The 144179-nt window shown below is 38.8% G+C and overlaps 5 protein-coding genes and 3 long non-coding RNA genes across 11 annotated transcripts in view; 4 read left to right on the forward strand and 4 right to left on the reverse strand.

The window, feature by feature from the left end:
- Nucleotides 1-4839: 4839 nt before the first annotated feature.
- LOC119082883 (glycine-rich cell wall structural protein 2-like) lies at nt 4840-10644 on the reverse strand. 4 transcript variants are annotated; one of them, XM_037192542.1, is made up of 4 exons: nt 10330-10644; nt 9978-10260; nt 9867-9890; nt 4840-5272 (listed from the first exon to the last, which is right to left on the reverse strand). In XM_037192542.1, exons 1-4 carry the CDS (start codon nt 10444-10446, stop codon nt 4899-4901), a joined length of 798 nt encoding a protein of 265 aa, XP_037048437.1. In that variant the 5' UTR covers nt 10447-10644; the 3' UTR covers nt 4840-4898. The 4 variants fall into 4 exon arrangements, with proteins under 4 accessions (XP_037048437.1, XP_037048435.1, XP_037048434.1 ...); XM_037192540.1 differs by having other exon boundaries at nt 9867-9941; XM_037192539.1 differs by having other exon boundaries at nt 9867-10260; nt 10330-10643.
- A 38256-nt stretch (nt 10645-48900) lies between these two features.
- On the reverse strand, nt 48901-77942 carry LOC119082890 (insulin-like receptor). Its single transcript, XM_037192550.1, has 10 exons — nt 77480-77942; nt 55667-55953; nt 55320-55611; nt 54796-55242; nt 54374-54727; nt 53908-54314; nt 50204-50321; nt 49968-50139; nt 49335-49618; nt 48901-49268 (listed from the first exon to the last, which is right to left on the reverse strand). Exons 1-10 carry the CDS (start codon nt 77655-77657, stop codon nt 48949-48951), a joined length of 2859 nt encoding a protein of 952 aa, XP_037048445.1. The 5' UTR covers nt 77658-77942; the 3' UTR covers nt 48901-48948.
- LOC119082903 lies at nt 68560-87556 on the forward strand. Its single transcript, XR_005088742.1, has 3 exons — nt 68560-68573; nt 73242-73268; nt 87413-87556. It is a non-coding gene; the product is annotated as an uncharacterized LOC119082903 (long non-coding RNA).
- A 17194-nt stretch (nt 87557-104750) lies between these two features.
- Nucleotides 104751-114864, reverse strand: LOC119082920. The gene is made up of 3 exons (XM_037192576.1): nt 109387-114864; nt 108772-109256; nt 104751-105501 (listed from the first exon to the last, which is right to left on the reverse strand). Exons 1-3 carry the CDS (start codon nt 114862-114864, stop codon nt 104751-104753), a joined length of 6714 nt encoding a protein of 2237 aa, XP_037048471.1.
- Nucleotides 114865-121483: 6619 nt separating this feature from the next.
- LOC119082921 lies at nt 121484-123609 on the forward strand. The gene is made up of 4 exons (XM_037192577.1): nt 121484-121565; nt 122024-122608; nt 122670-122807; nt 123455-123609. Exons 1-4 carry the CDS (start codon nt 121484-121486, stop codon nt 123607-123609), a joined length of 960 nt encoding a protein of 319 aa, XP_037048472.1.
- A 10205-nt stretch (nt 123610-133814) lies between these two features.
- The window catches only part of LOC119082901, an 18712-nt gene continuing 8347 nt past the window's right edge, over nt 133815-144179 (forward strand). Inside the window, exons 1-2 of the long non-coding RNA XR_005088740.1 lie at nt 133815-133826; nt 141742-141746. This is a non-coding gene — a long non-coding RNA (uncharacterized LOC119082901). The remainder of the gene's footprint in view (nt 133827-141741; nt 141747-144179) is intronic.
- Nucleotides 136784-138068, reverse strand: LOC119082893 (acyl-CoA Delta(11) desaturase-like). The gene has a single exon (XM_037192555.1). The coding sequence runs from the start codon at nt 138000-138002 to the stop codon at nt 136932-136934; it is 1071 nt and encodes a 356-aa protein (XP_037048450.1). The 5' UTR covers nt 138003-138068; the 3' UTR covers nt 136784-136931.
- LOC119082904 overlaps nt 143739-144179 on the forward strand; it is a 950-nt gene continuing 509 nt past the window's right edge. Inside the window, exon 1 of the long non-coding RNA XR_005088743.1 lies at nt 143739-144179. This exon is cut by the window's right edge and continues 114 nt beyond it. This is a non-coding gene — a long non-coding RNA (uncharacterized LOC119082904).

Below are 144179 nucleotides of genomic sequence, written 5' to 3' on the forward strand. Positions count from 1 at the left end.
CTCTCATCACAGACCAAAACTTCATATTTACGACTGATGTATCACATTTTAAACCCTTGTTCTTCCCCCAGTTTCATCAGTGCGAGCCTGTTTGGAGAACATTGAAGTCACACTGCACCATACTGTCAGTATCCAGCTGAGAACACAGCCCACAACTAAGATAAGATAAGACAATCATTTATTAAGCTACTTTGCTATTATAAATACAGTTTACATCAAATCACAGATAAAAAAGGGACTACAGCAAAAGTCACACTTCCTAGTCAATTTCTAATCAACTCTCGTCTCCACTTAAAAATCACAAATTTTTGCTGACGTCCTTCAAATAACTCCTCAATTTACTATTAAAAACTAGTCCACTCCTCTCGTGCTTCACTTCACTCGGCAATGAGTTGAATTTGATGAGGCCTTTATGAAATACTGAATTACGCGCTTTCGCGCTTCTCTTGAACGTGAACCAAAAGTTGTTTCTCGACCTCATTAGAAAGTTATGGACATCACAATTGAATGTCACCATCTCGCTCAGATAACTGGGTAGGACACCAAACTTCAGCCATAAACGGTTGAGGGGGCTGTTCACATATTACGTCACGCTCGGATGGAGGAGGAAGTTTACATTAAAATGTGAAGGCTCTAACAAATGTATGTTAAAATTAACCACTTTTGCGTGGGGAGGTTGAATCGAAAATTCCGTAAAATAGTGTGACGTAACATGTGAACAGCCCCTGAGTAGGTACTGCGATAAAATAATTAGAATGACGTGAAACTCAATTTGCTGACGAAAAAATCAGTTGAACGAACAACAAAAAGTCCTCTTGATAACAAAAATATATTTCGGAAATGATTCACAAATTAGAAGTGCCACATAAATCATTAGTTATAGCGCTAAGCAACGAGAGCATTGCTGTTCTCCGTTTAAGGGCATGAATTATCTTCAGTACATGTACCAGCCACAAGACCAGTTCCCGGACCCGCACAAGAGTTTTTACCCGTACAAGATCCTTCTCCAGCTCCTGTACCATCACCACTGCAAGATCCTACTGCCGTACAGCTACCATCACCAATACCAGAATTTGATCCCTTGCATGATCCGATTCCGGTACATGAGCCTTCACCTCGAGTTGAGAATGCATTCACAGTCTATATCCAAAATGAAAATTTAAAGTTGAAAGTTTTGCTATTTATCGACCTTTAAGCCATCACCGCAGCAAAATTATATACCTGTAGCGTTGCTACGACACCAATAACGATTAGAATGAATAAAGTCTTTGACATGTTGAAGTCTTGAAGTTGTTTAACTTTAGTTATGCAATGCCCTCCCTTTATATAGTAAAACATTTTCGGTATCAGAAAGAATTTCAGAGCCAAACAATAACAACGTGTTGATGGACCAGAATGTTTTTAATGAACTGAACTAAAAGTAACGAAAATTTGCATTAATATTTGCACTAAACAAAAATATTATTAATTGATATATGCAACACATGCGGCACCGATTGCTGGTGATTAAAATAATTCGTTATTTCGTTATGATTCATTTTTGAATACCAAGTGAAAAGGGTCATCACTAAGTTTCCTCTCAGTTAAAGAGTACAATAGAAGCATGGACTAACCAAGACTCTATGGCTCACAAAATTAACCAATAGACAGTGTCTATTAGACACCCTATGTCGCTTAAATGATGATACACGTGTTATGGAAAGTGCAGGTTTAGACACCTCGGAGTGCATCATTAAAATGTGGCTCCTCCACGAACTTGGAAGCGAACTTTTTGTGTACTAAAATATGAGTCAAAAACACCGAAAGGGTGGCAAGTCCTTGTGTATTGACTTACAAAATAACCGATGTCGTTGTAGGCGACGAATACTGCGCCTGTACGCAAAAAATTTAACAACAAAAATTTGATCCAAAAATATGTAGAAAGAAAATTTTCTCCATACATTTTGGCGTGCGTGGGGGGGGGGTTCTAAAATTTCGACTTTGGTGAGTGCGCATACAACAATCTTAACCGATTTTCACATGTGATATCTCGTTGAACTCGTATTGATGTCTCAAATATCCAAGTTTAGTGGTTATTGGGCCAAGAAGGGAAAGTCAAAAAGTTGATGGAAATATGTGCCTTAGTCCATAAAACATTTATTGGAAATTTTTTGATGTATAGGACCTGCCTCACGCCCGCCACTTGATGATTTTTATATAGAAAACTCCTACTGAACTCGGCATAGTTCAATGCCAGGCGACTTCGTGAGTGTCCTAATCTGTCTTTCAGAGTCTTGATTCGAGCTTCATAGTAACGAAAACATTCTCAAGTTTAGGCGCATTCTTTTCGAACTTAAATAAAACGAGCCGTCAGAACAGTCGGAGCGTTGGCTGCGACTGAGCCCTGTACAAACCCATACATCCATTGCGCACGTGACCTTAATTCGTCCGTCGCCCTACTCTTACCGTAAACCTAATGCGGCCGTAAACGTCGGTAAAGTAAAATTCTTATGAAATGTGTACGTCTTATAGCGCAATTACGAAGCCCCGTACGACGTTCCTTTCAAATGTAACACAAACTACACTTCCCACTGATCAGTGACTTTGTAATTATCATTTTCATCGATTTATATTGTTTTTACAAAAATCCAAAATGGCGGCCGACGGCCATTTTGTAAGGAGGTGGACAGTAGTACGGCTGCTTTACATTCGTTAGTTCCTTTCAAACAAAAAAAAATCATGAAATTCAGTCAAATTTTACTCGAGATATTAACAAAAAACACCACCTTCACTGTATGGCCGAGTAGCCTCATATAAGCTCACTCCAGGAGACCTAGCTCACGCTCCGGTGAACCGAATTTCATTTTTTTCCCGGATTGGTACGGCTAATAAAGCAAAATCTATCTAAATCCGTTCAAATTTGGCCAACGTTCAAGCAAAAACGGGTTGCCGCCCTGTACCTAGTTCACACCAAGGGGTCTAACTCACGAGTCGGTCATCCAATTTCCAAAAACTTTTTTTTCGTCAATCGGTATTCTAAATATCTTTCATTTGACGTATCATTTACAAGTGTAGCCTTTAACTGGCCAGAGATATCTTCGGAAAACGTTAAATAACTTATGGGGCCCCAGCTCGGGAGGGGTCAACTCAAAATCGCCCATCTTCGAACTTAGCCTCACTATTTTGACTATCTTTCAGGGAAAAAAAATTTGAAATCGGATTTGATTTACTCAAGATATCGACGTGACGGACAGACAGACAGACAAAATTTTTATTGCGGATTCGTCATCTATGAACATAGGCAAACACTTTGCCCTTACCGTCTGCTTCGAATTCCGTCAATTACACACGGCATCGTAATCCTATAAGCCCCTTTGTACTTCGTACGGGGCCAAAAACCACTTGTGGACTGTGAACTTTTGAATGCGAACTCTAATCTGTTGATTACTGGTTCTACCCTGATTTTCGTCACCAAAACGACGTATGACAATTTACTTCGTTCCGGGTACAAAACGGGTGGGTAGCCATTGGACGGGTGGGTAGCCAAAAGCTCGTCCTAGAGGTCAGCCCAGTGGCTGTTGGACTGGAGGTAGCCTAACCATCGTCCTAGAGGTCACCTAAGTAGCCTTTCGACGGGGAGTAGCCAAACACATGTCCTAGAGGTAAGCCCACGGGCCATTGGAGGGTGGGTAGCCAGACCCTAGTCCCAGAGGTCAACCGAGCAGCCGTTGGACGGAGGGTAGGCAAACCCTCGTCCTAGAGGTAGCCAGGTAGCCAGGTAAAACCAGATGAAGCCAGATGAAGCTAGGTGAAGTTAAGTGAACCCAGGTGAACCAAGGTGTGACGACCTCACGGTTTTATTATATAGAAAACACTTTTCGTACAACAAAGAATTGCAGAGCCAAACAACAACAACATGTTGTTGGACCAAAATTCAATTCGATGCATATTTATTTTGCAGACTCATTAGAAATTCGTGATATTCAGATGCAAGTTTTTGCAGTGGTTGTCTTTCGAAAAGTTCCATATAGGTCTGCCTGAACAACAGGTTTTGATGACATGAAGTACTTTGCTGGTACATTGGACTCGCAGCTTTGAGCAAAGTCATAATTTATGTAAATTTATTTTAAGTTCGCAGCTAGAAGCGGGTTTATCTTATTACTCCCTAACTAAAACGTAAGATTCAAACAAAAATGGAACCCAGGCTTTTTCTGTTGATTGAAATCCAGTGTAGCTCAAGCGTTGAGTCCTTTTCCAGGACGCTTGGAATTTATGAAAACATCCTCAGCTGAAGGTCAGAAAAACAAAAACAAACAGAGAAATCAATTGTCTTCCCTCCCACTGGTCACATTGAGTGAAATTGGAGACATAATCTCGGAGGAACGGGTGAGTTCCGGAGTTGCCACTGATGATTTTGGGATCAGCATGCCATACTGATCATCCAAAAATAAATCGCTTTTGTTTTAAATTGAACGATTTTTAGTTTCACTCGTTGTTTTACTTAGTTCACAATGCTTCGTATGTGCGCATTATGTCATGAATTTATTCGACATCAAACTTCGCCTTGTAGATGTCGCTGAAGTTAGTGCAAGATTCTCATATCAAAATTTATCAAAATCTTGATTTATCAACATTCAGATTCTTATAAGTCGCGATACATTCTCGTTTACAGGTATCTTCAATCTTGATATTTCCACCATATTTCGTCTTGATGCATTGTTTCATGTATTCGCACATTGCTCAATTACCGCAGCTTCAATGAAGTCGACAAATATTTTGGTCGCACAAAAGGGTTGATGTATCAAGATTTTGGTAACCTCAATTCGCTTACGAAAAAATAAATTGAACGAACAACAAAAATTCACTTGATAACAAAAATGTATTTCGGAAATGATAGACAATTAGAAGTTCCAAATAAATTATTGGTTACAGCGGCGAGGAACGCAAGGATTGCCTGAACCACTGCCTGGAGCACTGCCTAAAAGATTGCCTAAAAGATTGCCTAATAAACCATTGCCTGAACCACTGCCTGACCCAGTGGCTGAACCACTGCCTGACCCACTGCCTGAACCACTGCCTGACCCAGTGGCTGAACCACTGCCTGACCCAGTGGCTGAACCACTGCCTGACCCAGTGGCTGAACCACTGCCTGACCCAGTGGCTGAACCACTGCCTGACCCAGTGGCTGAACCACTGCCTGACCCAGTGGCTGAACCACTGCCTGACCCAGTCCCTGAACCACTGCCTGACCCAGTGCCTGAACCACTGTCTGAAGCATTGCCTGAACCACTCCCTGAAGCATTGCTGTCTTCTACTTGAGAACATGAATTTTCAGTAACACATGTACCAGCCGTAAGTCCAGCTCCCTCAAGTCCACAAGAGTTTTTGCCCGTACAAGATCCTGCTCCTGTACCTGTGTTAGCACCCTTGCAAGATCCTTCTCCAGTGCAACTACCAGCACCAATACCAGAATCTGCTCCCATGCATGATCCTTTTGCGGTACACGAGCCTGCACCTTTAGCTGCTTCTGCATTCACAGTCTATAGAAGCAAAATAAAAATTGAACTTTGGTCAAATTATCGACATTTTAACCTCAGCAAATTATTTACCTGTAGCGCTGCTACGACACCAATTACGATTAGAATGAGTAAAGTATTTGACATGTTGAAGTCTTGAAGTTTTTTGACTTTTATTATGCGATACCCTCCCTTTATATAGTAAAACATTTTTCGTACAACAAAGAATTGCAGAGCCAAACAACAACAACATGTTGTTGGACCAAAATGTTTTTAATTAAATGAACTAAAAGTACAATTTTTGCAAAAACGGATGTCAGATCATAAATACCACATAAGGATTAAGGATAGCAAACATAGTGCTCTATGTGATCATGTCGTTAATCAAGAACCTGGTACGCAACATATTGTTGATTGGGACAATGTGACGATTCTCCACACAGAAAATCACCAACAAAAAAGAGACATCATGGAAATGATTCACATTAAGACTACACCTAATGCAATGAATAAACAAACCGAATGCAAGTTTCTGTCGAACACGTACAATCATATTTTGAAAGAGAAAGAGATGCGTTTAGGTAGTAGTGTTACGTAATCATTGATGGATGTAGAGGACAAGACGTGTAAAAAAGTTGTGTTTTGTTTTTGATCGGTTGAAGTTTTATATTTTTTCGATATTTTCAATCGTCCGGCTAATTAATTTATTGACGTAGTGTAATCTAACACCAAAGACAAGTTAGTTCAATGGCGAGATTTTGATGTGAACGTTAAATTGAATCGTTTTTTGAATGAATTTGTATTTCTAGAGTATGGAAATGATGTACATGAAATTGAGAATTAGACGAACGGAGTTGATAATTATGTAATTGACAAGCAAATAGGGTAGGTGATGTTAGTCGAATAAGTTTAGATTAACGATTGTAACTGTGATTTTTATGTTGATTCCAGCTACCACCATTGATAATGTTCACGAAAGGTGAACGAAATATTTGGTGAATCATTAATAAAGTTGAGCAATTCCGATAAAATTGAATTCTATTTATATTTTATGCTCATTAAGATAAGCTTAATTCTTCGATATGTAGCTTTAAAATTACCGGAGATAGATCGTTTTGAAATAGGCACTTTTCATAGAAAATACACCAAATTGACTTTTCCCAAACAATCAAAATCTTTCAACTTACTCTCTATGTTTCTATCTATCTATCTATCTATCGACGGTCGATCTTGGAAACCAGTCAGCCAATCTCCATGAAATTTTGCAGGAACCTCAGGGTGGGCATAAAAATGAAACTGTGATACGCCATTACCCCAGGAAAAACCAGAATTTTGTGGTTTCTGAGTGTGGTTTCCGAGGGTCGGGAACGCGTTTTCGGATGTACCTTAGCTGTATTGAAACCTACAGAGGCGTGCGTCCCATCAAATGAAAGGTATTCGTAACACGATTCGAACAAAGAAATAATTTTAAAAATCGGGGCAGATTCGTTTGAGCTAGAGTGATTAGAGTGACCAAATTTTGAGCTACTCGAGCGTAGGATGAAAGGACTAATATTTTTTTGGGTTATGAGAGATAGAGAATTACTTTCTTCGGCAAAGTCTCAGAGTTTTACGAGTAGAACAGAGGGGCATATGTGAAAAATGTCGAAAGTTGGAAATGGGTGGGTCAATTAGGGTTTTAGAGATATTTCTTGAATGGTGGCAGATAGAGAATTACTTTCTTCGTCAAATTTTCGATTTTCGCGAAATTTTCTATTTTCGTCAAATTTTCTATTTTCGTCAAATTTTCGATTTTCGTCAAATTTTCGATTTTCGTCAAATTTTCGATTTTCATCAAATTTTCGATTTTCGACAAATTTTCGATTTTCGTCAAATTTTCAAATTTCGTCAAATTTTCGATTTTCGTCAAATTTTCGATTTTCGTCAAATTTTCCATTTTCATCAAATTTTCGATTTTCGACAAATTTTCGATTTTCGTCAAATTTTAGAATTTCGTCAAATTTTAGAATTTCGTCAATTTTTTTATTTTCGTCAAATTTTCAATTTTCGTAAAATTTTCGAATTTCGTCAAATTTTCGATTTTCGTCAAATTTGCGAATTTTGACAAATTTTCTATTTTCGTCAAATTTTCTATTTTCGTCAAATTTTCTATTTTCGTCAAATTTTCGATTTTCGTCAAATTTTCGATTTTTGTCATATTTTCAATTTTCGTCAAATTTTCGAATTTCGTCAAATTTTCGAATTTCTTCAAATTTTCAAATTTCTGTTGTAAACTGTTATAAAAAGCAGTGTTCTAAAACTTCTAAAACGACTGATACCCCAACAAAAATCTCTTCGAGAAAAGTGTGACGCAGTCTTTGAAGTACAATTTCTAAAATGAATGATATCGCTAGAGTTGACGCTTTCAGCTTCGTTACGCAAAAATTAAATTTTACACCCAATTTTAGTTCAAACAAGCTGCCTTAGTTTTTCTCATCATCTGCCAAATAATTTTTACCAAAAAAAAATTTGACTAGAAACAACCAAAATTTTACCAAAAAAATCTGCGTCGCAAAGTGGCAAATGTTCAGGAACAGACCAGCAAGAAAATTTATCTGCCACATGCGACGCAGATTTTTTTTGGTAAAATTTTGTTTGTTTCCAGTCAATTTTTTTTTGGTAAAAATTATTTGGCAGATGATGAGAAAACCTAAGCCAGCTTGTTTGAACTAAAATTGGGTGTAAAATTTAATTTTTGCGTAACGAAGCTGAAAGCGTCAACTCTAGCGATATCATTCATTTTAGAAATTGTGCTACAAAGACTGCGTCACACTTTTCTCGAAGAGATTTTTGTTGGGATTCATCTTTATGGTGGCAATTGTTTGTAGTATATGACTTGCGTCACGCCCGCTTCCTAACGTGCGGGCATGATAGAATGCAGTGAGTATTGGATCTTTACAGAAAATTAAAACTCAGTTTCTACTTTTCGTTCAAATTTATTTTTCTTTTCGTCAAGTCAGAAGATTTATGCCGGAGACTCACAGCGTACTATGAATAATAATTAAATAAATAAAACTTATCTTTCGAACGATGAAGCAATGTCAACATTTGCCTGTTAGTTGCAGTGCTTTGAAAATTCGTTCTCTCTTCTTCCTCACTTAGGTTATTTGCCGAAGTTGAAGTTTGTTACGTAAATTCCAAAGGATATTCTTGAACGTACTTCTGTTCTCGACTAACGCTTCCGTACGCTTTTTACGAAACCCTTCTCCCCCAGTGAAGTACGTACTATTTGAATGGCCCCTTAGGAGACCTGAAGTTTGCTTTGTGTGCAATAGAAAGCCCTCGTCACGGAAATCTGATCTTTTCTTGACTCAATGTACACTTTATTACTCAATTGCTCATAGTTTTACAAGACTGATCGATAGTAATGGTTTGCGATGGCGTAGGACGACCATTTCCTAGAAGTGATGTCGCTCTTACCGAAACCGAATAATTTCCATTAGACAAACGAAGCACCGGAATTTTACGGTTGAAATGTTTGTAGATGGTACTTGTTACGCACTGTTCGGTAGGCAAAACATTATCCAAGTCGACTCGTTTGTAGGAGATAGTGTACGCCACTATAAAGCCGTTGGGATTTTCCGGTTCCGGCCAATAGATCTTCAACGCTGACGAGCCGGTATTCGCATTTCGCTCTTTAATTACCTCGAAATACGGAATGTCGTCCGCATTTTCTGTCGGAATTGATAAGTTATGAAGCGTGACACAGATTGGAAAGTGTCGATTTTCAAGAAACAAACCTCTACCCCCCGTGCGAACAGTATCTGTAACAACTTTGCCGCAGTGTGATTTGAAGTTGAAGTATGGGTCACTAAAATCACGACACGCTTGCACCGACACCAAGTACATCGAATAATGTTTCAATTGGTTCAATGTGAATGTATGGACGTTGAATTCGGTCGTATTGCTGTAAAATTCCTCGTAATGACCATCCACGTCGCCTTGTAGATGTCGCTGAAGTTAGTGCAAGATTCTCATATCAAAATTTATCAAAATCTTGATTTATCAACATTCAGATTCTTATAAGTCGCGATACATTCTCGTTTACAGGTATCTTCAATCTTGATATTTCCACCATATTTCGTCTTGATGCATTGTTTCATGTATTCGCATATTGCTCAATTACCGCAGCTTCAATGAAGTCGACAAATATTTTGGTCGCACAAAAGGGTTGATGTATCAAGATTTTGGTAACCTCAATTCGCTTACGAAAAAATAAATTGAACGAACAACAAAAATTCACTTGATAACAAAAATGTATTTCGGAAATGATAGACAATTAGAAGTTCCAAATAAATTATTGGTTACAGCGGCGAGGAACGCAAGGATTGCCTGAACCACTGCCTGGAGCACTGCCTAAAAGATTGCCTAAAAGATTGCCTAATAAACCATTGCCTGAACCACTGCCTGACCCAGTCCCTGAACCACTGCCTGACCCAGTGCCTGAACCACTGTCTGAAGCATTGCCTGAACCACTCCCTGAAGCATTGCTGTCTTCTACTTGAGAACATGAATTTTCAGTAACACATGTACCAGCCGTAAGTCCAGCTCCCTCAAGTCCACAAGAGTTTTTGCCCGTACAAGATCCTGCTCCTGTACCTGTGTTAGCACCCTTGCAAGATCCTTCTCCAGTGCAACTACCAGCACCAATACCAGAATCTGCTCCCATGCATGATCCTTTTGCGGTACACGAGCCTGCACCTTTAGCTGCTTCTGCATTCACAGTCTATAGAAGCAAAATAAAAATTGAACTTTGGTCAAATTATCGACATTTTAACCTCAGCAAATTATTTACCTGTAGCGCTGCTACGACACCAATTACGATTAGAATGAGTAAAGTATTTGACATGTTGAAGTCTTGAAGTTTTTTGACTTTTATTATGCGATACCCTCCCTTTATATAGTAAAACATTTTTCGTACAACAAAGAATTGCAGAGCCAAACAACAACAACATGTTGTTGGACCAAAATGTTTTTAATTAAATGAACTAAAAGTAGAAAAAATTTGCATTAATATTTGCACTGATAAAACAAAAAAATAGTAATTAATATATGCAACATGCGATACCGATTGCTGGTGATTAATGTAATATAGTTTTGTTATGATTCACTTTTGATGTAAATGTAGAGGCCTTTCACTACTTTCGTTTCACTAGTTTTCCAATACTGTCACTTAAAGAGACCAATGGAACCATGGACTTACCAAGACACTATGCAGTGCCGGACTGGCTCAAAAAAGCCCTTCGGGCGTTGTATGGAGAAATTTTTCAAAAAGCCCTTCGTTGTCATTTATCCATTCAAAAATCAAAAGGCCTTTCGGGAATCGCCCGAACGCCCATAGGGCCAGTCCGGCACTGACACTATGGCTCACAAAATTAGCCAATTCACGCCGTAAGTGCGCCTCATAATTTGAATTTTGGATGAATCAGTGGATGAACAAATAAATTGTTAAAAAAATTTCAACGCAACGTGATATGAGAATATCGCGTCTTGTCCTTTGACAACGCTGCGTTTGGAACGGACCTGACACTTCTAATTTTCGGTGGACTTACGACGTCAATAGTTACCCTATGTTGCTCATAAAATGATGATACTTTAGTCAGGGATAGTGCACGTTTTAAGACTTCTGATCACGAAGGATGGAATTAATGTAGAGGCCATCGGTTTAATTCGGCTCTACAAAAAGTTCACTTTCGAGCTCTTGTAGGAGCCACTAGCAGGTATTACTGCAGTTTCATGATTAACTCCGATGCGTCCTAACTTGTTCGTTCCATGCGGATCGACTATCATAATTTTATGAGCCACGTAGGGTGTTCTTTAATTAGTTTTATGCAATTCAGTGAGCGAATTCCAACACAATTCGATATGTGTACAAAAATGCTATTTCATGTATAAAACTGCATAAGAGCACGGTTATGCTATGTGGCCAGGTTATTGACCGAGTGCGATCAAAAACCGATCTTGGAGTCATTATCGACGAGAAGCTGTCATTCAGCGATCACGTAGATTTCATTACGAGGAAGTCATACCAGCTTATTGGATTTATCTTCCGCTGTGGCAAATATTTTTCCGATCGGTCGAGCTTTGTGACACTCTATAATTCTCTTGTTCGTAGCAGACTTGAATATTGTTCGTCCGTTTGGAGTCCGTTCTATCACAACTCAATCGATCAGTTGGAGCGAGTGCAAAAGAAATTCTCGAGGATGTTTTTCTACAAGTTTAACATGGAACGACAATCGTACGACAAGAGACTACAACATCTTAGACTTCATTCGCTGGAATCCAGGCGACTGGAAAACGATGAAATGATCCTATTCAAATTGATTCATAGCCGAATCGATTCTAAACTTCGTCACCAGCTTTCGTTTGATCATCGTACTAGATCCACCCGACAAAGGAATGTGTTCTACCTACCCAACATTAAGACCAACATCCAGAGGAACTCACCGATTTTCCGAATTCAAGAGCATCATGACTTGCTCTTCTCCGATTTGAATATTATGGATGCTAGACTTTCGGTGTTTAAGAAGCTCGTTAGAGACACTTTCAGTTACTAATTTTTTTATTATTGTTTTTCTGGCAAAGAAACTTGGCATTGTACTTCTGATTTTCTTGTATTTTCCCGACTAACATATTATTGGGCCCCGGCCTGTTTGTTTGGTCGTAAAACGATTAAAAATAAAAAATAAAAATAAAATAAATTCAGAATTGGCCGAGGTGTAAGGCAGGGTGACGCGACGCCATTTCACCGAAATTATTCACGGCGATTCTGCAGAGTGTTTTTAGGAAGTTAAACTGGAGTAAAATGGGAATAAAGATAAATGGAGAGTGCCCGAGCAATCTCCGCTTCGCTGATGACATTGTACCAATAGCAGCGAATCTAGGTCAGGCTCAGCTTATGTTACAACAGTTAAGTGAAGTGGCAAGCAAAGTTGGCCTCAAGATGAACTTATCGAAAACAAAAGTCATGACCAACATCGGGCACGATAGAGAAATCAAAATTGGTGACACTGTCATTGAACGAGTCGACAGCTACGTATATCTAGGACATAAACTGAAGGTAGGTCTGGACAACCAAACTGCAGAAATAAGACGTAGGATTGGTCTTGCATGGGCAGCGTTCGGAAAACTCAGACTAATTTTCAAAAGCAAAATGAATAATTGTCTGAAACGAAAAGTTTTCGACACTTGTGTCCTTCCAGTGCTCATTTATAGAGCGGAAACGTTAGCTTTAACGAAAGCATCCAAAGATAAATTGAGAGTGACACAAAGAGCCATGGAACGGAGTATGCTTGGAATAACACTCAGAGACAGAATGACGAATCAATGGATTCGACAACAAACCAAGGTCGCTGATGTCATGGAAAGAATAGCATCTCTGAAATGGAGCTGGGCGGGACATATTGCAAGAAGGACAGACGAACGTTGGACCAAAAAGATCATGAACTGGCGACCATATAAAAGACGAGCTATAGGTAGACCACCAGAGAGATGGACAAACGGAATTAAGAATATTGCAGGTACAAACTGGCAGCAAATGGCAATGGATCGTACGAAATGGAAAGAAGTTGGAGAGGCCTACATCCAGCAGTGGATAGAAACAGGCTGAAAAAGAAGAAGAAGTCAAATTTTCGAAAAATTTTAGGAAGAAAATTATAATAAAAAGTTTGCGTCACAAGTGGCAGATGTTGAGGAAGGAAAATTTTTACAATTGTGAAATATATTCCTTTAAAGAATGGAATTCAAACGGAAGAAAGCCGAATCATCTGCCACTTTTTGACGCGAACTTTTTTGTTATAATTTTCTTCCTAAAATTTTTCTGGTAAGATTTTTGTTGATAAAACTTTCGTGTCATTTCCTCATCAGCTGCCATTTGTGACGCATACCTTTTTGCGTGTCGAATCTGTAAGCGTCACCTACACCGACATCAATTCTTTTGTAAGTGGATAACAGGACTTGCGTCACACCTCCACTGTAAGTGGTTTTGGGCGATCCAAAAATGAGTGCGAAAAAAATTTATCGCACGCAAAATGAGTGGCCTTTGGCTCTGGCCTCACTAGGTAACTGACATTATAAGGAGACTTGGTGCTGACACTCTTTCCTTGCTATGTTAAGGTAGTGAAAGGCCTACATTTACATTTAATTAATCACCAGCAATCGGTGCCGCATGTGTTTTGTTGCATATATCAATTTGTATTATTAATGCAAATTTGTTCTACTTTTAGTTCATTTAATTAAAAACATTCTGGTCCAACAACATGTTGTTGTTGTTTGGCTCTGCAATTCTTTGTTGTACGAAAAATGTTTTACTATATAAAGGGAGGGTATCGCATAATAAAAGTCAAAAAACTTCAAGACTTCAACATGTCAAATACTTTACTCATTCTAATCGTAATTGGTGTCGTAGCAGCACTACAGGTAAATTATTTTGCTGAGGTTAAAATGTCGATAATTTGACCAAAGTTCAATTTTTATTTTGCTTCTATAGACTGTGAATGCAGATGCAGCTAAAGGTGCAGGTTCATGTACCGGAGTAGGATCATGTACGGGAGCAGATTCTGGTATTGGTGCTGGTAGTTGCACTGGAGAAGGATCTTGCAAAGGTGTTAACACAGGTACAGGAGCAGGATCTTGCCTAGGTAAAAACTCTTGTGGACTTAAGGGAGCTGGACTTGCGGCTGGTGAATGTCTTACTGATAATTCATGTAATTAAATGAAGAACAGCAATGCTTTCGAACTTGTAATTTGTTTATCATTTCTGAAATACATTTTTGTTATCCAGTGAATTTTTGTTGTTTCGACTTATTTTTTCGTCAGTCAATTGGGTTTCACGTGGTAAGAACCAAATATACTATGTTACGTCATTCTATAAATATTTTATTTTACTCAACCCTACGGAGATGAATCAGACATTACTTCAATCGGCCAAAGTCTGCTTTGCTGTTTTTTCTAGTAAAATACCTTACGTTTCTGTGAACGAATATTTGGTTATCAACTGGGAGGAATCGTTGTCCGAGCCGGCAGAAGGTGAGCTTCCCTCTCGTACTTTTATCGCTGTACTCAAACAATTATTCATCTTTATGGTGGAAATTGTTTGTAGTATATGACTTGCGTCACGCCCGCTTACTAACATGCGGGCATGATAGAATGCAGTGTGTATTGGATCTTTTCAGAAAATTAAAACTCAGTTTCTACTTTTCGTTAAAATTTATTTTTCTTTTCGTCAAGTCAAAAGATTTATGCCGGAGACTCACAGCGTACTATGAATAATTATTAAATAAATAAAACTTATCTTTCGAACGATGAAGCAATGTCAACATTTGCCTGTTAGTTGCAGTGCTTTGAAAAATTCGTTCTCTCTTCTTCCTCACTTAGGTTATTTGCCGAAGTTGAAGTTTGTTACGTAAATTCCAAAGGATATTCTTGAACGTACTTCTGTTCTCGATTAACGCCTTGATTGTGTTCCACACTTAGAAAAAGGGACAATAATAAAGTGAAATTAAAAAAAAAAAACGCCTGAAGGTTGAACGTGGTACAGAAAGTACTCGAGCACGTACATTTCTCTATTGCTTATGTAATGGTAGCTAATCGCATCATTGGCACAGCACTCCATTCCCTATTTTTAGACCCGTACGAAGTACTGGGGTCTTATAGGTTTACGCATACGTTTGTAACACGTCGAATTGGACTCCCTGAGTAAGGGTAAACCTATTGTGGTTGTCTAGAGATGCCAGTTTGAAAAAGAGTGGAGGGAATGAAGTTTAACGAGGACGTAGCAGTAGATAAGATAGGATTAGATAGATCAATCTTAAGGTTGAATGAATCGTGGGCTGGAAGCCGAAAGAATTGGGGTTAAGGGACCAACGTTGAGGTGAAACAACACGATCAGAAAGCCAAAGGATAGAACGATCCCAGAATTCTTATTAGCTACTAGGTTAAGCTTTAGAAGGACGAATAACCTTTTGCTCAGATAGGTTCAAAAGAATGGGCAAAGCTTTATGGAAAAGAATGTTCAAAAAGAGTGACACTACCCCGTCGGGCACTGTGCACTTTGATAGGCACGGTGGTCCCGGAACGTGCAGAAATGTGCGGGTCAGAGCTCGAGGATTACCGGGGGCGAGCAAAGTAAAGCTTTCATACTCACCAACCCGCAGTAGCAAGCGTGGTGTTTTAATGCTAAAAACCTTCAAACGAAGCCATAACGAATTATACATTGCCACATATAATGCCAGAACATTGTCGTCAAGACAAAAAATGCAAGAAATGGAAGAAGAGCTAGAAAAGATAAAATGGGATGTGGTGGGAGTGAGCGAAGTGAGAAAACCTGGAGAGGAATGCCTGAAATTACAATCAGGGCATACATTCTTCAACCGAGGAAGTGACAGTCAGATGCTGATGCACGGTGTCGGATTGTTCATAAACAAGCGGTGGTCGGATCGCATAATTCACACGAAAAGCATATCCGATCGAGTGATATACGTAAGCCTGAAGATAAATAACAGATACAGTGTCAAATTAATTCAGGTTTACGCACCCACGTCCACCCATGATGACGAAGAAGTAGAAAGATTCTATGAAGATGTCGAGAAAGCTCTGGACGAAAACCCATCACATTACCAATATCTAATCGGTGATTTCAATGCGAAGCTGGGAAAACGAGAAGAAGACTCCGAAGTTTCTGTTGGTAGTTTTAGCAACGACCAAAGAAATGAGCGTGGAAATACTTTACTCAACTTCCTACAGCAACACAATTTGTACGCAATGAATTCATTTTTTGCCGGAAAGCCTCAAAGGAAATGGACTTGGGCTAGTGCAGATGGTGTAACGAAAAATGAGATCGATTACATCATAACTGGCTGTAAGTCAACCGTTAAGAACGTTACGGTCCTAAACAATTTTTCAACCAGTAGTGATCACCGAATGGTTCGTGCAAGAGTCACGTTAAATATCAGATTTCAAAGATCACAACTAGTTCAAAAAAGTGAAAGGATTGACGTACAAAGGCTTTACACACAAAATGAAGAATTTGCCACGAAAATGACTGCCGAATTAGATAACGTCAACAATCAATGTGAAACATTGGACGAATTGAATACCAAAATCGTCGATACAATAATGGGATTCATGAAATCCAAATGCAAATCCGTCCAAGAGAAAGAATCAAAACTCAGCAGAGAAACATTAGACCTGATCGCAAGCAGAGCAGAGTTGGTAAAAAACGGAGGACGAGATTCGGTGGAATACCGGAACCTGTCTAAAAGTATCAACAAAGCAAGGAGATCAGATGAAAGAAAATATAATGTCCAATTGGCTCAAAACATAATTGAAGCTAACTGCAATATGAAAGTCCTACGGAGAAAAATGACAAACGCCAAAATAGAAATCTTCAAATTACGAGACAAAACAGGAACGATCCAAACGGATCGAAATGCGATATTAAACATTGCAACAGAATTTTATGAGAATTTGTTTTCTTCAGCAAGACAGAGTCCAACGGAAGAAACCGAAGGTAGACCAATAATAAGAAACGTGGGATCGGAGGATATGCCCGACATAACTGTTGATGAAGTCAAGACCGTAGTAGCCGAGATGAAAAACAAAAAGTCTCCCGGAGAAGATGGTGTTCCAGTGGAAGCCATTAAACTGGGTGGAGACTCCTTATTAAAGGCAATCACGGCTTTGTTTAATCAATGTCTCCAATGGGAAGAAGTACCAGAAGCCTGGGAAAATGCGGTAATTACATTGCTGCATAAAAAAGGAGACATAACAAAGCTGGAAAATTACCGACCCATAAGCCTATTGTCAACACTCTACAAGTTGTTTATGAAAATCATTACGAAGAGGAACACTAACAAGTTCGACTTCTACCAACCTGTTGAACAAGCTGCTTTCAGATCTGGTTTCAGCACAAACGACCATTTGCAGGTGATGAGAACGCTTATTGAGAAGTGTCGTGAATACAACATCGACATAGTCTTGCTATTCATAGACTTCGAAAAAGCTTTCGATTCAGTGGAAACATGGTCGATATTGGACGCATTAGACGAATGTAGAGTAGACTCAAGGTACTCCAACACAATTCGATATGTGTACAAAAATGCTACTTCATGTATAAAACTTCATAAGAGCACGGAGAAATTCAGAATTGGCCGAGGTGTAAGGCAGGGTGACACCATTTCACCGAAATTATTCACGGCGATTCTGCAGAGTATTTTTAGGAAGTTAAACTGGAGTAAAATGGGAATAAAGATAAATGGAGAGTACCTGAGCAATCTACGCTTCGCTGATGACATTGTACCGATAGCAGCGAATCTAGGTCAGGCTCAGCTTATGCTACAACAGTTAAGTGAAGAGGCGAGCAAAGTTGGCCTCAAGATGAACTTATCGAAAACAAAAGTCATGACCAACATCGGGGACGATAGAGAAATCAAAATTGGTGACACTGTCATTGAACGAGTCGACAGCTATGTATATCTAGGACATAAACTGAAGTTAGGTCTGGACAACCAAACTGCAGAAATAAGACGTAGGATTAGTCTTGCATGGGCAGCGTTCGGAAAACTCAGACTAATTTTCAAAAGCAAAATGAATAATAGTCTGAAACGCAAAGTTTTCGACACTTGTGTCCTTCCAGTGCTCACTTATGGAGCGGAAACGTTAACTTTAACAAAAGCATCCGAAGATAAATTGAGAGTGACACAAAGAGCCATGGAACGGAGTATGCTTGGAATAACACTCAGAGACAGAATGACGAATCAATGGATTCGACAACAAACCAGGGTCGTTGATGTCATGGAAAGAATAGCATCTCTGAAATGGAGCTGGGCGGGACATATTGCAAGAAGGACAGACGAACGTTGGACCAAAAAGATCATGAACTGGCGACCATATAAAAGACGAGCTACAGGTAGACCACCAGAGAGATGGACAAACGGAATTAAGAATATTGCAGGTACAAACTGGCAGCAAATGGCAATGGATCGTACGAAATGGAAAGAAGTTGGAGAGGCCTACATCCAGCAGTGGATCGAAACAGGCTGAAAAAGAAGAAGAAGAGATGCCAAATCAGTGGAAAAAAAAATGTCCGTCTGTCCGTCTGTCTGCACGATAACTTGAGTAAAACGCATCCGATTTTGAAAATTCTTTTTTTTTTCCCCCGTTTGGTAATGGCAAAAGACAGGCTAAGTTCGAAGATGAGTGATTTTGGATCGACCCCTCCCGAGCTGTGACCCAATAAGTGCTTTACGGTTTTTCGAAGATATCTCCGGACATTCAAACGTTACACTTGTAACTGATACGTCAAATAAAAGGTATTTACAAAACCGGTCGACAAAAAAAAAGTTTATGGAAATTGGATGACCGACGCGTGAGTTAGAGCCCTTGGTGTGAAACAGGCACAGGGCGGCAAGCACTTTTTGCTTGTAGGTCGGCCACATTTGAACATATTTCATCTGTTTTAGCTTTATTAGATAGGTATTGACCGAAACAATCAGGGAAAAAAAGTTTTTGAAATTATGTTCACCGGAGCGTGAGCTAGGTCTCTTGGAGTGAGTTCTTATCTGGCTACTCGGCCGTACAGTGAACGTGGAGTATTTTGTCAATATATCGAGTAAATTTTGACCGAATTTCATGAATTTTTTTTTGTTTGAAAGGTATTAAAGAATGTAAATCGTCAGAACTATTTCCGGTCTCCTAACAAAATGGCTGCCGGCGGCCATATTGGATTTTAGTAAAATTGAAATATCTTGGGAAAAATGGTACTTAGAGAGTTTCTGTTAACATAGAAGTAATTGGTTATGTGTGTGGGGTTTTAGGAATCCCATATGTGGACTTCTATATATATCTATATTGAGCAATATATAGGCATGTAGAGCTATATAATAGCATATTCCTCTGTGAAATGTTTATTTACAGTGAAATATAGGTAAATATAGCGGTATATAGCTGTTTAAATAGGAATTTATGAAAGTTGACTTCGTACGGGGCTATCTATATTGCCTCCGGCAATTTATTTGTATATGATAACAAGGCAAAGAGGGGATAATGCAAGTGATTTTAAAGCGCGAATAGCTTTTCAGCCGGGAATCTTCTAACGTAACTCCTACACTACGCAAGCAATGCCCTGGAAAATAGGGAAACATCGCCGGCCGTTACAATCGAACTTGTTTTAAAATTGTCAGAGCAATAGGAGGAGTAGCTAAGAGTTATCGGTTTCTTTCTTGCGAACTTTTTGCGCGGTTACTAATTTACTTAATTACCTAACTCTGAATCCTCAGCACCGTTATTATACTCTGTGCAATATTCGGAATGTGGTAGTCCTTCAAGAACAAACCTTCTCAATGCTTCATTGCTGAGGACATAGCCTCAGGTAGGTAGTTTAAAGTCAATTCAAACAAGACTCCGATTTTTTTCTCATTTACCAGCCCCACCACTCGGCCAGAAGATTCACATAGCATTAAACTGACAGCCAAAGAAAATGGGATCCGCTTTCGAATAATTGCTGAGAAATTTTTTCAGATTTTCCACAATCACATAAGTGTCGTCGTCTGCTTTCATAATCCAATCAAATTCATCGTTGTGGTGTTCCCACACGTATTTCAACGCAGCTTTTGTTTTTCCCCACAACGAATCACGTCCGTCTTCAGCACCAGGTACAGATACAGCGATCGCACCAAGTACACTATCTTAAAAAAGTAAAAAGTTTTCACATCCGGCATCTTCGTAATTCAATCTGTCGTTTACCATCTTGCGATGAAATGAACAGAAGTTTGTCGCACCGTTTTCCCCACGAACGTTTGACGTGAATGGCATGAGTCCGATGATCTTGAGGGTGGGTCAGCACCCAACAAAGGACTCCAATCTTTTCGTTTAATTCTCGTTTGGTATCGTTATTTTGATTTTGATTTGATTTGAAAACATTTATTTATCAAAAGATCACAAATAATTTACAAAATTAAGTGATCAGACTGACAAAAACATCAGCGTTCGAAACGCAGCGAAACACGGCATATGCGAACCGTGATTTGAGCAAAACCGGAAGTGGCAGCTACCCAGTCGACCCGTCAAAATAGCAGCCACCTTATGCTCTTCGAGAATTAAATTATTGTAAACTGCTGCGTGAACGTAGGCCAGGCAGGAGACCTGACATCAACGTAAGGATGATTTCACCCTGGAACGAAAAATCTCACGAGAATTACTAGTTCTATAAATGTCAGTAAACTTTTCCAATTCTCTGCAAGTAGCAGCGACAGGTTCGTTAAAACCGTAAGTGGTCCTGTGGTAAGGTAGTCGAAAAACTCCAATGCGACGAAGCCCGTAAGAGTGTTCAGGTATATATCTATAAGAGTCAAAAGTAGCAGCCAGGCTGGGCGATTTAACCTTCTCCACAAGAACATCATACAAAAAGAACACGCAGGCATGCTTCCTTCTGGTAGACAAGCGCTCGAGGTTCAAGACCTTACGCCTATCATCATACGGCGGAAGGACGTAATTTCGATCCCTCTTAACAGTACGCCTGAGAGAATAAAGAACAAATCTCTTCTGGACAGATTCAATGACGTTGTCAAGTTCTTCACTGGAAGGAGCCCAGACTACAGACGCGTACTCCAGATGAGATCTAACGTGAGCACTGTAGAGACTGGTGAGACATCTCAAGTCCTTGAAATCAGCAGACATTCTTTTCAAAAAAACTCAGCATAGAAAAAGCCTTAGCAACCTTTTTGCTGATATGAGGTTTGAAAGTGAGCTGGGAGTCCAGCAAAACACCAAGGTCTAAAATTTGAGATACTCTGGATAAGGCAACGCTGCCGATAGAGTAATCGAAAAGAACCGGTTCCTTTTTTCTGAAGAAGGACACAGCCTTGCACTTGACAACGTTAATAGTCATAAGATTCTTGTCACACCATTCCGCAAATGCATCGACGTCGGTCTGAAGGTCAATGGCATCAGAAAGCGCGTTAACAACGTGGAAGAGTTTCAGATCGTCAGCAAACAGACTACAGTCAGCTTTCTTCAGAACATTCGTCACATCATTGAAGAACAAAATGAACAACAAAGGCCCCAAATGACTGCCCTGCGGAAGGCCGGAAGTAACTTCAAAGGACTCCGAAGCATGGCCCATGACCTTGACATACTGGATGCGATGACGGAGGTAGGACTCGATCCATTCCAACAAACACGGCTGTACGCCCCATTCGCTAAGTTTCGCAACGAGGTAGCCATGACGGACTTGATGAAAGGCCTTCTGAATATCAGTATACACCACGTCAACTTGTGACTTAGACTCAATGGCACGAAGAGCATGGGAAAAAAAACTCTAGGAGATTAGTAGTGGAGGAACGACCTTTCGAAAAGCCGTGTTGCTTCACAGAGATCTTATCACCCAGGTCGTCAGTCATCCGTTTGCACACCAACGACTCAAACACGTCGTCAGAATGGCAATACTCCTGTAGTTAGGAACATCATTCCTAGGACCACTCTTGTAAACAGGCGTCAAATTTGACAATTTCCATTGAGTAGGAAAAACTCGTGAACTCAGAGACATATTAAAGATCCGATGCAAGGGAGAAAATAGTGAAGCAGCACATCCCCCAACAAGAAGCGGCGATACGTCGTCAGGTCCATCGCCCTTACTCGCATCAAGACCATGGAGAGCTTCAAGCACTTCTGACTCGCTCAGCTGGTAACTGAAAGCATCACCCATCTTCTCAACACCAAAGAGAAGAGAGCACAGACATCCTTCGGATTATCAGCTTTCTCATTACCCAAAAACATGGACGCAGGTAGGCCATTCGTATTCTTTTTCGAGTCCAGGAACTTCCAGAACTTGCGAGGATTTTGTATCAGATCATCTTGAAGTTTACGAATATAATCACTGTAGGCGACTCGCAGCTTCGACTGGAACTCCTTATTCAGAGCGCAGTATTTTATCTTGGCCGAAAACCCACCCAGATTCTGAAGTTTATTGAATGCTCTGCTAGTCCTGTTCTTCAAGTAATCGCATCCGTCTATCCGTGTACCATGGAGGTCGGTTCGTCGACCTCTTGACCAAAGCCGGAACAGATCGCTCGCATCCTTCTCGCGAAATGGCGTTAAATGAATTGACGGCCTCGTTGAAACAGTATTTCCGTCAGAAGTGAATTTTAACACTTTTCCGCTTTCCGAATTCTTCCAAGTCATTGTTGAACCACGAAATATTTCATTTACAAACAACGTGCATATCAACCCGTTAACGACACCAATATATAACTGACAGTTTAGTTTCGGAAATCTTCTTCTGTTTCGCATTTTTCTATAAATACAACCGAACTGAAATTCACAAAAAAATAATGATCTCAATGGAAGTTCCATTATGGAACAGAGTGACAAATTCAAATAAAAAATCGTCTCGTTGATACCTCACAGAGAACATTTTCAAATAATCAGATCATTTGAGTTTATTACATTTAAGGAGTCATTCACAAAGAATTCACGCACCCTTCCAAAGAAAGAGATGAGATATGGAGTTAGACAAAAGCGTGAACTTCATAAATTTTCAACAAAAAAATTCTGCCACATGTGACGCAATTTTTTCTAAAATTTACTTTCTTACATTTTTTGGGTCAATTTTTTGTTGATAAAACTTTCGCCTCAGAAAGCGTCACCCTCAGCGATATCAGTTATTTTGTAAGTAGAAATAGGGACTTGCGTCACACTTTCACCCTTTAGGGTTTTTGGTGGATATCAGTTCTTTTGGAAGTTTATGGATAAGGGTCACTAGTTTTGTAAGCATCTCACGTCGACAACAGCTCAAATCCATCGAAAAATCCGATGGAAGTTAGGAAGTGCCAGAGGAATCATCTCTCATCCCAAAATTTAGGAACCAACCTCGGAACGCCTCACTTATATCGAAAACAAGCCAAATCCATCGAAAAATCTGATGGAAGTTAGGAAGTGCCAGAGAAATCATCTGTCATCCCAAAATTTAGGAACCAACCTTGGAACACCTCGCTTATATCGAAAACAACCCAGATCCATCGAAAAATCCGATGGAAGTTAAGAAGTGCCGGAAGAATCATCTCTCATCCCAAATTTTAGGAACCAACCTTGGAACACCTCACTTGGAATAACACTTAGAGACAGAATGACGAATCAATGGATTCGACAACAAACCAGGGTCGTTGATGTCATGGAAAGAATTTTATGTTGTTTTTCTTGGTTTTAATCGGCAATAATTGAAATAAAACTCCGACATAATCAAACAACGAGTGGACAGGTTCTATAACGGCAAAAACCACAACGACAATAAGATAAAGAGATTCATTCCTACAACATATGTAGCCGGTCTGTCCGAAAGACTACGCAAAACCCTCGGGAAATACGAACTCACCATCAGTTGCAAATCAACGAACAAAATTGGAGACATATACAGCCGCATGAAGTACACCATCCCGAAAGCTAACAAATCGAAGCTCATTTACAGTGTGAAATGCAACGAATGTGACGTCACCAATGTAGGAATGACCAAACAGAAATTGAAGGATCGAATGGCTAAACACAAAAGCGATGTGCATCTAAGAAAACGGAAAGAAACGACCGGTCTGACAATACATGCAATCACTGAAAACCACACATTCGATTACGACAAGGTAACCATACTAGACCAGATTCCCAATTTTTTCCAACGTCGCATAGCAGAGAAGATGTACATCCACAAAACTGAACCGAATTGCAATACGTAAATTGATAAAGACGGTTTGCACAGATCGTACATTAATCTGCTTAGAGTACACTCTCAACCGAGGATCCGACCACCAAACAGATTAACCAGTCACGCATCGCATCAAAGGAAACCTTCGTGAGAAAACGAAAAAGAAAATAGAAAACAACAAACAGATGACAAGTGTATTCCCAAAATGTAGCAAAAAAGTGCAATGTCCGAATTTAATTCGCTTTTAACTTCTATTTATTCAGTTCTAATTTATTTATTTATTTTGTTTCGTTATACGACGGCCTAGCCAACTTTTAATTAGATTTTATGCCATGCAGCCATGTTGGCCCAGTCGACCCGTCGGAACCTCATTTATCTCCCAAGGTAGGTATGAAGGTATTTTTTCGCACTAGATGTCGAATGTCGATCCGAGCCGAGGTCGACAAGACGTCGTGTGCGAAAAAATACCGGCATACCTACCGTGGTAGATACAACGTTTTTCGCAATTTCGGGCCATAATCACCTTTCCAATGCAAAACATGTCCTACATTTTGTTCCAAAATTCTTGTGTATACAGGAATTCATATGAACGATCAAGAAGGCTGCATTATATGTATTAAATACACATTGCAATGTGATGTATAGAGACGCGTTGAATGAAATTGAGTAGTCAATGCTTAGTATATACGCTTCAACAATACGTTCGGTATAATTTTGTGACTCTATAGCCGAATGGCTATAGTCGCTGCTTTGTGTTCAAAAACCTTTTGGTGGCGGGGGTTCCATTTCTGGAACCTTTTGGTGTCGGGGGTTCGATTTCTGGTCAATGCAAGATTTTTATTTATAAAAATTTAGCCTTCGTTAAAGGTTCTTCAAAACGACATTAAACAGATACATGGAAAGGTGATGATTATGGACCGGAATTGCGAAAAAATACGAAATTTTGCTTATTTTCATACAAACATCAATATTTCGAAGTTCAATATCTCGGCCAATTTTGAAGCTGTAGTAACGTGTGATAGCTCGTTGAACTCGTATGAATTCCTAGATTGCAGATATCTTGGTGTATCTTTTTATATTTGTAAAACATTTTTGGTAGTGGACTTGCGTCACGCCAGCTTACTAACGTGCGGGCATGATAAATCTAAAAAAATCTAGTTTGAGGTCAGTGGAAATCGAAGGGGGAAATTTCGAAATTTGCTGTGGCAACGTCTACGACAATTTTTTTTTGTAATGTGGCTTGTATAAAAGAGAATTACAAAACAACAGCAACATCATGTTCTCGGATGAATGTGTTTCAATTTAAGTGAAATAATAGTAAAAAATTTGCATTTGTACGAATAAGGCAAACAAAAAATTAATTGAAACAACACATGCGGCACCGAGAAGGAAACAGATTGTTGGTGATTATCATAAATATATAGTTTCGTTACCATTCACTTTTGATTAACATTAGTAAAAAGTGTCAGTCAACACCAAGTTTCCTAACATTGTCAGATAAAGAGTCCGAAGTGAGAAATTTTTGAAACTATCCAATGAATGGTAAATGTGAAAGTTAATGGTAAATTAACCGGCGATTACCCAGTCGTTATAATAAGGGTATTAGTATTAGTACCGCACGTCGTTCTAAACAACCACAACTTTTAATAATGCAAACTCCAATCTGTGCAGTACTGGTTTTACCCTTTTTAATGAAACTCTAGTCAGTGATAGAAGGACCTTCATCATCGAAACGACGCACAATGATCTGTTTCGTTCTGGTTACAAAAATGTAGAGTGGAAATACATTACAAAACGAAAGCGAAAAGTTTCACATTAAATATGGAGATGCCACGATTTCTTTAATGAAAAACGAACAGCTTTCAGTTCTTCAACTCTTGAATGATTCTCAACCTGTAGACTGTACCAATTCAAAGACAAGATGTCGCCACAATATTTAAGTAAGAAACCGTTCCATGATATCAATTAGAAAACAAAATGCGTAGCGTACCATAAAAAATTGCACAGCCAGTGGTTTATAGTTAGTAACTCAATTCGAAAACGATCTTTTTAACTGGTTACAATCTAATCACAATTTCTATATCTTCCAATTCGGATATTGTCGAATAGTCGAATATACTCGGATATAGTCGAATATACTCGAATATACTCGGAAGTGATAAGGCTAGTCGTGATGACTAAGAACGTGAGTGGACACCCAAAATCAGATTCATTGCCGACTACGTCAACGTTGATCATCATAATTTTCCATTCATTTGCGAAACGTACGAAGACCCAATAACCAGAATGGATGTTGTACTTATTATGGTTAATTTGCCGGGTTGTGCTCGAAATGCAACGAACATTGGATAGTGAAAATCCGATCATCAGGAATTTTGGGCAATTCCAACCAGATTTGCAAATGGATTTGGGGCATAGAAATGAAATCATCAACCGGAGTCATAAAGACGTTTTAAAATTAAACTAATTTTAAATATATGAGTGATGTCAATCATGGTTAATGAATAATTGTTTCCCTTTATATGTATACTGTGACAAATACCAGCGTTACAATAGTACCACTCTTTTAGTTCCACTTTTTTCGTAAAATGGTGTTAACCAGCAGCAATGCTTTTGGTAGTTTTCTTGATCGTGAACGAAATATGTTGATTGTTGTTTTTCTCAATTTTTCGATCCAATGTTGTAAACAATAAAACACGAAAAAGTTTTTTGTTTGTACGTTTCGTAACTATATTGTTACATCATCAGCTTTCTATAAATAAACAAAGAATGTCTTATTTCACTAATTTTTGATTGAGAGTAATGAAAATAAAATTAAAAACGGAAGAAAACCAGAAAAACAAAACTTACAAATATGAAAATTTCAGTCTGGCTTTTGACTAGATTGTTTACTGATTGCAAAAACTGTGACATGTCAAATGCTTACACACACTCAAAAAAGTCTAGTGTAAAAAGCGAATGCTATTAACCACAGGCCATAAAGTGACTAAGAGATTCGATCAACACGAAGATGATATAGCAACTTACAATGCTACGAATGATCTTGATAATACCACAGCAATAGTACACCATTTCCACGACACTGGTCACGCACCTGACAGAGACAAGGCATCAATATTGGACATTGAACATACTTACACCAAACGGAAAGTGTTAGAATCACTACATATCCTCACCCAACCTAACACCATGAACTTTAGACGTGACACAGAGAACATTAGTGCCTCGTACAAAAGTTTATTGAAACTTCCCTTTCCACTTGGTTAATAGCATTCGTTTTTTACACTCGACTTTTTTGAGTGTGTGTAAGCATTTGACATGTCACAGTTTTTGCAATCAGTAAACAAACTAGTCAAAAGCCAGACTGAAATTTTCATATTTGTAAGTTTTGTTTTTCCGGTTTTCTTCCGTTTTTAATTTTATTTTCATTACTCTCAATCAAAAATTAGTGAAATAAGACATTCTTTGTTTATTTATAGAAAGCTGATGATGTAACAATATAGTTACGAAACGTACAAACAAAAAACTTTTTCGTGTTTTATTGTTTACAACATTGGATCGAAAAATTGAGAAAAACAACAATCAACATATTTCGTAAAAGGAAAAAGTGGAACTACAGTGAACGACATCTCAAATGTCTCACTGTCATTTTTTTCAGAGAATGTCATTGTGAATTTGCAATGACACAATAAAATTCTCAGAAAAATTTGACAGTGAGACATTTGAGATGTCGTTCACTGTATCTTCACGCCGCATATATGCAGCGTTTCAATAGTTTCACTTTTTTAGTTCCACTTTTTCCCTTTTACGGAAAAAAGTGGAACTAAAAGAGTGGTACTATTGTAACGCTGGTATGACAAATTATCAATAAAGCCATTCTAAATTGTGGAGTCAAGTATCAGACATCTCTTGTTTATTATATAACTTCCCGAGGCGCACCGCGGCGGTACGCACTCATTGCTAAATCAAAGTGTTCCTAAACTTTTAACGTTTAACTAATATGTGTTAGTCATCAGTAACTTTTCTTTCCTCTTAAATTCAATTAAATTTTTGTGTTTTTATTAAATGTTTGGGTTGTTTTTTCAAGTCTTTTGAGACAACCTATTGTCAAAAGCGCTTTGTGAGCTAAGCGTATTGCGTCAGTACGTGCAAGTCATCAAACGTACGCTTCGCCGGATTGAAACTGGTCAATCGCATTCAAACAGACGTGAATCACCGACGACGTACCGACCAAGTGGTAGTCAACCCTCGTCCCGAAATGCTTCACCGGCAACAGGCCGACTAAATGGACACCCCTCGACAAATCCAACTTTGATCACACGTCAGCTGCTCCAAAATATTGCAAACCGACCAGTTGATGTTTCCATCTGCTGTTACCATCGAAAATTTGGAATTTCATCCAACCCAAATAATTGTCCAGTACAGCCACAATGCTCCTGCAACCTCGAGGCAGAAATAGAGAAGTGATGAAAAAATCCATTCTTTGTAGAGCGTTTAGAACTTCACATACGTATCCTACGATAGAGATGAGGGCAATAAAAACGAGCCATCAGAACAGTCGGAAAATGTTTGTTTTTGTATGTGATTGGCACATGATTTGAAAGTCTTATCGCTCAGCCGATATTGGTCCGATTGAAAAACTAATTACTTTGTCAGACTCCTGAGATCACAAGCTACACACTGGCATTGTGTTTGATCGAAATTCATCGCGTCAAAAATTTCATTTTTCTAAATGTGGCGGTTGTCAAACTCATGCCACAGCTATATACGGAAGCATACGGAATGCTCTATTTTGTGAGAGACTGTCAACTATACATTTTTAGGCCCGTACGAAGTACTGGGGGCTTATAAGATTAATATACCGTTTGGAACATGTTGAATTGGAAGCAGACGGTAAGGGCAAAGCATTTGTCTATGTTCATAGATAACGAATCCGCAATAAAAACAAGGCATCAGAACAGTCGGAGCGTTTGCTGCGACTGAGCCCCGTACGACCCGTAAACCTATTTTGCCCGTAACCCTTATTCGTCCGTTATGAAAATACTTCCGTAATCTTATTGCGTACTTGACATTATTGCCCATTTTTGCAAATTAACTGTAAGTGTTCATCTTTAAAATTGCGCTTAGCGCAATTACAAAAGCCCGTACGAAGTACTTCTCAAGTATAAAACAAAAGTTTACGATGTAATTTTAGGAATCCGAATTTACAACTTTTGTTTACCAATTTTCTTTCGGTAATTGAATTATCAGTCAAACGAAACAAAAAGTAGCAAAGTTTGATGAAATATTCTCGATTTATGAGCAAAAACCACAAAGCGGCCTTAGTCCAAGGGCCCAAATTTGATTTTTTTTCCATCATTCTATTCGGCGTTCAATTATCACTCAAATGAAACAAAAACTAGCAAAATCGGATGAGATTTACTCGATTTATGTGCAAGAAACACTTAGGGCCGAGTAGCAGCCCTATCCCAATGACCTAATTCTAGAATATTTTCCACAACACGCTATTCGGTGTGCAAGTACCTGACAGATAAAACAAAAATAAGAGAAATCGGATGGATTTTACTTCATTTTTACCGATTTATATCGTTTTTATTAAAATCCAATATGGCCGCAGGCAGCCATTTTGTTAGGACGCCGGAAATAGTACGACCATTGTGCATTCGTTAATACCTTTCAAAGAAAAAAAAATCGGTTGAAGTTTAATGGAGATATTGGCAAAAAACACCACCTTCACTGTACGGCCGAGTAGCCGAATATGAGCTCACGCTATGGTGAATCGAATTTCATAAACTTTTTTTCCCTGTTTGGTACAGTCAATACCTATCTAATAAAGCAAAAATAATCGAAATCTGTTCAAATTTGGCTGACCGGAGCGAGAGCTAGGTCCCTTGGAGTGAGCTCATATTCGGCTACTTGGCAGTACAGTGAACGTGGTGTATTTTGACAATATCTCGAGTAAATTTTGACCGAATTTCATGATTTTTTTTGTGAAAGGTTTTAACGACTGTAAATCGTCAGAACTACTTTCGGTCTCCTAACAAAATGGCTGCCGACGGCCATATTGGATTTTATAAACATCGATATAAATCGGTAAAAATGAAGTGAAATTCATCCGTTTTTGCCAAATTTTGTTTTTTTCTCAGAAGTGCTTGCACACTAAATAGCGTGTTGTGGAAAAATTTCTAGAATTAGGTCCTTAGACTGAGGTCGCTACTCGGCCCTCGGTGTTTTTTACACATAAATCGAGTAAATATCAACCGATTTTGCTAGTTGTATAGTTTTATTAGTTTCATTTGAGAGGTAATTGAATACCCAATGGAAAGTTGGCAAAAAATTTTGGGTTTCTAAAATAATATCGTAAATTGTTGGTTTTATTTGAAAGGTACTTCGTACGGGCTTTCGTAATTGCGCTATGCGCAATTTTAAAAAATGAACAGTTTCAGTAAATTTGACCATGCCCAACTTGACTAGCATTTTGGTAACAGACGCATTAGAGGCTTGTAGACGTATTAAAGTTCCGGGTGTATTACGGCTACGGACGTATTATGGTTACGGACGAAATAGGATTACGGGTCGTACGGGGCTAAGTCGCAACAAACGCTCCGACTGTTCTGATGCCTTGTTTATCGATTGTGAAATTCGATTCACGAGTTAGATAAAATTCTATTTTAAACGTCACGTGAAATGTTCAAACCAAAACAATGACTAAGTCAATTGAATTTATCTACTTCGTCGGATAAAGTTCATTTGAAGCGAACGAAAACATAATCAGTCCCAGCTGAATCGGAAACAGGACATTTGAAATAAACTGAAAATCTTCGTCGAAAAAGTCCACTGAAGAAAAGCTCACTAAAAACGACGATGATGCGCATACTGTGTTGCGATTCGTAATAACAGTTCAGAATATGCGAGATTGCAGATTGAATTCTTGTGAGTTCGGAAATCACTAAATGCTACGAGCTTCACTCTCCGAAAACTTTTCGAGTTGTTAAGAAAAATGCCGACGACTGAACGACGATCAAATCAAAACAAAAATTATTCCCAATGGTGGGTCTGCACAAAACGTCTCACCAAATTGATGTTAAATATAAAATTATCAATAAATCGAATTAGTAATTTGGCTCTTATCTCGAAAGTATCGCGGAACAAATTGAATAAAAGCAAATGATCGCCCCCAATAAGATTCGATGAAATGTCTTTACCATCGTACGAAATCGCAGTCAATTGGCCATGTCGTAGAGAAGAGACATCGATCCCGATTCCCGAGTCATTGAACACTGAAAGTCCAACAAATCAACCACAAACGCTGAACAATTGCTGTACAATCTCCGAGTTAATGAAGCGCATTGGCCTGGTAGTAACAATTGTCATTTTAATCAGCGTACCAATTTTTCTAATCGCATTTTTGGTTGAATAGCGGTAGAGATGCTATTTGCACCCGGGTGCAAATAGTCATATAAACACTATTTGCACCCAACAATATCAAAATCCGAGGAAATTACGTTTTTTTTTATATGGAAACTATTAGAAAAAGCAGTAACAACGGTACTTAGTGAATGAAAATTGAATTTTTATTTATCAAAAATACAAAAAGAAAGAATTTTAGTGTGGAAAAGAACACAACAAAATTTAGATTCTGTAAGATTTGCAAAAGAATGTCACATTTACTAGTTTTGCTGCAGCGGCAGTAATATCAGTACATAACAAATGGAAACAATCAAGGCAAGTACGTACGGGTCGGCGTTAGCTATGTTTTTACTTGTGATTTGTGTGACCGATTTGTTTGTCAACCATTGGACTAGCGTTAACGATTGCTCAGTGGGACTCAGATCGAGAAATTTGGTTTTCTTTGGAGGTTGACTCAGACTTTCGTTTTGGTTCTTTCTTTTTTTATTGGCCATTGTTTGTCCAGATCCTTTCGGACGACCAACCGGTTTCGATTTAGGTGCAATTTCAGAATGTGTGACTTTTTCTGCTCTGTGTTTTGATTCTAATTTGTTGCTTCATCAATTGCTTGTGCTTTTGATGTGGATGTGAACGAATCCACATTATTTGAAACGGAAGTGGCTGAAACAATTACCGAATCAGTCACATTTGCAATTCGTTGCATCTATGCTGCGCTTGTTGCCATACCAGATGTGTCAGACTCTAATTTTGAGGATATTTTGTTGAAAGTTCCAAGAATTTTATGTAAAAATTTCATGGTTACCTGGATAGACTTCTGCAGTAGTAATTGTTTTATTTGGAAGTGGAGTCACATGTGTCGCAATCGAATTCACACCGACTGTATCATTTGCTTGTTCTGCAGACGAACCAATACCAGACATTTCGTCTCGCAAACGAGCCATCTTTTCTATGTAGTATTGATACCGACCAGTTGCCATTCCCGAACCCAAATTGCAAATTTCATTAGAAACTTTGGATATTTTCTTGTACTTATCGATTTCGCTTGGTATGCGCTTTGAAGCAACATGAATCGGCTTTGATTGTGGTGCATCGGCGTAACCAGCGATTGCCGGATGTGATCGTTCAAAGTAATTTTTTGTCCATCTTTCGGCACATAGCGACGGTAAAAAGAGATCTTTCTGTTCGATTTCAAACACTTTCATTATGTGTTTGCAAGGTAAATTCATCGTTGTGAAAAATGGGCAAGTGCAAGACTCATTTGTAGCTTTGTACTCTGACTGCGTCACGTAAATGTTGCCCACTTTGTTTTCAATGCGAACTTTTGTACGAAGTTCTAATTCATTTTTGATTTTTTCATACATGAACGGTGTAAGCAATTCGTGATATCTGTAAAAAAGAAGTTCGGTATGGAAGTAACAGTTCGAATGGTAAGGAAAACTAGCAGCGAAAATGTTTACCTTGCTAAAGCAGGATCTGAAAATTGCACTCTCTCCGTTTTCATTGTTGACCTTATTGCTGCAATGTCTTTTTCGGAAGCCAAAACAGCTACCGTAGTTGTAACATTTTCGAAAAATGTTAATCGGTTCGCGTTTCGGTTTGCAAGTTGTTTGAAGTTTCGGTTCAATCTTTCGGAACGGTTGTTGGTGTTTTTCAGGAAATTTGCGTATTTATTTTTCGAATACAGTGTCCATTCGTCTTTGATGTTGTGCCAGTTTTCATCAAAATATTTAGTGACCAGATCCAGTTTCAGATCACGCAATTGTTGGTATGCAAAATCATACTCTTCATTTGACTTTGAATAAACTATCCGTCGAATTATTTCCAAAGCAGCATCTCTTTCCTTGGCAGAAATGTTTCGTTTCGTTGTAGTCACTTCTCGATTGAACGCTTGCATCACGTGAAACAGACAAATCTGCAGCACTGCCTGAGGAAATTTTTCGGTGTATACGGCTCGATCGGCAAAATCCTTATCACCGATTATCACAATTGTCTTTTGCCAATTTTCGTTCTTTTCTTTAAATATGTCCAGCATTGCCCCGATTCCTTCTTTAGATTCACTGCGGCAGATGTACAAACTCGCGATTTCGGTTTGACCATTGCCATCGATCACACATTGCGTAAAGAGAGGCAAGTCTAAGTCGTTCATTTTATAAGCACCATCGTAAAGTATCAGTTCGGGATACTGCTTATAATTTTGCCGCATCCAATCGTCTTGATAGTATATACCTCCCGGGTAAAAAAAAAGTGAGTGTGAGACCCCTTTTGAGACCGTTTTTTTTTGTGCCATAAATAACACATCACATAGGTATTTTCACAAGGCAGAGATGAAGGCGTCCTTATTGAAACACTTACATCAAGATTTGCTGGCATACGCTACGAACATCGTTTGGAAGTATCAGCAGGACCAGCACGATTTTTATGACAGCTTGGATTGGCGTCGGGAAACTTATTAACATCAACATCAGTCCTACCTGTATTGCGTAAATTGACCGAAACTGTGGGTAAAAACAAATTGCATCTACCATTCGATATGAACGATACGTTGTCTTCAAATTTTTACGAGTATGTTAAGATCCAGTGCAAAGTAATCAACCAACATCTTTACTACACTGTACCATTGATTGAGGAAACTGAGTTTCAGTCTTACCAACTTCAACCACTTCCTCTTGCCATTAACGGTTCACTTTACCATTTCATTCTATCAGATATACAACGACTTGCTCTTAACAAACAACATAAAAAATATTTCAGCATGGACGCTATGGATTTGCATAACTGTTTTAGCAGAGGGTTCGACGTTCTGCTATGCGAAATAAGTCAGCCAATTATTTCAACAGAAGACAGTACGTCTTGTTCAGTAGAATTATTGACGCAGCTGGAGCTAACTTACTGCGATTTCAGAATTATGAACGTCTTTCATGAAATTTGGTTCAAAGTTCAATTGAATCATTGGCTTTTTGTTTTCCCTCAGCCTCAAGAAATATTTGTGCGGTGTGAGAATGTTGTTGAGAATCGATTAGTTGTTGGTAGTGCAACACTAGTTGTGCAACCAAAATGTTGTATTACAACTAAATATGTTGAGATCATTGGTAGTGCGGAATATCAGGCAACAAGAGAGACTTTTCAAATTCGAGCTATAAAGTCAATTGTTTGGGACGATATTGTCTCTGTTGTGGAAAATAATCATGTTCTTCCAGCAAGTCAATCGTTTTCAAAATTCATTAACAATAGAGACATTCATCGTCTGTTTGAAAAAGTCAGCAGAAGCATTGATGATATCATTATTCAAAAAGTAAATAAATCGGCCCCTTACACTTCAGTAAACAATAGTCATGACATCATTCTACCAATGGTAGAATCTACCATACATTACATATGGTATAATGTCTTTTGCGATGTCTGCAGTTGTAGTACTACTAAAGCCATGTTGTGTCAAATTTTGCCAACTAATTTCTCACAAATTAAAAACCAATAAAGAATCAGCATTTGAATGTGAAATGGACGAAGATGTTTAATGACCAATTATGGTAAATCGCCCAAAACCACTTAGTGGAAGTGTGACGCAAGTCCTTTTATCCACTTACAAAAGAACTGAAATCGGTAGGGGTGACGCTTACAGCTTCGACTAGCAAAAGAGAAAGTAAAAATTTTACAGATTCGGCTTTTTCCTGTTTTTCCTTTGTTTCAGGACCATTTTCTTAACAGTTCTTTCAACATCTGCCGCTTTGCGACGCAATTTTTAGCCCCGTACGAAGTACTGGGGGCTTATAAGATTAATATGCCGTTTGTAACACGTCGAATTGGAAGCAGACAGTAAGGGCAAAGCATTTGGTTGTGTTCATAGATGACGAATCCGCAATAAAAAAAATGTCCGTCCGTCCGTCCGTCCGTCCGTGACCCCTCTAGCTAGAGTAAATCACAACCTTTTTTCAAAATTCTTTTTTTCCCCGATTGGTATCGACAAAAGTAAGGTCAAGTTCGAAAATGGGCATGGTAGGGTCGGCCCCTCCAGAGCTAGGGCCCTATAGGTGTTTTTCAGTCTTTCGACGATATCTACCGAAATACGCACGCAATAGCTGCTTGTGATATATCAAATGAAAGGTATTGACGAGTAGAACAAAGTTGCTGAACATTGTTTTTGGGTAAGATGCAACGCGAGCTTGTTGGGAGGGCTCAAAGGTCGTTACTCGGCCCTAAGTGTTTTTTGCACATAAATCGAGTAAATCTCATCCGATTTTGCTAGATTTAGTTTTTTATGGAAGGTAACTGAATACCGAAAAGAACGTGACGAAAAAAGTTTCAAATTTGGGCCCTTGGACTAAGGCCGCTACTCGGCCCTAAGTGTTTTTTGCACATAAATCGAGTAGATCTCATCCGATTTTGCTAGATTTAGTTTTTTATGGAAGGTAACTGAATACCGAAAAGAACGTGACGAAAAAAGTTTCAAATTTGGGCCCTTGGACTAAGGCCGCTACTCGGCCCTAAGTGTTTTTTGCACATAAATCGAGTAAATCTCATCCGATTTTGCTAGATTTAGTTTTTTATGGAAGGTAACTGAATACCGAAAAGAACGTGTCGAAAAAAGTTTCAAATTTGGGCCCTTGGACTAAGGCCGCTACTCGGCCCTAAGTGTTTTTTGCACATAAATCGAGTAAATCTCATCCGATTTTGCTAGATTTAGTTTTTTATGGAAGGTAACTGAATACCGAAAAGAACGTGTCGAAAAAAGTTTCAAATTTGGGCCCTTGGACTAAGGCCGCTACTCGGCTCTAAGTGTTTTTTGCACATAAATCGAGTAAATCTGATCCGATTTTGCTAGATTTAGTTTTTTGTGGAAGGTAATTGAATACCGAAAATAACGTGGCAAAAAAGTTTCAAATTTGGGCCCTTGGACTAAGGCCGCCACTCGGCCCTAAGTGTTTTTTGCACATAAACCGAGTAAATCTCATCCGATTTTGCTAGTTTTTGTTTCATTTGAGAGATAATTGAATACCCAATAGAAAGTTGGCAAACAATTTTGGGTTTCTAAAATAATTTCGTAAATTGTTGGTTTTATTTGAGAGGTACTTCGTACGGGCTTTCGTAATTGCGCTATGCGCAATTTTAAAAATGAACACTTTCAGTAAATTTGACCATGACCAACTTGACTTGCATTTTGGTAACAGACGCATTAGATGGTTGTAGACGTATTAGGGTTCCGGGCGTATTATGGTTACGGACGAAATAGGATTACGGGTCGTACGGGGCTAAGTCACAGCAAACGCTCCGACTGTTCTGATGCCTTGTTTTTTTACTTGTTGCTTTTTCTTTTGCTACTCGATGCTGTGAGCGTCACCCCCCCACCGATATCAATTCTTTTGTAAGTGGATAAAAGGACTTGCGTCACACCTCCACTGTAAGTGGTTTTGGGCGATATCAGTTCTTTTGTAAGAAGAGGTTTTTTGAGAATTTAGTAGAACGCAATAAAATCAGCGACTTTTTTGAAAACAACTGAAACATGTGTCGACTAAAATCCACAACACTACAACTTTCCCTTTGAACCGAACTGTATAACTATCCTATTTGCCAAGATATAGATCACATAGCTTACAGTTAATTGGCGATTTTTGGAAAAAACACTGAAACATTTGTCGATTTGAATGTGAAACTATATAAGTTTGTCTTTCAAACAAACTTCTTGTATATTCTTGTTCTTAAATTAAACTTAAAAATTCAAGTATTTAATTAAATGTAGTTTGATTCATGAGTAGTACTCATTGAGTACACTTACAAATTTACCACCTCATCACAAATGATTAAAGGAAAAGTTCATCGATAAAAATTCTCTTTGCATTTTTGCACCCAAAGGTACAAAAAACAGGTCACCGTCGCTTAACTCGCATCTGGTTCGGGAGGACGCCGATTACTTGGTGCATTATCTACCAGAACGACGTATAGTCGGAGCGTCAGTGTTACATCTGAAAGTGGAGCGATGGCTTAGGAACTTGGTTAATTTTTTTTGTTTGTTTTTGTTTGTATTACTGGTGTGTACATATAGGTAGCCGAACAAAGCACAAACGAATGATACCCAGCCATTTGAGACATAAGTCAGTGTAAAGGACAGTTCAAAGCATTGCAATAGCAATAGCAATACAGACCACTCAATGACACGGCTTGTAGAGTACAATGCTGAAACACATTCGCAAACATAAACGGGCTGTAGGTAACATTTGGCACCCTGAAATCATACAGTTCATTGGGGTTTCGGGATTTAGAGTTGACTGAACAGCTACCTTGTAGACGCTATAGGTTGCCAAAATGTAAGCAACGAAACAAACAACGTTTTCGATCGCTGGCGTGTGTTGTGACAAAGACGTTTTAGCGATTAAAAACAACATTTTGACAATGGCATTTGTCGCAATGGGTTGTGATATAGTTTCGTTCAACGAGAGGGGAAATCAGGGGAAATCAGATGGCGTTGCGAGTAACTCTATGATAAATTTGAATATTTGTATGGAGGATGTAAGATTTTTCTGAATTTAAAAATTTTGGAGTACGGAAATGGAGGTTTTTGATTTTTCTCGTTATAAATAAAACGTTCTGCATCGTTTAAAAATAGTTCCAGTGAATAATTATTTTTTCTTGAAATTTCATGCGGAACTATTTTTATACGACAGAAAACATTTTAATTTTAACAAGAAAAATCAAAAACTTTGATTTCCGCACTCCAAAACTTTTAGATTCAGAAAAATCTCACATCCTCCATACAAATATTCAAATTTATCATAGAGTTACTCCTAGCGTCATCTGTTAGTCTTTCTACATACATGCAATTTTTGCCAAAAACAAGATGGCGAAAATCACAACCCATAGCTGCGTAACATTTGCGTCTTTTGGCCGCTTCCAAGACATTAAAATCCATTTGTGCTCTTCTGTTCATCTTTAACTGAGATAATAACTAATATTATTCGAAATCAGTTTTTCTTGTTATTGTTTGCTGTCTTGTTGACAAAATTTGACATTTCCGTCGCATATGATTCGACAATCAGTGGTAACATTTACATATGATTTCACGTAACAGTGTTGTCAGTTAATACAGTGTTAAAAGAGAGTTGAATTTTTGACATATCACCCATCGAGCTCAGAAGTATGCGGCCGAAGGTTTACCAACTTATAATTTCTCTGAATGCCAAATAATGTCAACACTGCTTCACTCATCGCACCAGCTCATAAGTTACTACACTTCTTCCTCTTCTTCTTTTTCAGCCTGTTTCTATCCACTGCTGGATGTAGGCCTCTCCAACTTCTTTCCATTTCGTACGATCCATTGCCATTTGCTGCCAGTTTGTACCTGCAATATTCTTAATTCCGTTTGTCCATCTCTCTGGTGGTCTACCTATAGCTCGTCTTTTATATGGTCGCCAGTTCATGATCTTTTTGGTCCAACGTTCGTCTGTCCTTGTAATATGTCCCGCCCAGCTTCATTTCAGAGATGCTATTCTTTCCATGACATCAACGACCCTGGTTTGTTGTCGAATCCATTGATTCGTCATTCTGTCTCTGAGTGTTATTCCAAGCATACTCCGTTCCATGGCTCTTTGTGTCACTCTCAATTTATCTTCGGATGCTTTCGTTAAAGTTAACGTTTCCGCTCCATAAGTGAGCACTGGAAGGACACAAGTGTCGAAAACTTTGCGTTTCAGACTATTGTTCATTTTGCTTTTGAAAATTAGTCTGAGTTTTCCGAACGCTGCCCATGCAAGACCAATCCTACGTCTTATTTCTGCAGTTTGGTTGTCCAGACCTAACTTCAGTTTATGTCCTAGATATACATAGCTGTCGACTCGTTCAATGACAGTGTCAACAATTTTGATTTCTCTATCGTGCCCGATGTTGGTCATGACTTTTGTTTTCGATAAGTTCATCTTGAGGCCAACTTTGCTTGCCTCTTCACTTAACTGTTGTAGCATAAGCTGAGCCTGACCTAGATTCGCTGCTATCGGTACAATGTCATCAGCGAAGCGGAGATTGCTCAGGTACTCTCCATTTATCTTTATTCCCATTTTACTCCAGTTTAACTTCCTAAAAACACTCTGCAGAATCGCCGTGAATAATTTCGGTGAAATGGTGTCACCCTGCCTTACACCTCGGCCGATTCTGAATTTCTCCGTGCTCTTATGAAGTTTTATACATGAAGTAGCATTTTTGTACACATATCGAATTGTGTTGGAGTACCTTGAATCTACTCTACATTCGTCTAATGCGTCCAATATCGACCATGTTTCCACTGAATCGAAAGCTTTTTCGAAGTCTATGAATAGCAAGACTATGTCGATGTTGTATTCACGACACTTCTCAATAAGCGTTCTCATCACCTGCAAATGGTCGTTTGTGCTGAAACCAGATCTGAAAGCAGCTTGTTCAACAGGTTGGTAGAAGTCGAACTTGTTAGTGTTCCTCTTCGTAATGATTTTCATAAACAACTTGTAGAGTGTTGACAATAGGCTTATGGGTCGGTAATTTTCCAGCTTTGTTATGTCTCCTTTTTTATGCAGCAATGTAATTACCGCATTTTCCCAGGCTTCTGGTACTTCTTCCCATTGGAGACATTGATTAAACAAAGCCGTGATTGCCTTTAATAATGAGTCTCCACCTAGTTTAATGGCTTCCACTGGAACACCATCTTCTCCGGGAGACTTTTTGTTTTTCATCTCGGCTACTGCGGCCTTGACTTCATCAACAGTTATGTCGGGCATATCCTCCGATCCCACGTTTCTTATTATTGGTCTATCTTCGGTTTCTTCCGTTGGGCTCTGTCTTGCTGAAGAAAACAAATTCTCATCAAATTCTGTTGCAATGTTTAATATCGCATGTCGATCCGTTTGGATCGTTCCTGTTTTGTCTCGTAATTTGAAGATTTCTTTTTTGGCGTTTGTCATTTTTCTCCGTAGGACTTTCATATTGCAGTTAGCTTCAATTATGTTTTGAGCCAATTGGACATTATATTTTCTTTCATCTGATCTCCTTGCTTTGTTGATACTTTTAGACAAGTTCCGGTATTCCACCGAATCTCGTCCTCCGTTTTTTACCAACTCTGCTCTGCTTCCGATCAGGTCTAACGTTTCTCTGCTGAGTTTTGATTCTTTCCCTTGGACGGATTTGCATTTGGATTTCATGAAACCCATTATTGTATCGACGATTTTGGTATTCAATTCGTCCAATGTTTCACATTGATTGTTGACGTTATCTAATTCGGCATTCATTTTCGCAGCAAATTCTTCATTTTGTGTGTAAAGCCGTTGTACGTCAATCCTTTCACTTTTCTGAACTAGTTGTGATCTTTGAGTATTTAACGTGACTCTTGCACGAACCATTCGGTGATCACTACCGGTTGAAAAATTGTTTAGGACCGTAACGTTCTTAACGGTTGACTTACAGCCAGTTATGATGTAGTCGATCTCATTTTTCGTTACACCATCTGCACTAGCCCAAGTCCATTTCCGTTGAGGCTTTCCGGCAAAAAATGAATTCATTGCGTACAAATTGTGTTGCTGTAGGAAGTTGAGTAGAGTATTTCCACGCTCATTTCTTTGGTCGTTGCTAAAACTACCAATAGAAACTTCGGAGTCTTCTTCTCGTTTTCCCAGCTTCGCATTGAAATCACCGATTAGATATTGGTAATGTGATGGGTTTTCGTCCAGAGCTTTGTCGACATCTTCATAGAATCTTTCTACTTCTTCGTCATCATGGGTGGACGTGGGTGCGTAAACCTGAATTAATTTGACACTGTATCTGTTATTTATCTTCAGGCTTACGTATATCACTCGATCGGATATGCTTTTCGTGTGAGTTATGCGATCCGACCACCGCTTGTTTATGAACAATCCGACACCGTGCATCAGCATCTGACTGTCACTTCCTCGATAGAAGAATGTATGCCCTGATTGTAATTTCAGGCATTCCTCTCCAGGTTTTCTCACTTCGCTCACTCCCACCACATCTAATTTTATCTTTTCTAGCTCTTCTTCCATTTCTTGCATTTTTTTGTCTTGACGACAATGTTCTGGCATTATATGTGGCAATGTATAGTTCGTTGTGGCTTCGTTTGAAGGTTTTTAGCATTAAAACACCACGCTTGCTACTGCGGGTTGGTGAGTATGAAAGCTTTACTGTGCTCGCCCCCGGTAATCCCCGAGCTCTGACCCGCACATTTCTGCACGTTCCGGGACCACAGTGCCTATCAAAGTGCACAGTGCCCGACGGGGTAGTGTTACTCTTTTTGAACATTCTTTTCCATAAAGCTTTGCCCATTCTTTTGAACCTATCTGAGCAAAAGGTTATTGGCGTCTTTTAAAGGACGTCCTTCTAAAGCTTAACCTAGTAGCTAATAAGAATTCTGGGATCGTTCTATCCTTGGGCTTCCTGATCGTATTGTTTCGCCTCAACGTTGGTCCCTTAACCCCAATTCTTTCGGCTTCCAGCTCACGATTCATTCAGCTTTAAGATTGATCTATCTAATCCTATCTTATCTACTGCTACGTCCTCGTTAAACATCATTCCCTCCACTCTTTTCAAACTGGCTTGGGACAGTCTTTGGCGGTGATATATATAGATGTCCATATATGAAATGCCTGAAACCCCAAACACACAAAACAAATTATTTCCATGTTAACAGAAACTCTCTAAGTACCATTTTTCCCAAGATATATCACTTTTATTAAAATCCAATATGGCCACCGGCAGCCATTTTGTTAGGAGACCGGAAATTTTACAGACGCTTTACATTCGTTAATACCTTTCAAACAAAAAAAATTCATGAAATTCGGTCAAAATTTACTCGAGATATTGACAAAATACTCCACGTTCACTGTACGGCCGAGTAGCCAGATAAGAGCGCACTCCAAGAGACCTAGCTCACGCTCCGGAGAACATAATTTCAAAATCTTTTTTTTTTCCTGATTCGTACGGTCAATACCTATCTAATAAAGCTGAAACAGACGAAATATGTTCAAATGTGGCCGACCTACAAGCAAAAACTGCTTCCCGCCCTATGCCTGTTTCACACCAAGGGGTCTAACTCACGAGTCGGTCATCCGATTTCCATAAACTGTTTTTTTGTCGATTGGGATTGTAAATACCTTTTGATTGACGTACCACTTACAAGTGTAACGTTTAAATGTCCGGAGATATCTTCGAAAACACTTAGGCACTTATTGGGCCACAGCTCGGGAGGGGTCGATCCAAAATCACTCATCTTCGAACTTAGCCTGTCTTTTGACATTACCAAACGGAAAAAAAAAGAATTTTCAAAATCGGATGCGTTTTACTCAAGTTATCGTGCAGACAGACGGACAGACGGACATTTTTTTTCACTGATTTGGCATCTCTAGACAACCACAATAGGTTTCCCCTTACTCAGGGAGTCCAATTCGACGTGTTACAAACGTATGCGTAAACCTATAAGACCCCAGTACTTCGTACGGGTCTAAAAAGTAATTTAACTGAGCAAATCCGATTTTAAACAAGAAAATTTACGTAACAAGCTCATACAAAGCCAGTATACACCGCTTTTCAAAATACTACCATTTATTCAAACTTTGAAAGCCTTATAATAATTTGGTAAACGCTACATGCAAATCAGGTCGGACACATGACGAATGGCACGAATATGTTAAGGAGCTGAAACGGTGTTATCCAGCCACTAGACTTACACATACGTTGAAAGTACATGTTCTTTTAGAACATTTGGCTCATGCCTTACATTACTTAAACGGTGATTCGCTTGGTCTATGGTCTGAACAAACGGGTGAGTCCGTACACCGAGAATTCCTGAAGTAGTGGGCTAAATATCAGGTGAACAACTTGGAGTCGAGCAATTATTGCAATCAATTGAAAAAATCAATTATAGAATTTTCATCACGTCATTTGTAAATAAAAATAATTTTTCTTCGGCCATACTTCTACATAGTCTTGCTATTCATAGACTTCGAAAAAGCTTTCGATTCAGTGGAAACATGGTCGATATTGGACGCATTAGACGAATGTAGAGTAGACTCAAGGTACTTCAACACAATTCGATATGTGTACAAAAATGCTACTTCATGTATAAAACTTCATAAGAGCACGGAGAAATTCAGAATTGGCCGAGGTGTAAGGCAGGGTGACACCTAGAGGTGTGCACCGCCGATTTTACGCCGGCGCGCCGCCGATTTTTGGCCAAATTTTCGGCGCGCCGCCGCCGAAAAATATTGGCTCACGCCGCCGCCGCCGCCGGTTTCATTTTCGTCGCGCCGAAATTTTATACTTTTATTGCTTTCAGCCATTTTAATGGGCGGCAATATAAACTTAAACTGAAATATATATACAACAGTGTGTGCGTGATTACAAGGTTTTAGCAAATGTTTCTATCTCTTAATTTTTTAAGTCAGGTTGCTATATGCTGCTCAGCAAATACACTTATTACTAATTACTTATACATTTATGTTTATCAAAATCTCTTATTTGCGCAAACCATAGAGTTACACTCGAGAGTTGGCGTGATGGCGTTTTGTCGTTTTATCATCTATCTATGTGGCCACTATATGGACAACCCTATCTTTGTAGTTACTTATCAACCCTGAGTCATATGTTGTTCTGTCAAAACGGAAATTATGATGACTCATATCAAAACAAACCATTGCACTTTTTTGCTTCTGAAGATTCATAAAATCTGATTGTTCAATTGCTCGAATATGCAATTGGATACGCCTGTACCGACAATTTGATACGATTTCGCAACCAATTTAGTAGTATTCTTTAATGAAATTTGTGATATTTTTACTCTGAAACCGTTGACTTTAATTTGATAAATTTTCACTATTTCGTTTAGTTAAATTTGTTCCTAAAATTTATTAATTCAATTACTGTAACGAAATTCACACATTTAAACCGACTCTAAGAACAAACAAACATAACACAAATTCAATGACATATTGTTGAAAAGTCAACTTGAAAACAATTATTTTTTGTAAGTTGAAATCGTCATATAAAATATTCCAAACCTAGTTGGCGCTACAGAGGAAAATTTTGGTTCCACCGCTCTCGTGATCAACTCGAAAGTGTCTTAACCTGTTCTTTCAAAACCTTGTTAATCGAAAGGACAATCGTGAGTTTGCGAAAATGACATATAAATTATAAGTTGTAAATTTTAAGTAACCTTCTAGAACATCTAGTATGAAGATGAAGATGTGACTGAAAATTTCCAACTTATAAGTTGACTTATATGTCATTTAGGCAAACTCACTAATCATTCTTGGATTCATTGAATCAGATGTTTTTAAAATGAAGGTCAGGGATTGTACATTCGAAAGATAAAAATGAGATTGTACTTGGATTCGTGGTTGATACTTCAGTTCTTTAGTTTGCAAGATAGTAAGAATTCAGTGTTCGTAAAAAGGATTGCGCACGCTTTTTCAAATGTCTGCATTATTTTAGAAAGTTTAGATTTTTTTTTAAATTTATCGGCGCGCCGATCGGCGCACCGCCGCCGACATTAAATTTCTTTCAGCGCGCCGCCGCCGATCCATCACCAGTCGGCGCACCGCCGCCGACTATTTTGAAATCGGCGCACACCTCTAGTGACACCATTTCACCGAAATTATTCACGGCGATTCTGCAGAGTGTTTTTAGGAAGTTAAACTGGAGTAAAATGGGAATAAAGATAAATGGAGAGTACCTGAGCAATCTCCGCTTCGCTGATGACATTGTACCGATAGCAGCGAATCTAGGTCAGGCTCAGCTTATGCTACAACAGTTAAGTGAAGAGGCAAACAAAGTTGGCCTCAAGATGAACTTATCGAAAACAAAAGTCATGACCAACATCGGGGACGATAGAGAAATCAAAATTGGTGACACTGTCATTGAACGAGTCGACAGCTACGTATATCTAGGACATAAGCTGAAGTTAGGTCTGGACAACCAAACTGCAGAAATAAGACGTAGGATTGGTCTTGCATGGGCAGCGTTCGGAAAACTCAGACTAATTTTCAAAAGCAAAATGAATAATAGTCTGAAACGCAAAGTTTTCGACACTTGTGTCCTTCCAGTGGTCACTTATGGAGCGGAAACGTTAACTTTAACAAAAGCATCCGAAGAAAAATTGAGAGTGACACAAAGAGCCATGGAACGGAGTATGCTTGGAATAACACTCAGAGACAGAATGACGAATCAATGGATTCGACAACAAACCAGGGTCGTTGATGTCATGGAAAGAATAGCATCTCTGAAATGGAGCTGGGCGGGACATATTGCAAGAAGGACAGACGAACGTTGGACCAAAAAGATCATGAACTGGCGACCATATAAAAGACGAGCTATAGGTAGACCACCAGAGAGATGGACAAACGGAATTAAGAATATTGCAGGTACAAACTGGCAGCAAATGGCAATGGATCGTACGAAATGGAAAGAAGTTGGAGAGGCCTACATCCAGCAGTGGATAGAAACAGGCTGAAAAAGAAGAAGAAGAAGAAGAAGATACTTCTACAATTTAAATTCTGCATTCTTAATTCTCACTCGGAAACCAATATAATTAGTCTGTTTTTTGATAAAAGATATTAGTTAGTCCATAATCCATGCACATTCGTAGGTCGACTTTACAAGCATTTATGCGTTCAATATACGCCTGAATCAGATCGAATGCCATTGCTAAAGTCTTATTTCATAGTTAAGACCTCAATCTATCTAATACAAGTAGATTTAAGTTGAAAAAATTAAAGTTATGGAACGTTTCTGTTGAAACTTTTTCATATGCCTCTGAAAATTCGAATTTTGAAAATTTTAGTATGGGGAGATTAGCAAACCTGGAGTGAAGGAAACCTGTTTTATATATCAAGAGTCATTTCTTGGGTACCCAAAAAACATATTTCGGTTGAGGGGAGCCCTGACGAAGGACGACCATCACCAAGCAATGATGTTGCTTTTACCGAAATCGTGTATGTGCCTTTATCCAAAGGAATAATCGGAATTCCCATCCCATAATCATAGCTGGTTTTTGTGACACATTGCTCGACAGGCCTAATATTGTCTAAATCGACTCGTTGGGTTTTGACGGTTCCGGCCATCGGATCTGAACCAACTTCACTCCGCTTCCGCTATACGAAAATTTAAAAAAAAAAGTTCTTCCTTCAACGACGCAGACGTTACATCCGTTAATGTTTTCCAGTTGAAGCCGATCGTTTTCGGTGATTTTTGACCTATTATCAAGACAATTTTTTTCTCTCGTAGATGTTTTCATGACTCCACCGAGTAAAATTTAAGAAAAAAAACTGAAACATTAGACAGTCGCGATATGACGAAGAGAGACAAGCTGACAAACTATGGGTTGGGTAGGCCAGCATTCTTCGAGACGAGATACTTAGGGGTCATTCAGATAGTACTCAAGCTTGAAAATGACGTTTTTCGACCCTCCTCCCCTGCACGCTTTTCGGAAACCCCCCCTTTTTTTTCTATAAGTACATACAAAATTCATAAGTTAAAAGATATCAAACTATCAAGGAAGGTGCGGGAATTCAGTAAAAACCCAACTTTTAGCAAAAAGGAAGCGATTTATCAAGTTTGGAAATGGGTCTTTTATCATTGAAAGTAACAGTGACATCTTGTAACGCTCAAATGTTATCGTTATTAGTGAAATTTTGAGTCGCCCAAAACTTCCCCGTCGTCGACAAAATTAGATTCGTATGATAACAAGCTTCAAATTGAAGATAAACATTTAAGCAATAATAATTTTGTTCTATCGAAAGGAAATCTAACGATTCGATGTTTTGTACACCTACGTGTTTTTATGTCAGTCAATACCAAATAGGAAAAATCATTTTTCCAAATCTACATATTCTCGTGTAATTTGACCAAAGACGGATTAAACACGAAACGAAATCTGCTTCAGATTTTAACAACACGTTAAATCGTCGTAACTACGATTTTATTAACAATGCATTTGTCACATATTTCGATCCTCATATCAAACAATTAAAATATATCTTGAAATCATTGCGCTACTTTTGATGATCGAGTTTATTTGTTTTAGAATTAATGCTCAAAACAAACGAGGCATTGAAAACGTGTTTTGGTCGTATTTTTCATGACGAAATTTTCGAAACTGTCAAATGAAAACTAGGACCAAAACACGTTTTCAATGCGTCGTTTGTTTTGAGCATCCTCTGTGACAGAAACAAAAATCGTATACAAATCCGATGTGAGTAAACCATGCGAAATTCAACGACTATTTCATTTTGTTTTGTTTCGTTTCACTGCGAGGCCGACAGGCTGCAAATTGAGTTTTCAAGTTAAATACGTAGTGTTTCGAAATATGGTGAAAGATATCGCTAGAATATGGAACGGTGCCTCGCTTTGCCTACAAAAATTACCAACTTTATGTCAGTAATGATTTTTTTAAAATGTTTGCTTTTCCCCGTGCTTTTCCCGTCGGTAACGACTAGTCTGCAAATGTTCGAGCAAATGTTCGAAGATCACAGTTTCACTTTATTTCATCCAGTTGATTCAGTTGGGCCGTCAATGATTTAGTAAAATTGTCTCAGCACAATCAAACACTCCTCAAGAGAAAGTTTTTCTGCTTTACAACTTTCATCTACCCTGCGGAACACTTCCTGGCGCCCTTCGTTTTGCTTTTTCCGCCATTCGAGATCCTCAGCGCGAATTTGTCGCTCTTCCTCGTCTTGTCGTATTTGGCGCTGAAGAACATCTATTCTCAGCTCTTTCTTTATCTCTCGTTTCTCCTGGTCCACACACCACCATACATATCCTGCCGTGCCGGCCCCATACAGAGCTGCTTTTACAACTTCTCTGAACTTCGGATACATTGTGAAAAAGTTATCAGCAGATGATAATATTCTTCCAATAAACTTGAACGTTTCTGTAGTCACTGAAAAAAACTATATTTCACTTCAAGTTTTATGCAAAAGAACTATTAATTACTGTTTAAGGTTCTCCATCAACTTAATCCATTTTAACGTGTCGGGTGCGTTGATTTGTAATGAAAAATTCGAGGTGACAACGTAAATAATAAGATCGTGTTTGCTGGGTTTGCTGAGAGTATAAGTCATTTGACTTTCGTTTTTGCATAGCTGAACGTTTAACGAACGAATAGACCCCCTCCCTCTGCATGCTTCCACACGCTTTTTACAAGGTCCCCCTCCCCCTTTGAAGTACGTACTATTGGAATGGCCCCTTAGGAGACCTGAAGTTTGCTTTGTGTGCAATAGAAAGCCCTCGTCACGGAAATCTGATCTTTTCTTGACTCAATGTACACTTTATTACTCAATTGCTCATAGTTTTACAAGACTAATCGATAGTAATGGTTTGCGATGGCGTTGGACGACCATTTCCTAGAAGTGATGTCGCTCTTACCGAAACCGAATAATTTCCATTAGACAAACGAAGCACCGGAATTTTGCGGTTCCAATGTTTGTAGGTGGTACTTGTTACGCAATGTTCGGCAGGCGAAACATTATCCAATTCGACTCGTTTGTAGAAGACAGTGTACGCCACTATAAAGCCGTTGGGATTTTCCGGTTCCGGCCAATAGATCTTCAACGCTGACGAGCCGGTATTCGCATTTCGCTCTTTAATTACCTCGAAATACGGAATGTCGTCCGCATTTTCTGTCGGAATTGATAAGTTATGAAGCGTAACACAGATTGGAAAGTGTTGATTTTCAGGAAACAAACCTCTACCCCCCGTGCGAACAGTATCTGTAAAAGCTTTGCTGCAGTGTGATTTGAAGTTGAAGTATGGGTCACTAAAATCACGACACGCTTGCACCGACACCAAGTACATCGAGTAATGTTTCAATTGGTTCAATGTGAATGTATGAACGTTGAATTCGGTCGTATTGCTGTAAAATTCCTCGTAATGACCATCCACCATTCTCGACTCAACAAAATCGTCGGTTGTACCAATAGTTCGACGACGTCTTCCTTTCGGTTCGTCGTTCATATTAACGAGACGACGCCTATTGTATGTAAGAGAATACAAATATTTAAACCAGTTTTTGGTTGTGCCACATTAAAAGCTTCAATTTTTCGACATTTTCATATGCGAAAGATTGCAATCGATCGAGAGAGTTAGAAGCATAGCTACAAATCTGTATGCTGGTATTTCACGTTTGTTAAACCTCGCCTCCGCTTGAAAGTTAACAAGATACCTTCGTACGATTCGTGGTTCATGGATAGCCATGACGGATGGACCAGCCATGAAGTACGCTCCATGGTGTTCAAGAATTGTCATCATTATAGTACGTACCTTGTGTATACTTGGATCTATCCAATGACTTTTCTTGTCTATATCCAATAAGAGCTTACCTGACGTAGAGTAGATTTTCAATTTCATTTTCAAAGTTAATGTCTTCTTCGTAATAATCTTCTTTGTCTTTCAGCCTTGGTGTTGTGACAACTTTATCACACGAACATTCGTTGTTGACTTCGCCGTTCTCAATTGGCGCTTTATTCACAGGATCTTCGTGAGATTTGTAAGCTAAAAATTTGTCGGAATGTAAGTTTAACGGCAACAACGGGTATAAATGTGTGCAACTACATACGATCAATACAAAAGTTACGATTATGTAAAATCTGGGGATCGTCCCGGATTAAAGAAGCTCGAACGACGTAATTTGTTAGTTTTCCGTTCGGTTCCTTCGGTTGGTCCCATTCGACGACCTGCGATAATAGTAGGTTACAGCTATATGAAGTATATAACGAGGTGTGTACGTATACGAGGTTGCCCGAGTAGCAGGACGTTCCGAGCTATATAATTCATATCTGAATGCTATTTCACTGTAATAGATGAGAGCGTGTTGGTGCACACACGGCGGAAGGTACACTTCCCGTCACTAGTGATGTGAAAACACACCAATACACTCTCATCCTATACAGTACATATAATTTTAATGCATGTCCCCTCCGGAAAATTAACATTACATCTATGTATGCCCCCCTCGGAAATCGTATATTACCTATGGACACATTTTGTGTCCGTTTGGGAAAGTTTATTACCTCACTAGAGAGGTAATAGTACATTATCTACATCTTACAAGATTATCATCATTATAACTTTCAAACACTGAAACGAAAACAGTTTTTGTTGCTTAGTCATGATCCTAATAAATTTTGCTGCAGTCATAACTTGAATTGAATGTACGATAACGTAAGGAAAACCTTTGTAACTTCCAAAAAAATATTTTCAAGAAACGCAGAAATGAATGTGTCGGCCATTTCTTTAGAAATAATTTCAATGCTGTCAACTAACACTTGTGGCCAAGCCACATGCAATTGGGCTAAGGGCTATTCACTTATTTTTTCGAACACTGCCCATTTTATTGCTTACGTTATTATATTAGGTCTTCACTTCACTTCACGGTAAAATTTATTTTAATATCAACAAAAGCAACAAAAAACGAAAAATTTCCGTATGTAGCATCTCCAGAAACAATTCAAAATGTCACCAAGCCAACAGTGACGTTAAAGTAGAACATACTACTGCTACAGTAGTAACAACTGATGTTTTTGGGATCAATATTTTTAAAGAAGTGTATCACGGTGAGTCTTAAAATTTTAAAATAAACGTGAAAGTTAACATCCAGGTTTTTTTCATAAGTGAGTTAGGGGAGTGAAGTTCTATTCAATTAAACAATTTTAGCAAAATCCCCTTAGCTGTTCCTGAGAACCAGCACCAGCGTCAGCCAGGGCTTGTGAAACAGTGAGGACTTAGGATTTACATTGGAATTGGTAGAGGGATAAATTCTAAGATTTACAGTGTAAAAATTATGGCTCTCGATAATTTCTTCATCGAGCAATAGTAGCTAAAAGTAAAAATTTCACCATTTTAAAAGACTGATATCTCCTTTACAAAGCAACCGGGGAATCCTTTGAATGATGATCCCAGACAAGTTTTGCGAACCCTTTTGAACAGCAAAAAAATTATTTTTGAATCGAAGTTTTCTGTTACATTTTCAGAAATTGCACTTTTAGGCTACCCTCGGTGAACTTTGGACGCTTCAATACCTTACTAGTATGAGTATTTCTCATCAATTTCACCGAGGGTAGCCTAAAAATGCAATTTCTGAAAATGTAACAGAAAACTCTGATTTAAAAAGAAATTGTTGCTCAATAGAGTTTGCAAAACTAGTCTGGAATCACCATTCAAAGGCTTCCTCGGTTGCTTCGCAAAGGAGATATCAGTCTTTTAAAATGGTGAAATTTTTACTTTTAGCTACTATTGCTCAATGAAGAAATTATCGAGAGCCATAATTTTTACACTGTAAATCTTAGAATTTGTCCCTCTACCAATTCCAATGTAAATCTTAAGTCCTCACTGTTCCACAAGCCCTGGCTGACGCTGGTGCTGGTTCTCAGGAACAGCTCAGGGGATTTTTCTACAGTGTTTACTTGAACAGCACTTCCCTCCCCCAACACATTTATGAAAAAAACCTGGATGTTAACTTACTCGTTTATTTAAAAAAATTTAAGCCTCACCGTGGTATGTGTGTGGTGTGTGAGCCAATTAGTTATACAGTGTTTAAGGAGAGCGTTTTTTGTACAAAAATGCTACTTCATGTATAAAACTTCATAAGAGCACGGAGAAATTCAGAATCGGCCGAGGTGTAAGGCAGGGTGACACTATTTCACCGAAATTATTCACGGCGATTCTGCAGAGTGTTTTTAAGAAGTTAAACTGGAGTAAAATGGGAATAAAGATAAATGGAGAGTGCCTGAGCAATCTCCGCTTCGCTGATGACATTGTACCGATAGCAGCGAATCTAGGTCAGGCTCAGCTTATGCTACAACAGTTAAGTGAAGAGGCAAGCAAAGTTGGCCTCAAGATGAACTTATCGAAAACGAAAGTCATGACCAACATCGGGGACGATAGAGTCGACAGCTATGTATATCTAATCTAGGACATAAACGAAGTTAGGTCTGGACAACCAGACTGCAGAAATAAGACGTAGGATTGGTCTTGCATGGGCAGCGTTCGGAAAACTCAGACTAATTTTCAAAAGCAAAATGAATAACAGTCTGAAACGCAAAGTTTTCGACACTTGTGTCCTTCCAGTGCTCACTTATAGAGCGGAAACGTTAACTTTAACGAAAGCATCAGAAGATAAATTGAGAGTGACACAAAGAGCCATGGAACGGAGTATGCTTGGAATAACACTCAGAGACAGAATGAGGAATCAATGGATTCGACAACAAACCAGGGTCGTTGATGTCATGGAAAGAATAGCATCTCTGAAATGGAGCTGGGCGGGACATATTGCAAGAAGGACAGACGAACGTTGGACCAAAAAGATCATGAACTGGCGACCATATAAAAGACGAGCTGTAGGTAGACCACCAGATAGATGGACAAACGGAATTAAGAATATTGCAGGTACAAACTGGCAGCAAATGGCAATGGATCGTACTAAATGGAAAGAAGTTGGAGAGGCCTACATCCAGCAGTGGATAGAAACAGGCTGAAAAAGAAGAAGTTTTTTGACCACTTTGTTTAAACTGGTCTCGGGGTCACATGTCAAAATGAGAGAAATCACATACAAATTTAAACTGGGCTCAACTCTCAATGAATATTTGACAGGTGACCCCGAGACCAATTAAATTTAACTGGCTTTCGCTCTCCTTAAGCACTGTATATTCGTATGTGTAACGTTTCAATGCAACAACTTTGTTTGTTTTTAGCCCCGTACGAAGTACAAAGGGGCTTATAGGATTACGATGCCGTTTGTAATTGATGGAATTCGAAGCAGACGGTAAGGGCAAAGTGTTTGCCTATGTTCATAGATGACGAATACGCAATAAAAATTTTGTCTGTCCGTCTGTCCGTCACGTCGATATCTTGAGTAAATCAAATCCGATTTCAAAAAAAAAACAATTCCCTGAAAGATAGTCAAAATAGTGAGGCTAAGTTCGAAGATGGGCATATTCGGGTCGGCCCTTCGTGAGTTAGGGCCACCTAAGTGATTTAAGGTCTTTTGGTGATATTTATGGCAAAATAAACGATGGAAATGTAAATGACACGGCAAATGATAGGTTTAGTCAATACCAATCCAGGAAAAAAAAGTTTTTTAAAATCCGGTGAGTGGACCGTGAGTTAGGGCCTTAGAAGTGAAATGCTACTAGGGCCCTATGTGTATTTTATATAGAACTCGAGTAAATTTCATTCGTTTTTCGAAATTTTTGTTTGATTTGGAAGGTAATCGAAGGCCGAATAGAATGTAGTTGAAAAAATGGGAAAAAATGTTCAACTTACAAGCGAAGAGCTGCCATGAGGAGAAATTTTCATCTTCTGTACCATACCGGGTCGCGACGGCAAAGTTTGAAAATATTGAATTTCGCTTTGACCGCCGTTCGGTTCCGACGCAACGGTACGCGTTTTAACGTAGTACGCATACTGTGTATACGGCTTCAAATTGATCAAAACAATTTGCACACGATTTGCTCTACGATCGAATAGCGTAGTCTCTTCCTCTTGCCAACCGTCGTCGCCACAGGCGGCTCGACTATCAAACATTGTGACATTTTTGTAGGGAGCTGGCTTGAAATACAAATCGTAGCCCAACAAGACACGATAGTCATCGTACTGTTTGGATTCCACTTCTACAATCACACCCATTGGCATGACTACGACCAGCCTAGATATGAGAGTAGTTAGACTGCCTGGATGTGAACAAAAGTCAGTAAAAGGATAAAGTCTTCATTCATGTAATGTAACTAACACGCCACTTTATCGCCGTTTGAGTTAATTGACACGTCTTCTATTGCGAAGTTCTGAACATCGCTCAAATCAGTCACGTCTTTCTTGATGTTTTGAATGGTTTGGTAGCACAACTTTGGATTGAAATGGAAAAACAATTTTCCTCGTTCGATGGCCACTGGATGATCGAAGATACTTTCTAGGTTCGGGTTATCCATGACGTAGAGAGTGTAATAGTCTGTACCATTCCCATGAATTACCCGTAAATTTTTGAAAAAGCTCAACGAAACTAGAGGAAGTGATCGCGTAATTTTCAAGGCTCCTCGGATTTCTTTGATATTCGACAGAGCTTCTTCTAGTTCTGCGATTGCTTGCGCTGAAATAGAGTAGTAAGACATTAAACATGCAATCGGACAGTCGAATAATCATCTCCGGTTAACTTACCCCCTCCTCGACGAATCTGCAGAATGAGCATTCCGTTTATTATCGTACAACCCCGATACAGTTGAGCATCTGATATACTTTGTATGATGCCACCGTCGCATTCTTTTCTACATACTCCATTACATGACTTGCATGTGAGGAGACCTTTTTCCATTTCTAGCGAATACAAGTCTGGACACGTAGATTGGCACGTACCGTTGAACGGAATGAATTGTTCGAAACGGTCCGCATGCAGACACTCTACATTCGTTAAGCATCGTACTTTCTCAAACATAAACAAAGGATTGGGACACTTGTCAACACAAGTTCTTGCGTCTAACGATCCGACACTGACGTGTCGACATGATGTACATTTCGTTCCATCTGAATCACAGGATCCTAAACAGTTCTCGTCGCAACATTCGAGCTGATCGTTACATGCACGTTGACCACAGGACTCTGGACAGACTGTGGGATGTGGGTGCGAAAAAAATGTTTAAAAAGTTTATTCAAGACATCGACAGCTTGCCCAAATCTGCACTCACTTTTTTGACAAGTTTGAGCATTCCAGCAATGTCTCTTCTTCGAATCCAACTTTGATACCGGGCATTCGATGTCGCTACCATTTACGTACTTCCCGTCGATGTAAAGTCCGATTCGCGTCGGACAAACATTGCATCGATTTCTGTGTTGATTCGAATCAATGAAATGATCGTCGACGCTCGTTCCGTTCGCTATGTAAGTCCAATCTATCGTGTCAGCGAAACAGAGCTCAGGATTCTTCGAAATTCGGACGAAGCCACGTGAGATTGTTGTCAATGACTTCAGTCCAATTTCCTGTCAAAAAAACAAATTGTCAGAGAACGTTTAGGGTTTGAGCGTACTATTATACCTGTAGATGCGGCAGGTGATAAATTATCAGCGCATAATTGTTCATCAGACGATTTCCACGTATGACTCGTAGATTGGGGAACAGAACCATCAACGATTTTAGGCCGTGTGTATTATACAGTAACATAAAGTCGGTGATTTCAACTAAATTCGGAAACGTAAATCCGTCGTAGTCTGTTTCGTTGTCACTATGAAGATTGCCAATAATCAAAGATCCTTCAATGATCCGACAATCCTTTAGCGTATTAAGTTCGCTCTGCTGAAACATAATGTTGATATTTCGGCACACTGTTGAAGATATGACAAATAATGAATGAACGAGATGAGCAGAGAATCCGATAGAAATAAAATTGAGGACAAAGCGTGTGTATTATGACAACTAGGAGAAAAATTGAGATGTATGGGCCTGAGCAGTATTATGGTAGACAAATGTACCCCCGCAGGTTCTAATCTGCACAACTCGGCTGTCACACGTACTTTAGCGTGGGATTTACTGATCCTAGCCACAGGTATTAGGGCATTCTGGGTATCACTGATTCGGTTGAATCGGAATTTTGTAGCGTCCGAATTTTTGTGGTATCCGCATTTTTTCATCCTCCAAGAGCATCTGGACAATATTCATGAATCATGATAGCTAGGATATTATACTGCCGGTAAAAATCTATGAAGATAAGATACACTGCAATTCTTTCTTTGACTTCATTTCAAACAGTGAATGAAATTACGACACAATGGGAGAACGAGAACATGGCCATGACCTACCTAACTATATGAAATTATACCGAATCCAATCAGGTGTAACAAATATCAGTCAAAAAACCCTTAAATGGTAAATGTGACGCAAGTCCTTTATTTTACTTACAAAATAACTGATATCGCCGAGGGTGACGCATTGTGCGCTGTTAATGCTTATATGGAATAATTCTATGTAAGCATTAATGTATTACGGACACATGAACTTGTATACATGGCAGCATGACTATTCGATCGTATAGTGCACTCAATGATGCGCAAGCGTGCTGCGCATGTATATCAATGCTATACAAATAATATGCAATGTGCTATTGATGCGCAAGTATAGTGCGCAGGTATATCAGTGATATACAACTAATATGTAGTGTGCTGTATGATCTATGTTTTGTTGTTATGTATCATAGTAATTAAGAATGGACATAATTGTTATGGTATGATTCATCCTGATGCACATGCAGGATGCGCATGTCAATCATTCTAGAAGTTAATGACTTACGTGGGATTAAGATGAACCATTAAAGTAAATGTACTAATGATTCAATTGCGTGGGTTGATTCAGTGATAGCTCTTTGTTCTCATTAGAGTCAATGTACTAATTAATCAATTACGTGGGTTGATTCATTAACATCTCTTTGTTTAGATTAAATCCTTTGTTATATTTTAGTATAAATACTGTAACAATTGTTCGAATAAATCAGAGTTTAATTCTCCGTTGAGAAGAGAACAACTTAAGTTTTTTTTTTTTTTTTTTTTTTTTTTTTATTAAGGGTAGTGTTGTTCTGCTCATTTCTGTGCAGAACGCGCACGGAGGCCTCCGTTGGGCCTATTGTGCTCACTATTTTTTGGTTAGACATTTGCAGTTTTTTGGGATCATCCAAGCTAGCTAAGTAGTTTGGAATTTCCTCCGGTTGCAAAGATCTGTTTCTCCAGGCCGCACCTGAGAAAGCATTCGGTTTTGTCAACATATTTTTTCATATTATTAGTAATGAAAGCGTGACAATAAAAACGAAGTCATTGTGTTCCCGAACACTAAAAACAACAATGACACATACATACATACACACAGCATAAATGTAATTTAAGCTGCATTGTTTTTCATGTAGAAGAGACAAATAAATGAATGTCCAAATCTGTAAAACAAAAGAAAAGTTCACATTCGAACCGAAAGCCCAAAGGCCAAAAAGTTCCTAGGAACATTAAAGTCGGACTTTATGAGAGACCAACCATTACGCCTTCCGGCAAAAGTTCTTTCGAACCAATTGCATCACTCATCGCATTATGATGGCATTTAGCGATCCAATTCGAAACACTGATTTTTACTCACTCGAAGCACATGTACGCAAACAATTAAAATATTACAAAGGTCACACACAAAAGACCAAATTCATACACAATTGTATAGCGAGTTGAAAAATGAAAAGAAATAAATTTTGATTTTGTCAAAAATCTATAAAATTGCAAGGTGGAATCACTGTTCACTATTAATCACGGATGTAAAATTATTAAAATTAAGAAAATTGTCACAGAATAAATGAAGTTGCACAAGAAATAATTTGTTTATGAGAGCTGTGATGAAACACGTCCGCTCTCCAAGTTAAGTTTTACTTATACCAATAACGAACACGTATTATAGTAGTTTACTATACATAATTTGGTGACCCCGACGTTTGACGTGTAAAACGTTGGTAACAGTAATAATTTTAGAAAAGAATTTCTAAGGGACTGCAGCCCTGAAGGAATTCTTTAAGTGTTTGGACTTAGTTGGCAACCGTAAACCCTCAGCTCTAAGGCAATAGTTACGAAAGGAGCAAAGGAAAGTATTTGGACTTGGTTGACAACGGAAAGTCAAAGCTCTGGGCAGTTATTGGAACTACTGAAGGGAGCATAAATCAAGTATTGGGCTTGGTTGGAAAAATAAATCGCAGCTCTAAACCAGTCACATAGAGACGCTGAAAGGAATATAAATTAAAAACCGGTAAAAAATGTCAGACACCACGGCGATGCTCAATGAGCAACAGGTGATTGGGGATCGCATGAAACAAAGGGTGCAAGCATTCCAAGCATTGGCGTTGGAAAGAAAAAGTGTACAATACTTAAAAGAAAGAATTCAGAGAGTTGATGCTGATTGGGCAATTTTCTTTAAAAACAACACTGAATTAAAACAAAGCGATCAGGTAGAAAGCTCGCATTTGTACTTTAGTTCCGACTATTACAATAAAATTGAAAAAATAGTGAAGGAATATCGTGAAGAATTAATTCAGCACCTTGAGGAATTAACTAAAAGTCAGGATACAAATCCAGGACCAAATCCACAAAGCGGCATTACGGATCCAGCTATAATAAGTATGGTCTCAGCTAACCAGGATCCTGCAATGGTGGTGAATATTGCAAAAACAACTCTGGCTAACTTTGATAAAATGCTTCGTGAATACTATGACAATGAAGCTATTATGGACAAGATTGACGCAAAAGCAATGCGCCAGATGATCATCAAAAAATGGGAAATGATCACGGAAATGAACTCTAAAGTTATGTTCACGCCAGGGTATGACATTCATATCTACTTTAAAATGGAAAGTGGAATGGGCAGAATCTTCGCAAAAACAATCGAAGATAAGAACACAATGACATCAAATACGAAACTGCCAAAGTTGGAACTTCCGAAGTTCAAAGGTGACTACTTGGAATGGGAACCGTTCCAACAATTGTTCATGAGAATGATTGACAATCAATCAAATATGAGTGGCTCCGAAAAATTGGCATATTTAAAAGGACAACTGGAAGGTGAACCAAAAACGTTAGTTCAGGCATTACCAGTCATAGACGAAAGTTATGAAGCCGCATGGGATATATTGAACCGTAGATTTCGCGACAAGCATACGATTTTAAAAACCGCGCTGGATAAAATTTTTAAAGGAGAAAAAATGAATCCAAGATCAATCAGTCAAATGAAAAAAGTGTATGATAGCATCAACCAAGCGTACATGATAATCGAGAACATGAATATAAATGAGGCCTTACTGCAGTACATGTTTTATTACGCAGTGGAAGGACGAATCGATGGCCTTAGTATGAGCATCTACGAAAATACATTAACAGAAGTTGGCGAATTACGAAGCTATAAGCATTTCATGAAATTTATGAACATGAGAATTCATCACTTGAGCAGCAAATATGAGGCACCGAGTGAAAATGGTAAAAATTATCAAAAACCGCAAGGCAACCAAAACAATAAATCGAAAGTGAGCACTGCGCTAGTTGCAAATCAAAAAAGCAACAAGCAATTTAATAAAAGTGATAGTGATTGCTGCAATTGTAAAGAAAAAGAGCATAAAATAGTGAGCTGTCCTGTTTTCTTAAAGAAGACTCCTGCCGAGAGAATCAAAGAGATAAGAAAAAGTAGATGCTTCAACTGTTTAAAAAAAGGACATAAAAGCAGCGAGTGTAAAAGATCCAACTGCCCCAAATGTGACAAAAAACACAATAGCTTATTACATATAGAAGAAGCTAAAAAAGTGCAAACAGTGTTATTAGGAAATAACGAAAGAGAAGTGGAACATGTGTTCTTAGCCACTGTAGCAGTGCACATAATTGATAAAAATGGATCACCAGTGCAAGTAAGAGCATTGTTGGACTCCGGATCCCAACTTAATTTAATGACCGAACGAATGCAGAAAAAATTGGGATTAACATACAAGTGCGCAAACATGGAACTATTGGGAGTAGGTGAAGTAAAAACAAACGCCAAAAAACGAGCAATAATTATGGTCAAATCACCAGTATCCAGTTTTAAGGAAACTTTGGAAGTGTTTTTGTTGAAAACAGTTGCAACGGAGCAACCAGAAAAAAGGATTGACATAACAAATTGGAACATCCCTAAAAACATTCAACTAGCAGACAAGCAATTCAACGTACCATCAAAGGTAGATTTGATCTTAGGAGGAGAAATATTCTTCAAATTATTAAGATGTGGCGAAAGATCAATCGGTAATGGATTACCAACTTTACAAGAAAGTGTATTCGGATGGATAGTCACAGGAAAAGTACTAGGATTAACACCATCTCAAGCATATGTTGGCATTGCTACCGAAAGTGCATTGGAAACCCAATTGGCGAAATTTTGGGCAATCGAAGAAAAAGCTCAAAGCGAGAAACCATTAACACAACTGGAGCAATCTTGTGAGAAGTTTTTCCAAAATACTACAGAAAGAGACGAAAAAACAGGAAAGTTCATTGTCCATCTACAATTTACAAAACATCCATCCATTTTGGGAAATTCGGAAAAAATGGCAATTCGCCGTTTCCAGCATTTGGAGAGGAAATTTAAAAACGATCCAGATATGAAAAATGAATACGTGCAGTTCCTAAGAGAATATGAGAAACTTGGGCACATGACAGAAATTGGAAAAAACTTAGTTAGTCCAAAAACTACTTCATTCCACATCATGCAGTACGAAATCCAGGCAGCAGTACTACAAAATTTCGTGTAGTATTCGATGGATCTGCAAAATCAACCAGCAACATATCATTAAATGAAATATTAGCCAACGGGCCGATTTTGCAGCAAGATTTATTTTCAATAATGGCCAGATTCAGAACTCATCAATATGCGCTATCCGCTGATATAACAAAAATGTACAGACAAGTGGATGTATGCAAAGAAGAAAGGCCGTATCAAATGATTGTGTGGAGAGAAAATGAAAATCAACCGTTGAAGTATTACGAATTAAACACACTCACATATGGAACAACTTGCGCTTCGTATTTAGCAATCAAATGTTTACATGCATTGGCTGAAAAGCATAAGGAAAACTATCCATTAGCATTCGTAGCAGCAAAAAGAGATTTCAATGTTGATGATCTGATGACTGGAAGTGATCAAATAGTAGAAGCTGTGGAGCTTCAGCGACAAATGATAGAAATGTGTAACAAAGCAAATTTTACGTTGCACAAATGGTGTTCAAATAGTCCTACGTTATTAGCTTCAATTCCAAAAGAGAAGCAAGAAGTTACTTTGGATATTAATGCAGAAAAGCAAGAAACAAAAGCCTTGGGCATAACGTGGGTACCGAAGGATGACATATTTAAAATATCTTATACACCGAAACAAAACACAAAAATTACTAAAAGAACAATTTTATCGGAAAGTGCGCAACTTTTTGATCCTCTTGGAATGGTAAATCCAGTCATCTTAATGGCAAAAGTGTTTATGCAACATCTATGCATAATCCATATGGATTGGGATACGGAATTAATTGAAGAGTTGCAAGACAAATGGAAAAAATTCAGAATAGAATTATTAAAATTGAATGAATTATCCTTTCCAAGAAAAGTAATAATTCAAAACGCAATAGACATTCAGCTGCATGGATTCTCCGATGCATCGGAAATGGCATACGGCACTTGCTTCTATTTGAGATCAATTGATGGTAATGGCAGCATTCAAAGCTCCTTAATCTGCTCAAAATCAAGGGTAGCACCTATCAATACCACAACACTACCAAGATTGGAGCTTTGTGCAGCTGTAACAATGGTTGAACTGGGGGAAAAATTAAAGCAAGCCTTAAACATCAATATTAGCAAAGCATTTTATTGGACGGATTCAGAAATTGTGCTTTCATGGGTGAAGGGAGAAAAAAACTACAAAACGTTTGTAGCCAATAGAGTAGCAACCATCAAACGAAAAACAAATATTGATGAATGGAATTACATATATACTAAAAAGAATCCAGCTGACCTAATTTCAAGAGGCTTACTACCAGAGGACCTAAAGAAATCGAAATTATGGTGGCACGGTCCAGAATTTTTAATAAAACCAGAAAGTGATTGGCCAGAGGCAAAACCAGCATTCGTAAATGATCCAAATGAAGAAAAGAAAGTAAAAACAGTGCTTACAGTGAATTCGTCGGAGCACTTCATTGACAGAATCAATCACAAAAACTCATTTGAAACATTAAAAAATATAGTGGCGTACATACTGAGAGTGCAAAATAGGACAAACAATTCAAGTGAAATAACAGCCATTGAACAAAAACGAGCTGTTAAGATTATTTTGCAATATGTACAACAGGAATTTCATGTGGAAATGAAAATGATCAAACAAGGTATTGGTAGCAAATCGAAATTTGGACAATTGACACCATTCATTGACGAAGATGGAATAATAAGAGTTGGTGGACGATTGATAAAAGCAAAAATAAGTTATGAGCACAAGCATCCCGCAATATTACCGAAAAATCATTTCGTAACGCGATTGATTATGGAGGACATTCATAAAAAGAATCATCATGCAGGAGCGCAAGCATTGTTGTCATTTACCAGGCAGTATTATTGGCCTGAATCAGGAAAAAGATTGGCAACAAGGATAGTTAAAGATTGCGTATTATGCACGAGGTCGAAACCCATGTTAATGCAGCAAATTATGGGGAATCTACCAGCAGAGCGAGTTAATATAGCAAGAGCATTTGTGCACACAAGTTTGGATTTCATGGGACCATTTGACATACACAGCATGCCACGAGGCAAGCGAATAACTAAAGGATACGTTTGCATATTCGTTTGTCTAACAACAAAGGCGGTGCACATGGAAGCAGCTCCAGATTTAAGCATTGACGGCTTTATTGGATGTCTAAAACGATTTATTGCCCGTAGAGGATTGGTAAAGAAATTAATATGCGACAATGGTACTAATTTCAGAGGAGCACATAATAAATTGGAAGAGTTGTATGAAATTATAACCAGTGAAAAGGGGAAGAGAAAAATCAGGAAATATTGTGTGGAACGAGATATAGATTGGTTCTTTACTCCAGCAAGAAGTCCGCATTTCAACGGATTAAGTGAGGCCGCAGTGAAGTCAGCAAAAATTCACTTAACAAAAATTCTACATTCAGTCCAAATAACAATTATCGAGCTTGGAACAATATCCGCAGAAATAGAAGCAATATTAAATTCAAGACCGCTTACGGCAATGTCTCACGATCCAAATGACATCCAGCCGTTAACACCTGGACACTTTTTAATAGGAGCACCACTTAACACAATTGATGACAGATTATTACCTTACAGTTCGAAAGCAAAATTATGGCACAAATTGGTAGCAATGAGAAATCAATTTTGGGAAAGATGGTCAAGCGAATACTTATCGGAACTGCAAGGAAAAACAAAATGGAAATCTGAAAAAGAAAACATAAAAGTGGGCGACATGGTAGTCATAAAAAAGGATCATGTAAAACCGTTAAAATGGAAAATAGGCAGAATCGTTGAAATAACAACAGACGAGCAAGGAAAAGTACGAGTTGCAAAAATAAAAGTTGCAAAAGCGGACGCATCAAATGCAATCAACTATAAAACAAAAAAAGTAGATACAAGCAAAATTCAATTGAAAACTCGTGTGATCACTAGATCAATTCATCAAATTTGCCCATTACCAGGAACTGCAAATGATGACGGCATAAATATTGAGAACAATTTTTCGAACAATGAACCAACATCTAAAAAATCAGCAGTCAAAAAAGCAAATAATGAAAATTTGAAAGACAAAAAGAAATTGAACCCTCAAGCAGAAGAATTTCAACCTATTGCTAGTCGAACTCGAGCAAAAGGATTGAAAGGAAGTATCCTGTTCCTATGTGCATTGTTTGCTCTAATACTTGGAATCAGTGCTAAAGAATGCGACTACACACCATTGAAGCATAGCCCTGGACTATTTTTCGAACAAAACGGAAAAATGGGATTAAGCACTGATAAATGGATAATAACGGGATACATTCGAATGGAACCGTATTGGAAACAAGAAGAGCAAATTCAATTTTTAATACGAAAATCGGAGGAAATATGCAATCGAATGGAAAGAGATAAATATTGCAGCGCAACAATTGACGTGCTGCAACAACAATTTTCATCATTAAGCACAACCAACGAAATATTTAAGTCGTTTTCTCAAGCAAGCGTGTTGAGAAAACGGAGGGGAGTACTCGATGATATCGGAAACAAATTGCCAAACGAAAAATTGTTGTCCAGAAAGCGTAGAGGATGGATCAATTTCATTGGAACTGGGTTAAAAGTGGTAACTGGAGTAATGGATAACAATGATGCTCAGCAAATAAGCAAGCAGATCGAAGAATTGAAAAATGATAACAATTATCTGGTTAAAGTAATCGGAAATCAAACAACAATTCAAGATCTAACGTTAAATATTATTAAACAACAAGAAGAAGGAATTAGACAGCAAATATTGTATTTGAAAAACCAAATCGAGCTAATTCATAACCAAACCACTACAAACCACGGTACAACGTTTAATATGCTGGCAATACAAATAACATCAAAATCAATTAACGCAACAAAATGCAATACTTGATTTGGTTACGCACGTCCATCATGGCAAAGTATCACCGATTGTCATTAGCCCCGCTCAGCTAAAGCAACACCTAATAGCAATATCCTCAAATATTACGAACGATTTAATGATACCTGGTGACAACATCCCGGAAAACTTGGCACACATATATAATTTGTTAGAAGCAAGAGTACGAGTATCAACGAATCAAATATTATTGAGAATTACCATCCCATTGATAAGCAGAGATATGTTTACATTGCACCATATAATTCCTGTTCCATTTCAACATGACAACAAATTTCGAGCAATAACAACGCCATATCAGTATATTGCATTGAACAAACGACAAGACAGATATTATATGTTAACACCTCAACTATATGCACAATGCTTGCAGTTCGATGGAAACGTAATTATTTGTAAACAAAAATATCCAGTCTATACTGTACAACAGGACGAGGCATTATGTGAAATGGCAATTCTTACTCATGCATCAAAAGAAATACCGCCTCGATGTCATACAACTATAATGAAGAAAAATCAAGCGTGGTCTAAATTAATAACGCCTAATAGTTTTATATTTTCAGTACAAAACAAAAGCATATTAAATATGATATGCAAAGACAGCATAACATCATGCACTGTGCAAGGTTCTGGCATAATTGCTATTTCTCGGCAATGCATGATACAAACAGAGAACCTTGAATTTGCCTCCGAAAATATTTATGATGAAGACCAGCCAATCATTATAACTCCAGCATTGAATGCTACTACAGATATTGACATGGATATTGATCAATTGATTCAACAACCCATGGAGAGTTTTCCAACGTATAACATATCTAACGAATTGAATAATTTGCAAGCAGCAGTTTCATCGAACACCGCCAAAGACTGTCCCAAGCCAGTTTGAAAAAGAGTGGAGGGAATGAAGTTTAACGAGGACGTAGCAGTAGATAAGATAGGATTAGATAGATCAATCTTAAGGCTGAATGAATCGTGAGTTGGAAGCCGAAAGAATTGGGGTTAAGGGACCAACGTTGAGGCGAAACAACACGATCAGGAAGCCCAAGGATAGAACGATCCCAGAATTCTTATTAGCTACTAGGTTAAGCTTTTCAACGACGTCCTTTAAAAGACGTCAATAACCTTTTGCTCAGATAGGTTCAAAAGAATGGGCAAAGCTTTATGGAAAAGAATGTTCAAAAAGAGTAACACTACCCCGTCGGGCACTGTGCACTTTGATAGGCACTGTGGTCCCGGTACGTGCAGAAATGCGCGGGTCAGAGCTCGGGGATTACCGGGGGCGAGCAAAGTAAAGCTTTCATACTCACCAACCCGCAGTAGCAAGCGTGGTGTTTTAATGCTAAAAACCTTCAAACGAAGCCACAACGAATTATACATTGCCACATATAATGCCAGAACATTGTCGTCAAGACAAAAAATGCAAGAAATGGAAGAAGAGCTAGAAAAGATAAAATGGGATGTTGTGGGAGTGAGCGAAGTGAGAAAACCTGGAGAGGAATGCCTGAAATTACAATCAGGGCATACATTCTTCTACCGAGGAAGTGACAGTCAGATGCTGATGCACGGTGTCGGATTGTTCATAAACAAGCGGTGGTCGGATCGCATAACTCACACGAAAAGCATATCCGATCGAGTGATATACGTAAGCCTGAAGATAAATAACAGATACAGTGTCAAATTAATTCAGGTTTACGCACCCACGTCCACCCATGATGACGAAGAAGTAGAAAGATTCTATGAAGATGTCGAGAAAGCTCTGGACGAAAACCCATCACATTACCAATATCTCATCGGTGATTTCAATGCGAAGCTGGGAAAACGAGAAGAAGACTCCGAAGTTTCTATTGGCAGTTTTAGCAACGACCAAAGAAATGAGCGTGGAAATGTTTTACTCAACTTCCTACAGCAACACAATTTGTACGCAATGAATTCATTTTTTGCAGGAAAGCCTCAACGTAAATGGACTTGGGCTAGTGCAGATGGTGTAACGAAAAATGAGATCGATTACATCATAACTGGCTGTAAGTCAACCGTTAAGAACGTTACGGTCCTAAACAATTTTTCAACAGGTAGTGATCACCGAATGGTTCGTGCAAGAGTCACGTTAAATACCAGATTTCAAAGATCACAACTAGTTCAGAAAAGTGAAAGGATTGACGTACAACGGCTTTACACACAAAATGAAGAATTTGCTACGAAAATGACTGCCGAATTAGATAACGTCAACAATCAATGTGAAACATTGGACGAATTGAATACCAAAATCGTCGATACAATAATGGGTTTCATGAAATCCAAATGCAAATCCGTCCAAGGGAAAGAATCAAAACTCAGCAGAGAAACATTAGACCTGATCGCAAGCAGAGCAGAGTTGGTAAAAAACGGAGGACGAGATTCGGTGGAATACCGGAACTTGTCTAAAAGTATCAACAAAGCAAGGAGATCAGATGAAAGAAAATATAATGTCCAATTGGCTCAAAACATAATTGAAGCTAACTGCAATATGAAAGTCCTACGGAGAAAAATGACAAACGCCAAAAAAGAAATCTTCAAATTACGAGACAAAACAGGAACGATCCAAACGGATCGAAATGCGATATTAAATATTGCAACAGAATTTTATGAGAATTTGTTTTCTTCAGCAAGACAGAGTCCAACGGAAGAAACCGAAGATAGACCAATAATAAGAAACGTGGGATCGGATGATATGCCCGACATAACTGTTGATGAAGTCAAGGCCGCAGTAGCCGAGATGAAAAACAAAAAGTCTCCAGGAGAAGATGGTGTTCCAGTGGAAGCCATTAAACTAGGTGGAGACTCCTTATTAAAGGCAATCACGGCTTTGTTTAATCAATGTCTCCAATGGGAAGAAGTACCAGAAGCTTGGGAAAATGCGGTAATTACATTGCTGCATAAAAAAGGAGACATAACAAAGCTGGAAAATTACCGACCCATAAGCCTATTGTCAACACTCTACAAGTTGTTTATGAAAATCATTACGAAGAGGAACACTAACAAGTTCGACTTCTACCAACCTGTTGAACAAGCTGCTTTCAGATCTGGTTTCAGCACAAACGACCATTTGCAAGTGATGAGAACGCTTATTGAGAAGTGTCGTGAATACAACATCGACATAGTCTTGCTATTCATAGACTTCGAAAAAGCTTTCGATTCAGTGGAAACATGGTCGATATTGGACGCATTAGACGAATGTAGAGTAGACTCAAGGTACTCCAACACAATTCGATATGTGTACAAAAATGCTACTTCATGTATAAAACTTCATAAGAGCACGGAGAAATTCAGAATTGGCCGAGGTGTAAGGCAGGGTGACACCATTTCACCGAAATTATTCACGGCGATTCTGCAGAGTGTTTTTAGGAAGTTAAACTGGAGTAAAATGGGAATAAAGATAAATGGAGAGTACCTGAGCAATCTCCGCTTCGCTGATGACATTGTACCGATAGCAGCGAATCTAGGTCAGGCTCAGCTTATGCTACAACAGTTAAGTGAAGAGGCAAACAAAGTTGGCCTCAAGATGAACTTATCGAAAACAAAAGTCATGACCAACATCGGGGACGATAGAGAAATCAAAATTGGTGACACTGTCATTGAACGAGTCGACAGCTACGTATATCTAGGACATAAGCTGAAGTTAGGTCTGGACAACCAAACTGCAGAAATAAGACGTAGGATTGGTCTTGCATGGGCAGCGTTCGGAAAACTCAGACTAATTTTCAAAAGCAAAATGAATAATAGTCTGAAACGCAAAGTTTTCGACACTTGTGTCCTTCCAGTGCTCACTTATGGAGCGGAAACGTTAACTTTAACGAAAGCATCCGAAGAAAAATTGAGAGTGACACAAAGAGCCATGGAACGGAGTATGCTTGGAATAACACTCAGAGACAGAATGACGAATCAATGGATTCGACAACAAACCAGGGTCGTTGATGTCATGGAAAGAATAGCATCTCTGAAATGGAGCTGGGCGGGACATATTGCAAGAAGGACAGACGAACGTTGGACCAAAAAGATCATGAACTGGCGACCATATAAAAGACGAGCTATAGGTAGACCACCAGAGAGATGGACAAACGGAATTAAGAATATTGCAGGTACAAACTGGCAGCAAATGGCAATGGATCGTACGAAATGGAAAGAAGTTGGAGAGGCCTACATCCAGCAGTGGATAGAAACAGGCTGAAAAAGAAGAAGAAGAAGAAGTTTCAGGTCAACAAAAAATCCTTCAACACCCAGCGGTTGATACTCATCACATACACCACTATACATTGGTGTATATTATCGTACTCGTGTTAATAGCTGCAGCAATTTGTATTTTTCTTAAAGAGCATTCAAAGCGGAAGAAATTCGTAATAAACAACGATGAAAAGAAAATAAGTCAAGGTGAAGTGCAATTGGAGAAACCTAGCACTGAATTACGATTCGCATAATGAAATTATTATATGTCAGTTTGTATTTTTGGTTACTAAAATTAAGGCGTACTTCTTTATATACTTACGTTTATTATATGACTAATTGATGAAATTCTTTTCATACTTACATTAATGATAAAACTTATTAGTTGACTCATGCTTGCTAGTAAATACTTACTTGAACTTTTGTTTCCATTTACATAGTTTTACAGTTACATAAAAAAATGCACGGTTTATGATTTTCTCACTGAAACGACTTATATTCAGAAAAGATCAAGAATAAAGTCATACTCGATTTCGAGTATTCGCAAAACACTTAAAACTCGTTGCAAGTCAATAGGTGGCGATACAAATGGAACAGCTCCCACTTTTAAAGGATGAGGGGCTCGAACAACGAATCCTCGAGATAGTCGATTGTTGAATGTCCAGACAGCATGTGGCCACCATGTTCCTGCTCGCACCACCAGTTCGATTGACAATGAGCGATGTAGCACACTACTCAGCGCTCTGTTATGTTGAGCTATGGCAATTTCGGATGGAGATAGATTGGGAATTTGTTCCCCACGACCATTAACACACACTCCTGGCAACACAGTGGGTGAATCACGACCAATTAATGGGTATCTTGATGCATTTGGAGGACCAGAGGTGAACGGTCCAATTGGATTTAACAAGCCAGATGTTCCAGCTACATTTCTGGCTCCGATGGGTGGCGATCTGTCAGCGTTTCCAGTAGAAATGGGAATATTGGATTCCACCGTTCCTAGACGAATGGCAGGACGACCATCTGTTTGCGAAAACGATACTTCAGGCAACGGTACAGTTGATGTCGTTGGTGCATTGAGCGATTGTCTGCGCGAAGAAATTGGTTCGTTGTTGTTAAAACCAAGTAGTGGTGGAGACGGATCCTCGAAGGTATCCCCAAATCCAGTTGTTAAGTCCAAAGGCTCGTCCGGAGTTTTTACCTTCCAAACAACCGTATCCCTAGATGATGATCTAGGACACGGCGTTTGAGAGCGTTTTAACGTAACTGACACACGTTTCATTGAAATAACACGAACGTAACGAATTGACTGAGTAATTGTTTGGAAAAAACATGTATTTATGGCCAAATTTAAGCAAATTCTGCATTTTTAAATTGTGGGAAACAAGTGTTCTAGTAATGTTTTACATATAATACGATAGAATTTGATTATTTAAGACTATTTGATACAATAATTCTAAGAAAAAATTAAGTAGAACTAAGGAGTTCTACGGCTGGGAGTATGTTAATGCTTATATGGAATAATTCTATGTAAGCATTAATGTATTACGGACACATGAACTTGTATACATGGCAGCATGACTATTCGATCGTATAGTGCACTCAATGATGCGCAAGCGTGCTGCGCATGTATATCAATGCTATACAAATAATATGCAATGTGCTATTGATGCGCAAGTATAGTGCGCAGGTATATCAGTGATATACAACTAATATGTAGTGTGCTGTATGATCTATGTTTTGTTGTTATGTATCATAGTAATTAAGAATGGACATAATTGTTATGGTATGATTCATCCTGATGCACATGCAGGATGCGCATGTCAATCATTCTAGAAGTTAATGACTTACGTGGGATTAAGATGAATCATGCGCTGTACGGAAAAAATTGACCCAAAAAATTTGTGAAAGAAAATTTTACAACAAGAAATTTGCGTCACATGTTGTTTAAAATAATTCCCTTGACTGGGTCTAACGGTCGAAAATGGGTAAAAATGAGGGTCCGTAATCAAAAAAAAATGAGAAAAAAATAAAATAAATAAAACTGAGGGTCGGTAACTCAAAAAAAAACATAGCTAACGCCGACCCGTACGAAACACCTATTCGTATCAAAAGCCTTTATTGTGAAACTCTTCATTTCTCTTACTTCATTTTCTTCTCTGCTGAAAAGCTATTCGCGCTTTAAAATAACTTGAATTATCCACTCTTTGCCTTGCAAATAAATTGCCGGAGGCAATATAGACAGCCCCGTACGAAGTCAAATTTCATAAATTCCTATTTATACAGCTATATTTACCTATATTTTCCTATAAATAAACATTCCACAAATGAATTTGCTATTATATAGCTCTACATGCCTGTATATTGCTCAATATAGCTGTATATAGATATATATAGAAGTCCACATATGGGATTCCTAAAACCCCCCACACATAACCAATTACTTCTCTGTTAACAAAAACTATCTAAGTACAAATTTTACCACTTTATATCGTTTTACGAAAATCCAATATGGCCGCCGGCAGCCATTTTGTTAGGATACCGGAAATAGTACCGACGCTTTACATTCGTTAATACCTTTCAAACAAAAAAAATTCATGAAATTCGGTCAAAATTTACTCGAGATATTGTCAAAATACACCACGTTCACTGTACTTCCGAGTAGCCAGATAAGAGCTCACTCCAAGAGACCTAGCTCACGCTCCGGAGAACATAATTTCATAAAAACAATTTTCCCTGATTGGTACGGTCAATACCTATCTAATAAAGCTAAAACAGACGAAATATGTTCAAATGTGGCCGACCTACAAGCAAAAACTGCTTGCCGCCCTGTGCCTGTTCCACACCAAGGGGTCTAACTCACGAGTCGGTCATCCGATTTCCATAAACTTTTTTTTGTCGATCGGTATTGTAAATACCTTTTATTTGACGTATCACTTACAAGTTTAACGTTTAAATGTCCGGAGATATCTTCGAAAAACCGTAAAGCACTTATTGGGCCACAGCTCGGGAGGGGTCAATCCAAAATCACTCATCTTCGAACTTAGCCTGTCTTTTGACATTACCAAACGGGAAAAAAAAGAATTTTCAAAATCGGATGCGTTTTACTCAAGTTATCGTGCAGACAGACAGACGGACAGACAGACGGACAGACAGACGGACAGACAGACGGACATTTTTTTTTCGCGGATTTGGCATCTCTAGACAACCACAATAGGTTTCCCCTTACTCAGGGAGTCCAATTCGACGTGTTACAAACGTATGCGTAAACCTATAAGACCCCAGTACTTCGTACGGGTCTAAAAAAATTTTAAAGAAAAAAATGAAAATGAGGGTCCGTTAAACTTTTTTTTTTTGATTAAAAAAAAAGAAAATGAGGGTCCGTAACCAAAAAAAATATTTTTTGTGAAAAAAATAAGAATGAAGGTCCGTAACCCAAAAAAGAAATTGAGAAAAAAATGAAAATGAGGGTCCGTAACCCAAAAAAGAAATTGAGAAAAAAATGAAAATGAGGGTATCCAACCAAAATTTTAAAATGACACGCCCCTCCACTACAAAAAAGAAGTTTTTCCGAAATGCACCTAAAAACTAAGAACGCAAATCGACTCAGGCACCTTTTGGGAGGTCAGAACAGCATTCAGTAAAATCGTCAAAGTGCCTTCCCCATATAAAGTTTTTCATTTCATAAAATTTCATGCACCCGCGCCCTTTCGAAACCGTCTTGTCATAAAAGTGAATGGACATCGAAGTTAATTTGTATCTTATAGTCAGAGGCTATACCTTTCTCACATGAAATATATTGAGTGGGGTATCGGTATAAAAGTATGACATCTGATTATAAGATCAAAATATGTCCACTTACCAAACTTTTGTGACAAAACAGTTTCCAAGGGGCGCGGGCTCATGAAATTTCATGGAATGAAAAATTTTGTATGGGGAAGTAGCCTGACCGATTTTACTGAATGCAGTTCTGAGCTCCCAATAGGTCCCTGAATCGATGTGCGTTCTTAGTTTTTGGGTGAATTTCGGAAAAACTTATTTTTTTGTTAGGGAGGGGCGTGATGGGGGTCAGTAACAAAAATGTTTAGCAAAAAATGAAAATGAGGGTCCTTAGCCCAAACAATATCGAACACGTAACGCCGATTCCAACCGAGAATCAAGTTCAAACAAGTGACCACGATAGAGCGTGTAATTTTGAACCAATTTCCACAAGTTTGTTTGGTTGAAAAAGAAGCGCTTTTCGATTCTACAGGTCAAGTTTGAAATAGTTATTTATGCAACCGAGGTGGAAAGTGCTTTTTTAGGCTCTAGATGTGTGAGCCTAAAAAAGTACTTTGCATCGAGTTGTATAAAACGTTTTATGCCACAGAGGACAGAGGCATCTAAAGTTTGCAAATTTTGCATATAACGATGCTGAGTGGCATAAATGAGGATAATCGGTCGAGTGGGGTTCTGTTTAAAATGTGGAATTGACATCAGCAAATGCTTGTGAACATGATAGAGCGTGTAATTTCGAACCAAATTCTACAAATTTGGCTTCAAAAGAAGCTCATTTTGATTCTACAGGTCAAGTTTGAAAATGAGGATAAACGGCCATGTGGATCAGCAGCAGTGCAATTTTGTTTGATATGTGGAAATGGCAGCTTCGTGTCTCTAGCACCCCCACCATTTAGGGCGAATGGGATTTTGAAGCTTTGAAACATGTTGTTGTAACATTTTAGCGTAAACTAAATGAGGGATTCTTTTGAAAAACAGCTTGCTGAAATCGAAGCATTTTCCAGTGGATATAAAAAATGTGCCTAGAATTTGCTTACATATGTCGTAGGCAATGAATAAAAATCGCCAGACAATAATTTAGTTTTTGCCCTAATTTAGAGCAGACATGCGCATCCCCGGCTTCCCGTCATTATTTTAGATACGATTTTTAAAAAATTACTCAGCAGCTGAAATTACTATAAGAAAAAAAACTGTAAAATTTTTTCTGTGTTTTAATTTTTCGAGTAGCGAAACTAGATGTCAAATTTACACTTCAAATTCACACTAATCGGGACTATTCTAGCATTTTGGGTGACATTGAAAAGCTTAGACCAGTAGCAATCAAGTTATTGGTGTTTTCGATACGTTTCATATGGTCTGGTCAGCAACCGTTAGATTTGCCGAAATTATAAAAAAAATTTCTCCTATTTGCAACTACTCATGTCTCATCGTAGGTGAATTCTACCCGCATATAAGACGGTTTGCCCCGAAAGTACATGCAATCACATTTACAATGGCACCTCACACGACCTTATACGTTTCGCGTATCTGAAGAAATTTCCATAAGAAAAGTGCATGTTTTTGGTTTTCGATTACCTCTCGCTGGCCCAGGGGCGGATCCAGCTTTTGCTCTGACCCAGGCGGATAGAAGAGAAAAAGACTCTGACCCAGGCGGTTTTTATTTTTAAACAAATTTTCAATGTAAAAATCATCTTCTGACCCCCGGCGACCGCCTTGACCGCACATAGGTGGATCCGCCCCTGCGCTGGCCACACAAACATCTAGGAATTATTATTATTATTATGAAATTGATTTTGTCTTCTAGGGACCAGTAGCTATCTAGGCATATATAAAAAATTCACTGAATGATGCGTCCGATTTCGGCAGGCAATTTTTCAAAAGAATCCGTCAATATATTTTTATAGTTAATTTGGGGCTAGTTTAGGGCTGACGATTGAAGACTAGCAGTTTGAATAGGATCTGGTCCGTAAGCCATGATCAGTTTATGTATCACGAACAGTTGTAATGCATGTCTAGTGATTGAAAATTTGGATAACTTTGTTTGATTAGAAGCCCTAAACCAGTTCCAAACGTCAGCTGAGCCATAAATGAGCCTTAAACATTATACTACCAATTAGCGCTGAAACAGTTAGTGTATTGCTGAAACAGCACATATGACATGGTTTTTCACTTAAAATGTGAACAACTTCGCCAAATTAGCAGCCCTAAACTCGGGACAGGTTCTAATTGTAAGCAGTAAATGAGCCTCAAATAACACATCAACTGTAAAGTCAAATTTATATTAAATCTACACTAAAATGATAAAACGACATGTTATAAACATTTAGGGTTCGCTTATTTGGGCAGCCCTAACCTCGAGTCCGGTCATTCGTCATTTATAAACGAGCCCTTAACAATAAGGGGCCGTTCATAAATTACGTAACGCAAAAGAGGGGGGAGGGGGTATCAGTCTAGCGTTACACAGCGTTACAGGGGGGAGGGGGGGGGGTCTGACAGTAACGTTACGTCACGCAACATATTTCGTACTAAAAAGTCTGTGCAGCGAATCGAGTTTCAAATCCATGGTTTGTAACATAAAAAAATCAAATTAAAACATTTCCATTTAAAATAAATTAAAATGTGCTTAAAAACTTGCACATTGCAACATTATTTTTCAGTAGGTGACGCCCGAAACTTATCACCATGGACATTGGACATGTCTGTCTAAATAGACCGTGTGCTATTTTGACAAAAAAGTTTCGAATCTCAATAAAAAACAGATTTACCATGATAATCATAAGAAAAAATAATTATATTTATTTTTAAAAAATTATTTAAAATATACATTGCCATCCCGATGCCATCCGCATGGTCATATTTTTCGTAGCAGAAACTCTAAAAAATATAAATATGGGATATTATTCCACAGCTGATAGGGATATTTTCTTTGTTATTGTTTCTATGTCAACAGATTTGATGAACGGTAAAGTGCTAGCGGGAGTTAGAATTCACATCGAACGTGTAATTGGCAGAGTTTTTAACAAAAATATAGACTATAATGCACAACAAAAAAGAACTTCTGTTTGTATTAAACAAAAAAAGACGCAAATTGATGCAACATCAACAAATTTATTTCAAAATTGGAAACACAGTGCTTTCTAAACACCTTTAGCATCTTCTATCACTGTTGCTGATTTATTTCAATTTCGAACAAAACGTTCCACTCAGTAGTTTTCTACTTTTTTTTCCAAATTATGGACCACCTTTTACCCGTTAACACATAAACATTTAATAAAACATTTTGCTGTTAAGAACTCTATTGTCGACATAAGTAGTCTATCGTTTTTGTTTTTGACTGACATTTTATCAACAACGATTAAAATATCCCATTCAACGCCATTTTGGTTTTACGGTATAACTCTGGCAATTCAGAATGTGGTACTTCTTTTTAAGCGCTTAAATTTTCAAAATTTATGTGAATCATTAATACTCAAATTAAAAATACTAACTAATATTTTTTCAGCTATTTATGCATATTCGGAGTGTTTTTTCGATGTGTTCATTTGATAAAAAATAAATTAAGTCATATGAACACGGTCTATTGTAAAAAAAAATCCGAAGCAATCGTATACATACAATTCGTGTAGTTTTTTTGTAATTACTGTAAGAAAAATATCAATTTTTTCATGAGTTGTGTTACGTAACAAACCGGGGGAGGGAGGGGTATGACCTTGCGTTACACTAGCGTTACAGGAGGGGGAAGGGGGTCTTGAAAGTGTCAATTTTTGCGTTACGTAATTTATGAACGGCCCCTAAGCTCTAAGTGGACACAGCATAACGTAATAGCATAATAAATGTTTGTGAACACGATTGAGGGTGTAATTTCGAACCAAACTAATTTGGTTTCAATAGAAGCACATTTCGAATTTACAGGTCGAGTTTAAAAACGAGAATAATCTGTCAAGCAGTTCAGCAGTGGTAGGGCTCTGTTTGAAATGTAGAATTGAAGTCAGTAAATTGCTGATTATTGATCGAAACTAACTCGAAAAGGAACGCCTTTAATTGTTTCATTAAAATTTTCTAATTTGTACACAACAGTCAAGGGATCTGACCCATCCATACCGGTGGGACCTAGTACTGGACTATTATCTGAAAATTCGAAATTTTGCTTATTTTCATACAAACATCAATATTTCCAAGTTCAATATCTCAGTCAATTTTGAAGCTGCAGTAACGTTTGATAGCTCGTTGAACTCGTATGGATTCCTAGATGACTTAGTTTAAGGGTCATTGGAGCCAAGGGGGAGAAGTCGAAAAGTTGCTGTAAATATGCTCCGCCGTCCTCAAAAAAATGTTTCTACAACATTTTTGGTAGTGGACTTGCGTCACGCCCACTTACCAACGTGCGGGCATGATTCTCAGTGTTGAGTAGAGCAATAGCAGAAAAAACCATACGATATAGCATGCGATAGAGAGGTTACGAAGTATGTCAGAGTTATCGCAAATGTGTAAATTGTTCACAGAATTTTGTCTCGGACTTTCTACTTGTCAATAATTATTTGGAAAACATCAAGGTGCTTTTATGGGAGCAACACATAAGAAAATATAAGGAGACGATCTGTTTCTTCGTATCTGGGCATCATTCCATTGCACCAGTTGTGTTTTGTGGGCGGTGAAATTGGATAAGACAAAATATCTCAAATTTTAGTAATTTTTAATTGGATTAGGTTTTGTACTCACTTCCATCATCAGTTGCTGCATCAACCAAACTCATTCCAAGTATCATCGTCAATGCGCCCAGTACTAGAAAGGGCGTGGCATGCAAAAAAAATGCACGTGGTGTCCATCGCTTTCTTCGAGATTTCTCTACAACGATCCATGGAGTATGTACGGATACGGGAAGAATATTCATGTTCATAGCGTAACTCCTTCGAACTATTTTACATCTCACTGTGCCAAACCGTCGAAAAAGTGCTTGTCACTTTCATATATCACAAAGTAAACTGTTTTTATGGATAACGCTTTTTACCCCTTGGACGATAATCCGTACGAATGAAGTGATTCTCGTGAAAATACGATCGCGAAAATCTAAACGAAAATTAACAAAAATTGTTCTTCCTTCAACGACTCTCCACCCGTTAATGTTTTCAAATTGAAGGCGATCGTTTTCGGTGATTTTTGACAAACGTGCCACCAAATAAAAATCTCGTAAAACTCTGTGCGAATCGGTTGCTTCATTATCTATTATCAAGACAATTTTTTTCTCTCGTAGATGTTGTCATGACTTCACCGGAATTTTTAGAGTGTGATGCAGGTCCTATACGAGTAAAATTTAAGAAAAACATAGCTAACGCCGACCCGTACGAAACACCTATTCGTATCAAAAGCCTTTAATGTGAAACTCTTCATTTCTCTTACTTCATTTTCTTCTCTGCTGAAAAGCTATTCGCGCTTTAAAATCACTTGCATTATCCACTCTTTGCCTTGTTATCATCAACAAATAAATTGCCGGAGGCAATATAGACAGCCCCGTACAAAGTCAAGATTCATAAATTCCTATTTAAACAGCTATATACCGCTATATTTACCTATATTTCACTATAAATAAACATTTCACAGATGAATATGCTATTATATAGCTCTATATGCCTGTATATAGCTCAATATAGGTGAATATAGATATATATATATATAAGTCCATATATGGAATCCCTGAAACCCCACACACATAACCAATTACTTATCTGTTAACAGAAACTCTCTAAGTACCATTTTTCACAAGATATATCACTTTTACTAAAATCCAATATGGCTGCCGGAAGCCATTTTGTTAGGAAACCGGAAATTTTACCGACGCTTTACATTCGTTAATACCTTTCAAACAAAAAAAAAATCATGAAATTCGGTCAAAATTTACTCGAGATATTGACAAAATACTCCACGTTCACTGTACTTCCGAGTAGCCAGATAAGAGCTCACTCCAAGAGACCTAGCTCACGCTCCGGAGAACATAATTTCAAAAACTCTTTTTTCCCAGATTGGTACGGTCAATACCTATCTAATAAAGCTAAAACAGACGAAATATGTTCAAATGTGGCCGACCTACAAGCAAAAACTGCTTGCCGCCCTGTGTCTGTTTCACACCATGGGGTCTAACTCACGAGTCGGTCATCCGATTTCCATAAACTTTTTTTTTTGTCGATCGGTATTGTAAATACCTTTTATTTGACGTATCACTTACAAGTGTAACGTTTAATTGTCCGGAGATATCGTCGAAAAACACTTAGGCACTTATTGGGCCCCAGCTCCGGAGAGGTCGATCCAAAATCACTCATCTTCAAACTTAGCCTGTCTTTTGATAATACCAAACGGGGAAAAAAAGAATTTTAGAAATCGGATGTGTTACTCAAGTTAGAGAACGGACAGACAGACGGATATTTTTTTTTCACTGATTTGGCATTTCTGGACAACCACAATAGGTTTCCCCTTACTCAGGAAGTCCAATTCGACGTGTTACAAACGTATGCGAAAACCTATAAGACCCCAGTGCTTCGTACGGGTCTAAAAAAATTGAAAAGTTGTTCCATGAATCTTCGAGACGAGGTACTTAGGAGACCTGAAGTTTGAACTTGTGTGCAATAGAAAGCCCTCGTCACGGAAATCTGATCTTTTCTTGACTCAGGGAAATGTACATTTTATTACTCAATTGCTCATAGTTTTACAAGACTAATCGATAGTAATGGTTTGTGATGGCGTAGGACGGCCATTGCCTAGAAAAGATGTCGTTCTTACTGAAACCGAATAATTTCCATTAGACAAACGAAGCACCGGAATTTTACGGTTGAAATGTTTGTAGATGGTACTTGTTACACAATGTTCGGTAGGCAAAATATTAGGCAACGTCAGATTTTCTTAACGCTAAATGCCACACACTAACGCTAACGCTAAATCCGTACGCTAATGGCAAATGCCGACGATAAAGGCAACATTAACGAGTTAGCCGACGCCATGTTGCTTTTAAATTTAACATCTGTGAGGCCAGCAATATCAGGCACTTTTTCATCTCTGAATATATCAGCAATCGCTGTTTGAAATTTAAAAATTAATTCATTGCCATAATTCTAAGGTCCATTAATATGAGATTCGCCTTTTATTTGCAAGAAATTTACTGAAATTAAAAATTTATTTATGAAATATGGATACGTGGTCCGCCATTTTGATGTAAGATTAAAGAAATCAAATGCAGTGCAATATGAAATAGAATCAATTCGAATTGGAATCAAAAATGGCCGACCATGTATCCATATTTCATAAATAAATTTTTAATTTCAGTAAATTTCTTGCAAATAAAAGGCGAATCTCATATTAATGGACCTTACTGTGGATTTACATAGCAACGTAAAAGTGACAGATGCAAAAATTTTCTCATACGGCAACTCGAAATTTCATTCATAATTTTAATTTTATGAATGAAATTTCGGGTTGCAGTATTTAAAAAACATTGCATCTGTCACTTTTACGTTGCTATGTAAATCCACGGTTAGAATTATGGCAATGAATTAATTTTTAAATTTCAAACAGCGATTGCTGTTATATTCAGAGATGAAAAAGTGCCTGATATTGCTGGCCTCACAGATGTTAAATTTAAAAGCAACATGGCGTCGGCTAACTCGTTAATGTTGCCTTTATCGTCGGCATTTGCCATTAGCGTACGGATTTAGCGTTAGCGTTAGTGTGTGGCATTTAGCGTTAAGAAAATCTGACGTTCTCTATTATCCAAGTCGACTAGTTTGTAGGAGATAGTGTACGCCACTATAAAGCCGTTGGGATTTTCCGGTTCCGGCCAATAGATCTTCAACGCTGACGAGCCGGTATTCGCATTTCGCTCTTTAATTACCTTGAAATACGGAATGTCGTCCGCATTTTCTGTCGGAATTGATAAGTTATGAAGCGTGGCACAGATTGGAAAGCGTCGATTTTCAAGAAACAAACGTCTACCCCCCGTGCGAACAGTATCTGTTAAATCATTGCTGCAGTGTGATTTGAAGTTGAAGTATGGGTCTGGGTCACTAAAATCACGACACGCTTGCACCGATACCAAGTACATCGAATAATGTTTCAATTGGTTCAATGTCAGTGTATGAACGTTGAATTCGGTCGTATTGCTGTAAAATTCCTCGTAATGACCATCCACCATTCTCGACTCAACAAAATCGTCGGTTGTACCAATAGTTCGACGACGTCTCCCTTTCGGTTTGTCGTTCATACTAACGAGACGACGCCTACTGTATGTAAGAGAATACAAATATTTAAACCAGTTTTTGGTTGTGCCACATTGAGCTTCAAATTTTCGCCATTTTCATATGCGAAAGATTGCAATCGATCGAGAGAGCTAGTAGCATAGCTACAAATCTGTATGCTGGTATTTCACGTTTGTTAAACCTTGTCTCGGCTTGAAAGTTAACAAGATACCTTCGTACGATTCGTGGTGCATGAATAGCCATGACGGTCGGACCAACCATGAAGTACGGTCCATGGTGTTCAAGAATTGTCATAATTATAGGACGTACCTTGTGTATACTTGGATCTATCCAATGACTTCGATTCGTGGTGTATAAATAGTCATGACGGTCGGACCATCGGACGCAAGTACGCTCCATGGTTTGTTTGTTTGTTTTCTTCGTAATAATCTGTTTTGTCTTCCAGCCTTTGGAGGAATTTGTTCGTATACTGTACGCAGACAACCACTAAACCTGTGGTTTGGGGGATTTTGTTTTTACGTTTTTTTATGTTGTTATAGTCAAGCAAAATGCAAAAAAAGAAACAATTAAAAGACCAATTACGTTCATTCGGTGCGGAGCTATCCGCAAACAAAGCTATTCTGAAGCAGCGGTACGCTAAAGGGTTGTAATAATTAAAACATTATGACTCATGCTTCCATTTAATATTTTATTATTGTATACAACTGGAAAGAAAATCAATTGGGCCGGACTTTATTTGATGTTAAGGTTTCTTCAGAAGATCCATGTCGGCTCCCGGATTTATGGAATGATTTTCTTGGGGTTGTGCTTGCTTAATTGGCACAATTATATTTTTCGCACGTTTTGATTGGTTACAAATTTAGGAAGTACAATGTCAGCAACATGAAAAAACTAAAAAGTCTGACCCCCAAAACGGTGCATCCATCTACATTTTTTGAACACATAATAGTCGAGGCAATCTTAATCTGAGATTCTACCGAATCAAATCAGTCTTCACAAATATTTTCAGTGCTGAGCAGTAGAGGTCACGATGTTATCGCAAATGCGTAAATCATTTGCGGATTTTTTTCTTTCACTTTCCAAACAAACATACTCAAATAGTTTGAAATTATTTAACGATTTGAAAAACATCTGGGACTCGTTTTGGAGGTAGAAATGAGAGTTTTAGGAGATTGGTGTTCTTAGATCGAAGCTCCTGAAATCTTAGTAATTTGTGATTGAATTAGGAACCGAACTCATTTCCAGCATCAGCCACTGCATCCACCAAACTCATTCCAAGTATCATCGTCAATTCGTCCAGTACTAGTAAAGGCGCCTAAAAATTGTAAGTGGCAAGCATCGTTTCTGCAAACTTTTTGATTTCACATTTTCTTGCAGTTTCTCTACAGCACCGATCCAAAAAGTACGTTCAGATCGAGGTCCAGATGAGGGAAGAATATTCGTGTTCATATTAATGATATCGTAAATTCTCCTTCAGACTATCATCACACTGCGTCAAATCGACAAAATTTTTTGTTGATTCTTTGTCCATATTTTAACAATTTTTAGCCCCGTACGAAGTACAACGGGGCTTATAGGATTACGATGCCGTGTGTAACGATGCCGTCACGTCGATATCTTGAGTAAAACAAATTCGATTTCAAATATTTTTTTTTTCCATTGAAAGATAGTCGAAATAGTGAGGCTAAGTTCGAAGATGGACATATTCGGGTCGGCCCTTCGTGAGTTAGGGCCACCTAAGTGATTTAAGGTCTTTTGGTGATATTTATGGCAGAACAAACGGTGGAAATGTAAATGACATGGCAAATGATAGGTATTGTCAATACCAATCCAGGAAAAAAAATCGGGTGAGTGGACCGTGAGTTAGGGCCTTAGAAGTGAAATGCTACTAGGGCCCTATGTGTATTTTACATAGAACTCGAATAAATTTCATTCGTTTTTCGTAATTTTTGTTTGATTTGGAAGGTAAGCGAAGGCAGAATAGAATGTTGTTGAAAAAAATTTAAATTTGGGTCCTTGGCCTAAGGCCGCTACTAGGGCCCTATGTGTATTTTACATACAACTCGAGTAAATTTCATCCGTTTTTCGTAATTTTTGTTTGATTTAGAAGGTAATGGAAGGCCGAATAGAATGTTTTTGAAAAAAAAATTAAATTTTGGTCCTTGGACTAAGCCGCTACTAGGGCCCTATGTGTATTTTACATATAACTCGAGCAAATTTCATCCGTTTTTCGTAATTTTTGTTTCATTTGGAAGGTAATCAAAGGCCGAATAGAATTTAGTTGAAAAAAAATTAAATTTTGGTCCTCGGACTAAGGCCGGTACTGGGGCCCTATGCCTATTTATACTCTATAAATTAAAATTTTAGGGCGATTTGAAATTTTTGTTTCATTTGAAAGGAACGTCGTACGGGGCTTCGTAATTGCGCTATGCGCAATTTCTAAGATGTACACATTCCATAATAATTTTACTTTAACTACACTAACCGGCGCAATAGGCTTACGGTCAAAGTAGGGTGACAGACGCACTAGGGTCACGTACGCAATAGATATACGGGTTTGTACGGGGCTCAGTCGCAGCAAACGCTCCGACTGTTCTGATGGCTCGTGTTTTAAGTTAATATTTGCCCCGGTATTACTCGACGTCAGCTTTCCAACGAACCCATACACGCCCGTGTCCTCACCACGTTACGGAAATGAAATCCGGACTACGAAACCCCATTTTTCGACTTTTGGTCACTTACAACCAGCCAGGTATGGAAGATCAAAAATATCTGAGACTGGTTTTTGGGGCCTAGGCACCAAAGCCTAACTAGACATACATAAAAAAGTGCCGGAATAAATAGCGCCGATTTCGGTCAGTCGAAATTCAAAAGAATACCTCGGTTATGCTTATGTTTCTCGGCTTTTTCAGCAACTGAGCGTGCTTTCTTCGATGAATCTCGAATATATGATGCAGCCATAGTATCTCTTTTTGTTACATCCCACAAGAGTGACCTACCATGACTCCATGGTATCAAACCCATCGACGAATATGTGAGCAATAAATCCAAATCTGTGCTGAACTTCGTGAAACGACAACGACAATTTCTCGACGACGATGCCACCAAAATAGTTTACAAAGCCTTAGTACGATCGAATTTAGAATTCGCTGCCTGTATCTGGTCACCACACTTTGCAACGCATCGGAGAACGATAGAGAGCACACAGAAACAATTCGTTATGTTCCTGAATGGTGATCATCTCAACAGATCTGACAATGACTACGTACTGAGTCCATATGTTGAAAGATGTGCTGGATTAGATCTACAAACGTTGATCCGGCGCAGAACGAATGCGTGCATACTCTTCATCCATTCTATGATCACCGGAAAGATTAACTCACCGACACTTCGTTCACGTATTACACTGAACTCAAGATCAACGAGACACAATGGTATGATATTCATTCGAGCGTGTAGGACGAGTCGATCGTTCAACTCCCCATTCAACAACGCCTGTCGTATGTTCAACGCCGTTTCGAACATTATCGATCCCACATTGCCACACAACCTCTTCCGCAATGCCTTGTATCGACTACCAGACTCCAACCTGACTAATTTCTTACGAATGTGATATGCTGACTGACACTTGTAATTACTTTTATGTGACGATCTGTGATATTCGACTCTATTCTGCTCTATTCTATTAATTTAATTAATTTATTTGTTAACTAAACGTGCTCTATCGACGATCATTTATGATTCCTTAAACTTAACCCTGACTCTAAACGCTCTAAACTATGTTTGATACGTTACACTTTTTACAATTTTATATTTTACACTCTAATAGTCCGCTTGTATTAAGACGACTGAAAATGAATAATAAATGAATGAATGAAATGAAATGAAAGTCAAACCATCTGGTTATTTACCATCATCTCTTGATATACCAGGCGGCTGTGTTATATTCGGAATACCTGCGATAGAGAAACCTTGAGAGAAAATGTTATTTACATTAATGATAGACCATGTAAACCATCTTTTCCGACAAACCATCTTGACTAACAAACGTAATTTTTGGATAAGAGATGTTTACTGTGCGAGAACTACTCACCAACTGACGAAATTATTCTACATGCTCGCCTATTTAAAGCTAAATTTTTGACTACCAAACTGGTAGTTGACTACCATGCAGATATAGACGTGGTAGAGATGTTTACTGTTTGAGAACACAAACTGATTAAATTATTTAGGCTGCTTGCCTATTTATTATTCGATAATTTGATAGCTGACTAACAAACTGGTATTTGAATATTAAACACAGGAAATGAAATGGTTTAAACCAAACGAACGACAAATGTAAACAATGAATTGGTGATTCCAACTAGTGAAAAGTCAATTCCAGATGAAAATGCATAAGATAGGAAATTGGTCACAACAATTGGTACGGCTTGGTGGTGAGAAATACGTGAATTTGTAAAACACATTGACTGGTTCCTCATACTTCATGGTGGACCTGATAAAAGTATGTTAACGCAACACTTTTCAAACACGTCCTCATACTCCTTGGTGGAATCTTTTGGTTGACCTGAAATGATATTATGGAAGGTCAAGGTGGGAGTATGTTAAGAACGAGAGAAGACACTCAAGTGAAACAACTCTAGCAATTCGATTAAATCAATTGAATCATATCAACGTAGCCTGGTCTTGGCCTATAAATACGGTATTACTCTGACGAACATTCGCATTCAATAAAAGTACGTTGTACGGGACAGAGGTCCCAAAATACAGTCTTTGATTTATCGTAGAATTCACAACAACAACGGTAAGAAACGAAAAGTTTCAATCCTCGACACGATTCGGTTTTGCTAAACGGTTCATTTAAGAGTTAAGTTGTTTAAGACTTTGACTCAAGATGGATAGTCGTAGAGCTTAATTTGCGAAACGCTGAGCCGGATGATTGGACTAATTTAGAATTAGCGATTTCAGAGGGACTGAGTCAATTAAAACGCTTTTTTATTTTAAATTTCACTAATTGATTCAATTAATTCAATTCAATTAATTGATGCGTTTAATTTGACCTTTTCGATTTCACTGCGCGACCTGGCTGTATTCTTTATGCGGGTGATTTCAAACGGACGTTCGCAACAACCTGTTCTCAATCTGTTTAATAAAAGTCTGGCACATTCAATACTGCAAACTCTGCGTAGCGTGTACTTGCTGAAGTAGTGTGTCATATCTGGATCTACCCCAAAATGGGTTTACATAATTTTCTACCAATCTGTAGTTATTGATCATTTCTTGAAGTAATTGATATATTTCTTTATAGGAAGAAAGACGAAAAATTGCTTGATCAATACCACCCATAACCACATAAAACGCCAACATATTTTTTAGGTGTTCCAAACTCGATCTAAACTGTTCCCAAAAACTTGGGTATGATTGTACTTGTAAGTTCATTTCTGAAAATGACATTTTGATACGCCTGAATTTTTTCCGAACGATGTGCTGCCATTATTAGTCAAAGCGTTTGTGGTGCAACCAACTAGTACAGAACACCGAGCGGAAATGACGTACCAAATGGATCGGTTGAATGAAATTGATGAATTATACCGTCGCGGTCGCACATTAGAGGCCATCACAAACAACAGCATGTTGGAGAAATCATGGTGTTAAGCCTCGTTACCCCTTTCGTTCGCTGGATTGGGAATTAGGAAGCTATCTGATTAAATCTATGGCATTCAGTGCAGCTGGTTTCCCAAATATACGCGAACCTTCGGGGTTATCTCGACGGGATGGGAAACGGCCGGATGGACTGACTAGCTATCCCTGGAGTCATAGACGATCGTTGATTTGGGACGTAACGGTTGTCGACACTGTGGCGACGTCATACATCTATGCAACATCGAACAATAGTGGAGCAGCTGCCGACCAAGCGGAACGAGACAAGCACAACCACAACCATTACATCGACTTGAAAAATCAATTCTGTTTCACGCCACTAGCTTTGGAATCTTTTGGATCAATTGGACCGCAAACTGTGATATTTTTGAATAAACTGGGAAAGTTAATGAAACGCCAAACGGGTGAGCCACGGAGTCTAGAGTTCCTGCTTCAGCGTATCTCAATAGCAATTCAGCGAGGAAATGCTGTGAGCCATTGGTTTGCAATAACATACAGTATATTTTTTCTGATCGTAAATTATCTTGATAAAACTTGTCAGAAAGAATCCCTTTAACATAGTGAATCCTTCAAAATTCACTTGACAATATTCGAATCGTAAATCAATATAGTATGTTACATACCAAGGATCAAAACGGTGTGTTTTCGACCCAGGTTTTTCGGACTTCACTCTACTCCACTTCGCGGAGTTTCGTTCCATCCTCGGACGTTTTCACCACCGTGGTCGAAAACAACACCGTTTTGATCCGAGGTATATATACTATTTTCATTACACCAACTACGAAAGTTGTAATTTTCGCTTCCCGAATGAGATGCGAAAGTATAAAAATTCAACTCTCAGTTAGCCACGACATCACAAGAGGTGCGAAAATACTTTCGCCTCCCAACAGAGGAACGAAAGTACTTTCGCCCCTCAAACGAGCATGCGAAAGTAAATGACAGCAACAACATGTGTTCCGTCTGGTGTCGTTGTGATCACTGTGATTGTTGTGATAGAAAAGAACGTTGCCAATAATTTTTAAATTTTTCTTTTACCAGGGGGCTGCCGCCCCCTGGACCCACGCATATTTCAGCTTATTTCGGTTGGAACATTATAAGGAAGCTCAAATTACAATTTTCGTAGTTGTTGTAATGAAAAGTTGTGTGGATCACATGGCACGACGTAAAAAAATTCAACCTGTGCACACGGTTGAATTTTTTTACTTTCGTCCCTTGTGATTCAAATAACCATTTTCATCCTGCAGTAACAAAGTCACATTCCGAACAAAACATAACAACAAAACTGAACAACACATTGTAGCAGTGCAAAAGCAAGTATAAATGCCGAAAGCAATCCGTATGAATGCCTAAAGAAGTCCGCTCCGTATGCATGCATTCTCACAAATGTCGAAAAATAAGCAACCCGTATGAATGCCGAAAGCAATCCTTATGAATGCATTGTCCCAAAACACTAAAAAAAATATATTCGCGTGCATACAACAACTTGACACATCTGGGAAAAAATAAAGATCGAAAATGACATAAGCGGGAATGAAAATTGAGAGAAAAGAGTAGGGGAGAATGTTGCTCTTTTGGTACTAAATTTGGTGAGTGAATGTGACGGTTTTGGTACTACAGGAAGAAAAATCTTGTTCTGTTGATTTTCTTTGTTGTTTCTTCAGATTTTGTTGATTTTTTTTGATCACATAAACATCACAAACATAAACATCACAGTCATACCGGATTTCAACTCGAAATGTATCTCTAGACGTAAGGATAATAAGACTTACGTTTGACAGTGGTAGTCAATAGGTCCAATTAAACGAAAAAGGGGCACACACAACAGGCCCAACGGAGGCTTAGGTGCATAGATTCGTCTCACCCCATACAATCTAATCTAACATCTGGTGTCGAATCAACGACAATGGAAAAGTATTTACTGGCCTGAATTCCGGTAATAATTGCGGTGCGGACTTCATCCGCTAAGACATGAAATAATTGGTTGTGATCGTATGCGACAAATACGAAACGTGACCTCTGTCTTTGTTTGCATGATGTGTGTTTCCAGCAGAGTGTCGTATTGAAAATAAGCTTCAACAGTCCAAAATAATTTCCATTGCGTCGATCGCCAATGTGATTAATTTTGCCCCCAAAGGGAAGACCACGAGATGCTAGAAACTGTATGACGCTAACAACTCGTTCCAAAGTTTTTGTCCAGTAGCTGGCTTCTTTAGTCAACTGAGAACAGGCATCAGGCTACCCCCGATGATCGTTTTGTAAATACTTTAGCAGCTGAATAGTGTGATGTTGTCATGTGTTTCTATCAAATTTATATGTTTCCAGTCATCAAAGCCCTTTCCAACAATCAGTCCGTTCCGTTTCTCACCGAACAGTTGACAACATACGCAAAACATCTTGCCCAATGTCTCCGAGTAGTAGATCCACCATCTTCCAGCTGCATTTAAAATAGTAACTCGAACCGAAAAGGTGAATTTTTGATTCTACTAAAATACTAGTCGAGACCGTAGGCGGAGTGTGAACACATCGTGTGCCTAAAAATCCGTCTTTATATATTTGCAAACATTAGATGCCTCTGTCGCATAAAACGTTGTTTTCTACTGGATGCAAAGTACTTTATTAGGCTCACGATGTGTTTTACACATCTAGAGCCTAATAATGCTGAAAACAAACGAGGCATTGAAAACGTGTTTTGGTCCTAGTTTTCATTGACAGATGCAGAAGTCGCAATTTGGAATAGAAAAGTTCTAACTTCATTTGACAGTTTCGAAAATTTCGTCATGAAAAATAGGACCAAAACACGTTTTCAATGCCTCGTTTGTTTTGAGCATAAAGTACTTTGCACCTCGATTGCATAAATAACTATTTCGTCACTGAGTTGAAAATTGTACTATTGTACTATGTTTCATGTTTTCATTTTCGCAGATACCGAGGACGATGAGGATGATGAAGACCATGAGGACGAAGGTTTCGAAGAAGAAATTATGATTAATGACTTTGATGAAAGTTGTAATTTCAATAGAAATAACGAAAAGCATCGACATGCCGACTTTTTTAAAAGAAACGATGCTATTTTGAAAGGAAAAGCTGCCACCTCCGACGCTACTTCAAAAAGAAAAACTACAAACTCCAAAGCCATTGGCACAAAAAGAGTGAAGTTATTTTGAATAAATACATTAATCAAGTAGATATAAATCAAAATTCTCAGTAAAATCATTTTAAAATTCGTTTCGCAATAAAATTTGAGTTTTTATAAACTTTTTGTTTTATGAAAATCCACGAAGAACTAGCTTTAATGCATGTCCCCTCCGGAAAATTAACATTACATGGATGTATGCCCCCCTCGGTGGGGTTGAACAAAACTTCAATAGAGTCGCGACACCACCTCCGAGTTTTCTTCATGTACTTATTGAGGGACTCGAGTACTATATAAGGAACCACATTTAGGTCGCGGATTTATCCAGCCGTTCGGAGAACCGGCACTCATGGCCGTGCGGGACCGACGAGTCAATTTGAATACTGTTTGTTATCGCAACGGATAGAGGGACTAAATCTAAGCTAATTCGTGTTAATATGGCTTCCATCGACAGCCTGACCACGTAGCCACAGCCAGCTAAAGTCGAAATTTTAAAATCGTGATATGTCCAAGATAAAGAGAATTTGAAACTCTTTGAATGGCAATATTGGTAGAGGATTCCATGCTCTATTAAACGCCGAGAATGGTTTTTACAAAATTTGTATTAATTGTACAATATTTAAAAAAAATATTTTCACCATCCTCGGCAAAACTTGGACTCATCTGTAGTACACAGGTTGACCCTGTCTGCAACAAAACAATATCTGCCAGCAGTCTAATGTTTAAAACGATACCACACTTGCCGTACCAGCCCCACAACAAATATCTGTTAAGACATTTTGTTTGCAGCAAGGTCACTCTACCACGAAATCTACAATTTATTATCTATCTTCAAGTGCCCGTTCCTTCAGGATGAGTAGAATTGTAATCCATTCTTCATAAATAAGTGGTATAAGTTATTTGAAGCAATTCCTAACTGCAAATACATCGCAGAATACGGAAAAAAACATCTAACGATGAAGACTTTGGTGAAAATAAAGACGCTAGTGGTTCGACCGGCAAAGACGAGGGTAAAGATACAGATTGTGGCGGTTTCGAAAAGACAGGTATTGTTGGTAGCATCGTTATTCCTAAACAAAATGAGCTAAATGAAGTCGTACCGGAACTCGTAATTAACGTTGAAGCAGCCTCTATCAATGCTCTTGGCGGGCTGTCCCCGATTTCGTCTTCTAAAGGTTTGTCAGAGTAGCTAAATGGTGTTCTTTTGTGCTTCTAAGCAATTATTTTAATTACAGAGATCAAGACAGAATCCGACTACTTTTCGAACCAACTAAAAGTTGGTGATTACATTCAACTGTATGTTGTTGATTTAGAAACCAGCCAAACACAAACAAAAGTAGCGAAAGTAACCAGTATGACTGAGAACAACGTCGATGCATATTTCTTGGAGAAATCGACGTTAGAAAACGTACAAAGACGAAATATTTTTATCGGAAAGTGGAATAGTGCGGATTCTAGTGGGGGAGAGCTATGCTTTTCCGGTAAAAAAACGTTTTGCTGCACATCTTTCAAAATTTGCTCAAAATTTCAGGTTTCGAAATGTTTTCAGGGAAAAAGCCGTTCGAGTGTGGATATTGTAAGAAAGCTTTCAGTCAACGTAACCACTTGAGCAAACATCAAGCTGTTTTAAATCATTTTTTTGATACCAACATCGAAAGTTGATACTTTCGCCATCGAAATCCGGAGAAAGAAAGAATACATAAAGCGAAAGTCAATATACATAATGCGAAAGTCGACTACATAATATAATAGTCGACTCTTGTCAATAAGTGTACTGCGATCAAAATTGAAATAAAGCGTGCGCCAGTGCTCTTATTGAAATTAACATACGAAGTTGATACTTTGTGTTGCTGAATGATTTGTTATTTATTTGTTAATTTTTGTGTGTGTTGTTGTTGTGACGGCTAAATAATTAAATTTTTGATATACCAGGGGTCTGCCGCCCCCTGGACCCCCGCATTTTCTGGCTAAATGCCTTCATATTTCAACATTTTGTTCTGTTGTTTGCGATACGTATCAACTTTCGAGGTTGGTATCAAAAAAATAGTATGAACGACTCGGGGCAAAAGTAAAAAAATTCAACCTGTGCGATTGAGGCCCTTGCCTACGGCGCGGGCATCAACTCTCGCACACGATTGATTTTTTTTACTTTCGCCCCTTGTCATTTAATGTACTATTGCCTACGTATCTCCAACTTCAGACAAAATGTACCCAACGGAATTTGATGCAAGTCGATCGGAGCTGGAAGTTCATGATTCCATCCGAAGTGGTCATACCAACCACGTACCCTACCCGAGGGTTTGTATCGGTACCACGGGAGCTGGAAGCCCCCCGAGAACCAGAGAAACTCTCGGTATCGGGCCCAGCGACGGTTGAGGAGCCTATCCTTGGCTGAAACGTGGTGGCTGTAGATTGCGATTTATGCGCTGGGGTACTGCTCTCGGTGGAAGTGCAGTAAGGGTTGAGATGGGCTCTGGCCTCACCTTTGGTAATGTTGGTGCATGAACACCGGCATATAAAGGTAGTTCTACGCGCTGATTGAGCGGTAATCTCGATCAAATCCTTTTTGGAAAGGAAGAGCTGTTAAGCTTACGGCAGGTAGGCTCTCTAATCTAAAGATATGTTATTCAGACATAATGTATAAAAACCATCGAATGCCTGCTCCGACAATTTAGAAAACGGTTTTTGTTGGCAATTTGCCGAAACATATATCGAATGGAATTTTGCAAAAAGACCTAATTGTAGTATTTCGAACTTACGGCAACTTGGATCAAGATAACACATTCAGCAAATTACGTTTGCACGGTATACCCTTTACACTTCAGGTCGATCAAAAGTGCCTTTCGATAGAGAAAAAAGGAGTAAAGTTGCATGAGATTTCTGTAGTAATTTTTTGTGGACACATTCTGTTTCGCTTGCTTATAAAATACAAATTTTAATTCCATGACCATCGCCAATGTGATGCGGATGCGTTCGCAAAAGTGTTTTCATTTTACGTAGGAAATCGGTTACCGCAGAGACGAGGCTAAGACCTACTATCGTGGGACAAAAAAAAGAGAACGCCAACGAGGGAAGATACCACAATGAGTGGGGAGTTTCCCTGTCAATGGCAATAAATGTATACGTGGAGAAGGGAATAGGTAAAGGAAGTTTAGTATTTTTTGTCATTTTAGTTTTTTTCGTACATATATATAGGATCAGGCAAGACCGTAGCCTAATAAAACCTTAGCCTATTCTCAACATAAACGAATCAAATTTTATTCAAATCTTTCTTCACCTGCGGTTCGCCTAAAACTGATTAACAATTCTCGTCTCTCTATGCAACTGTTCATCATGACAAAGGGATATCGAATGAATCATTGACCTGTACCGATTACTCAGTACCTGTCGACTGGTAGAGGGCAGTACAATAAAGTCATGAATGTACTACATGTGAAATGGTAAAGCGTGCGCGTGTTGTAGTTGTAGTACGAGTGAGATCAGCTTAAACAGCTAAAGCCTTTGTTGAATGTTTGATTCCATTTTTGAATAGAAGCGGTTTCACCTAATTCATATGAAACAAATATCTCTGTAACTGACTTCTGACTTGCGTACTTCTATGAGATTTGATTCGATTGTAGCAATACAGGAGAACAAAAGTGAATATCGTCAGGTATTTTGATTTAGGACTCATTGTGGATTCCAAATGATTCCACACAAAATGTGTTTAACAAAAGAGGACCTAGATTAATTTCATTTCAGCTGGCGATCGCGTGCCTACCAAAAATTCCGAATATGAAATATTAGTCCTTTATTGGTTAAACAAATTTTGTGTGGAATCATTTGAAATCCAAAACTAGTCCCAAATCAGTAAACCTAACGGTATTCACTTTTCTTCTACTGTATTTTAATTTTGTTATTCAGCCGGCTGAGCCGGCTAGCCGCCATAAATATCATACTAGCCGGCCGCCGAAGGGTGTCGGCTAAGTTTTAGCCGCCAACTGTCGATCGGCTGAACGGCGCAGTGCTCTACTTGTGTAAACATATTTATGGTTAGAAGTTGATTGAAATTTTACAAATGAAGGACAAACTCACCATAGGACAGAATTTCAACGTAGTGTATGTACGTACGCCAATCCAATCCAATGCGGCCGATCATACATAAGAGAAACGTCTCGATGCCTATTTGAACGCTGCTCACATCATGAAAACAATGTAAAACATAGCTAACGCCGACCCGTACGAAACACCTATTCGTATCAAAAGCCTTTCATGTGAAACTCTTCATTTCTCTTACTTCATTTTCTTCTCTGAAAAACTATTCTTCCTTTTAAATCACTTACATTATCCACTCTTTGCCTTGTTATCATATACAAATAAATTGCCGGAGGCAATATAGACAGCCCCATACGAAGTCAAATTTCATAAAATCTTATTTAAACAGCTATATACCTATATTTACCTATATTTCACTATAAATAAACATTTCACAGAGGAATATGCTATTATATAGCTCTATATGTCTGTATATAGCTCAACATAGCTGTATATAGGTATATATAGATGTCCATATATGGAATGCCTGAAACACCACACACACATAACCAATTACTTCTCTGTTAACAGAAACTCTATTAGTACCATTTTCCCCAAGATATTTCAATTTTACTAAAATCCAATATGGCCGCCGGCAGCCATTTTGTTAGGAGACCGGAAATAGTGACGTCGCTTTACATTCGTTAATACTTTTCAAACAAAAAAAAAAAATCATGAAATTCGGTCAAAATTTACTCGAGTAGCCAGATAAGAGGTCACTCCAAGAGACCTAGCTCACGCTCCGGAGAAAATAATTTCATAAACTTTTCCCTGATTGGTATGGTCAATACCTATCTAATAAAGCTAAAACAGGCGAAATATGTTCAAATGTGGCCGCCCTGTGCCTGTTTCACACCAAGGGGTCTAACTCACGAGTCGGTCATCCGATTTCCAAAAACCTTTTTTTTTGTCAAATGGTATTGTAAATACCTTTTATTTGACGTATCACTTGCAAGTGTAACGTTTAAATGTCCGGAGATATCTTCGAAAAACCGTAAAGCACTTATTGGGCCACAGCTCGGGAGGGGTCGATCCAAAATCACTCATCTTCGAACTTAGTTTTTTGACATAACCAAACGGGAAAAAAAAGAATTTTCAAAATCGGATGCGTTTTACTCAAGTTATCGTGCAGACAGACGGACAGACAGACAGACAGACGGACATTTTTTTTCACTGATTTGGCATCTCTAGACAACCACAATAGGTTTCCCCTTACTCAGGGAGTCCAATTCGACGTGTTACAAACTTATGCGTAAACCTATAAGACCCCAGTACTTCGTACGGGTCTAAAAATGCGTTAAGAAAGCCCAAGCAAACAGCGCTGGTTGCGCACGTCCATCAAACGAAACGCCAATTCGACTTTACCCCAGCACAAGTGATCAAAAACGTACACACTAAAGATTCAGGAAGATTCATTCTAAACGAAGGGAAGACAGTGAACTTTAAAAAAGACGCCAAACACATCTTACCGCTAATCTACAATTTTATCAATAAATAAAGAAGAATGAACGGCAAAAAACTGCAGGCAGAGAAATGATAATAGATGGCACTGCGCCGGCCCAGCCTGATAGAATGCGTACGACGACAGGTGAATGTCAAATTTACTTTACGTTTATATCGACATCAGCGTCTCATCATAGAGTGTTATGATGAAAGAGAAGAAGATATTTTGACAAATACCCCAAGGCAAATTATAATAACTAGTCGTCGGTTTTCTCGTTCTGATCATAACAGTCTATAGTCGAAATTCTTTTGCCAGTTACAAAATAAATTTGGCGCTCTTCAACGAATGTTAAGAATATTCGAAAGTTTTGCGATTGATAACTTTCACAAAACTGAACAACAGCTCCAACTAATGTCAAACTACGTTCACATTCATTTTAGAGCTGCGTTCTTTTCGATCACTTGAAACTTGACATTTCAATTGCCACGAAAGTGAACCAGTGCAAATATAGCCTCAGTATACTTCTGAGCGTCATTCAGTTCATACACACATTGAAGCTGCAAAGAAGACAGTTTGGAATTGGGACTCATTAGGAAAAACAGTGTGCCGCTTAAAGTTAAACAAACAAACGGTTGTTAGAAGTATTTTGCTTTACGGTCCGCAATCTTCGAAACTGCTTCTACAATGGGAGGACTTGATGGAAAGAAAGAAAATGGCAAGAAGCGTTCCAGAAATGATGTTACATCGAACGCTCACTCAATCGAAAAACGACGCCGGACTGATCAAATCAATGGAACTCTTTTGGACTTGAACGACGATTGTCTGCTGGCTGTTTTTAAGAAGCTAAACCGAACCGACCTATGTCATGTGCAAAATGTGAACACACGCTTTGTCCCACTGGCCGAAAGTGCATTTAAATGGATCCTGAAAAGGAAACCAGATTGGACTCAGTTTAACATGGAATTATCAAGAGCAGATAGGAGGCGCATATTGTACAAATTTGGTCACTTATTCGGAACGATTAGCATTTGGTACAAAATTGATGCGGACATGGTGCAGCGATTGACGCAAGTCACAAGCATAAATCTGGTACGTGTAAGTGTTGATTCCAAACTGATCCGTACGATTCATTCACCTAATCACTTAATGATACTTAACGTAGTTGACTGCAAATTTGTTGTTGGCAGTGATGATGGCGTGAACACGTCACGAAAGTCGTCAAAAAATCGTGGCCGAAAATATTCGCCATTGCAAGAACTTACATTCTACGATAAGTTGCCACCAACAAAAATGTTTAGTGAGTTTCTTCAATACAATGAACAATTAGTGTGTCTCGGTGTACCGATGCATATGCCGGACGATTACATTCCTGCTATTCTAAAGCATGCCAAACAGTTAACCGAATTGAACTTATTTATTGAACGGAATTCCGTGAGCATTGAAATGCGGAACATGTTGAACAATTTGAAAAACTTAAGGAAAATGATTGTACTTGGTTGTGCGTCGGTGGTGGTTATGAATGCAGACATACTAGTAGAAGCCATAAAACAGAGTGCTCCTCAACTAACTCACTTGCAGTTAAGAGACATATATTTCAAACGATCAACCCTTGAAAGCATTTCGGAGATGAAAAACCTCCAACATGTGACATTGACGGGGACGTTGCATTGTGAGAAAACTGAGATCGTATCGTTGGTGGCATCATTACCGCATCTCATCGAACTAACACTTTCATTTAAAAATTATTTGTTGCCCAATTGTAAAAGTCAAGATGTCAACTTTAATGTACTGAAAGAAATGGTTGAAGGAGGTAAGCAACTCAGTCTTATTTGTCTTCTGAATGTCAGCGAAATTCGGATTAATGAGAATGGGTATGAAGAGCTGCTCGAGGTGCTCAAAAAAGGCAACCGAAAAAAGAAACTTTCAATCGCAATCGAAGGATGTAGATCAACAACGAGATTCAATGTACCGATGCATCTTCAAAGGACCAATGAGAAGTGTTTGGCAATTGACTATGGTGTGGACAAACAATGCCTTTGTAATTCTGGCTGATTTTAAATTTAATAAAATTTGTTTGTTCATTTTCATACATTTTGGAGTTTCTATTCTTGTATATAAAATGTAAAAAAAAACAGTCTCGCAGTAGGGAAAAATCTCCGAGTGTATTATCGTCGGGGACGATAATATCGTTTCCTGAACGATAATATCGTTACTGTGACGTTGGTGGCTGTTTATTAACCAAACTAACTTATAACTGCAAATTATTTGAAAACACAGTACAGCAGGCCTCATAAAATTATATTTTACAACAGTATCAGTCTGTTATTTCGGTATCCGGTGTCGCTCAATTGAAGGAAAACTGAAAGTTGAATAGGGAATTGCATTTGCAAGAATGATGATGACTAGCATGCAAGCTTATGCTACAATTACCATATAAAAACATGAAGACGACCTGTAACTGGTACACAGCATTCAGGACACTTCTGAATTAAGTTGTCACGTCCCAGGTGAGCTTCGAAACACTCAGAACAATATTTAAAATGCAAATCAGGTGCAGGTGACACATTTCACAATTTTCATAGTCAGCCGACGACGTTTCGTTCCTATCATTTTATCTGTCTTCAACATCTTCGTCGTCGGTCTTATTTTCGGTATTGATATCCGTTTCGTATATTTCGACACATTTGTCAAAAAAAATTATCTCGCGACTTTCAAATTGCTTTTGAATCGGCAAAATTTGTTCATTTTTCTCTCTGTTGCTTATCTTTTGTGTATTGGAACAATTGCGTGCCTTCTTTAAAAATGATGTGATTTAATGAATTCTTCCACCCGAAGCAAACACAAAAACTTATAGAAACATCCATGAGCCGGAATTTTGAAATTGATGGTCGAATTATACGACTCCATGGGGTGCTCAACATAGATGGAAATAGATTGCGGTCCTTCGCGTTCAAACCATTGTTCCTCGATATATTAAAAAAAAAAACTGGGTGAACTTGCCTTCATTCAAGTAATTCTTCTTTTATTAATTTGAAAGCGGCTCGGATGTTATCAGCTCTCATTAAGGGAAATGACGTTAGTGCTTTTTGAATTTTCCGCCGTTTTTGTTCGACTGAGAATTGCCCTCTTTTGCACAGAGGTGGCACCTGCTGACTAATGTTTTAGCTGGTTTAGCTGGTTTATCTGCTGTCTTTAAGTATAGTTTCCTTTTAAAAAGAGCGCTCCGTTTTGCCTCCGTCTACATGACAGTTGTAAAATAGAACAAAAGAACTGTCACGCAAACGGAGTGGAAATTGAATTTATTTCAATTTTTTACTCCATTTACGTGACAGTTCCTTTTACGGTGAGGCTAAAATTTTTTAAATAAATGTGTGTTTAACCCGTAGGAGCTTTTTCCTACGGTTATCCTTTTATCGAATAAAAAGACTAAGATGTTTTATTTTAATTATAAACTTTACTTTATTAACTGATTCTTTCACAAGAACTCTCCTGTTTGACTACCGTTCAAACTCTCCTGTTTGAATACTTCTCAAACTCTTCTGTTTGAATACTTCTCAAACTCTCCTCAAACTCTGATCTTATCCATTGAATGGATACAGTATTTATACTAATTCTAAACAAAGAACTTATTGTTATAATTACAATCACTTATAATTATCGTGGGAAGTATTTTTACGCTTGATTCACATAGTAATAAAGCAATGCACCGGATGTGACGTTCATCCTTTTCCATAATTTGGTTAATACATTTATACCGAAAACTATCCGGAATAAATGTTTCCAAAAAAGACAATTTATTATAAACATTTCCAAGAAATGAATACCATAAATCATTTAACATCTTTTTACCACATATTTCGCTTAATGCATCTCATATTACACGTTAATGATTGCAATGTTTACATTCGCGCATATAATTGTTCATAATGTCGCGTATATGATTCAAGTATAACAATTCTATCGACTGAACTGTTAATGCATTGCGCATGCGCGAGCATGAAGATGCGCGCGCATATTGTAATTATTATATGTGATCTAATTGAATAGAAATTTTACATAATTTTATATCATTATCATTGCAAGCATTAACATACTCCCGACCGTTGAATATTTAATTCAACAAATAAGTTCTAGGATTACAATAATATGTAAGAATTAACTTGCTCCTGACCGTTGCGTATTCTATTTCCACTCAAATTTTCAATTTTTTAGCATGAAAAATTTAAATAGGCAAGTACACACAATGGAAAAATCATAAGCTGCCTTTCAAGTAATTAATACATACGTATACAATGCAATGAAAACAACAAAAGTTTCCTTAAGAAATGCACACACATGCACACAGTTAGTAGTTAATTCAAAAAATAAAATTTAGGTCAGTTATCCATAACATACATATGACTATGCACTAAAAGTGACATTTAATGATTCGTCTTTTGGAATTTTCTCTATATTAGTCACTGGAACTGTTTCTATTGTGAAACTTTGCTGTTTTCTTACTTTGAGCATCCAGTAAATAAATAGACTAATGAAAACAATAAGCAAAATTACAATAACATATACCATTGTGTAGTGGTGAATGTCATGGACGCTGATAGTAGGGAATGTCTGCATTTGTTGTTTCTGATTGTGAATTGCCTTTTCCAATATCGCCATCTGTTCGTCCAATTGCATTGTTTCATGTGTAGGTTCGTTTGATGAATTGGGTTTTATTTCGATGAGAATATCGGAAATATTTAGCTTAGGGATGACAATATGAAGTTCTCCGTAATCAACATCATTTTCCGAAGTAATTTCGTAGTTCGCTGCTTGTAGTACACATTGAGGATCCAATCGAACAATGCCCGCTCCTTCCGCGTAACACGTTGTCGCTTTATTACCGCATATGATATTGAAGGTTGTCCTGGTTTTTGTTGTAAACAAGAACGTATTTGGCGTATGCAGCTTAGACCATATTTGATCTCCAAGCACTGGAATTAATGCACATCTTGGAGAAATAGCCTTTGTCGTGTGGGTAAATATAGCCATTTCACATTCCGCTGAACCATTGTAGATATTATACAGCATATGTTTTTGCTCGCATATAATAATGTTGTCAACAAACGCCTTGCATGCTGCATTCTCATTATGAGAAATCATATAATATTTGTCTTGACGATTATTAATGCAAATATATTGCGCCGTTGTGTGGATAATGCGCATTGCATTTTTGTCATTTCGAAAAGGAACTGGTATTATATGGTGCATGTCATAAAATTCTCTTTCAATCAATGGAATTGTTAATTTTATGATGAGATTTCGTTTGCCCATGCTTACTTCCGCATTCATTATGCTATACAAATGTACCAAATTAGTTTGTACATCATTTCCAGGTATCATCAAATTTCTTTTGATTTCGCCTGACATTTTTTCCAAATGTTGCATCAACTGTTGTGGGGTAATCAGTATGGTTGAAATATGTCCATGACGAACATGAGTAATTACGTCAATAATAGCATTAATTCTTTCGCGATGGTTTTCAATTAGCGACAAGGCTTGAATTGATAGTGAATCAAAATGCGAATTTTCTATTGTAACGTTCCTTAATTCCAACACTTCGTTGTGAACTAATGTGTATTGCTTTGACACATTCACTTCATCACGCTTGATTATATTTTGTGTTATGTCTTGAATTGTTGTCTGATCAGCAATTAACTTCATTGCATTTTGATAAGTTCCGTTCAAATATTCGACTTGCTTCTGGATCAATTCACTGTCATCATGGTCCATAACTCCAGTAGTTAGTTTCAAAGCACTTCCGAAAATATTTACCCAGCCTCGTTTGCTTCGTTTATTCACTTTTTCTGATAGTGATAATTGTATATCACTATTGGACCCAGCCCGCCGTTTTCTCATCCTGCGCTGATGAGAAAACTGTCTAATCAACTCACTTTGTTCTTCCAATATTTTCACTTGCTGTCGAAATTGCTTTCGTGTGATATTGCAAAGCTTCGGGGGTTTTATCTTGCTGCAAATGGTGTCCAACTGGTCCAACATAGTTGTTATTTCGGATGCCTGTGACCATAGTTGATCTAGACTGAGTACGCATATGATGTTCCATTTATCATGAGTTAAAGCCATTCTGCCCACTGGTTCGAAATACAGTCCTGGATTATGATCGAATGATTTGTATTGGCACTGTTCAGCCTTTGCTCTGCCAAGGAAAGCGAGAAAGACGAATGCTACAGTTGCCACTGAACATATTGTGGTGTTGATTTTTGATCTGGTTCTTCGCGCAATCGGCTCTTCTGGCTGCTTGACGATTACTGGAGGCTCCCGACCATTTGACACTCTCAATAATTTGCCTTGTGGTTTAGCGATTGCAGAAACTTCCTCAATAGTAGTCTCTGCATTAGCAACTTCTATTTCGGAAGACTGCTCAGTTGTTTCCTTAGATTCCTCGATAGATGGTATGACGCTAGGTTGAGCTGGATTTTGTATGTGCTGGCTTGAGGAAGCTAACGTATCTGGCTCGTCATTAACCTCAAGTGGCAATGGACAAATACGATGTATTGCTCTTCGTACCAAATGGGTTGAAGCGGTCATGTTTGCTATTCGTTTTTTGTTGGTAGCTATGTCCGGAATTCTGACCACACTGGTTATTAATTCGACAACTCGTACTTTACCATTTTCATCACAAAAAACTTTTGTGACTCTGCCCATTCGCCATTTTAATGGAGCCATGTTATCTTCTTTTAAGATGACTAATGTTCCAACTTTAATGTTGTTGCATTCCTGCCTCCATTTGGCCTTGCTTTGTAATTCCGCCAAGTATTCCGTGGACCATCGCCGCCAAAATTCCTTTCGCATTTCCATCATTTTGTACCAAATTTTTGTTTTGGGACCATTTGAGATGTTTCGGTCCTCTAGACCTGTCAGTGGTCCTCCAATTAAGAAATGCCCAGCTGTTAATGGCTGTAAATCGTCGAGATTGTTGGACATCGGTGTTAACGGCCTGGAATTCAGAATTGCTTCAATTTCGGCTGTGATTGTTCCCAGTTGATCATAAGTGAGTCTGGCAGAATGTAAAATTTTTCGCAAATGCCACTTAGCTGATTTGACAGCAGCTTCTGCTAATCCGTTAAAATGTGGACTTCTTGCCGGACAAAATTTCCATTCAATTTGATGATCCTGACAATATTCGTACAATTTTTTCTGGTTTTTTGTGTCCGAAAACACATTTTTTAGCTCCATCAGCTGGTTATGAGTTCCTTTGAAGTTAGTAGCATTGTCTGACACGATTGCGTTTGGTAATCCCCTTCGTGCGACAAATCGTTTCAAACAGCAAATGAACCCGTCTATGGACAAGTCTATTGCGGCTTCCATATGAACTGCTTTTGTCGTGAAGCACACAAAGATGCAAATATATCCTTTAGTTACTCGTTTTCCACGAATGGTGCTATGAATTTCAACCGGTCCTGCGAAATCTACGCTTACGTTGTAGAACGCTCGTGCTATAGTTGTCCTAGATTTAGGCAGATCTCCCATGATTTGCTCCATCATTTTTGGCTTCGATTTTACACAGAGGACACAATTTTTCACGACCTCTTGCGCCAATTGCTTGCCTTGCTCTGGCCAGTATTTTTGCCTAGCTATCGCTAAGAGTGCTTGTGGTCCGGCGTGCATATTTTCACGATGTAGCTGCTCCAATATTAATCTTGTCACATAATGTTTCCTTGGTAGTAATACTGGATGTCGCTGATCGAATGAAATTTCGGCTGTTCGTAATCTTCCACCGACTCGTATTAGACCGTCTGCGTCTAAGATGGGTGAAAAGTTAGAAAATCGACTTTTCAAATGTTTTCCTTTGCTTAGCAGATCCAATTCTTCAGCAAAACAGGTTTTTTGGACGTGTTTAAGTATTACGCACATTGCTGCTTTTAATTCCGTTACCGACAATATTTCATTTGATTGTTCTCGTTCGCCATTGTTTTTTCTCAGCATTCTCAGCGCGTACGCCACAATTCGTTGAAGGACTCGAATAGAATTTCTATGGTTGATCCTGTCTATGAAATTGGCTTCTGGTACTGAAGCTGTTAGCACCGTTTTAATTTGCTTTTCTTCAGTGATTTCTCTGATGAATGAGGCTTTCATTTCTGGCCAATCTTCTTTTTCTTGTTTTAAGAATTCTGGTCCTTCCCACCATAGCTTGGATTCCAACAGTTTTTCAGGTGTCATTCCACGTGATACTAAATCTGCTGGGTTAGACTTCGTATTGATATATCTCCAATTTTCCGGCTGAGTTTTCCTTTTTATTTCAGCTACTCTGTTGGCGACAAATGTGCGGTAGGTTCCATCTGATAACACCCATGATAAGACAACTTCCGAGTCCGTCCAGTAAGTAGTGCTAGATATATTCAGTTGCAACGTTTGCTCAACCTTTTTTGCTAATTCCACGTTTAGTAGCGCTGGCACACAATTCCAGCCTTGGCAATGTTGTTTGCACTATCGGGACAACTCTGCTTTTAGAACAGACCAAGCTGACTAGCCGTTCTCCGTCTGAATTTACCGACCGGAGATAAGCAACACTTCCATATGCTTTTTCACTTGCGTCCGAGAATAAATGCAGTTGTATATCTGACGGATTATCCACTAATATGCGCCTGGGTAGTTTCACCTTATTTAACTTTTTTAGTTGGTTTCGATACTGCTCCCATTTGCTATTCATATGCATTGGTACTGCTGCATCCCATTGCAATTTTAATTTGCATATCTCTTGCAAGAATATTTTTGCCATCACGACTACCGGATTTACGAAGCCAAGTGGGTCAAATAATTGTGATAGTTCCGATTAAGACTGTCCGCTTTGTGACTTTGTTATGCTCTTTTGGAACGTACGAAAGCATAAAAATGTCGTCTTTGGGAATCCATTTTACTCCCAATGCCTTCGTTTCTGTTTTTTCTGCATTGATCTCCAGGCTTACTTCTCGCTTCTTTGCTGGTATTGTTTCCAATAACATTGGATGATTGGAGCACCATTTATGTAGTTCAAAATGTCCACTTTTGCACATCTGTATTAATTGCTCTTGTAGCACTAGCGCTTGTTCCACATTTTCGGCTCCAGTCATAACATCGTCAACGTTAAAATCTGATTTTGCTATTTTTGCGGCTTCAGGATAGACGTTCTTGTGCTCTTCTGCCAATGTTTGAAGTGCTTTTATTGCCAAATAAGAAGAACATGTTAGCCCATATGTCAATGTTTTTAGTTTATAAAATCCCAATGGTTGGTCTGGTTGTTCTCGCCAAATAATCATCTGCCATTTTTGGTGACTTTCAGTCACTTCTACTTGGCGATACATTTTTGTAATGTCCGCTGAAAACACTATCGCGTGTTTTCTGAAACGAACTAATATGGAAAATAATCGTCTTGAAGCATTGGACCATTAGCCAGTATTTCATTCAGTGAAATATTCGTTGTAGTTTTTGCCGATCCATCGAAAATACTCTAAATTTCGTTGTGCTGCTGGATGGGTTCCTAACGGCATGATGAGGTATGAAATAATTCTCATCAGTTATATTTTCCAACTGTACTCGTTCCATGTGCCCAAGGTTTTCGTATTCTCGTAGAAAAGTAACGTATTCCTCTTTTAGCTCCGGATCCTTTTGGAATCGTCTTTCCAAGAACAGGAATCGCCTTATGGCCATATTTTTCGAGTTGCCCAGCATTGATGGTTCTTTTATGAATTGCAAATTCACAATAAATTTTCCATTGTCACTATCTCTCATAGTAGTTTTGTCGAAATATTCCTCACAATTTACTTCGCGATCAGTCATTGGTTTCTTGACCTTGTAGCGTTCTTCCAATTGCCAGAATTTTTCAATTTGTTTTTCGAGCTGAGTTTCATTTACCATTCCCACGAAAGCTTCCTGCTGTTGTAGGCCCAGCACTTTTCCAGTTACTACCCAACCGAACACCGTATTTTGCAAATCTGGTAAGGATTTTCCAATCTCGATTTGTCCAATGGAAATTAGTTTGAAGAAAAGCTCTCCACCAATGATGATGTCAATTGCTGCTGGTATGTTGAATTTAGGGTCAGCTAAGTTGATATTTTTGGAATTTTCCATCTGCTTGTGTTTACTTCGTTCAATGGTTGACACGTGCTGACCTCCTTTAGGACGAACGCTTCTAGATTCGCCTCGAATCCAGATGCTATTGATTTAATAACAAAACTTGCTCGTTTTGTTGATTCCACTTGCGATGATCCTACTCCATTGATTTTCAAGCTTGAGTGGCTTGATTTTGCTTTAATTTTGCTGCATAACTTCTGTGTTATGATATTTATTTGGGAACCAGAGTCCAATAATGCTCTGGCTTGACACGGTTGTCCATTTGACCCAATGACGTTAATTATTGCCGGTTGCCAAGAACACATGATCAAGATGCTCATTTTTAGTTGTTGTTCCCAATAATGACGTAGCCATTTTCTCCGAATGCATTAGAGTGTGGTGTTTTCTGTTGCACTTGGTACAACTATTTTTTTGTTTACAATCTCGTATTTCGTGCCCTTTTACTAGGCAATTCCAGCACATCTTCCAATTCCTCAATTTTTCCATTTTGCCTTTTAGGTTTAGTGCAGCAAATACTGGACATTTCGATATGTAGTGGGGTTCTTTGCAATCACATTTCTTGTTGGCATTAAAGATGTTTGGGGACGCGCTTGGAGTGGCAACCAATGACGTTTTTTGGTTAGGTGTATCCTGGCTTTTAAATTCCCGGAAACTTATTTTCTTTGCAGGCTTCTTGTTGCCTTTCTCTTCGTTTGAAGATTCCACCGTTAAAATGCTGATACGTTGCTTCAAAAATTCCAGTAATTCTTTGTAACCACGCAATTTGGGTGGACCATCAATTTTGTTTTGGAAATGACCCATAGTTATGCTGTCGATTCTTTCTTCTACTATGTAGTAGAACAACATGTCAGTATCCTCATTCCAAGGTATTCCCATGTTGGAGATCAATGAAATGGATTCACTGATTTCATCTGTGATGTTTTTCATTGATTCGACGACGTATCTTTCCATTTTTGGCCCAGACTTTAGTTTTCTCATTAGCTGCACCATTATCAAGTGACAATTTTCATATCTGTCATTGAGCGTTTTCCAAGCGATAGCGTAACTGGCATTTTCTATTGGTAACGCTGAAAGTAATCTTAAAGGTTCACCTTTTAATTGCCCTTTCAAGTATGCCAATTTTTCGCAGTCATCCAATTGCTGCTGCCCGCCAATCATACGTTGGAATAACTCCTTGAATGATTTATATTTGACGTATTCCCCGGAAAATAGAGGAACATTTAATTTCGGTAATTTCGCCGATGATTGCCAGTTAGCTGGATTGGAAGGTTTCGAGGCTTCGTACTTCTCAATAATTCTTGTCATTTCATCTGTCATATCGAAGAAATCGTGTATGTTACAGCTTGGACTGCTAATTATGTCGCACTGCACTTCTATAATTCTCGAATAGCTTTTAATGATATTTGCCAACGTTCTGGCTTGATCAAAATTTCGCTGTTTCCGTAATCGTTCCTACCGACTCGATGACCGGTCTGCGTCTAAATGGGTAAATAAGAAAATGCGACTTTTCAAATTTGTCTTTGCTTAGCGAATCCAATCTTCAGCAAACAGGTTTTTGACGTGTAAGTATTACGCACATTGCTGGCTTTTTTCCGCTACCGACAATATTTCATTTGATTAGTTCTCGTCGCATCATTTTTTTCTCAGCATTCCACGCGACTGCCACAATTCGTTGAAGACTCGCTATATAGAATTTAATGCTATGTACCTTCTATCTTAAATGGCTTTCTGTACTGAAGCCTGTTACACACCGTTAATTCTTTCTTCATGATTTCTCTGATGAAAGGCTCATCTGGCCAATCTCTTTCTTTTGTTTAAAGAATTCGGTCCTCCCCACCAATAGTTGGATTCCAACAGATTTTTCAGGTGTCATCATCCGTGATACTAATCTGCTGGTTAGACTTTCGTTATGATATATCCCAATTTTCCGGCTGAGTTTTCCTTTTTTTCAGCTACTCCTGTTGCGACAAATGTGCTAGTTCCCATCGATAACCCATATAAGACAACTCTCGACGTTCCAGTAGATAGTGCTAAGATATATCAGCTTGCAACGTTTCTCACCATTTTATGCTAATCTCACCTTTAGTAACGTGCACACAAAATTCCACCTTGGCACATGCTGTTGTATGCACTATCGGACAATCTGCTTAGTAACAACCACAGACTGACTACCGTTCTCCGTCGATTACCGGACCGAGATAAGCAAGCACGTTCCATATCTTTTCTCATTGCGTGCCGCAAATAAATCAGTTGATTCGACGGATTATCCACTAATATCCCTGGGTAAGTTTTCACCTTATTTAACATTTTTAGTGTTTCGATCTGCTCCATTTGCTATTCATCATGCTATTGGTACTACGCTGCACCCATTGCAATTAATTTGATATCCTTGCAACCATATTTTGGCCGATCAACGACTACGGATTAGCGAAGCCAAGTGGCGTCAAATAATTTATAGTTTCCGATACAGACTGTCCGCTTTGTACTTGTGATTTATTGCTCTTTGAACGTACGAGAAGCATAAAAATGTCGTCTTGGGAATCCAATTTTACTCCCAATGCCTTCGTTTCTGTTTTCTGCATTGATCCCAGCTACTTCCGCTCACTTGCGGATGTTTCCAATAACGAATTGGATGATTGGACACCATTTATGTAGTTCAAAATGTCCCCAGCTTTTGCAGAATTCTCTTTCAATCAATGGAATTGTTAATTTTATGATGAGATTTCGTTTGCCCATGCTTACTTCCGCATTCATTATGCTATACAAATGTACCAAATTAGTTTGTACATCATTTCCAGGTATCATCAAATTTCTTTTGATTTCGCCTGACATTTTTTCCAAATGTTGCATCAACTGTTGTGGGTAATCAGTATGGTTGAAATATGTCCATGACGAACTTGAGTAATTACGTCAATAATAGCATTAATTCTTTCGCGATGGTTTTCAATTAGCGACAAGGCTTGAATTGATAGTGAATCAAAATGCGAATTTTCTATTGTAACGTTCCTTAATTCCAACACTTCGTTGTGAACTATGTGTATTGCTTTGACACATTCACTTCATCACGCTTGATTATATTGTGTTATGTCTTGAATTGTTGTCTGATCAGCAATTAACTTCATTGCATTTTGATAAGTTCCGTTCAAATATTCGACTTGCTTCTGGATCAATTCACTGTCATCATGGTCCATAACTCCAGTAGTTAGTTTCAAAGCACTTCCGAAAATATTTACCCAGCCTCGTTTGCTTCGTTTATTCACTTTTTCTGATAGTGATAATTGTATATCACTATTGGACCCAGCCCGCCGTTTTCTCATCCTGCGCTGATGAGAAAACTGTCTAATCAACTCACTTTGTTCTTCCAATATTTTCACTTGCTGTCGAAATTGCTTTCGTGTGATATTGCAAAGCTTCGGGGGTTTTATCTTGCTGCAAATGGTGTCCAACTGGTCCAACATAGTTGTTATTTCGGGATGCCTGTGACCATAGTTGATCTAGACTGAGTACGCATATGATGTTCCATTTATCATGAGTTAAAGCCATTCTGCCCACTGGTTCGAAATACAGTCCTGGATTATGATCGAATGATTTGTATTGGCACTGTTCAGCCTTTGCTCTGCCAAGGAAAGCGAGAAAGACGAATGCTACAGTTGCCACTGAACATATTGTGGTGTTGATTTTTGATCTGGTTCTTCGCGCAATCGGCTCTTCTGGCTGCTTGACGATTACTGGAGGCTCCCGACCATTTGACACTCTCAATAATTTGCCTTGTGGTTTAGCGATTGCAGAAACTTCCTCAATAGTAGTCTCTGCATTAGCAACTTCTATTTCGGAAGACTGCTCAGTTGTTTCCTTAGATTCCTCGATAGATGGTATGACGCTAGGTTGAGCTGGATTTTGTATGTGCTGGCTTGAGGAAGCTAACGTATCTGGCTCGTCATTAACCTCAAGTGCAATGGACAAATACGATGTATTGCTCTTCGTACCAAATGGTTGAAGCGGTCATGTTTGCTATTCGTTTTTTGTTGGTAGCTATGTCCGGAATTCTGACCACACTGGTTATTAATTCGACAACTCGTACTTTACCATTTTCATCACAAAAAACTTTTGTGACTCTGCCCATTCGCCATTTTAATGGAGCCATGTTATCTTCTTTTAAGATGACTAATGTTCCAACTTTAATGTTGTTGCATTCCTGCCTCCATTTGGCCTTGCTTTGTAATTCCGCCAAGTATTCCGTGGACCATCGCCGCCAAAATTCCTTTCGCATTTCCATCATTTTGTACCAAATTTTTGTTTTGGGACCATTTGAGATGTTTCGGTCCTCTAGACCTGTCAGTGGTCCTCCAATTAAGAAATGCCCAGCTGTTAATGGCTGTAAATCGTCGAGATTGTTGGACATCGGTGTTAACGGCCTGGAATTCAGAATTGCTTCAATTTCGGCTGTGATTGTTCCCAGTTGATCATAAGTGAGTCTGGCAGAATGTAAAATTTTTCGCAAATGCCACTTAGCTGATTTGACAGCAGCTTCTGCTAATCCGTTAAAATGTGGACTTCTTGCCGGACAAAATTTCCATTCAATTTGATGATCCTGACAATATTCGTACAATTTTTTCTGGTTTTTTGTGTCCGAAAACACATTTTTTAGCTCCATCAGCTGGTTATGAGTTCCTTTGAAGTTAGTAGCATTGTCTGACACGATTGCGTTTGGTAATCCCCTTCGTGCGACAAATCGTTTCAAACAGCAAATGAACCCGTCTATGGACAAGTCTATTGCGGCTTCCATATGAACTGCTTTTGTCGTGAAGCACACAAAGATGCAAATATATCCTTTAGTTACTCGTTTTCCACGAATGGTGCTATGAATTTCAACCGGTCCTGCGAAATCTACGCTTACGTTGTAGAACGCTCGTGCTATAGTTGTCCTAGATTTAGGCAGATCTCCCATGATTTGCTCCATCATTTTTGGCTTCGATTTTACACAGAGGACACAATTTTTCACGACCTCTTGCGCCAATTGCTTGCCTTGCTCTGGCCAGTATTTTTGCCTAGCTATCGCTAAGAGTGCTTGTGGTCCGGCGTGCATATTTTCACGATGTAGCTGCTCCAATATTAATCTTGTCACATAATGTTTCCTTGGTAGTAATACTGGATGTCGCTGATCGAATGAAATTTCGGCTGTTCGTAATCTTCCACCGACTCGTATTAGACCGTCTGCGTCTAAGATGGGTGAAAAGTTAGAAAATCGACTTTTCAAATGTTTTCCTTTGCTTAGCAGATCCAATTCTTCAGCAAAACAGGTTTTTTGGACGTGTTTAAGTATTACGCACATTGCTGCTTTTAATTCCGTTACCGACAATATTTCATTTGATTGTTCTCGTTCGCCATTGTTTTTTCTCAGCATTCTCAGCGCGTACGCCACAATTCGTTGAAGGACTCGAATAGAATTTCTATGGTTGATCCTGTCTATGAAATTGGCTTCTGGTACTGAAGCTGTTAGCACCGTTTTAATTTGCTTTTCTTCAGTGATTTCTCTGATGAATGAGGCTTTCATTTCTGGCCAATCTTCTTTTTCTTGTTTTAAGAATTCTGGTCCTTCCCACCATAGCTTGGATTCCAACAGTTTTTCAGGTGTCATTCCACGTGATACTAAATCTGCTGGGTTAGACTTCGTATTGATATATCTCCAATTTTCCGGCTGAGTTTTCCTTTTTATTTCAGCTACTCTGTTGGCGACAAATGTGCGGTAGGTTCCATCTGATAACACCCATGATAAGACAACTTCCGAGTCCGTCCAGTAAGTAGTGCTAGATATATTCAGTTGCAACGTTTGCTCAACCTTTTTTGCTAATTCCACGTTTAGTAGCGCTGCACACAATTCCAGCCTTGGCAATGTTGTTTGCACTATCGGGACAACTCTGCTTTTAGAACAGACCAAGCTGACTAGCCGTTCTCCGTCTGAATTTACCGACCGGAGATAAGCAACACTTCCATATGCTTTTTCACTTGCGTCCGAGAATAAATGCAGTTGTATATCTGACGGATTATCCACTAATATGCGCCTGGGTAGTTTCACCTTATTTAACTTTTTTAGTTGGTTTCGATACTGCTCCCATTTGCTATTCATATGCATTGGTACTGCTGCATCCCATTGCAATTTTAATTTGCATATCTCTTGCAAGAATATTTTTGCCATCACGACTACCGGATTTACGAAGCCAAGTGGGTCAAATAATTGTGATAGTTCCGATAAGACTGTCCGCTTTGTGACTTTGTTATGCTCTTTTGGAACGTACGAAAGCATAAAAATGTCGTCTTTGGGAATCCATTTTACTCCCAATGCCTTCGTTTCTGTTTTTTCTGCATTGATCTCCAGGCTTACTTCTCGCTTCTTTGCTGGTATTGTTTCCAATAACATTGGATGATTGGAGCACCATTTATGTAGTTCAAAATGTCCACTTTTGCACATCTGTATTAATTGCTCTTGTAGCACTAGCGCTTGTTCCACATTTTCGGCTCCAGTCATAACATCGTCAACGTTAAAATCTGATTTTGCTATTTTTGCGGCTTCAGGATAGACGTTCTTGTGCTCTTCTGCCAATGTTTGAAGTGCTTTTATTGCCAAATAAGAAGAACATGTTAGCCCATATGTCAATGTTTTTAGTTTATAAAATCCCAATGGTTGGTCTGGTTGTTCTCGCCAAATAATCATCTGCCATTTTTGGTGACTTTCAGTCACTTCTACTTGGCGATACATTTTTGTAATGTCCGCTGAAAACACTATCGCGTGTTTTCTGAAACGAACTAATATGGAAAATAAGTCGTCTTGAAGCATTGGACCATTAGCCAGTATTTCATTCAGTGAAATATTCGTTGTAGTTTTTGCCGATCCATCGAAAACTACTCTAAATTTCGTTGTGCTGCTGGATGGGTTCCTAACGGCATGATGAGGTATGAAATAATTCTCATCAGTTATATTTTCCAACTGTACTCGTTCCATGTGCCCAAGGTTTTCGTATTCTCGTAGAAAAGTAACGTATTCCTCTTTTAGCTCCGGATCCTTTTGGAATCGTCTTTCCAAGAACAGGAATCGCCTTATGGCCATATTTTTCGAGTTGCCCAGCATTGATGGTTCTTTTATGAATTGCAAATTCACAATAAATTTTCCATTGTCACTATCTCTCATAGTAGTTTTGTCGAAATATTCCTCACAATTTACTTCGCGATCAGTCATTGGTTTCTTGACCTTGTAGCGTTCTTCCAATTGCCAGAATTTTTCAATTTGTTTTTCGAGCTGAGTTTCATTTACCATTCCCACGAAAGCTTCCTGCTGTTGTAGGCCCAGCACTTTTCCAGTTACTACCCAACCGAACACCGTATTTTGCAAATCTGGTAAGGATTTTCCAATCTCGATTTGTCCAATGGAAATTAGTTTGAAGAAAAGCTCTCCACCAATGATGATGTCAATTGCTGCTGGTATGTTGAATTTAGGGTCAGCTAAGTTGATATTTTTTGGAATTTTCCATCTGCTTGTGTTTACTTCGTTCAATGGTTGACACGTGCTGACCTCCTTTAGGACGAACGCTTCTAGATTCGCCTCGAATCCAGATGCTATTGATTTAATAACAAAACTTGCTCGTTTTGTTGATTCCACTTGCGATGATCCTACTCCATTGATTTTCAAGCTTGAGTGGCTTGATTTTGCTTTAATTTTGCTGCATAACTTCTGTGTTATGATATTTATTTGGGAACCAGAGTCCAATAATGCTCTGGCTTGACACGGTTGTCCATTTGACCCAATGACGTTAATTATTGCGGTTGCCAAGAACACATGATCAAGATGCTCATTTTTAGTTGTTGTTCCCAATAATGACGTAGCCATTTTCTCCGAATGCATTAGAGTGTGGTGTTTTCTGTTGCACTTGGTACAACTATTTTTTTGTTTACAATCTCGTATTTCGTGCCCTTTTACTAGGCAATTCCAGCACATCTTCCAATTCCTCAATTTTTCCATTTTGCCTTTTAGGTTTAGTGCAGCAAATACTGGACATTTCGATATGTAGTGGGGTTCTTTGCAATCACATTTCTTGTTGGCATTAAAGATGTTTGGGGACGCGCTTGGAGTGGCAACCAATGACGTTTTTTGGTTAGGTGTATCCTGGCTTTTAAATTCCCGGAAACTTATTTTCTTTGCAGGCTTTTTGTTGCCTTTCTCTTCGTTTGAAGATTCCACCGTTAAAATGCTGATACGTTGCTTCAAAAATTCCAGTAATTCTTTGTAACCACGCAATTTGGGTGGACCATCAATTTTGTTTTGGAAATGACCCATAGTTATGCTGTCGATTCTTTCTTCTACTATGTAGTAGAACAACATGTCAGTATCCTCATTCCAAGGTATTCCCATGTTGGAGATCAATGAAATGGATTCACTGATTTCATCTGTGATGTTTTTCATTGATTCGACGACGTATCTTTCCATTTTTGGCCCAGACTTTAGTTTTCTCATTAGCTGCACCATTATCAAGTGACAATTTTCATATCTGTCATTGAGCGTTTTCCAAGCGATAGCGTAACTGGCATTTTCTATTGGCAACGCTGAAAGTAATCTTAAAGGTTCACCTTTTAATTGCCCTTTCAAGTATGCCAATTTTTCGCAGTCATCCAATTGCTGCTGCCCGCCAATCATACGTTGGAATAACTCCTTGAATGATTTATATTTGACGTATTCCCCGGAAAATAGAGGAACATTTAATTTCGGTAATTTCGCCGATGATTGCCAGTTAGCTGGATTGGAAGGTTTCGAGGCTTCGTACTTCTCAATAATTCTTGTCATTTCATCTGTCATATCGAAGAAATCGTGTATGTTACAGCTTGGACTGCTAATTATGTCGCACTGCACTTCTATAATTCTCGAATAGCTTTTAATGATATTTGCCAACGTTCTGGCTTGATCAATATCATTTTCGCTTTCCGCTTTATGCACTGCAATTATGTAATCATTGAGCCGCTGCATTAATAACCCCATTCTGGTTGAGGTAGTATCAGTCGCATTGCTGATATCTTTAGGATTTTTGTTTGCATGCTTAAACAAATTATCCAGGTTTACATGGTCTCCAGTTTTGCCGGTTTTTTGCTCTGGATTTGCTTCTTGTAAATCATGGATTGTTTTTTGCATCAATGCCTTATACTCAGTGAAATACTTTATCGTTTCGTCGTAGTAGTTGGCCTTGAAGTATTGATGTTCGCTGTCCAACAACGCAGTTCTGCACAAAAATTCATTATTATTGTTGAACTCGTTCCGAAGTTCTTCAGCTTCATTAATCAATTGCTTTACATATTCGTAATTTTTCCTCTCAATAGGTAACGAATTGTAGCTTGTTAATTTAGATCGAACCTTGGTTCCGATCGATTTTTGCGCCGTAAGCGCTGCGTCTACTTTAGACATTTTAATTTGACCTTATGTCGATTCCCGGGATTATTTTATTTATTTTAACGCACCGCGTTTTTATTTTTTAATATTTATGACACACCGTGTCGAGTTGTAGTTTGCAAGGCTACTTTCTTTTCTAGTGGGTCTCAGTACTATTTCTATTATAGCTTGGACTCTCACGTTCTGTGACAAACTATGTCAATACGTAGTTTCCAATACTACTGTATTTATTTTAACGCGCCGCGTTATTTTTTAGTTAAGAATTCCCACTTTTACTTTAACAGCCAGTGCCGTTTGTGGATTTTGAATTCAACTTTTTATTTTTTGCAACACACCGTGTCACTTTATTTTTCCTTTAACAGATCGTGCTGTTTGTGGATTACCATAAGCTTTTATTTTTTATAACACACCGCGTTACTTGTTTTTTATTTCAACACACCGTGTTGATTTAAGTGCACTTTTTGCGTAATACCCTTTGTATTACACTTTTATTGTTCAATAAATCAACGGCTGCAGTCCGCGATTTATTTTCCTTCGTTATATTTTCAATTCTTTCTGATACATTTAACTTTTAATTTTTACTCGCGCTCATTTCAAGCGTTCGGGGTCACCAATGTTTAACCCGTAGGAGCTTTTTCCTACGGTTATCCTTTTATCGAATAAAAAGACTAAGATGTTTTATTTTAATTATAAACTTTACTTTATTAACTGATTCTTTCACAAGAACTCTCCTGTTTGACTACCGTTCAAACTCTCCTGTTTGAATACTTCTCAAACTCTTCTGTTTGAATACTTCTCAAACTCTCCTCAAACTCTGATCTTATCCATTGAATGGATACAGTATTTATACTAATTCTAAACAAAGAACTTATTGTTATAATTACAATCACTTATAATTATCGTGGGAAGTATTTTTACGCTTGATTCACATAGTAATAAAGCAATGCACCGGATGTGACGTTCATCCTTTTCCATAATTTGGTTAATACATTTATACCGAAAACTATCCGGAATAAATGTTTCCAAAAAAGACAATTTATTATAAACATTTCCAAGAAATGAATACCATAAATCATTTAACATCTTTTTACCACATATTTCGCTTAATGCATCTCATATTACACGTTAATGATTGCAATGTTTACATTCGCGCATATAATTGTTCATAATGTCGCGTATATGATTCAAGTATAACAATTCTATCGACTGAACTGTTAATGCATTGCGCATGCGCGAGCATGAAGATGCGCGCGCATATTGTAATTATTATATGTGATCTAATTGAATAGAAATTTTACATAATTTTATATCATTATCATTGCAAGCATTAACATACTCCCGACCGTTGAATATTTAATTCAACAAATAAGTTCTAGGATTACAATAATATGTAAGAATTAACTTGCTCCTGACCGTTGCGTATTCTATTTCCACTCAAATTTTCAATTTTTTAGCATGAAAAATTTAAATAGGCAAGTACACACAATGGAAAAATCATAAGCTGCCTTTCAAGTAATTAATACATACGTATACAATGCAATGAAAACAACAAAAGTTTCCTTAAGAAATGCACACACATGCACACAGTTAGTAGTTAATTCAAAAAATAAAATTTAGGTCAGTTATCCATAACATACATATGACTATGCACTAAAAGTGACATTTAATGATTCGTCTTTTGGAATTTTCTCTATATTAGTCACTGGAACTGTTTCTATTGTGAAACTTTGCTGTTTTCTTACTTTGAGCATCCAGTAAATAAATAGACTAATGAAAACAATAAGCAAAATTACAATAACATATACCATTGTGTAGTGGTGAATGTCATGGACGCTGATAGTAGGGAATGTCTGCATTTGTTGTTTCTGATTGTGAATTGCCTTTTCCAATATCGCCATCTGTTCGTCCAATTGCATTGTTTCATGTGTAGGTTCGTTTGATGAATTGGGTTTTATTTCGATGAGAATATCGGAAATATTTAGCTTAGGGATGACAATATGAAGTTCTCCGTAATCAACATCATTTTCCGAAGTAATTTCGTAGTTCGCTGCTTGTAGTACACATTGAGGATCCAATCGAACAATGCCCGCTCCTTCCGCGTAACACGTTGTCGCTTTATTACCGCATATGATATTGAAGGTTGTCCTGGTTTTTGTTGTAAACAAGAACGTATTTGGCGTATGCAGCTTAGACCATATTTGATCTCCAAGCACTGGAATTAATGCACATCTTGGAGAAATAGCCTTTGTCGTGTGGGTAAATATAGCCATTTCACATTCCGCTGAACCATTGTAGATATTATACAGCATATGTTTTTGCTCGCATATAATAATGTTGTCAACAAACGCCTTGCATGCTGCATTCTCATTATGAGAAATCATATAATATTTGTCTTGTTTCCTGAACGATAATATCGTTACTGTGACGTTGGTGGCTGTTTATTAACCAAACTAACTTATAACTGCAAATTATTTGAAAACACAGTACAGCAGGCCTCATAAAATTATATTTTACAACAGTATCAGTCTGTTATTTCGGTATCCGGTGTCGCTCAATTGAAGGAAAACTGAAAGTTGAATAGGGAATTGCATTTGCAAGAATGATGATGACTAGCATGCAAGCTTATGCTACAATTACCATATAAAAACATGAAGACGACCTGTAACTGGTACACAGCATTCAGGACACTTCTGAATTAAGTTGTCACGTCCCAGGTGAGCTTCGAAACACTCAGAACAATATTTAAAATGCAAATCAGGTGCAGGTGACACATTTCACAATTTTCATAGTCAGCCGACGACGTTTCGTTCCTATCATTTTATCTGTCTTCAACATCTTCGTCGTCGGTCTTATTTTCGGTATTGATATCCGTTTCGTATATTTCGACACATTTGTCAAAAAAAATTATCTCGCGACTTTCAAATTGCTTTTGAATCGGCAAAATTTGTTCATTTTTCTCTCTGTTGCTTATCTTTTGTGTATTGGAACAATTGCGTGCCTTCTTTAAAAATGATGTGATTTAATGAATTCTTCCACCCGAAGCAAACACAAAAACTTATAGAAACATCCATGAGCCGGAATTTTGAAATTGATGGTCGAATTATACGACTCCATGGGGTGCTCAACATAGATGGAAATAGATTGCGGTCCTTCGCGTTCAAACCATTGTTCCTCGATATATTAAAAAAAAAAACTGGGTGAACTTGCCTTCATTCAAGTAATTCTTCTTTTATTAATTTGAAAGCGGCTCGGATGTTATCAGCTCTCATTAAGGGAAATGACGTTAGTGCTTTTTGAATTTTCCGCCGTTTTTGTTCGACTGAGAATTGCCCTCTTTTGCACAGAGGTGGCACCTGCTGACTAATGTTTTAGCTGGTTTAGCTGGTTTATCTGCTGTCTTTAAGTATAGTTTCCTTTTAAAAAGAGCGCTCCGTTTTGCCTCCGTCTACATGACAGTTGTAAAATAGAACAAAAGAACTGTCACGCAAACGGAGTGGAAATTGAATTTATTTCAATTTTTTACTCCATTTACGTGACAGTTCCTTTTACGGTGAGGCTAAAATTTTTTAAATAAATGTGTAAGTTAACATCCAGGTTTTTTTCATAAGTGAGTTGGGGGAGGGAAGTGCTGTTCAAGTAAACAAGTTTTAGCAAAATCCCCCTAGCTGTTCCTGAGAACAAGCACCAGCGTCAGCCAGGGCTTGTGAAACAGTGAGGACTTGGGATTTACATTGGAATTGGTAGAGGGACAAATTCTAAGATTTACAGTGTAAAAATGATGGCTCTCGATAATTTCTTCATCAAGCAATAGTAGCTAAAAGTAAAAATTTCACCATTTTAAAAGACTGATATCTCCTTTACAAAGCAACCGGGGAATCCTTTGAATGATGATCCCAGACAAGTTTTGCAAACCCTATTGAACAGCAAAAAAATTATTTTTGAATCGAAGTTTTCTGTTACATTTTCAGAAATTGCACTTTTAGGCTACCCTCGGTGAACTTTGGACGCTTCAATACCTTACTGGTAAGTGTATTTTCCGTCAATGTGGTTGCTTATATGGTAGCCTGGGGTCTCAGCTTTACAACGATACCAAATATGTCATACTTTGTGCTCTACAAGAATTATTGCTGAAAAAGTTTTGTATCGAGGTCGCTCTACGTAAATCTAGAGCTGGTAATGAGGAATCTCGCGCCGGCGTGATTCACAATGACTCACAAAGTGACATGTTCCTTATACAAAATGTGTCATTTAAATGTCACTTTAAATGTTTGATAGATATAAGAAAGACATTTATTTGTAATGTCGTCTTGAAAATAGGTATTTCCTCTAGATAGCTCTAGATTTGCGAGTAGAGCGACCTCAATGCAAAACTTTTTCATCAATAATTCTTGTAAACTTACACGTTTATTTAAAAATTCTAAGCCTCACCGTGCTTTGTTCTATTTCACAACTGTCATGTAGACGGAGGCTAAACGGAGTGCTCTTTTAAGTGGAAACTATACTTCAACGATGTAGTCGATGGATTGACGTTTCGTTACGCGTGCCGTTTTTTATCATTTCTTGTGGTCGTTGGTCTAAGTAGACGTATTTCTGTGAGTTTATACAGCCTTTCAGCAGTTTTGTGATTTTTTTCCAGAATTTTTTTCGGTTTCGCTTTGGGTTTCGTTGTAGTCCGCTGACTTTCGAGCAACATGGCAATGTGAATTTGGTTGTTGTTTGTTTCCGAGCCGGTTCCAAACCCCTTTTTTTGTTTATTGTAGGCATTTTTTCGGATCACGGTGTGGGTCGAGCTGGACGGACAAACAAAGTGTAATCGCGCAGTTTGATAACCAGCAGTCCGTAAACGAGTTAGATTTTGCGCAAAAAGTCGGTGTTGTTGCGGACCCGCTGAGTGGTTTCGATCCTCATAAGATGATAAATCAGGCTTGTGGTCGGCGCACTCATCAGGAAAAACCACCAATCAACTTGGCAACCGAAATGAGCTTTACTCGATCGCGAATGTCACAAAAAGTATGGCTGTTGAAGAGAGAGAGTTCGCGTTGTTAGCGACTGACCGTGAACGTGTTCCAGATGACCTCGCGCCCACGTCTGATGCGCTCATCAACCAGGTCCGCCAAGTTTTAATGATACGAAAGGAAGCTGTCGTTGAGAAGGCTGCGAGATTACGACTGGAAATGATTGAAGAAATCAGGGACACCTTCGATAATTTCGTCATGGCAGCAGAGATCCAGGGATTTAAGAAGGACGCCCCGTCGAACGGCGTCTGACCAGCAATAACTCAAAAACTCCTTTGCAACCGACCAAAAATATTGTGACCGATGGATCGGACGCTGCTGAGGCTATTGTGGCTGGATTAGACGGACGTAAGAGGCGTTTTCGTGAAGAGGGTTTGGGAGGGTTGTTACTGGAGCTTTCGTAGGCGATGGAGGGAGCTCGTTCCGTGGGAGTTTTCCAGACCGTCGAGTCCCTGACGGCCATATGTCCGTCGAAGAGATACGTCAGGTGCTGTGTAACGCGAAAGAGCCCCCTGTTGAAGCGGCGTAGCCTTTTTGTTTTCCGTTTCGGCTTTTAAGTCTTGGTCAATACATTTCATTGCTTGAATGAGCGTTATTTGAGTCTTGTTTTTCATTTCATTGAGTTCTTCTTTCGTTGAGTTTTCTTCTTTGGTCGTAGTGATCGAGTTTTTTTCTCGTGTAGCATTTGTAGTGAAGTTGACCGGTGCTGTCGAGTTTTGAGGTCTCCAGTGTTCCAGCCGTTTTTTCGATATCCTGATTTCCCATTGTTTTTTGGTGTTTTCTTGCCGCTGAGTTGAAAGGACGAGTCGTCGAGCGGATCTGTGGCTGGTGATTATCGGCTTTCAAAGTTCAAAGTCCGGTCACAAGTGTACCACAAAATATTGTTGTGGTACATAGAGATCAAAAACCAGTACTAAGGATTTTTCGAAAAAATTTTACCTGCCTCGAGAATTCAAAATTTGTGAAAATTGACCAATTTGAAGCTTTGACAACTCTTGGCAATTAAATTTTAATTTCAACAACCCCACAGATATTTTTATCGTAAAGCCTGATCATTCCCCTTTAAAATGAGACCACACACGCCCTATTTGGATGAAAATTGAATTTTTGAGATCGTAGAGACTGAGGTGAACTCGGTCTACTCGGCCGTTGAATGAATGCAAAATTTTTTGCCTCTTTAAAAATTTAATTTTCATCCCGAAATTCCGTGTCTGGTGTCATTGTAAAGTTGATTGGGATAGCTTTCAAAGAAAAAAAAACCCAGTGAATTGACTTCATTTTCGAGTAGCTGGCACAAGGTTTTCATTATATTTGCTAGCATTGGGAAGCTTTCGAAATTTTTTAAAATTATATTTCAGTCCTACTGCCAAGCAGATAATTTTTATCGTAAAGCCTGATCATTCCCCTTTAAAACGAGACCACACTGCAATGTCATTTGTGATGTATATTTGGTACCGTTCTGAAGCTTTCCCAATATTTTGCACAATTCGTTGTACCAAAATCTTGTTGTATCGAAGTAAGCTAAAAAAATAAAGAAAATAAGTAATCTGCCTAAATAGAAGAAAATTAGAAAATTTTATACGAGCTTACATTCTGACGTATTTTTTATTGGATTTACAATGGCTGCAACAATGTTCTATCTGATAGAAGAGAAAGATGAAATGGAGGAATTTAAACTGCCTTCGATTGGGGAAGTCCTTGGTTATTTCTTGTTGCAACACAAGAATTTAAAACAGAAAACCTTAAGAGACATTGCCAAGATGACAATAGCCAGGATTTACCCATTTTACGACAATGTTTTACATTTTACTCTTTGAATTTTGCAATTAATCACATTGCTATGTTGCGTTCCAAAAGGAACGAGTAGAACCTAGTGCCGTGGAGAAAGTACTGAAATTGTTCGATTCCTACAGAGCAATAAGAGCAAATCGGACCAAGAAAGGTTTACTGTTTAGAAACAGAGAACAAAAATTCATGGACGATTCTGCCGATTTGTTCGATGTCGCCCATACAGATGCAATGAACATTATACTGAGGTCCGAAACAAAAGAATTTTATAGAATGCAACAACAAAAGGGACGGCCGGGAACAATGCATGAACTTTTGGAGCTACGGCGAAAAAATCCAAGTCCAAATCCCACTCCAGTCCCCAGTCTAAGCCCAAGCCCAGGTCCAGGTCCAGGTCCCAGTCCCATGCCGACGACGAGCACCAGTAGCAGTACAAATCGAAATAAAGGCCCCCTATCCCGAAACTACCACGTCTAGATTTAGACCCAGACCAGTTTCCAACATAGCTCCCACGTCACCATTAAGCGATGTACATAGCATAACTGAATCGGTCGGTTCGATTTCAGTCACTGATACAACAGGTAGTTCGGATTTCACATTGGATGAAGAAAAGAAGAAGACGCCAAGAACGCCGAAGAAAGAGATTATTAGCGAAAGGGTGGCAGGAGCTTTGGACAAGTGTCGAATAAGTGGCAGGTGCTCCGTACACATTATCGTTGCTCTGTTGCTAGAATTACGCCTCAATCCGAAGGACTACAACGTCAGCTTAAGTACAATTTCCAATCGAAGAAATGCCATTAGGAAAGCTGTATACGACAATGTCAAAGATACGTTGCAAGTACCTAGGGGAGCCATTGTCCACTTCGATGGAAAGATAATGGACGCTATCACTGGCAAAGGACAAGTTGATCGTTTGGCTGCCAAAGAGACTTACAAGGATATCGATCAGTTAATAGGTGAGTGAACGCTAAAATAACTAGTAATTTTGAGCACCAAACTTATACTGATATAGACCAGGAGTTTCAATAGCAAATGATGGTACTGGGCTGGAAATTGCAGCTGCGGTGTATCAATGCTTGAATGATTGGAAGCTAACGGACTCGATCGATGGTTGCTGCTATGACACAACAAGTTCGAATACTGGATTAGACAATGGTAACCTGTCACAGACGGCAAGCATATCAACAGTTTTACTATTTACTATTTAAACTATTACTGCATTCGATCAAAGATTTTCAGAAATTGATTTCAGAAATCTTTTACTTCATTTGTTTTTGTAGAGTATGTCAACACTGAACATTGTACATTATCGATTAGTAATAAACGAGATCTAGACCTGAACAGATCGTCTTATCATTGCGCGCATACATCACAGTGGCGACGAGTATTCGAATCGAGCTCAGGCTCAGTTTTTATTTCTTTTTCGAGCAAGTTGCATGAGATTAGTAAAAATTCGGTCTAAGGAAGACAAATTGGACATTCTAACGCGGTCGGTTTGTGAATTTATCGGTACACGGAGTACGATAAATATAAGTTGATAAAGGATATCAGTGCGCGACCGGTGTTCGAAAAGAAAGGATAAAAGACATTTTAAATCGATCGGCGAGTGATTGGGTGGAGCGACGAAAACATAAAAGTGTTTTTATGCGAATTCGTAAGGAATTGCGAGTGAAAATCTGGAAAAAGTGCCCAAAAGGTTTCTCATTGTCCGTGACATTGAAAAGGTCGTGAAAGTCACATTGACCGAGGACGATTAAAGCTCGCGACAAAAGTCAAATAAGTTTCACGCATCATTATGCCAGGTGGCGGTAATGAAGGTGGTTCAACTGGTACTGGTGGTACAACTGGTACGACATTTCGAGCTACGATTGACAACAATGTTCCACGAAAGTGTGAACGATTACACGGCAAGATTAAAGAAGCTGTCGAGATATTGTGGCTTCGGCGATTATTTTAAGGACGTATTACGGGATAAATTCGTGTGCGGATTATCAAGAGGTCCTGTATTCGACAAGGTTTGTGAAAAGAAAGGCGATACCACCTTCGAGGAGCATTAGCGAAGGAGTTGGCGGTGAAGGAACGCAGGGCCGCAGAGTCCTTGGACGTTTGTAAAATCGAACACCCGAAACCCAGTCAATCGAAATATTCGAAGAATCCCAATAAGTCAGACAAAATGAGCAAAGGAAATTGCTATGCTTGTGGTGAGTCGAATCATTTGTTTAAATCGTGCAAGTACAAGGAGTACAAATGCAAAATATGCAAAACAACGGGCCACTTAGCTAAGGTTTGCAAGCAGAAGAATAAAAAGCAAACTCAACCGAGGCAAAACAATTTCATCGATTTGGAGGACGAATCAGATTTTGAACGGTTGACTGTTAAATACGTTGAGTTGGAGGTAAACAATTTGAGTGGATCGGAAGCAGACGAGAAAATTTTTACGAAATTATCCATTCGGGATAGACAACATCAGTTCGATATCACCGATATCAGCGTGTTCGGTGGACTTCTATGAACGGAACTTTCGAGACATCCCACTGCAGCCATTTGTCGGAGGGTTGAGGTCATACAACAAGACCCCGATTGAAAATCGTGGATTTTTCGAAGTGGACGTGAAGTTTAAGGCAGCAACGCACAAATTACGTCTTGTGGTTATCGTCAATGGAGGCGACCCGTTGATCGGTCGGGACTTCTTGAGGAAAATAAAGCAACAGAATTGTCATGGAATTGTCAATAACCTCCAGTGCAGCGATGCTGATATCCAACGATTTGTGGCGATTATAGTGAACCCACACCTCAAGCCAGTCACGTACGCATTGCCGCTTGTGGAAGATTTATTTGCGTCACTAAATGAAGAGGACAGCCAGAAGTTATTAGCATGGAGCACTAAAGAAGGAATTTTCGTGCCGACGAGAATGCCATTCGGAATTAGTCCAGCCTGTTCCATATTTCAACAAGTTATTTCGAAAACGTTACAAGGATGTAAAGGCGCGTTTTGTTGTATGGACGACATATCGATCACTGGACGGAACAGGGTGGAGCATTTGGGAAAATTGAGCGAGGTGTTCAAGAGGTTGTTTGATGCGGGGTTTACACTGAGAGCTGAAAAGTGTGAATTTTTTAAGGAAAGAGTCAAATACTTGGGGTACATCATCGATAAGAACGGCTTGCACAAGGATCCGCAGAAAATCGAAGCGATGGTCAATGCACCAAAACCGAAAAATATTTCGGAGCTAAAATCATTCGTCGGATTAGTCAATTTTTATTCACGATTTTTTCCGAAAAGGTTCGCCCATTATCTGATTGGTAGAAGGTTTTCCCTTAAGACTGATCACCGGCCGTTGCTAGCAATTTTCGGATCGAAGAAAGGAATTCCACAAATGGCAGCAGGACGATTACAGCGATGGGCATTGTACCTGGCGAATTTCACGTTCGACATCGAACATATAAAGGGAAGAGATAACGCGATAGCCGATTTTCTATCACGTTTTCCAACCGAGGAGTCAGACGATGGAGTTCCAGATGTGTGCTACGTGAATTTCTTAACAACAACCGCCGAAAATTTGGTCGATTGTGAAATAGTCAGAAAGGAGGCAGCAAAGGACGAAGTTATCGGCAGAGTCAGCCAATTTGTTCGAGGAGAATGGCCGATTGGAATTGAGAAGCAGACTGAGTTTAGAAATTATTGGTTGAAGAAAGACGAGCTTACCATGGAAAACGGAGTGCTAATGTGGGGCTATCGAGTAGTTATCCCGACGTCATTGAGACAAAGGCTTTTGTCCAACCTGCACGCGGCGCATTCCGGTATTGTCAAAATGAAGGCTAGAGCGAGGTCGTATTTTTGGTGGCCGAACATCGATCAGGATATAGAGAATGTGTCACGTAAGCGTGTCCAATGTTTGACTAATGCTCCGAATCCTCCAAAGGTACCGCCTTCGCCGTGGGTGGAAACCGACGCACCGTTTCAACGGATTCATTCCGACTATCTAGAGCTTCGAAAGAAAGTGTTTTTGATCATCACGGACAGTTTTTCAAAGTGGCCGGAAGTTTACCAAGTAACATCCATGGAAGCAAGTGTGGCAATTCGAAAATTTCGAGAATATTTTGCTCGTTATGGGTTACCAGGACTCATTGTGACCGATAATGGAACGCAGTACGTCGCAAAGGAATTTGCAGATTTTTGTACGCAAAATGGTATTCGTTACATGACTACAGCGTCATACAAGCCACAATCGAATGGACAAGCCGAAAATTCCGTTAAGTCATTCAAGGATGGAATTAGAAAGGCTTGTGACGAACCGGCAAACCGAAATACTCCACTAGAGACAATCATCGAACGTTACCTATTCTTCTACCGGAGTTCGACACACTCAACCACAGGAGAGACACCGCATAAATTGTTGTTTGGTCGAGAAATGTCTACGCACTTCGACCGATTGAGACCGTCGTTTCTGAAGGACCTTCGTTCACGTATAGAGCAACGCATCAACGAGGACCGAAATCAAAAAAATCCGGTTCAAAGACACTTCAACGTGAACGACGAGGTTATTCTAAAAGGGTTTGGAAAAAATAAATCGTCGTGGCAGAGAGGCATCGTAAAAAAAAGGCTCGGTGTCAACATGTACCTATGCGAGTTGAGTGGAGGGAAGTTGGTCAAAAAACATTCGGATCAAATTCAACGAGGAAAGTTGGCAGCGTCAATCGACAGTTCCACCAATAACCAGTCGAAACCGCCGACGACATCGAAGACTCGGTCTGGGAAGGTTTATTCGCGGAACTAATTTTCTTTGCCATTTGAATTTAGAGTTTCTTTTGATTTTTTTGATTTGAATTAATTTTAAGTTTTTTTCGTTAAATTTTGAATTTAAAAATATTTTTTTTCATTTCGTTTGTTGACGAACGATTAACTAATTGAGAGTATTGTAGAGTATGTCAACACTGAACATTGTACATTATCGATTAGTAATAAACGAGATCTAGAACTGAACAGATCGTCTTATCATTGCGCGCATACCGATAACAGATGAAAGCCGTCTGTAACAGGTTAATTCAACCAACATACAGGTCAGGTCAGGTTGACTTGAAATAGAAATTCACTTTGACCTGACCTGAAATAACCCGAAATGACCTGATGACCTGAAATTGAATTTCTGAAAAAATTTAAGTCTCCAATAAAAGTCGTTAGTCCGATAAACAGTTCCGTAATTTCAAAGAATTAATCGTTTAACTCGGCGTTGGCTATAAATTCCTTTTCAATTGGCTCTTAAATGGTCTTACATCCTACCGATCTAAGAGGGTGAATTTCCTTCCCTGATATTCTAACGCTGACGAGATGTCCCATCGAGCCACAAGTCATTCAAGCTTCACTATGAAAAGCATACATTTGAGCGTTTTTTAGATACTGGATTTTAGTTTACTTTTGATGATATCTTTCCACCAGAATTCATTTTCGACAGACCGATTAGAGTGTGATGAGAGTGAAATTTCTGAAATGTATGTACTCTGATAGTCGGCATGTACTTTAGCATTACAAGTTGGCACATAAGCTAACGAATTAAGGCTCAGAATCCGTTATTTTGGTTTTAAAAAAATGTTTAAGCTCTGACTCAATTTTTATTGGCAGAAACGAGTGGCTTCCACGAGTTATTAAACCTTATCAGGTCAGCTGATAAGAGCTTTCAGTCCTAGAAGTTTCTGTGTAAATAAACCATAAGCGTCCGCTCTAAGACAACAAAAACCTAATCGTAGGCCTTATCAGGAACCAATCGTTTTCTAGATTTTATAACAAAACTAATTTAGAAAAAACATAAAAAATATCAGGTCAACCTGAAAATATGCAGGTCAAGTTATCAGGTCAAATTCAGGTTTCAGGTCATTACAGGTCATGATCTGAATTGACCTGACCTGACATTTTCAGGTTGACCTGACCCGATAGTAAGCCTTAACATACACCACGTTACAAAAACCATATTTCTTCATACTTTAGGGGCTGCGATTTTTCTGGAGCATTTTTTGGGACGAAGCCTTATTCACTTTCCTTGCCGGCACCATATGTACGAGTTAATATTGGGTCTTGTGTTCGAGCAAAAAGTTACCATAACGTCTGGGCCGAAAGTGAAAATTTTTGAGAGATTTCGGGTATGGAGAGACTATTTTTGGGACTTCGTAATTGTTAACTTGCAATTGAAATTTTTCTTAGGTAACATTGACCCGTCAAAATACGAGCCTGGGATAAACGATCCAGAAATCAGTGAACATTTGCGGAGAGTTCTGAAATTGACCACGATGTTCATTGATGAGCAGATGAAAAAAGAAAAGGAAGAGGAAAGTTTAAGGGCGGATGACTACGAATTTTTGGAATTGGCACTCCTTTTCATCGACGGAACACTGCAGAAGAAACCTGGTCAAGTCATATTTCATCCACCAGGTGCTTCTCATCACGCCAGATGGATGTCAAAGGCCTTGTATTCGTTGAAAATGTACATGTTCAAAAGCCAATTCAAGCTAACAGCGAAGGAGAAGCGAGGTTTGGGCATGGTGAACGTGTTTCTGATCCGGTTCTTTTTGAAACTGTGGTTTCAATGTCCGCAGTCAAATTGTGCCGCACGTCTACAGTTCGTCCAAGACATGGTGCGGTACCTGAAAGTCGACCCTCAACTGACCCGGCTGATCATCCAGGAATTTTCACTTCATTTATGGTACCTGTCGGAGGAAACAGTGGGAATGGCGTTTTTCGACGATAAGATCCCAGTGCAAATCAAACGAAAAATGGTGAAGAATTTGTGTCTGGGCGATGAAATTCAGCAATCGTCAGTTGGTTCAGTCTCCGATGAGTCCGATTCCGAAGAAAAGTTACCTGCAGCAAGTGCCGACGAGACAGAATATTTCGAATTCGAAGATACCGAAGAAAGGTTACCTGACGACGATTATGAAGAAGATTCAGATGAAGCCGATGATAGCTTCGTTAGTAGCAGGGGAGACGAAGAATTTGAAGAATGCGCACATAAGCTTTCGGTCAGCGTCGACGACATGATTAAAAATTTTCCCAGTAAAGTCATTAGCGATTTCGTGACCCGCAAGACCTTTCAATTCTTCCAACGATTCAATATAGCAACGGATTTTCTTGAAGTTGATCCAACATATTGGACGACGAACAAAAGCTACCAGGAAGGTCTCGAATTGGTAACGAAAATAAAAGTCGTCAACGATACGGCAGAGAGGGCCATTCAACTTATGTCGAATTTCAATCAGCTCGTAAAGGATGAGAAGCTGGCACAATTTCTTTTGCACGTAATCGAATTTTATCGAAAGAAGTTTCCTTCTTGGCACATTAAGGATTTAACTATAGATTGAAACTCGGAATATTTTCAAAATTAATTCTGTAAATCTTTGAAAATAAATCAAATAAATTGATCACAGTGGTGAAAAACGAGTTTTTGTATGTCAGTCGAAATTGTATGAGTTCTCTAGTAGAACTGTTCCGGAATAATATCACCTATTTTCCGCTCTCTCTTATTAAGCCAATACAGTGCACACATAAGCCAACGAAAAAAATGGGAAATTTCCGTGGATTTCCATGCATTCCATCGTTTTATCGATGTATTATGTGTGCACTGTATTGGATTTAAAAAAAAAGACTGCTGGACAAACGCAATCCTTAGAATTGGCTACTAAGATGAAAGTTGTCAATGATACAGCTGAAAGAGGCATTCCACTACAACATACAGACTAAGTGATAAATGAGAAACACTCAATTCTTACTTCAAGTAGTTGAGCTCTATAGAAAGATATCCAATGGATTCCATCTTGGCAAATAAAAGACTTGGCGGAAAAATGTACTTTTCACATCAAAAATTTATTTTTACGTTCAATACGGTCAGTTTTTAATCTCTATCGGAGATAGGTTTAATATAGCACCGATCAAACGTATTTTACCACTACGGCATATTTGGTGATTGTCCAGAGTGGTCCACATGTTCGTGGCGTAGTTCGCATATAGGTTTAATATAGCGTCGATAGAGTGACTCTGGCATCTAACCCCAAAGCGATGATTGTCCGAAACGTCATCGATTATTTCACCTCCACCTTCTCCTTCTTCACGTTTGAACTTGTCTTCGGAAGTCCATTTCAAAGCCATTGCAAAATCAAAGTTTATATAAAATAAATTGAAACTAAAAAATAATCTTCTGATTTCCTGATGTCCAAAGTAATCTCCGCTTCGCTGATGACATTGTACCGATAGCAGCGAATCTAGGTCAGGCTCAGCTTATGCTACAACAGTTAAGTGAAGAGGCAAGCAAACTGCAGAAATAAGACGTAGGATTGGTCTTGCATGGGCAGCGTTCGGAAAACTCAGACTAATTTTCAAAAGCAAAATGAATAATTGTCTGAAACGCAAAGTTTTCGACACTTGTGTCCTTCCAGTGCTCACTTATGGAGCGGAAACGTTAACTTTAACGAAAGCATCCGAAGATAAATTGAGAGTGACACAAAGAGCCATGGAACGGAGTATGCTTGGAATAACACTCAGAGACAGAATGACGAATCAATGGATTCGACAACAAACCAGGGTCGTTGATGTCATGGAAAGAATAGCATCTCTGAAATGGAGCTGGGCGGGACATATTGCAAGAAGGACAGACGAACGTTGGACCAAAAAGATCATGAACTGGCGACCATATAAAAGACGAGCCATAGGTAGACCACCAGAGAGATGGACAAACGGAATTAAGAATATTGCAGGTACAAACTGGCAGCAAATGGCAATGGATCGTACGAAATGGAAAGTAGTTGGAGAGGCCTACATCCAGCAGTGGATAGAAACAGGCTGAAAAAGAAGAAGAAGAAAGTAAAGCAAAGCTGAGTCAGATTACTTTTTCTATTAAGCTCACTTCGATGCTATATTGTTACTGAGTAAACTAAAAACAATCAGGTATTTCACCTGAATCTTTTTCGAAATCTATCCCAATCAACTTTACAATGACACCAGACACGGAATTTTGGATGAAAATTAAATTTTTGGAGATGCAAAAAATTTTGCATTCATTCTACGGCCGAGTAGACCGAGTTCACCTCAGTCTCTACGATCTCAAAAATTCAATTTTCATCCAAATGAGGCGTGTGTGGTCTCGTTTTAAAGGGGAATGATCAGGCTTTACGATAAAAATATCTGTGGGGTTGTTGAAATTAAAATTTAATTGCCAAGAGTTGTCAAAGCTTCAAATTGGTCAATTTTCACAAATTTTGAATTCTCGAGGCAGGTAAAATTTTTTCGAAAAATCCTTAGTACTGGTTTTTGATCTCTATGCACCACAACAATATTTTCAGGTGCATACTTGCGAGGAATTTGAACTTTGGAAAGACATTGAAAATCGCCCCGCGGTTTTGTTTTTCTTTTTTCTTCTTTTTTCTGCGGTTTGCTTTTTGGCCTCAAGCGAGCCTGATTTTCGGGTTGGCATGCCCTGGTTAGAATGTGTATCTGTTCTTCGGTCCGTTTGTGCTGTTAACAGCAAAGTTTTCATACGATTGAAAGGTCAGAAAAGCGTTAGTATTTTACATGACTTGGGATATATAGATAAAAAGTAGATTTTTCGTGTGAATTTTGTTGATCCGAGCCGTAGCCGAGGTCAATAAAGACACGAAAACGAGACTTTTCATCTTTTTATCCCGAGTTATGTAATGGATTTTACATGCTTTGGGCGTCGTAACTAGTGCTTGAAACATGAAAAGTGCGGTTTTTGACGCATATAGCATGTAAAATACATATGGTACACAAAAGTATCTCTTCTAAATGTGTTGCTGCCTTGGTGATCAAGTCAGATGTTAGCTAAATTTTCCTTTCAGAATTTTTATTGACGCTACCTAGTGCTTCTTTAACTACCTGGACACGCAATGTTAGTGGTGCCACCACAAGCAAATAACGAGAACTAACCACTTGTATGTCAATGGCGCCAATCGACAAAATCAAAAATGTAATTCGTTGGTTCAATTGAATGTGTGAAGTGTGTAGGATGTAAAAGTAATGCATCCTACAATCCCATAGTCATAATATAATTGGGTACGTGTACCTACAAGAAACCGATTTAATATTTCGTAAAAAGGATGAATTCCCTATGAGCGAGAAAAAATCCTTTGGCTTGAAAGTTTTTGGACAAGTTAGGGTGAAAGTAGCAGTTTTCGACTCATGTAATGGAAATCGCCCAAAACCACTTACAGTGGAGGTGTGACGCGAGTCCTGTGATCCACTTACAAAAGAACTGATATCGATGTAGGTGACGCTTACAGATTCGACACGCAAAAAGATATGCGTCACAAATGGCAGCTGTTGAGGAAAGTACGCGAAAGTTTTATCAACAAACATTTTACCCGAAAAATTTTAGGAAGATGACAAGCTGACTGTGGGTTGCTTTCTTGACATCCAACTCACCGTGTTGCCGAACACTTTGAAGACGTATCCCGACGTTGATTTGAAATCGCTTTTTGTCGCCTCCCCAGTCCGAATCGGAAAATCCGCATAGCATGTCCGCTGATTCGGTGCGAGAGTACACCATCTTCAAATCTTTCGTTTCTTAAACGTGTCTGAGAACCCGTTTGGCGTGAGTGAAGTGCTCGTTCGTGTACCAGTTTTGAAACCGGCTCAAGTGATAAGTTGATGCGCATAGATCGGGTCGTGTGGTTTGAGTGGCTTGCATTAAACATCCAATCAAATGCCGATACGGTAGATCGCTCTCTCCTGACTCATTACTTTCTGCCGACGTCCGATCTTCTGTACCATCGCTATCGTTTGGCAAATGTAGCCCGACCTTCATCGGTGTTGCACAGGGTTTGCGCTTTTCCATTCCAAATTTCGATAGCAGATTCTTCAGATAATGCGGTTGACTCAAAGTCATCGTTCCATTATGGTTACGTTTGATATGAATCCCCAAGTAAGATTCGAATAGCCCAATGTCGGTCATTTTGAATTCACTGGCCAGTTCTCGCTTGGTCGATTTGACCGAATCCATGCAATTCGATATGACCAGCAGATCGTCAACGTACAATAGAATGTACTGAACAATTCCTTGATCGAGCAGCACGTACGAACAGCGGTCCGATTCGCATCGCTTGAAGCCAATCTTCGTAACAAATTCGTTGAATATTTCGTACCATACTCTCGATGCCTGTTTCAACCCATAAATCGATTTGACAAGTTTACAGACCTTTGTACCATCTTGTACGGATCCTTCGGGCTGCTGCATGTAAATTTCTTCAGTTAACGTGCCGTTGAGGAAAGCGGAATTTACGTCCATCTGCCCTACGTGAAAGTTGTGGTGATTCGCCACTGCAATTACCACACGAAACGTTGGTAATCTTGCCGTTGGTGAATAGGTTTCACCGTAATCGAAGCCTTTCTCTTGCTTAAAGCCTCTAGCTACGAGTCTGGCTTTATATTCAGATCCACAAAAATTCAGGCAGTGAAGCGTTTCTTGAAATTGGTCTTAATTCAGTTCACTAGCTGCAGTGCCGCACTTTCACAATTGGAATGCCGAAGAAAGCCGAATTGATTTCCTTTGAAGAAGTTAATTCCGTCTCGGTACGCAACCAGTTGATTCATTAAAAGCAGCTCGAAGATTTTAGAAATGACCGGAAGTATGGTGAGTCCTCTGAAGTTGTCAATATTCGAATCTCCGGATTTGTGTATCAGTTTGAGTCTAAATAATTCAAATGGGAAGACGGTAGTGTCGATCCCCAGGTTGATGCAAATCGCGATTAGAGGAGCGATCATTGTTTTCCGCGGGGTCCGCCAAATTCATCGACACTTCTATTTTTGGGACCACCCTACGCTTTGTAAATTCATGTAAAATCAAGTCATAATTGCCAAAAGTTAAGCCGAATTCATCTGACATTTGTGGCACACTTCTTTTTGCGAGTCACACATTGTAATCAAGGAAAAACATTACGTATACTTCAACGAGATATTTTTGCTAAAACATTTATCTCTAACTATCGTAATCTGACCCCGTAGCTTAACTATTTCTCTAATCAATGATTGATTTGAGTGGTTACAAATAAAGATCAGGAATTGGTAGACGTGAAAACCATAAGAAAATACGCATTTACAACAAGATAGGAGAAGACTAAAAGCACGAGATGACGTGATGTTGTCAGAACATTTTTTTTGTAGCAATGAAAGAATTAGTACTTATAACTTTGTGTCGAACTAAACGGCACTGAACTACCTCGAAGAACTTGGCGGATAGCTAATCGTTTTCGCACATGGCACGGATGCTGTGCGTACCTTCTCCACAAATGGAAGATTAAGGAGTCAGCATTGTGCGAATGTGGCGAAATCCAAAGGATGGTCCACATTTATCAGAATTGCCGTATTCATCGATTCAACTGAAGCTATCTGCAATATGAAAGTCCTACGGAGAAAAATGGCAAACGCCAAAAAAGAAATCTTCAAATTACGAGACAAAACAGGAACGATCCAAACGGATCGACATGCGATATTAAACATTGCAACAGAATTTTATGAGAATTTGTTTTCTTCAGAAAGACAGAGTCCAACGGAAGAAACCGAAGATAGACCAATAATAAGAAACGTGGGATCGGAGGATATGCCCGACATAACTGTTGATGAAGTCAAGGCCGCAGTAGCCGAGATGAAAAACAAAAAGTCTCCCGGAGAAGATGGTGTTCCAGTGGAAGCCATTAAACTAGGTGGAGACTCCGTATTAAAGGCAATCACGGCTTTGTTTAATCAATGTCTCCAATGGGAAGAAGTACCAGAAGCCTGGGAAAATGCGGTAATTACATTGCTGCATAAAAAAGGAGACATAACAAAGCTGGAAAATTACCGACCCATAAGCCTATTGTCAACACTCTACAAGTTGTTTATGAAAATCATTACGAAGAGGAACACTAACAAGTTCGACTTCTACCAACCTGTTGAACAAGCTGCTTTCAGATCTGGTTTCAGCACAAACGACCATTTGCAGGTGATGAGAACGCTTATTGAGAAGTGTCGTGGATACAACATCGAAAAAGCTTTCGATTCAGTGGAAACATGGTCGATATTGGACGCATTAGACGAGTGCAGAGTAGACTCAAGATACTCCAACATAATTCGATATGTGTACAAAAATGCTACTTCATGTATAAAACTTTATAAGAGCACGGAGAAATTCAGAATTGGCCGAGGTGTAAGGCAGGGTGACACCATTTCACCAAAATTATTCACGGCGATTCTGCAGAGTGTTTTTAGGAAGTTAAACTGGAGTAAAATGGGAATAAAGATAAATGGAGAGTACCTGAGCAATCTCCGCTTCGCTGATGACATTGTACCGATAGCAGCGAATCTAGGTCAGGCTCAGCTTATGCTACAACAGTTAAGTGAAGAGGCAAGCAAAGTTGGCCTCAAGATGAACTTATCGAAAATAAAAGTCATGACCAACATCGGGGACGATAGAGAAATCAAAATTGGTGACACTCGTCATTGAACGAGTCGACAGCTACGTATATCTAGGACATAAACTGAAGTTAGGTCTGGACAACCAAACTGCAGAAATAAGACGTAGGATTGGTCTTGCATGGGCAGCGTTCGGAAAACTCAGACTAATTTTCAAAAGCAAAATGAATAATAGTCTGAAACGCAAAGTTTTCGACACTTGTGTCCTTCCAGTGCTCACTTATGGAGCGGAAACGTTAACTTTAACGAAAGCATCCGAAGATAAATTGAGAGTGACACAAAGAGCCATGGAACGGAGTATGCTTGGAATAACACTCAGAGACAGAATGACGAATCAATGGATTCGACAACAAACCAGGGTCGTTGATGTCATGGAAAGAACAGCATCTCTGAAATGGAGCTGGGCGGGACATATTGCAAGAAGGACAGACGAACGTTGGACCAAAAAGATCATGAACTGGCGACCATATAAAAGACGAGCTATAGGTAGACCACCAGAGAGATGGACAAACGGAATTAAGAATATTGCAGGTACAAACTGGCAGCAAATGGCAATGGATCGTACGAAATGGAAAGAAGGTGGAGAGGCCTACATCCAGCAGTGGATAGAAACAGGCTGAAAAAGAAGAAGAAGAAGATCGATTCAACGGTAATCTGGAGGACATTCATAAAGTCACAGCCGGAGCGCACGAGTTGACGAAAGCTTAAGAGTCACTTTGCGAAATCTTCGACCAGCTTATATGTAATTTGAAACCAATGGCTCTCCGTTCTTTATGAGTTATATCTTGTTCGAAAGCTTTCTCCAGATTGAGTAATTTGCAGAAGGATTTTTTTCTTCAAACACTTTCAACTTTGGTGTGGACCTCTGGGAAAAATGCACTACACCGAATGGCGCAAAAGTGTATTTAGGAAATATTTTCCTTACAACTAATCGGATAAATGAGAAATTATGGTCAAATACTAGTCTAAATAAGGTACACATTTAGCAGTATCGATATGTTCGAAAAATTTCAGCTGCGTCGCTCCAGCAGTACTTTTACCTCGAAAAATTGACGATTTTCGAAGAGGTCCGGAGGACGGCACGATCGTGATACCTGCAAAGTAATGAATTGAAATGTCATCATTAGGTATCTAGATTAGATCCCTATAAAAATCGCCAAGGTTAAGTGGTCGCGCCGGCAACAGTATCACTTTTTCAAAAAAAAAAGAGCACAAAAGTGACACACCCGGGACAATTTAGTCACTCTAGCTCATCCGTATCAAAACTTCATACAACACCTCATACGATATGATCCGACCGCGATAAGTGTGATCTGTAGTCACGTTTTAGCAGTAAAGTCGACCTACGACGAAGCTAGAAAAACTCAAATTTATGATCGGCAAAAAATTATGTTAAATTGATTAGCAGGCCTGAAATATAGTCTATACACCATTACTGCTACGAATTTATTATTTCCGATGAAAGGTAATTGATATTTGCACTTAAAAGCAATCTCACTGCTCTCAGCCATAGTGCAGGAGACAAAGGCGACAACTTCTAACAACAAAACTACTTTTCATCGGAAACATTAAATTCTAATGTAAATTTACCACGTTACAAAATGCTCTCAGGACATATCTCTGTCTCTAGTTTCATTGATACGCAGCGTCCAAACAATTCACAACTTTCAATAAAATTCTCTTTAATTCAACTATTTTCTTTCTTGTGGTCAAAGTAACCTAGTCTCGGATTTGCATTAAATTCTCTATGTCTCTGATGACAACCTCCTGAGATCGTAACCCAAACGTCTTTTCGTCAGACTTAAATACTAATTACAATGCCAAACGTGTGGCTATGTCCTTTTCCGATGAGTAATGGTTGCATACTTCACTTCGTTTCTGTCCTGATCTTTGTCACCCCATCCCCACGTAGCGTGAGATCCATCGCCAGTACGTTCAACTCGTCTTTTGATGATGGCATCGGAAACAGTTTTCAATTCGTAGGCCCATCCAATCTTCGCAAAGAAATCGATGAATGCTGTCGTATAATTGGCCCGATAGTTGCCCAATTCGGCCGTTTTATAATCCCACGGAAATACGTGATGATAGTTGTGCCACCCTTCACCAAAAGCGAACAGTGCTACTGTAGCAGTTTCCACCGGATTAATACTCACATCGTACGGTTTGTCGCCCCATTTATGGGCGGCACTATTGACGAGCCACGTTACATTTAGAATGATTGTCCAACGGAACATTGTGGCCACGAAGAATGCATTCAAAAACGTTTCGTTCCAGATGTAGATCGGTGCGAGCGTTGGTAGGATGAAACAGGCCAATGGCATCAGAATCATGTAATGCTTCCGTTGAAAGACCAACACCGGATCGGCCAGCAAATCCGAGATGTCCAAACTCTTTCCCTTCTCAATCACATCGGGATGTTTTTTGCACAATAGCCATCCGACGTGTGAGAAAAAGAATCCCCGTTTTGCGTTGTGCGGATCGGCATCGGTTTCCGAAAACTTATGATGGACTCGATGGTCTCGGGCCCAGTGTATTGCACAGTCCTGAAACGCTATCGTATTGAACACGGTCAACAATACGCGGAGTGGCAGTTTCGCCTTGTACGATCGATGGGCCCACAGTCGATGCGCGCCAGCCGTTATGCCCAAAACGGAAATGCAGTACAAAACCATTGCGAATACGATGGTGTAGACTCTGGCCGAAGTAAATAGCAGATAGGATCCATAAATTGCGGACAGGTGGAGGAAACTGAACGCAGCAATGTTTCGCCAAACTAATTGATACTGGCGAGGATTGGACCGTGTTAACGGTGTGTTGTCTTTCACGAGGCCACCATCAATTGTTTCGGCATCGTATTCATTCAATACACCAGTGCACTCCGATGTTGTTGCGTTAGGTGCCATATTCGCCAAACTCTATCACTTAAAACTTATCGAAACGATGGCAAAATGTTTTTCTCGTAATTTCGATTGATGCCTTCCACAGCCGTGTTGAAGGTTATGCCAAAAAAATTGCTTTCGCATCTCCTTTTATATTTACGACGTTTTCTGAAATCTCTATTTCAGATTACACCGTAAACAGAAGTCATCTTATCAGGGGTATGATTAAACAGCCAAAATTGTTCTGCGGCTTGATTAGGCGATAAATTCATTCATAACTTCGATGATTTGTAGGTCGCTTATCAAAATTAAAATTAATTAACTTGTCGTGCGTTTGTCCTTGACAATATCGTCGTCGAGAGTCTAAATCAAGACGCGGATTTATTTTTATCAGTTTGATGGGTTCATTTAGGAGCGCTGATGGAACCGTAGAAGAAGATTGATAGAACGACAATGCTAGCGAGCAATTGTCGTCCTCTCAGTAGCAGAGAAGTGCTAACAGCACTGACCCTATTTGTCGGTTCAACGTAGCGTATGAAGAATATGCGTTGCTTAGTGGGACTCAGTTTCTCGAAATTAAACTTTTCGTTAGTGCGAGTAATCCTTTACCGAAGGACCTAAGATATTCCGGATGCTTTTGGTTCAGTAGAAACATGTTCAGTGGTCATAGACCATTGAAACCGTTATTCCGCTCAAAATAAAGCCAAAATGACGCGGCGGCGTAACGACGAAAATTTTCTGTTTTCCAAGTGTGGAAAAATGAAACAAACGCAGCCCGTACTGATGTTGTTTTTATTCTGTTTCAATGGCAAAATTCTATCACGTTCGCCCACTTGTAAACTAATTATCAAAATTTATGATAAGATTTTCAAAGTCATCAATTTGCTGATTTTTTACGTTTTTTTCTTTTCTTTATACAACCAACTTAGCGAGATGGGAATTTTCAGTGATATAATTAACGTTCAGTTATCAAAAAAAGAATTTTAAGCCCCGTACGAAGTACAAAGGGGCTCGTAGGATTACGATGCCGTTCGTAATTGATGGAATTCGAAGCAGACGGTAAGGGCAAAGTGTTTGCCTATGTTCATAGATGACGAATCCGCAATAAAAATTTTGTCTGTCCGTCTAGCCGTCTGTCCGTCACGTCAATATCTTGAGTAAATCAAACCCGATTTTTTTCGCTGAAAGATAGTCGAACTAGTGAGGCCAAGTTCGAAGACGGACATATTCGGGTCGGCCCTTCGTGAGTTAGGGCCTTGTAAGTGAAAGGCTACTCGGCCCTATGTGTATTTTGCATATAAGTCGAGTAAATTTGATGAGTTTTTCGTAATTTTTGTTTCATTTGAAAGATAATCGAACACCGAATAGAATGTTGTTGAAAAAAAAATTAAATTTCGGTCCTTGGACTAAGGCCGCTACTAGGGCCCTATGTGTATTTTACATATAACTCGAGCAAATTTCATCCGTTTTTCGTAATTTTTGTTTCATTTGGAAGGTAATCAAAGGCCGAATAGAATGTTGTAGAAAAAAATTTAAATTTGGGACCTCGGACTGAGGCCGATACTAGGGCCCTATGTGTATGTATACTCAATAAATGAAATAGATGAAAGCAGGCCTTGAAACCGAACAGACATAAAAAAAATTACCGCTACAAAATATTTTAATAAATTTCGATTTATTTTAAATAAAAAAATCGGTTTTCAGTAAAGTGCAACTGTTATCATGTAACGTATGAGCCAACTTGAGTCTCAGACAAATTTTGGGAAATAAAAAGCAAGAAAGAAAATGGGAAATTCCTATGCCTCAAATGAGAAAACATGTATTTGCTTGGAAAATGTTGACACCGATGATCGAATAATTTGTGAAAATTGTCAACATTGGTATCATCCAAAATGTGTGTTTTCTTCAATGGACGAATTTCATGCAATATCTGCAAATAACGAAAAATGGATTTGTACTGCATGCATGTTCGAACGATCTTCTTTGGATTCGCCTATTATGAACGTTTCACCAATTAAAAAAGAAATCCAAAAAAATAGGGAACGCTTGCCAAGGAAATGCAAAGACTCAATTTCTCAACAAATAATACCGGAAAAGGCCAACACGGAAAAAACAATAAAACCGAAGATGAAAATAGAAAGTAAAAATAGTCTTTCAGATAGAGTTACTTGTAAATGTGGATTTATAGCGAAAAATAATGTTGGTCTGCGGATTCACGTGAGTAAGAAGAAGAAACTTAGCGATGCCCAGGGCGCTACGTTAGGGCCACCTGTTGTGTTGACAGGAACGTTTGAAGATTCGGATGTTAAAGCTATGATGGACGATTTTAATCTTCTTTTAGGAAAATGCAAGAGTTTTATACCTGTGACTAGGATAATCCAAAAGTCCGTTCGTATCGTAGTTTGTCAAGAGCTCTTGTCTTTAGTTAACGATGCAGTTTCTAAGAATGACTTTCCTTCTTGGATGCGCTTGTTGTCTTTTCCGTATCTAGTTTTGAATTCAGTGAATAAGTCTAGTGGGAAAGGGACTAATTATATTCGTTCGAATTTGAAAGATTTTCAAGGGATAAAGGATGTAAGAGAGGCGCTTCGGCAGTTGCTTTTGAATTATGGTGGCACGCAGTATAAGAGGTCTAAGGTGTCGGAGGATTTGATTGTCAAGACGGCAACTCGGAAAGTAGGTGAAGGAGATATTCGTGGAGCAATTCGTGTATTGTCTTCAAATGAAACGATTGCAGAAGCGACTCCGGAGACGAAAGCGAAGCTAAAGTCTAAGCACCCCCATGATGAGGAAGTTGTCGAAGCTTTTACTGACGCGGTTAAACTAAAGGTAACGCAGGTTGAAGAGGTTGTTGAAGCGATTAGGGACTTTCCAGTGAGTTCTTCTAGTGGAATCGATGGTTTACGTCCTCGCCATCTGAAGGATTTGACTTCGTTTACTTGCGGGGAGTCAGCCAATAAGTTATTGAAAGCAATAGCTTCTTTTTCTGATTTGGCAAAGTCTGGTAAGATATGCAAGGATGTTCTTTCGGTTTTTTATGGAGCTTCTCTGTTAGCTTTTGATAAGAAGAAGATAGACGTTAGGCCGATCGCTGTAGGTATTACTTGGAGACGTGTAGCAGGAAAGATAGTTTGTTATCACGTCAGGGATGAGTTATCGAAAGTTTTAGCTCCGATCCAGATAGGATTTGGTGTGAAAGGGGGCGCTGAAGCTCTTATCCATGCGGTTAGGTGTTTCGCTATAGCAGGACACGAGAAAGCTATGGCTATAATCAAGTTTGATTTTAAGAACGCTTTCAATATGTTGTTTAGGAAATTGCTCTTGTCTGAAGTTGAAGAGATTTGTCCAGAGATGTCTCCGATGATAAGGCAAGCTTATAGTCGTTATTCAAATTTGATCTACGACGAAGAGATGTTTCTGTCGAAGAGAGGCGTTCAGCAGGGCGATCCTTTAGGTCCACCTGCTTTTTGCATAGGGATAATGAAGATGACTCATTCTTTAGTTTCAAAGTTAAATGGTTGGTATCTCGATGACGGGACAATAGGTGACGAGTTAGAGGCCCTCCTGTCAGATATTAGAAGGATATTAGAGTTTTGTGATTATTCAGGAATGGAATTGAACACCGAGAAGTGTGAGGTGTTTTTTGTGAATGCATCAGTAGAAGAGGAGGATGAAATGTATAGGGAAATATCGGGTCTTTTACCAGGCATTCGTAAAGTAGATAAAGTTTCTTTTGAGTTGCTTGGAGCTCCTATTTTCGGAGAAGGTGTCCATGGTATGTTTTCGACTAAAGTTGAAAGCGTTGAGCTGTTATCGAAGCGTTTACAGCTTTTGGACGTTCATCCTGCTTTATGTGTTTTTAAGAGTTCTCTTTCAGCTCCTAGGTTCAACTATCTGCTGCGTACTTGTAAGTCGTTCTTAGTACCCGAGGTGTTAAACAGGGTAGATGAGATGTTTCGTACTACGCTTGAAATTATTACGAACACGAAGCTTGGAGTGGTTCCCTGGAAGCAGGCATCTCTTCCTCTTTCGTTCGGAGGTCTAGGGATTACGAAATCCTCGGAGTTGGCCTATCCGGCGTATTTGTCGTCTGTCCATCAGTCTTCGAAGTTATCGGATGAGATCCTCAGCAAGTTTGGTTTGAAAGTGCTGAACGGTGACGTTTTGTCAGTTTTGCAAAGTCTTCCTTCTGAATACTCTTTGTTGAGCGAAAAATCTAAGAGTATTCAAAAGGAATGGGACTTGGTAGGTGTGCGCAAGGTTTTTGACGAGTTATTGGCTTCTAGTTCTCCAGTGGACCGTGCTAGGTTACTTGCATCATCAACAAAAGAGTCTTCAAAGTGGTTGCAAGTTATACCTTCAAGTAATCTGGGGCTACTTTTAGACAATAACGCGGCAAGAATTGCCGTGGCACTTAGATTGGGTTGCAAGGTATGCGAAGAACACCGTTGTGTTTGTGGGAAGCTAGTAGACGAATACGGTCGTCATGGATTGTCTTGTAAGAATAGTAAAGGATGGATTCCAGGACACGATGAAGTTAACAATATCTTCTCGCATGCTTTTTCGTCAGCCGGTGTCCCTAATGTTTTGCAACCACCAGGGATTTCGAGGGACGATGGGAAGAGGCCAGATGGAATGACGTTAATTCCGTGGAGTAGAGGAAAGTCACTGACATGGGACGTGACAGTTCGAGATACCTTAGCTCAGTCTTATTTGTCTATTTCGTCGACTAAGGCTGGAGCTGTCGCTGATCAAGCAGAGCGTAGGAAACATAATCATTATGTCGGTCTGAAAGAGAATCACTTGTTTAAACCGATAGCGTTCGAAAGTTTGGGTAGCTGTGGCCCAGAAACGAAAGCGTTTCTCGTAGTTTTAGGAAAGATGATGAAGAAGGCTTCCGGAGAGAAGAAGTCTTTAGATTACTTGCTTCAGAAGATTTCTATATCGATACAGAGGCGGAATGCGGCTTGTATATTAGGAACTTTTGGAAAAAGAGTCGATGATTTTTATTTACTCTAGTTTTAATTTTTAATTTTTGTTTTTTCGTAGACATACTAATGTTTTCTTTTTTTTTCTTTTCCATGTTTTTCATGAATTAACTCGAGCACAAGATATGAAAATTTAATGAAGAAATTTTATTCAATTCTTGTTTCTTTAGTTTTTAGTTTTTTCTTTTGATTATTTTAATTATTTTAATGAAATGATTTGTAATGAAACTTAATTGTAATATTTAAACATATTTTTTATCGGAGTTTTAGTGCGGGAGAGGACGCTTTCTCCGACAATAAATACAGACTATAATCTCAATAAATTAAAATTTTAGGGCTATTTGAGATTTTTGTTGACTTGACTTGACTTGACTTGAGTAACCAAAACGTGCTCCTGTGAGCGATCCCATGAGAACATTGGACGTGAGGATTTTGGTTTGATTGTGAGTCAGACCCTAATCCCCCTTTTCGTTCTCCTTGATTACATTCAAAGCACACATTAGTATGTCTCCACTCTCCCCGTTCAACTTTCACCTTTCGAACTTAATGTGTGTTCTGAATGCTATCAGTGTAGGGCACACCACTCTGGTTTACTATTTTCTTATATACCACAGAGTACTTTCTGTGGTAACTAACTCAACCACCGTCGCTCGATCTATGTGGTCGGACTAGCTACTTTATCATCTTTTATCAATTACCTTTTCCCTTTGATTTTACCTTTTCTTATTTTGTCACGCTCTGTACCTTTTTAGTTCTTTCATATTTATTTTGTTTCAAGTGTCCTTCCTTCGTCATCTACTTTATTTTTACGTCCATGGTTCACTTCATTACTTGTATTGTTTTCTGAGTGTGGTAAAAAGGGGAGGATTAGGTTTGACTTTTTACTAGCTTCGTCATCATTTTTCTTTTAAAGTTACTCTTATTTTAGTATTCTTATTCTATTACTGCATTACTCATCATCCTCCTTACACCTCAAGGCGTAAGCATTCATCACACCCGGTACGTTCGCATTACCACTATCAATCAGCATGCCATTCTCACATTTACTTCAAACTAAGATCGTACACTTTTTCTCACACCACGCATTCTACACTTTCTATTCCCATTTTCGTCTTGTCACGTATACCCACAATTCAGTATGTCGACCGTAGACACCGTTATTGCCGAACCAACTTACGAGAGCAGAGGCCAGCTAATCGTTTCTGTCGAGGGG

This window comes from Bradysia coprophila, unplaced genomic scaffold, assembly GCF_014529535.1.
Source record: "Bradysia coprophila strain Holo2 unplaced genomic scaffold, BU_Bcop_v1 contig_50, whole genome shotgun sequence".
Lineage (NCBI taxonomy): Eukaryota > Metazoa > Arthropoda > Insecta > Diptera > Sciaridae > Bradysia > Bradysia coprophila.

Coding starts and splice junctions, on each gene's coding strand:
- LOC119082883 (XM_037192539.1), bottom strand. CDS start 10,446: ATGTTTTACTATATAAAGGGAGGGTATCGCATAATAAAAGTCAAAAAA. Junction 10,261..10,329: donor GTGTCGTAGCAGCGCTACAG/GTAAATAATTTG, acceptor TTGCTTCTATAG/ACTGTGAATGCAGAAGCAGC. Junction 5,273..9,866: donor TGCTCCAGGCAGTGGTTCAG/GCAATCCTTGCG, acceptor GCAATGCTTCAG/GGAGTGGTTCAGGCAATGCT.
- LOC119082890 (XM_037192550.1), bottom strand. CDS start 77,657: ATGAACATGAATATTCTTCCCGTATCCGTACATACTCCATGGATCGTT. Junction 54,728..54,795: donor GCAGATTCGTCGAGGAGGGG/GTAAGTTAACCG, acceptor ACTCTATTTCAG/CGCAAGCAATCGCAGAACTA. Junction 49,619..49,967: donor GAAAATCTACTCTACGTCAG/GTAAGCTCTTAT, acceptor TACATACAATAG/GCGTCGTCTCGTTAATATGA.
- LOC119082920 (XM_037192576.1), bottom strand. CDS start 114,864: ATGTCTAAAGTAGACGCAGCGCTTACGGCGCAAAAATCGATCGGAACC. Junction 109,257..109,386: donor GGTACGAAGAGCAATACATC/GTATTTGTCCAT, acceptor ACAACTGAGCAG/TCTTCCGAAATAGAAGTTGC. Junction 105,502..108,771: donor GAAAATATTGGAAGAACAAA/GTGAGTTGATTA, acceptor TTAAATCAATAG/CATCTGGATTCGAGGCGAAT.
- LOC119082921 (XM_037192577.1), top strand. CDS start 121,484: ATGGCTGCAACAATGTTCTATCTGATAGAAGAGAAAGATGAAATGGAG. Junction 122,609..122,669: donor GGATATCGATCAGTTAATAG/GTGAGTGAACGC, acceptor GATATAGACCAG/GAGTTTCAATAGCAAATGAT. Junction 122,808..123,454: donor GAATACTGGATTAGACAATG/GTAACCTGTCAC, acceptor TCATTATGCCAG/GTGGCGGTAATGAAGGTGGT.
- LOC119082893 (XM_037192555.1), bottom strand. CDS start 138,002: ATGGCACCTAACGCAACAACATCGGAGTGCACTGGTGTATTGAATGAA.